Source organism: Tenrec ecaudatus, chromosome 1 (genome assembly GCF_050624435.1).
Source record: "Tenrec ecaudatus isolate mTenEca1 chromosome 1, mTenEca1.hap1, whole genome shotgun sequence".
Classification (NCBI taxonomy): domain Eukaryota; kingdom Metazoa; phylum Chordata; class Mammalia; order Afrosoricida; family Tenrecidae; genus Tenrec; species Tenrec ecaudatus.
This window is the reverse complement of record NC_134530.1, coordinates 224769366-224910781: the sequence shown is the minus strand read 5'-3', so window position 1 is coordinate 224910781 and position 141416 is coordinate 224769366. Positions and strand designations below refer to the sequence as shown.

General features: G+C 52.1%; 3 protein-coding genes across 6 annotated transcripts; 1 reads left to right on the top strand and 2 right to left on the bottom strand.

The window, feature by feature from the left end:
• Positions 1–30197: 30197 nt before the first annotated feature.
• LOC142439727 (uncharacterized) lies at positions 30198–31221 on the bottom strand. The gene is made up of 2 exons (XM_075542293.1): positions 30846–31221; positions 30198–30696 (listed from the first exon to the last, which is right to left on the bottom strand). Exons 1-2 carry the CDS (start codon positions 31219–31221, stop codon positions 30230–30232), a joined length of 843 nt encoding a protein of 280 aa, XP_075398408.1. The 3' UTR covers positions 30198–30229.
• EIF2D (eukaryotic translation initiation factor 2D) lies at positions 31061–50287 on the top strand. Of its 2 annotated transcripts, XM_075529561.1 has the most exons (15): positions 31061–31275; positions 32134–32324; positions 33511–33594; positions 34081–34171; positions 37725–37832; positions 39512–39768; positions 40077–40194; positions 41708–41753; positions 42126–42229; positions 42333–42482; positions 42814–42903; positions 44001–44096; positions 46019–46139; positions 48548–48722; positions 50106–50287. In XM_075529561.1, the coding sequence occupies exons 1-15, from the start codon at positions 31220–31222 to the stop codon at positions 50174–50176; spliced, it is 1758 nt and encodes a 585-aa protein (XP_075385676.1). In that variant the 5' UTR covers positions 31061–31219; the 3' UTR covers positions 50177–50287. The 2 variants fall into 2 exon arrangements, with proteins under 2 accessions (XP_075385676.1, XP_075385685.1); XM_075529570.1 differs by lacking the exon at positions 31061–31275 and having other exon boundaries at positions 32131–32265.
• Positions 50288–53030: 2743 nt separating this feature from the next.
• RASSF5 (Ras association domain family member 5) lies at positions 53031–141071 on the bottom strand. Of its 3 annotated transcripts, none has more exons than XM_075529541.1 (6): positions 140244–141071; positions 106017–106138; positions 59146–59256; positions 57084–57381; positions 56591–56706; positions 53031–55073 (listed from the first exon to the last, which is right to left on the bottom strand). In XM_075529541.1, the coding sequence occupies exons 1-6, from the start codon at positions 140704–140706 to the stop codon at positions 54921–54923; spliced, it is 1263 nt and encodes a 420-aa protein (XP_075385656.1). In that variant the 5' UTR covers positions 140707–141071; the 3' UTR covers positions 53031–54920. The 3 variants fall into 3 exon arrangements, with proteins under 3 accessions (XP_075385656.1, XP_075385662.1, XP_075385668.1); XM_075529547.1 differs by having other exon boundaries at positions 140250–141070; XM_075529553.1 differs by lacking the exons at positions 106017–106138; positions 140244–141071 and adding an exon at positions 84476–85047 and having other exon boundaries at positions 53033–55073.
• Positions 141072–141416: the final 345 nt, after the last annotated feature.

Genomic DNA, 141416 nt, shown 5'->3' with positions numbered 1-141416 from the left:
GTCTAGTCTAGCCCACTGCGGGGCCGGCCCTCCGGAGGATGGAGAGTTATGTAAGAAACCAGTGAAAAGAAACTCATTCGTTGACACTGTACGCTACGAACACCGTTTTATTTCATCTCGGTCGCCCTACCGGGAGACGTCCCTATCCCTCTATCAGGCTACAGGAAACAGGCTCAAAGGGGTTTAATCGGGATCCGGAATTAAATCTGGGGTTTGGTTTCTGAAACAGGGCTCAAGGAGCCTTCGAGGCCTTCTTCCCACCTCCCCGCGTTGCGTTACGATAAAGAAACGACCCGAGGAACCTGCTGCGTGCGCACCATCCTGCGGCAAAGCCTCGGCTGGGGGTCTCCGAATACCCAACCTCAGGGCAGCGGCAGGCCCGTGGAACGGCGTCGCCCCATTGGGCTTCTTCCTGAGAAACCGGGAGCCCTGCCTGGTGCTGCTGTGGGTCAGCATTAGGCCGCTAACCCTGAAGATTCGGGTGGTTCACGCCCACCAGTCGCTCCGCTGAAGAAAGACTGGGAGATGGAAGGAAACCCCCGTGGGGTCCCTCTGCTTGGGAAGAGACCCAAGGGGAGGAGCTTTGCTTGGGCTTTTTCCTTTGACCCCCCTGCCCCTCCTCTTCCCTGAAATGTCACGCCGACGTTAAGCTAATCTCACTAGTTCGCACCTAGGTGAGCGAAGGAAAGGTTGGAATGGAACAGATTGTTGTCCTAAGCGAGGCCGGCCTCCCAGCACATGGATGCTCTCAGTGGGGCTTGCTCTGAGAGCGCTCTGGCGGACTGAGCCCAATGTGGCTCCTCGTCCCACGTCAGTGCCGCCCAGACTCAAGCCCAACTTGGGGCCCTGGAGGAGGCCTTTCCCACAAAGACCAATCAAGGTAACCCAGTCCCAGGGATCCTGACATCTCCATTCACTTTTTTACCTAGGTGTAAAAATGCCCCCAGATATTCAAATGCCCTTCACTTTTCCCAAGTAAGAAATGTGGCTATTTGGGGAACTTCAGTCTTTGTAAAAAAATTTGGCTTCCCCTCTTTATAATCTCAGGATAGACAAAAAGATTTCCACCCATAATGACTTAAAAATCCTTTTCCTTCAAATTTGCGAACAAGAATTTTTGCTTTGCTCCTGTTGCCCCCACCCCCACCCACTACCCAGCAGCATGGGTCTGCCTGGGGGCACTTCTGGGGGCGTTGGCCAGGACCAGACTGGTGTGGAAGTCCCGTGCTGCTTTCATTCCTGTTCTAAGTACTTATGTGGACACTTCCAGGCCACTGCACTGTCCTGACACAAGAATGGATCTTGCCCCACACGTCCCCTCCCCTCATTTTGAATCAGTGCTCTGAGATGACTGAACCTCAGATGTGTGTCAGAACCAGCCTCTCCTTCCCGCCCCTGAGGTGTGGAAACCTACTGTTCCCATGATCCTTGGGGGAAGGAGTCTCTGACCTTCCCCATACAAGTACGGGCCAGTGTTTTTTCCAAGAGGAGCTGCTTCAAAATAGCAAGTTCAACTGGGGGGGGAAATGCAACAGGCTTCTAACATGAGCCTCCACGCTCATGCTGAGCTGCTGCCTGCTCATACCAACTTCCACCCCATTAGGCCCTTTCTCTTCCCCTCCAAAACCCCTCACACAGCTTATAATTATCATCTTTTTCCAACCAGCTCGTGCCAGATTTACCTACCATGCCAAACCCAAACTAAATCCACTGGCCAGGGGACAATCCCAACTCATAGGAACCTCTAGGGCAGGGCAGAGTTGGTCTATAGGGTTTGGGAGAATGTAAATTGTTATAGGAACAGACAGCCTTATCTTTCTCCCTCAGAGCAGCTGGTGGGTTTGAACCAGCAACCTTGAGGTTGGCAGCTCAAACACTTGGTCCATGATGCCACCAAGTCACTTTTTACCTACCACGGCTTAGCCAAAGTGTTTAAGGCACTATTGTCTGTCCTGTGAGACCAATTCTAGTATGTCTGCAAAAATAAAACAAAACTTTAAACATATCCTGGAATATTTAAGTCACCTTTAAGAGCTGTTTTGTCAAGTGTCAAGAGTTTTCTGGAGCAAACAAATAGACAAAAAGGGAATGATTTCAGGATCTTACACAGAGAGAGAAATATCGGAAAGTAATCATAGTCTTTTCAGAGGCTTAAATCATGAAAATATCCATGGCCACATTCAGCTGGAAATTTATGATGGAGCAATTGGTGGGTTAGGCGAAGCTTGAGATGATTTCATTGCTTTTGATACCTTACAACCCACATGTCATAAAGCCTACCGTCACAAAATTGGAATGCATTTAAGACAAACTGATTTGTACAGAACCCTTGAAACTCACGCTTTGCTCTCAGCCATGGTGACCTCAAATTTGTCTGTGCTCCCGAAGCTTCTTCCTTCATCGGGAACACAAATCTAGCTCAGCTGGGTCATGCACTAAAACCACGTCTTGTTTTTCTGGAAGCTCGGAGAAATCATTCTCCTCCTTTAGAACCTCAGACTCTCCCTAATCTGACTCCTGAGCTTTGAAATAAACCCTGAACCTCAAAAATACCAATAAAACACACAGATTCTGACCTCCTCCAGTATCACAGACACAGTTCTGTGTCTCGTGGGCCTGAAGGTTGTCCCCATTAATCCCCAATCCCAGAATCTTTTTCCCATCACTTCTTTTCCCTTGCTTTTCCTGATCCCTGTGGTCAGTTCTAAGGATAACTTCTGAGGGGCCATCTGCAACTGTGTTTCTGAAGTCTTAGAATGTATCCATTGTTACCCATTGTGGAGCATGACTTGTCATCAAGCTGGCTCCAACGCATAGTGACCCTCATGCACCAGAATGAGATGCTGCCCCACCCTGCGCCGTTGAGCCCCCTGTTGTAGGTGTGGGGTGCCTTTGAGCCCACTGCTGCGGCCGGTGGGGGGGGTCCTCTTTTCTTCTGACACTCTGCTTTACCAAGCATGACCACCTTTTTCCAGGGATTGGTCCCTCCTGCCAACACATACAAAATAAGGAGTACGAAGTCTCATCGTTCTTGCCTCGGAGGGAGAGACTGGTGATTCTTCTTCCAAGACATGATCCAGTCAATAATCTCTGCCAGCTCCAGTGTGCAAATGTGTTCAGTATCCTTAGGTCTTCCTCTTTCATGTTGCCGCTTTCACATGCATCTGGGGATTGAACGTGCCAGGGCCTGAGCCTGGCGGGCCTACTTCCATCTCCAAGTGACATCTTACTGTTTGAGCACCTTAAAAATGTCTTTTGGGACAGATAAACCCCCTCAGGACCAATAATGAGAGTGTTGGTACCAGAAGGGGAAGCTGGGGAGAAGGGGGGAACCGATCACAATGATTGACATATAATCCCCTCCCACGGGGACAGACAACAGAAAAGTGGGTGAAGAGAGATATCGGTCAGTGTAAGACATGAAAAAAATTGATAAATTATCAAGGGTTCATGAAGGAAGGAGGGTGGGACAGGGAGGGGAAAATGAGGAGCTGGTACCAAAGGCTCAAGTAGAAAGAAAATGTTTTGAAAATGATGATGGCAACACTGTGCTTGACACAATGGATGGATGGATGGATTGTAATAAGAGCTGTAAAAGCCACCAATAAAATGATTAGATTTTTTAAAAAGTCTTTTGCAACAGATTTGTCCAATGTAACATGTTCTTTTATTGTATTCCTGGTGAAACATTGCACGACCGATGATATCTCACTGAGTGATTGTCATACAAATTGTCCTGTGACGTTGGTGACAGTTTGCACAGTGCTTTTCCCTTCTGTTTGCTCTGCTGCCACGGCTTGCATCTCCCCGTCCCTCCTCGCCACTCCCTTTGCTTGTGGGTCAGTGTTGATCATGTGGTCTCATCTATTTGATTATTTAAGGGGGGCTGGCAGGGACAATCCAGTCCGTGGGCCATATAAGGTCCGCAAAATCTATCAGTACCAGCTCACATCACGCACGGCACCAAAGACTGCTGCAGCCTCAGCTATCACCTGAGAGAAGCCAGTCAAGAGTGTGACCAGTGTGGCCCTCGAACGATGTGATAAATGTCCAAATTGCCCTTGGCAGAAAAAAAGAGAGAACGTTTTCTACCCCAGGTGTAAGGGAAGCACATTACTATGAGTGATATTGTACTTTTCTCTTATTCTTTTGTTGTTGTTGTTGGTATTAAATCTTTTTTAAAAATAATTTCAAAACCATTAAAAATAATTTTATATCATTAATTGTACAGCTCTTATCACAATCCATACATCCACCCATTGCGTCAAGCACATCGGTGCATATGCTGCCATCATCATTTTCAAAACATTTACTTTCTACTTGAGCCCTTGGTATCAGATCATTTACCCCTCCCCCATCCTCCCTCCCTCATGAACCCTTGATAATTTATATATTTTTTCATGTCTTATACTGACTGATGTCTCCCTTCACCACTTTTCTGTTATCCATCCCCCACTCTGGGGGTTAGGGGAGACGGGGTGTTTATAGGTCGATCATTGGGATTGTTTTCCCCCTTTCTCCCCTCACCTTCCCCTCACCCTCCTGGTATCGCTACGCTCATTCTTGGTCCTGAGGGGTTTATCTGTCCAGGATTCCCTGTGTTTCCAGCTCTTATCTGTACCCATGTACACGCTCTGGTCTAGCTCGATTTGTAAGGTAGAATGGGGGTTATGTTAGTTGAGTGAGGCAGTATTAAAGAACTAGAGGAAAGTTGTATGTTTCATCGCTGCTATACTACACTCTGACTGGCTTATGTCCTCCCCACAACCATTTCCTAAGGGGATGTCCAGTTGTCTTCAGATGGGCTTTGGGTCTACACTCTGCACTCCCCCCTATTCACATTGATATGATTTTTTGTTCTTTGACACCTGCCTGATACCTGATCCTATTGACACCTCATCTTCACGTAGGCTGATGTACTTCTTCCATGTGGACTTTGTTGCTTCTCAGCTAGATGGCTGCTTGTTTGTCTTCAAGCCTTTAAAACCCCAGACACTATATCTTTTGACAGCCACCAACAGCTTTCTTCACCACATTTGCTTATGCACCCATGTGTCTTCAGAGGTCACGTCGGAAAGGTGAGCATCACAGAATGCCCGGTTATGAGAAGAGTGTTCTTGCATTGAGGGAGTACTTGAGAGGAGAGGCCTGATATTGTTCATTTAATAAGTCAATCTGTTCTTTGGCTGAGAGGTGATTTCTGGGAGTGACTTCAGTTTCACACACAGAAGGTATCTAAGGACAACAGTCTCTGAGCTCCCTTTAGTTCTGACAGTCCAGTCAGTCTGGACTCAGTTTTATGACCTTTTTGTTGTTGTTGTTGTTGTTGCTGTAGGAGTTTGAATTTGTTCTACATTTTTTGTTCTGGTCTATCCAGGGTCTTGAGTCCTAAGTAGTAGCTGGGTTCCATCGAGTTCTCCTGGTCTCAGACGAGAAGCTTTGTGATGGAAAAGGACTGATCTGAAGGGTTCTAACCTGATTTTTTTTTAAGGCAGCACAAATGGACCACGAGTGCTCACTGCCCTGCACTTGCGAGGGGTGAAGGGAGACCAGAGACCACTGCACGTAATTACTGTGGAAAGTGGGCACTTGGGACTTGAAGGAGATGCCAGGGGGGCAGGGTTAGAGGAATACTTCCGTCTGCAGGAGACAAAGGAAACAGCCCAGAGAGGAGCCTCCTAGCAGTGTGTGTGCAGGGACGCAGATGAGAGGAAGACACGGAGAGGCCTAGAGCGCAGGAAAGTCCCCTGCTCAATTCAGTCTGTCCAACAGCTCTGCGTATGTATCTGCAGATTGGATTCCAGGAGCCCTCACTGAAAAAAAAAACAAAATCCCAAACCTTAAGGCTGAGCGCGCCATCTAGTGGATACCAGCGAGGGCCAGCCAGCCCACACCTGCTGGCTCATTCTGGTCCTCGAAAATCCGTGGGAGTTCCCAGGCGGATGCCCAGGGTGCGAGGCTGCCCGCCCTGTGCTCCTCCTGCTGAGCAGCTGGCGGGTGTGGGCTCCGGCCTTTTGACGGGCACCCAATCAGAAAAGCATCACCCAATAAGCAAAATACAAACTTTGAAGCTATATGGGTCCATTCCAACAAGAGACAGTAAAACAAGAAAAGGTACAGGAGAAGAGGAACACTCAAAAGCCCAACAGGAAGACCAGGAAACCTCTCCTGTGGAAGACAGCAAAATGCAGAGGACTGACCATTTCCAGAGTGCAGTGCTAACAACGTTTACAGAAAAGGAAATAAACCGCACAGAGAACAAGCAAGAGCCGTCCCCGAAACGAGTGGGGGGACAAAATGAGAGACCTATGAAGAAATAGAAAACATCTGCAAAGTAAAACAAGGCCAACTAATGGAATTGAAGACTAAAACATCTGAATTAGAACAAGCCAGAGAAACAGAATGCAGTTGAATAGACAGAAGCCGGGTTAAGTGAACCTGCCTCCCCGGCTTTCCCTGCCGCCTGTGCATCCGTGTGAAGTCAAGGGTAGGGAGGGACAGGAAAGGGCAAATCAGTATTTCTCCAAAACATACAGAGCTCTGATAGCACAGTGGTTACTGCTTGGGCTGCAATCTGCAAGGTAGGCAGTTTGAAACCACCAGACACTTCTCAGGAGAAAGCAGGGCTTTCTACTCCCTTACAGACTTAGTCTTAGAAACCCACGGGGGAAGGTCTACCCTGTCCTACAGGGTCACTATGAGTCGCTATGCGCTATCTTGTTTCATTTCGTTGTATATGTGGATGCATGTACAGATATTTATTGAAGACACAAATGCAGAAACTTCTCAGACGTGATGAAATGCCTTCTGAGGTCCGTCTCTGGGTTTAAAGGCTTAGTAACATAGTCTCGTGTGACGGCTGAGTCGCTTGACATAACATAGTTCATAACAACCATGATCTGCATCTTATGGAGACCCCTTTATGATGTCAAAAAGAGGGGACAAGATGAAGACCAACGGTCCTGGTGAAGGAGCTCAGCAGCAGCAGACCACCGGGATGTCCGAGGGATGCACGCCCCGCCGCCGACTACAGCATGCAGGAAACCAAAGAATGCTTTCCAAGATCATGAGGGGCTGCAAACCAATCAATGCTCTGTCTCCCCATGCAAATGAACAAGAAGAGCTGGCCATTGCCCTTCCCTGGACTGGCTGGGAGAGTCATAATGATCCGGTTTCAAACACACTCAGTCTGAAGGCAAAGCTTTTTATATTGCCTCGTCAGCAATAACTCAATGGAGGCTGGATTTGTGTTGCAGGCTCCAAAGGGAAGGTGTGTGTGCGCAGTCACGCCTAGCCTTCTGTAAACCAAGTGCTTAGACTTAAGCTCTTACAAAGCCAGAAAGTCAGAACCCATCGTGATTGATGGTCACTTTTCTGTTCCCTGCCTTATCTCTGGGACTTCCGGAAGCTTCCAGAGGGAAATATGCTCAGACCTCCTTCTAATCACCCTTAATCTTTTCTATTTTTTTCTTCAGCAGACTGGCACCCTGGTTGAGTCATTTTCATTTTCCTTCTGTTTTTAAGCAGTGGAAAGAAAAGCAAACACATTCACAGCCATCAGGTTGATGCTGACTCATAGTGGTCCTGTAGGACAGGGTGGAATGGCCCCTGGCAGTTTACGAGGCTGTCACTACGGGAGTAGACAGACCCATCTGTTTTCCAACCGAGCAGCTGTTGCTTTTGAACTATTGACCTTGCAGTTAGCAGCCCAATGAGTAATCCCTATGCCACCAGCAGCCAAGTACCCAAATATTAAGGTCTAAACAACTCAATCTAATAACTACAATATGAACATTTTCTTTGGGGGAGACAGAGCAGAGAGTGTTATTGCTCGTCATTGGTTCGTTCTACGCCCATCGCAACCAAGTGACACCGCCATTGTAGCTTTTGTTTGGGAAGTAGATCCAGGGATCAACTTTTCTTTCAAGGTGCCTCTGGGTTGCCTCAAACTTCCAGCTTTTTAGTAAGGAGCCACACATTTTTGTTAATTGCACCACACAGGAACCAAGTTATGATGTAGTTTTGCTGTTCTACAATTTTATAGAAAAGTGAGGTCCAAAAATCTCGATTTTATGTAGCCTAATTTAGTGTGGATCGCGACAGGAATTTTACCAACGGCTGGTCTTTAAACCTGGCTTGGACCTGATCAGGGGGAGTATTTACACCACAGGAATTGGCAAACACAATAAATCCAGTTCGTCTCTGCTTCTCCCAGTTTACCAGCACAGCACGGACAGAACTGCAAAGCCCAGGAATGTAGCGGCTTTCTGTACAGAAGTTTCAGGAGGTGCCAGAAATACTGTTTTCCTCCCGCGTCACCCCCATACCACACTGCTCCCCTGCTGAAAGTTGACTGAACAGGAAAACCAACGGGGATTTCTATGACTTTCAAATGAGTTGCCACCGGACCGGTCGTTCCTAGAAATCAGCCTCACAGAAAGACTTTCTTGTCACCTGTGTAAATGAACCACCTCACAGTTACCGATGTGCAACTCAGAGAGCGGTCTTACAGCCATGAAGTACTCTTAAGTTAGGCCCCGACTTGGTGTGGTTCGTTTCAACCCTTCAAGGCAATGTGGTTGCCCATTTAACCTCTGTCTACCACAGTGCACCGCTCCCGTTGAACCGCAAGGAGCCCTGCCGACATAGTGGGCCACGCGCTGGGCTGCCAACTACAAGGTCAGCAGTTCGAAACCACCAGCCACCTATGGGCTTCACTCCCTTGAAGAGTTACAGTATTGGAACCCCGCGGGTAGTGCTACCCTTTGCTGTGAGTCAGAGCTGACTTCATGGGGCAAGTGGCAGTGAGATGAACCACAAAGAGTCCCTGGGGGCTGTAGAGTGTGCTGCTGCTGACCAAACGTTAGGGGTTTGAGTCCCCACATGCCCCTTGGAAGAAAGCCCGGGCTATCGACTGCTGCAATCCCTGTGGGGCCAATTCTCTGACACACACTCGGTTGTGAGCAGAAGCCAACTAGATGGCAGCTGATTTTTATTTAACCACAAAATGAATGCTTTGTCGCCTGAAGCACTGTGGAGCAGAAGGTGGGTAGATAAACATGGGAAACAGCCACCCTGACTAGCTGCCCTTGGTCCTTCGGGGCCAGTCCCCACCCTGTGGACTTTCCAGCTGGCTGGGCCCACCTCTCTTTCACTGGGCTGAGATCACGGAGCCCATCAAAGACCGTCAGCTGACCTATTTTCAAACAAAAGGAGCAGGGCTGAGGCTGACGCTCCTGCTGCCTTCCCCACGGCTCCTCCCTTCTCCACACACACCTGCACGAAACTCCCAACCGTCCTATGGTCCACCAGGGCCGCCCAGTTCCTCTGGAGTCAGTGCTGAATCATACCGACCCCTGTGGCTTTCCGAGACTAAGTGCTCACAGGAGTAGAAAGCCCAGTCTTTGGCCCGCAGAGCTGCTGGAGGGTTTGAACTGCCAACCATGTGGATCACAACCCAACACATATCCAGGGCTCCTAGTGTGTAACTCCAGACCCTGGGAATCTCTTGCCTTGCAGTCTTCCCGAGAAGAAATACTGCACAGTACATGTCGGCTGGACTTCTACTTGCCCCAGAAAGCACAGAAATCAAGCGGAGAGACATTCCGATAAATAGCTTCGGCGCCCGGCGCTCTGGGCTTCTTTCATTCCCAGCCTGGGTGGTGTGATCTGTGCAGTTTCAGCCCTGGGTTTGAGCAAAGGAGCTAAAAGGACAATAGCATCGATCTTAAATGAGTGCTTTCGCTTGGGATCAAGTGCTATTTGAATATTGATGCCTTTGAAGTTTGAAGCAGCCCAGGGCTGAGTCTCGACTTCACCAGGTCCTTCCCGGTTTTCCCTCTTCAGAGCCACAGCCCCGTGAGCCCCGCAGATAAATGTCCCTTTCATTCACCCCGTGCCCTTTGCCTTGTCCTTCTCCCTGCTATGGACATCAAGCTCCGGGGACAGAGAGGCTCCTGGAATGAGAGCTGTTACGGCAGGTCCCCTCTCTGTACAGGATTTTCCCAGAGGCCTTCCTGCTCTGGGAGCCCCCCCAAACAGAACCCTCCATTATCTTTCCGTTCTGTTTGTCATGTATATGTTTAAGCCCCTGGCATTTCTGCCACAAGTCGTGGGGAACAGCTTCACCTCCGATCCATCCCTTCTAGAACTAATAGGTGGGATGTGGACGGTTTTTATTTCTGTGCAGCTCTTTCAGCATCGTTTTCCGCCTAGCTGCTCATGTCCCTGAGGGTTCGCAGGGCTCAGTCTTTCAGGGGTGCAGGTGTTAGTGGATACAGTACAGAAAAAGCAGTGTGCTGCTGTTGCAAGCCTGCCCCAACAGCTTGTCCAGGAAGTGCCAAGAAGAGAGGCAGGACAAGAGGAAATGGTACCCAGAAAGGGCGTCCTGCTGATGGCCGAGGGCCGCCTCCTCCTTCGAGTTGGCCTTGTGGTTTGGTTTTGCAAGAGCAGCCCTGATGTGCAGGCCTTCACCTCCCCACCCCCTTTTGTGCAGAGAGTGGGGCCGCCCCATTCGTAAAAAGCCACAGAGTCATAGATTTCCTGGGAAAGGGTATTTTCCTCTCTTTTCCTGATCAAAGCTCCTCCCTTCCCTCAGCCTCTCCACCTCAGTATTGGTTCACCTTCTTATACTTAAAATTTGGGGGAAAAAATTGTCTGCATTGTAAGCAAATAGGTCAAACATCTGTATTATGGGCTATTTGCAGGTTAGGTATCTCCCTCGCCTTTCACATCATCAGCAGCTTCTTCTAATTAAAGAAAACATAGCACTGGGGGGTCAGGACCATCGTCTCCGGGACACCAAAGCCTGGCACAACCTAGTTGGTAAAGACCATCTTTGAGATCTGACTTTGGTGAGCAGTGACTGGGGTCTTAAAAGCTCCTAAGAAGCCAGTTGATGGTCTCTCCTTGTCTGGAAGATAGAAGAGAGAGGCAATTGATGACACAAGGAAAGAATGCGTCAAATCAACTGAAGGACCACTTGGATACTAGTCTCCACGACCCTGAGCCCAGAAGAACTAGATGGTGCCTGGCTGCCATGAGCACCTGCCCTGTTGATGCTCAGTGCCATCAGGTCTGTTTCAGCTCAGCAGACCCATGCACGACATTATGAAATACCATGCGTTCCTGGGTCATCTTCACAACGGCAATGTTGGAGACCATTGTTGTAGCCACTGTGTCAGGCCATCTCATCAAGAATCTTCTTCTTTCTCACTGACCCTCTGCTCGATTGAGCACGTGGCCGTCACCTAATCTGTTGTCAACTTGAGACTTATGAGTAAAGGGGTGGAGTTTGGTCACAGCTTGATGACCTCAGTTGGAGGCTCCATGGAGATAAATAGCTTGTTGGAGGCAGGACACACGGGATCACTTCCTGGGAGACATGGCAGTTGACAAGCCACATGGAGACAGGCTGATGGCGGCCAGAGCCTCAGAGCTGGAGAAGCCACATGGAGACCCTTGCCAGCACTGAGATGCTTACACTGTCACTGGATCCACAAGACTTTCCACTCACTGGCCTGTGATTGTCCTGCATTTGGCATCATTGCATGTGTTCGTGAGTCTGAAGAGGAATTTATAGATTGGTATCAGACATATGGGCTCATACCGGACTTAGGGACTTGATCTGGGCTGGACTGGGATGTTTTCTCAATATTCAATTGCTCTTGTATATAAAGCTCTTTCTTATACATATGTGAGTGTCTATGAATTTGTTTCTCTAGTCTACCCGGACTAACACAGAGCATGATTTCCGTTGTTAGGGACTGGCCTCTCCTGACAACATGTCCAAAGTACCTGAGATGAAATCTCACCATCCTTGCTTTTAAAGACCATTCCTGCTGCCCCTCTCCCAAACCAGGTTTGTTTGTTCTTCCGGCCGTCCCTGGCACTTTCAATATGCTTCATCAGTATCGTCATTCAGATACAGCCACTCTTCTGAGGTCTTCCTCATTCAGTGTGCACCTTTCACATGCACACGAGTGACTAGAAATAACCATGGCTCGGGGAAAGTAAAACTTTTTGATCTGGTTCTTCTATCCAAGTCTCTGATACTCCCACCAAGGGATTGGGTGGGACTATGCAAATCGGAAGTGTGTAACACTAACAGAAGGGATTGGTCTCCTGGCTCTAAGGACCAACCATCTCAGTTTCAGAAACAGGGAGAAGAACCACCAGCAGAGCATGTTCGAGATCTCTGTCTGAAGCGATAGAGGTTGTGTTAGTCGGGCTTGACTCAAGAAACAAATTCATAGACACTCACATGTGTGTAAGAAAGAGTTTTATATAAAAGAGCAATTGCATATTAAGAAAACATCCCAGCCCAGTCTCGATCAAGTCCATAAGTCTGATATTAGCCCATATGTCTGATACCAATCTATAAATTCCTCTTAAGACTCACACAACACGTGCAATGACATCAAATGCAGGAAGATCACAGGTCAGTGGGTGGAAAGTCTTGTGGATCCAGTGGCAGTGGAAGTATCTCAGTGCTGGCAGGGGTCTCCGTGTGGCTCTTCCAGCTCTGGGGCGCTAGCGTAGCTCCATATGTCTTGTCAGCAGGAAGATAAAGCAGAGAGTTTGTGTGTGTCTGGCCTCCAGTGAGCTATTTATCTCCATGGTGCCTCCAAATGAGGTCATCAAGCTGCGACCTGATTGACAGGCTAGACTCCACCCCCTCTCAAGTTGACAGGAGATTATGTAACTGCCACAGAGGCCAAGGCTAGAGGTATCATTGGCTGCAGCACAGAGACCATGGGCAGAGAAAAGAAGGTAGACTGGGTCAAGGACACAGTGAGACAGAACAAAGGAGCAGTGCTAAGACCATGAGCCGGTGAAGCAAAGCAGGGGCTGGCTCCTGGCCCACAGAGAGGGACAGAATCCAAGAGACCATGTCGTCAAGAGACTGAGAACCTGAGAGACTTGACTGCTGGCTGAGGACAGTGTCTCTGTGGACCAATGGCTGTGTCCTTAATGTGTTCTGATCCCGGCTGTTAAGGTACCTCACGAACCCATTAATCGTGAATACTGTCGGCGAGCTCTGTGTGGCCATTTCAGGGGAATGTTGCAGGCAGCAGAAAAGCGGGGTGTTGTGGGAGAAATGGTTGGTGTCAGGATAGGGTCAAGAAGGGTGGAGGGTGGAGGCATGTCCGACCTCATGACTATAGGCCTTGCGCTGATAAGGAGTTGGAGCCTCCTTCTCCCTCGCGTCCTCAGGGGAGGTTCCAAGTGGCCTTTGTGCTGGTTCCCCACGCACCCTAGTCCTGAAAGGGACGCATCCTTATGCTTCAGCACTTCAGAGAGTTCTGGGCAATGGTTCGCCCAAAGCAGTGTCGTTTGGTTTCATGACAGCTGCTTCCATGAGCTCTGCTGGCGGGTCCAAGTGAAAGGAGGTCCTTGACAGCATCCTTCGTTTCCCTGTTTGTCAGGGTGTCATCTACTGGCCTGGTTGTGAGCCTCGTTGCCTTCCTTACATTGAGTTGCAGTTCATGCTGAAGGCTGGGGTAGTTGATTCTCGTCAGTGAGTGCTTCAGGTGTTCTTCCTCTTCACCAAGCAAGCTTACATTGTCTGCACGTTGCAGGCTGTTAGCCTTTCTCCGATCACCAGACCAGTCTCCTTCATCTAAGCCTGCATCGTGGGCTAGTTGCTTAGCATACAGGTTTAATAAGCTTAGGGAAGGGTTACAACCCTGACGCTTAGCTTTCCTGATTTTAAACCAGGCAGTAGTCTCTTGCTCTGTTCAAATGATTGCCTCTTGGTCTATGTACAGATTCCACAATTACATGTTCTGGAATTCCTTGTTTATGATCCACACAATCGGATACCTTCGCATAGTAAATAGAGCTGAAGTAAGCATCAACCTTGTAGTCAATTCTGTCCTCTTCTGAATCCAGACTGAACTTCTGGAAGTTCCCCATTGATGTACTAAAACAAGTGTTTTTAAATTCTTTTCAGAAATGTTTGCTAGCATGTAGTATTCCTGGTGTTGTTCGATAATTTCTGCATCCAGTTTGGTAACCTATATTTGGAATAAGCACAAATATGGTCACTTCCGGTTGACTTGGTCAGGTAGCTGTCTTCCAAATGTCTTGGTATAGACCAGTGAGTGTTCCCACTGCTGTATCAGTTTGTTGATATATTTCAATTGCTATTCAGTCAATTCTGGAACCTTGTTTTTCATTAATGACTTCAGCACACAGAGTAGGAGAAGAAAAAGTATATCAAAATTCAAAATCACAAAACAGATCGGGCTTATGGGTAAGAATACAGATTGATAGGACTCCAAAGATTATGGCCCTTGGCCGCTATCCAAATCTCAAAGTACAACCACCACCACGGCTCAGTTTTCAGCAGAACAATCAACACGTCTATGAGGGGACCAGTAACACTGGTCAGGTATTAACGCCTCAGGCCAACCAGCCACTTGCCATCCAAAGGGCACCACAGGGCAACGTTCAGAAGGACTGGAAAAGAAGGAGGAATAGAAATGGGAAACATGGGGAAGGAGTGGGAGTTCTGATGTTACAGTGCTGGAATTAAAATCAATAACATGAAACAAAATTTATGGATCGTTGAATGGGAAACAGATCTGCTGTGCAAACCTTTACCCAAAGCACAATCAAAGTTTTTTTTTTTTAAATTTCATTAAAAAGCATATACTATTCATTCATGCAATAATTTGGACAAATCTCCCAAGGCATGAGTATATGTGAAATTTGTCCTGTAAAACCCAAACCCAAACTGACCCCTTTAAAAAAAAGGGGGGGTCAGTTTAATTTACCATTTAAGACATACTGTTAACATGAACTGGAATTGATTCCACAGCAGCAGGCTTGGGATTGTAATCGGCTGAGGTTGGAGAAATGGCTGCCAACATATGCTCCTCATGAGAACATGGAATGTACCAGCCAAGTGGGAATCTAGGATCCTGGGAGTCATCGAGAGGGTCAAGGGGAACGTCAACAGCCCGGCGACCACCACGTTTCAAGAAAGCCGGTGCCCCAGGTCCACAGGCATCCGGCAAGTGCCCTCCCCACAGCCAAGATGCCCCCAAGTAAGGAAGGTCAGCTTCACCAAAGGGGCATGGACAGGGCAGGAGGAGCCCAGGAGGGATGGGAGGTTGTCAGGGGAACCTGTGCCTGCAAAAGTGGGGACAGAGCCCACGGAAAGGGCAGCAGGAAAGGATCACTCTTCAGACAAAACCAGTGCGAGTCAAAGGGAAAGGGGGGGCCGCCCAAGAACCTCAAGGAGACTGACCTGCCGAAAGAAAACGGAGCCACAGAAATTAGGAGAGTCCAAACTCTGAGGAAGCAGGAGAAAAGGAAGCCAATTCGGATTAATGGTTATTTATGGGGTTTTATCAGTGGGTCCTGTCATCTCCAATTTTGTACAATCCAGAGGAATATGTTTATGAACTATTTTGTCAATGCAAGTATTTTAGTAGCTCTAGAAACATTTTTGAGAAGTAGAAAATCCCACTTCATCCCATTTTTTGAAAGTGTAAATGTGAAATCGTTTGCTGGTTGTTTATTTTTTTGGTACAACCAGAAAGTAGTGGGAAGATTTGCCTGTCTAGGGTGTCAGCATCACATTCCAAGGACGGGGGGAGTTTTTGTATCCCTCATACGAAACATACTTATTAGCGATTTGGTGTCACTGCCTGAATTTGCATGCCTTGGACATGGTTGTCCCCATGTTGTTGTTTTCAGAAGACTTGTGTCTGAAAGCCATCTGTCCTCATGGTTCACTTGTGCATCCTGTAACACCTTTGGTCATGGCAGTACCCGTTTTCCGGAGAGCTTTGTTATGTACTGTGAAGGGTTGAACATTTGCGTGTGTAGTGTGCGCGACATTCGATTGTAAATCAGTGGGACTTAAGATGTAACTGCCTATCAACATTCAAAGACAGTGGTATTTGATAAACTCTTTTTTTTAAATTGCCTCCACGAGGGGGGTCATAGCAGAGACCCCAAACCCACCTGTAGACAATGGGACATGCCCTCACAGACGGGTCACAAGGAAGGGATGAGTCAACCAGGGTGCAGTATAGCACCAATGAAACATGCAATATTCCTCTGATTCCTCGAGGCTCCTCACCCCCCGCTACCCCAGTGTGGGCTAGACTGGAGCATGCACACAGGTGCAGGTAAGAGAAAGGAGCTTATGACACATGGAATGCAGGAACAGGAATGGGAATAGCAATACCAGGAGGGTTGGGGGAAGGTGGGGATGGAGGGGAGAAAGAGGGAACCGATCTTAATGATCCACACATAACCACCACCACCACCTACCCCTCCAGGGAGACAAGCAACAGAAACCATGAGGGAAGGAAGACAGCGGCCAGTGTAAGATATGAAAATAATAATTATTTACAGTTTATCAAAGGGTCCTGGGGGAGAAAAAAAAGTGGAGCTGATACCAAGGACCCAATAGAAAGTAAATGTCTAGAAAATAATGATGGCAACATATGTAAACATACGCTTGATAAAATTGATGTATGGATAACAGCTGTAAGAACCCCCAATAAAATGATCTTTTAATTTAAAAAATTGCCTCCAAATTTAAAGCTGGAAAGTCATTGAATTTTAGAAAAGAATTGTACCTACGTGCCATTTTAGAATTTTGGTATGTGCATTAAGAATTGTGTACATATGTAAATATATTTGTGATTATGGGGGAATAGACCTATGTGCATATATTTATAGGTTTAGTAGTAGGGTAGCAGGTGGACATTGGGCCTCCTCGTGCACACTCCCTCAATACAATAGCACCTCGCCCAGCTAAACGGTCATTCCATGATACCCACCTTCCCGACATGATCGCTGAAGATAGACATGTGTATAAGCAAACGTGGTGAAGAAAGGTGATGGTGCCCGGCCATCAAAAAGATATAGCGTCCGGGGTCTTAAAGGCTTGAAGGCAAACAAGCGGCCATCTAGCTCAGAAGCAACAAAGCCCGCATGGAAGAAACACACATCCTAAGTGAACACGAGGTGTTGAAGGGATCAGGTAGCAGACACCAAAGAACAAAACCCATCATTGTGCGATCACCTTCCTCACATAAACACTGAAGACAAATGTGTGCATAAGCAAGTGTGGTGAAGAAGGCTGATGGTGCCCGGCTATTGAGAGATATAGCGTCTGGAGACTTAAAGGCTTGAAAGTGAACAAGCGGCCATCTAGTCCAGAAGCAACAAAGCCCACATGGAAGCAGCACACCAACATGTGTGATCATGAAGGGCCAAGGGGACCAAGTTTCAAGCAACAAAGGCGGGGGGTAAAAATCACATCACCGTGAATGAGGGGGAGTGCGTGATGGGGACCAAATGCCCATATGTAGACAGCTGGACATCCCTTGCAGAGGGGTAGTGGGGAGGAGATGAGTCACTCAGGGTTCAGTGTAGCAACAATGAAACTCAAAACTTTCCTCTAGTTCTTCAACGCTTCCTCCCTCCCAATTATCACGATCCCAATTCTACCTTGCAGACCTCGTTGGACCAGAGGATGCACAGTGGTGCAGTAGGGATCTGGAAACACAGGGAATCTAGGACGGATGAGCCCCTCAGGACCAGCGGTGAGAGTGGCGACACCGGGAGGGAAGGGGGTGCAGAAAGGGAGAACTGATCTTGGGGGTCTATATGTAACCTCCTCTCTGGGGGATGGGCAACAGGAAGGTGGGCGAGGAGAGACGTCAGGCAGTGTAAGATAAGATAAAATAATAATTTATAAATTATTAAGGGTTCATGGGGGGGGAACCGGGGAGGGAGGGGCAGGGAAAAAAGGAAAATGAGCTGATTCAAGGAACCCAAGTGGAAGGCGAATTTTGAGAATGATGAGGGCAACGAATGTATAAGGGTGCTTTACTCAATTGATGGATGTATGGATTGGGATAAGAATTGTATGAGCCCCAATAAAATGATTTATTAAAAAAAAGAATTGTGTACAAAATGGGGAGCTGATATGAGGGGCTCAGGTGGGAAGAGAATACTTTGAAAATGATGATAGTGGCATGAGTGCACATGTGCTTGACACACTGGATGCATGTATGGATTGTAAGAGATGCAAGCGCCCCCAATAAAAGTATTTTTTAAAAAGAATTGTGTACAAATTGTTCATCATGTCTCTGCACTGATCTCAAAACAACCAAATAAAATGCCAGTGACAAAAGGAAAGTGTAAAGGAATGTATAAAGATTGATACCCTATGAACTAGCGCTGAAATGAACTGATAGCGGCCATTCTGAATTGAACAATCATATCATGGACTATGCTGGGAATGACAAATTGAAGAGGGATAGCTTCCGTGAATTGGCAAAAAGAACATTGCAACATCTATCCTGAAATATAATACTGTCAGTGATGAAGTAATTTCCATATGCCTACATGGAAGACCGGCTAATATGACCATTACTCATCACTAGCACCAAGGGTGAAGACTTTGGAAATTTCTACCAACTTCTAAGATCTGAAATTGAGTAAACATAAATCAAGGTATTTTGCTAATCAGTGATGATTGGAATGAAAGAGTTGGAAAGGAAGGAGGACCAGTCATTGAAAAATATGGCCTTAACAGTCAGTGTGCAGTATGACACCGATGAAACACTCAACATTCCTTTAGTTCCTAAATGCTTCCCCCCCCCACCATCATGATCCCAATTCTACCTTACAAATCCAGCTAGACAAGAGGATGTACACGGGTCCAGATAAGAGCTGGAAACACAAGGAATCCAGAACAGATAAGCCCCCCAGGACCAATAATGAGAGTAGTGATACCAGAAGGAGACAGAGAAGGTGGGAGGAGAAAGGGGGAACCAATCACAATGATCTACATATAACCCTCTCCCAGGTGAGGGATGGACAACAGAAAAGTGAGTGAAGGGAGACTGGTCAGTGTAAAACATGAAAAAAATTAATAAATTATCAAGGGTTCATGAGGGAGGGAGGGAAGGAAAAAATGAGGAGCTGATACTAAGGGCTGAAGTAGAAAGAAAATGTTTTGAAAAGGATGATGTACAAGTACTCGAAAACAATGAATGTATGTGGGGATTGTGATAAGAGCTGTGTGAACCCCCAGTAGGATGACTTTTTTAAATGGCCTTAGTGATAGAAAGGACTCTAGAAATTGCATGATAAAATTTTGCTAGACCAATCCCATATTCACCGCAAATAGCCTTTCCAACAGCACATACACGTGGACATCAACAGACGGGGCCAAATTGATTCCATCTGTGGGAAGAAACCATGGAAAGACTCAGAACAAGGCCAGGGACAAGTGTGGAATGGTTCATCAATTGTTCATATGTAGTTCAAGTAGAAGCTGAGTGTAATTAAAATACCATGGTGAGAGCAGAAGTGTGACATTTTTAGAAAGCATCTCAAACTAGATTTGATCCATTGAACACAAATGACCAAAGACTGGAAGAGTTGCAGTATGAGATCAAGGACATCATACATGGGGAAAAAATGTATATTTTCAATGATCAAGCGGATGTCAGAAGAGACTCTGAAAATTGCTTTTGAATCTGGAGTAGCTAAAGCAAATGGCCACAATGTTGAAGCCAAAGAACCGGACAGAAGATTTCAGAGTTGATGGAAAAGGCAAAGCAAAATATTATAATGAAATGTCCAACAGATAGATCTAGCATTTCTGAAGGTGAAAGAAAGGACAATCCAAGCCTCTAGATGAAATACTGAAGAATTCCATGAGCAAAATGTTGGATGGCACTGGAAGCATCAAGAGGATGGAAAGAATACAGAGTCGCTGGACCAAAAAGAATTAGTCAGCATTCACTCATTTCAAGAGGTAGTATGTGATCCAGAGCTGATGTCTTGAAGAAAAAGTCCAAATTGCACTAGACATTGGTGAAAAACAAGGCTCCAAGAATGGACAGAGAACCAACTAAGATACTTCAACAAATGCACGGAATGCCGGAGATACTCGCTGGTCTATGCCAAGAAATTTGGAAGACAGTTACCTGGCCAAGTGACTGGAAGAGATGCTATTTGTGCCAAATCCAAAGGAAAAAATGATGCAATGGAATGTGACAACTATTGAACAAAATTCATCAGCAGTCGGTATTCTGTCCATCCTTGGAGCCTTGTTCTTCAATAAGGCCTTCGGTGCAGTTTGGACTTCTTCCTCCGGGACCGCTGGTTCTTGCCCATGCCTCACTTCTTGCAATGGCTGACTGACTGTAACCCTGTTCTTTCGGTACAGCAGCTCTGTGAGTTCCTTCAGTCCTCTTTTGATGCCTCCTGTGTTAGTCAATGAACTGCTGCCATTGTTGTTGATAGGTGCCATCGGGTTGGTTCCGACTGGTCCTCGCCCTTTATACCACAGTGTTAGTCAATGTACTGCTGCTATTGTTGTTGATAGGTGCCATCGGGTTGGTTCTGACGGGCCTTCCTCTTTTTTGCTGCCCCTCGGCGGTGCCAAGTGTGGTGTCTCTTTCCAGCGACTGTCCAAAGGGCATGAGTCTCCCCATCCTTGCTCCCAAGGAGCATTATGGCTGTACTTCTTTCAAGACAGGTGTGTTTGTCCTTTTAGCAGCCCATGGTACTTTCAATATTCTTCACCTGCACTGTCATTCAAATGCATCGGTGTGCTGTGCTCCAGCTTGCATATGAAGCGATTGCCAATAGTGTGGTCTGCAGCAGGCACACCTGAGTGCTCACAGTGATATTCTTGTTCTTCAGCACATGAAAGAGGTCTTATAAAGCACAAATACCCAATGCAACGTGTCATTCAGTTTCTTGATTGCTGCTTCCACGTAAGACAATCTCCGTCTTTTTTTTCCATTTAATCACAATATTACCTATTTTGCTCCAACGCTGCAATTCAAGGCTTGCATTCTTTCTCTTCAGTTATTTCAGCTCGACAAATGCCAAGCACGTTCTTCCCTTTTGGTCTTCGAAATCCAGGTCCTGCACATTTCACTGTCATACATTCTTGTCTCCAGCCTCCCTTTGAAATCTGTGTATCTCTTTCACCCCTCTGCTCATTTGCTTTAGCGACCCTACATTTAAGAGCAGGTTTCAGTGTCTTTTCTGACCTTCGTCTTGGTCTTTTCTTTGCTGTCTTTGTAATGACTTTTAGTTTCCTTCGTGAATTACGCCTTTGATTCCACCCCATACCTCCTCTGGTTTTTGGTTATTCTACTCTGTCAATACACCAATACATCAATTCTATTCTGTCGGTGGCCTCTAAATTCAAGTGGAATCAACTCAAAATCATATTTTGCCTCTTATGGCCTTGTTTTAAATTTCTTCTGCTTAAAGGCCCTAGAGACCCCATGGGGGCAGTTCAGCTTTGTCCTACAGGGTCTCTCAGTCAATCCGTTCAAAGGCAATGACTTGTTGTTTGTTGTTAGGTGCCTTTGGGTCAGAGCGACCCTAAGTACAACAGAAGGAAACACCGCCCGATTCCGTGCCTTCCTCACAAATGTTTTCATGTTTGAGCTCGTTGCTGAGCCACTGGGTCAAGCCATCTCCTCAAGCATGATGGCCTTCTCCAGGGACTGGCCAATCCTATTAACATGCCCAAAAGTACATGAAGATGAAGTCTCCCCAACTAGCTGTACTTCTTCTCAGACATATTCTTTTGGCAATCTGTGGCACCTTCAATATTGTCACCAACACATGCATCAGTGTTTATCTTCAGTCTTCTTTGTTCCAAGTCCAACTTCGACATGCACACAAGGCGATTAGAAACACCATGGCTTGTGTCAGGCGTCCCTTAGTCCTCAAAGTAACATCCTTCCTCATGAACACGTTAAAGTGATCTTGAGCTGAAGACTTACCCAGTGCGATGTGTTGTTTGATCTACGATCGCTGTTTCTATAAGCATCAATTGCAAGTCCAGGCAAGATGAAACCCTCGACAACGTTATTCTTTCTCCCACTTACCATGATGTTACCTATCGGCCCAGTTATGAGAATTTTTTGCCCTTCTTTACATTGACCTTGTGTTAGACAGGGTTCTCTAGAGAGAAAAAGCCAAATTGCTAGTAATTTTATATATATGTATATATTTATATTTATAAAGATAAATATAAAACACAAAAATGAACCATTAAATTATATACAGATAGATCTATAATACAAGAAATGGACAGTTAAATTATAAATTATAAAGCAGTGAGACACTAGCAGTCCTTCAAGTTTTGAGAGCTGCCAGTTGCCAGTCCCCTTCTGTAGAGAGAGATGGGTTATATATACCCAGGCAGCAAACAGCAAGGCAGGTCCCCAACTGTTACCTACTGTCAGTCCCCAGCTCCAGAGATGAACATTCCAATCATGTGGGCTTAAAGGGACCTCAACTTACAGCGACACAGTCCACAGGCTAGGCATCCCACAGGTAGTGTACCCCTTTAAACTGAGGCACAGAACAACAAAGGTGAGGCTCACCGAGCCATTTATCCCTCTGCCCTTCAGTTAATCCTACTTGTGTTTATCGGCTAGGCTGGCACAATAAACTAGACCAGTGTCTATTCCAGTAAGAACAAAACGCTATCCCCTCCATGATGGAAGTGGTCCTATGTAATCAACCTGCCACCAAGTTGCTGGTTGATCTTCCCGAGGAATGTTCCCATATCTTGGACTTAATGTTGGTTTCTGCTGCTGGCAAATGGGGCACTCAGCAGTGGCAGTGGCCAAGTCAGCCTTGGTGAGTGGAAGTCCATGTTGCTGTGCCCATGCATAGCCTCCATCCCTGCCGCCATGTCCACTTTGTTCATGTGCCCATTGGGCCATAACAGGAGTGGCAAAGGAAAGAGGATGACCAGTCTCCACAGCGCGTGTCATCTTATCCACTTGATTATTAAAGTCCTCCTCTTCAGAGGTGATCCTTTGGTGAGCGTTCACGTCAGATACAATTACCTTTACTTTCTTGGCCCATTCAGAGAGGTCTATCTGCATACCTCTTCCTCACACCTCTTTGTCACCAATTTTCCAATCATGGTCCTTCCAATTCCCTGACCATCCAGCCAAGCCATTAGTCACAGCTCATGAATCAGTTTATAGTCTCACATCTGGCCATTTTTCTTATATGCAAACTGAACGGCCAGGTGCACTGCTCGAAGTTCTACCCATTGGGAAGATTTCCCTTCACCACTGTCCTTTAGGGAGATCCCAGAAAGGGGCTGTAGTGCTGCTGCTGTCCACTTACGAGTGGCACCTGCATATCGTGCAGAGCCATCCGTAAACCAAGCATGACTTTTTTGGTCTTCACTTAAAATATGGTAAGGAACTCCCCAGGAGGCCATAGGTGCAGACTGGGAGAAAGGAGGCAATGTGACAGGAGTGGAGACTGTGGGCATTTGGGCCACTTCTTCATGCAGCTTACTTGTTTCTTTGGGTCCTGCTTTGGCCCGATGTCATATATACCACTTCTATTTAACAATGGAGTGTTGCTGCGCACGTCCAACTTTATGATTACGTGGGCCAGACAATACCCAGTTCATGATAGGTAGTTCAGGCGTCATGGTGACTTCGTGGCCCATGGTGAGACATTCAGTCTCCACCAAGGCCCAGTAACAGGCCAACAGCTGTTTTTCAAAGGGGGAGTAGTTGTCTGCAGAGGATGGCAGGAATTTACTCCAAAATCCCAACAGTCTATGCTGTGATTCACCAATGGGGGTCTGCCAAAGACTCCACACTGCATCTTTATCTACAACTGACACCTCTAGCACCATTGGGTCAGCTGGATCATATGGTCCCAGTGGCAAAGCAGCTTGCATGGCAGCCTGAACCTGTTGAAGAGCCTATTTTTAAAAATATTTTATTAAGGACTCATACAACTCTTACTACAATCCATACATATATCAATTGTGTAAAGTACATCTGTACATTCTTTGCCCTCATTAATTTCAAAGCATTTGCTCTCCACTTAAGCCCTTTGCATCAGGTCCTCCTTTTTCCCCCCTCCCTCCCTGCTCCCCCTCCCTCATGAGCCCTTGATAATTTATAAATTATTATTTTGTCATATCTTGCCCTGTCCCACGTCTCCCTTCACCCCCTTCTCTGTTGCCCATCCCCCAGGGAGGAGGTCACATGTAGATCCTTGTAATCGGTTCCCTCTTTCCAACCCACTCACCCTCTACCCTCCCAGTATCGCCACTCACACCCCGGGTCCTGAAGGGATCATCTTCCCTGGATTCCCTGTGTCTCAAGCTCCTATCTGCACCAGTGTACATCCTCTGCTCTATCCAGACTTGCAAGGTAGAATTCGGATCATGATAGTTGGGGGGTGAGGGTGGGGGAGGAAACATTTAGGAACTGGAGGAAAGCTGTATTCTTCATCAGTGCTATATCGCACCTTGACTGACTCATCTCCTCCCCTAGACCCCTCTGCAAGGGGATCTCCAGTGGCCAACAAATGGGCTTTGGGTCTCCACTCTGCACTTCCCCCTTCATTCACTATGGTAAGATATTTTTCTTCTGATGATGCCTTATACCTGATCCCTTTGACACCTCGTGATCGCTCAGGCTGGTGTGCTTCTTCCATGTGGGCTTTGTTGCTTCTGAGCTGTATGGCCACTTCTTTATCTTCAAGCCTTTAAGACCCCGCTATATCTTTTGATAGCTGAGCACCATCAACTTTCTTCACCACATTTGCTTGTTCACCCGCTTTGTCTTCAGCGGTTGTGTCAGGAGGGTGAGCATCATAAAATGCCAATTTAATAGAAGAAAGTATTCATGCATTGAGAGAGTACTTGAGTGGAGGCCCAATGTCCTTCGGCCGCCTTAATACTAAACCTATAAATATAGGCACATAGATCTATTTTCTCATCCTCATATATATAGTTGCATATGTACATGTCTTTGTCTAGACCTCTATAAATGCCCTTAGCCTCCTAGCTCTTTCCTCTCTTTCCCTTGACTTTCCTCCTGTCCCACTATCATGCTCCGTCCCCACCTGGGTTTCAGCTATACCTCTTCGTTACATTACCCTTGATCATCCCTACCAGGCCTGCCACACCCACCTCACCACCAATTTGGATCACTAGCCTTTTCTTGTTCTGGATCCCACTCAAGATTGGAGGTTTTCCGTGTCGCTTGATAAATAGGTCGAAGTAGAACACCCAAGTGAAGACTCCAATCTTTAATCTTCATCAGCAAGTGCTTCAAGTCCTTCTCACTTTCACCAAGTTTCGTGGTGTCATTTGCATATCACAGGTTGTTAATAAGCCTTCCTCCAATCTTGATGCCACATTCTTCTTCATATAACCCAGCTTCTCTGAGGAGTTGCCCAGCATCTAGATTGAGTATGTCTGGTGAGAGCATACAACCCTGACAGACACCTTTTCTGATTTTAAGCCCAGCAGGATTCCTTCGTACTGTTCACACAACTGCCTCCTGGTCCATGCGCAGGTTCTGTGTGAGCACAGTTCATTGTTCTAGAGTTCCCACTCTTCTCAAGGCTACCCACAGTCTGTTATGATCCCCACAGTTGAATGTCTTTACATAGTCAGTGAAACACAAGTAAACAGCTTTCTGGTATTCTCTGCTTTGAGCCAAGATCCATCTGACACCAGCAATGATGTTCCTTGTTCCATGTCCTCTTCTGAACCCGACCTGAGCCTCTGGCAGCTCCGCGTCCATGTATTGCTATACCTGTTGTTGGATGACCTTCAGCAAAATCTTACATCCCTGTGACAGAGCTCAATGATATTGTTCTATCATTTGCACATTCTGTTGAGTCAACTTTCTTTGGAATGGTATGAATATGAACTTCTTCTAGCCAGTTGGCCAAGTTGTTTTCTTCCAAATAGTTTGCCCTGAGTGAGTGCTTCTAGTACCTCCTCAGCTTGTTGAAACATTTCAGTTGGTATTCCATCAATTTCTGGAACCTTATTTGTGCCTAATGCTTTCAGTGCAGCTTGGACTTCTTCCTTCAATACGATTGTTCTCGATTACAAGCTGCCTCTTAAAATAGTAGACTGCTGACTATTTCTTTGGGTGCAATGACTGTGTGTCCTTTCTATCTTCTTTTGATGCTTCCTGCATCATTCAGTAGCCTCATTTTTGCTGCTGATGTTGAGCTTCTCCATGGTCTCTTCCCCCAGATGTAGTCAATTTGACTTCTGTCTATTCTGTCTGGAAATGTCCACAACTATTTTGCGTTGTTGGAAAAAATATTTACAATGGAAAAGTAATCGGTTTGGGGAAATTCCATTATGCAATCAATCTCCAGCTTCCGTTCCATCAGCAGTATTTTCCAACGACAGTCGTGTCTTCTGTTTCCAAGTTTGGCGATCCAAACATCAATGATTACCCATGCATCTTGATTGCACATCTGATCCAGTTCAGACCAAAGATGCTGATAGAACTCTTTCTGCATCACTGCCCCACAGCGACTCTGCTCTGTCCATAGGGTCCCTGTGCGTCAGTCTCCTCAGACGCAAACAAAATGGATACACCTCAGTCTAAGCTAGATGTCTCAACTAAGACTTCTCCAGGATGTCCTCATCTCTTTTTAAAATGTACACGAGATGGTGACAATAACAGGAAGTCCACTCTTGCTCCAGGTTTAGGTGCTTCCCAGGGAGTGAGATTGAGTTTTCCTGGGAAGGACGACTCTGTATCCCAGAGACAAGGACTCCAACACTTGGTGCCCTGGGCTCTGCTTAGCAGAACCCCTCCAATGAGAAGTTACAGATTAGAATGTCCACCCCTAAGAGAACATTTGATTGGGCTCCACAGTGGCACAAAGAAGACTTTCCAAAGATCAGCCCTTCCCCCTGGTGTGCAGGGTCAGCAGGCTTCGCTCCCCTCCTTGGATCTGGTTGGCATCACACTGTGGCCTAGGAGGTAGCCCCAATGTGGGCTCCTTGTAAACTTCAGAACAAAGCTTTTATTCTGAAGTGTCTCAGCCACAGACCCCTGTCAGGGTAGCCAGGGTAGTCAGCACGGGTCCAGTAGGCACAATTGTGCAGCGATAATAACTAAAGATTATAGTAAAGTTATAGAGAATATGAGAGCTAGAAGAGAGGTTGAAATAATGGAGTCAGACATATTTCATAGTAGCATGCTCACCTCAGCTCCTCTTGGTGATACAGGGCAGGGAAGAGAGAGAGAGAGAGAGAGAGAGAGAGAGAGAGAGAGAGAGAGAGAGAGAGATTTTATTATTAACCAATGATTACATATCTTTTGGGGTTATGCACACCCCTAATTACAGGTAAAGACATATGTCACAGGAAAGGGTTGTACTATAGGTAATACATAATGGGAGGGGGATGAACTAGGGGTATACACACAGTAGGAGGAGAAGGATTGGGGGCACACGTGTGACAAGATGGGTGGATCCCAGATTCAGGGAGGTGGCCTAACTTTGATTGCCCTAGAGCTGGAGACTGTATTTAGCCTAAGCTTTCAGGGGAACCAATCCACTGTCCCTAACAGCAGGGAGAGAGCCACCTATTGTGGGAGAAACAATGGTGTCTGCTTGCTCTGGACTGTTGGAGTCTTCAGGGAGATAACTTGACATCATTTACCATTAGTTGCAAGCAATGTCTTAAGTCTAACATATGTATTTCAGGAAGGTCTTTTTGTATCCCTCAGACCCCAAGTTAGAGAATGAGAGCACTGCAGAACCCCAGTTTCTGCTCCCCCACCCCTCACTTGGACCGTGTAAGGTCACATGCTGTGCTATTGATCCAGACTCATAGCAGAGGCACAAAAGAAGCCCCTGTCCACAGAGCAGAGCAAGGATATTGAAGAGAACATTAGAAATACTTTTCTATGTGTCAATTTTAGAAACACTTTACACACATGTCCTGGGTAAGAAAAAGTGAGGCTCAGCCTCTCCTAACGTGGATTATAACATTTATGTCTCACATGTGACCAACAGGTTTGGGATTTTCCCCAGTGAACCTCAATGACTTCTCAGCTAAGCAAATGTGTTCAGAGCCACCAGAAATAGGAGCAATCTTTGCTGTTTTTCTGGTTGCTTCTGTTGCTTTCCCAATATAAAGGCAGAGTGTTCTAAATCGATTCTATCAGCTTGACATCAATGTCATGAAATAAATCTATCTGGAAGATACTGTTATTTCAACTTGTTGAAAAAGGAAACTCACCTGTGGTTTTCTTTGATCATTTAGGGTCTGAGATTTTGAAATGAGTGGAGAATTCATTTCAAATGAATGGGGGAAAGATTGAAAATTTATCCAATGGTTTGATATAATTGACTACACATTTCAAAACCAATAAAGAACCATTTTGTAACGATTGCTCCTTAGTGGCGTAGAGATGAAAGGAAAGATGTACATAGTTTTCACTAGCCCCTCTTTTCTTTCTGCTGGTCATCTTATAACCCCTAATGGCATCGTTGAAAGGCCCTGAGACTTTTCAGATTGCCGAAGAAACTTTGATGTCTCCCTCCTTGTCCTTTCCCAGCTACAAGGAAAGCAACATCCTTCACCCTGCCTGTCTACCTAAGGGCGCGCGCGCACACACACACACACACACGGCAATCATTATAAGGCTTCTTTGGGAAAGGATAGATGGAAAAGATACGAGGAGTGTAGAGAACCCATGGTCCTGGGTTCATGAAATTCTGATTTATTTTCCTTACTTGTACTTCTTTCTTCCCTCTTGCAAACTTGTCTCCAACGATGTCGTTGTTGTTAAGATGCATCAAATCAGTGCCAATTTACAGCAGCTCAGGGGACAAAAGAATACCCAGTCTCGTGCCATCTTCACAGTCATTGCTATGCGGGAACCCACTGTTGCAACCACTGTGTCAGTCCATCTAACTGAGGGCCTTCCTCTTTCAAGGGGACCCTCTCTTTACCAAGCATGATGTCCATTGCCAGGGCCTGGTCCCTCCTGGTGACATGTCCAAAGGACATGAGACCAAGGCTCACTGTCCTCACTTCTAAGGAGCATTCTGTCTTTTTAAAGACCCATTTGGCTGTTCTTATGGCAGCCGGTGGTACATTCAATTGTCTTTGCCAACACCATAAATAAAGGGATCAATTATTTCATCTTCTTTATTCATTTCCCATGCATATGAGGTAAAAGAAAATGCCATGGCTTGGGCTGAGCGCACCTTAGTCCTTAAGTATCGTCTTTGTTTTTTTTTAACACACTAAAGAGTTATTTTCAGCAGATTTCCCATTGCAATATGTTGTTTGTTTCCTGCATAGCAATTTCCAGGGACATCAATTGTGGATCCAAGTAAAACAAAATCCTTGACAACTTTAATCTTTTATCATGATGTTACTTATTGGTCTCACTGTGAGGATATTTGTTTTTATTACATTGAGGTATAAACCATACTGAAGACAGCAGTCCTTGGTTTCATCAGTAAGTGCTTCAAGATCTCTTCACTCTCAGCAAACGAGTTTGTATCATTTGAATTTTGTGGATTGTTAACATTCTTCCAATCCTGAGGCTGCATTCTGTTGTAATAGTCCAGCTTCTCAGATAATTTTTCAAGGTACGGTACACAGATTGAATAAGTATGGCGAAGGGATACAAATCTGACACACAGCTTTCCTGATTCTAAACCACGCCATAGCCCCTTGTTTTGAATAAATGACAGCTTCTTGGTCTATGTACCAGAGGTCACACTTACCGGTAAGTATTCTGGAATCCCTGTCTTTGCAATGTTGCTTAGTTTGTTGTGATCCATGCAGTGGGATGTCTTTACACATAAACATTTTCCTGGTAGGCTCTGTTTTCAACCAAGGTCCATCTGGCATCAGCAGTGATATGCCTCATTCTCCACCCTCTTCTGAATCCGGCCTTAATGTCTGGTGGTTCCCTGTTAATGGATCGCAGCAACGGTGTTTGAATGGTCTCCAGCAAAATTTTACTTGCCTGTGACATTAATATTGTTCAATATTTAACACATTCTGTCGATTCACCTTTCTTTGGAATGGGGCACATATGGATCCCTTTGGGTTCGTGGGCCTGATAGCTGTCTTCGAAATTGAGCACTCCGGGCGCTGCATCCGGTGGTTGCAACACTGTTTATGGTATTCTCGAAATCCCTGCTGTGTGAGGATGGCAGGACTGCGCGGCGTTTCTTTCTGTTGTACACAAGGATCTCTGTGCGTTGGACATGATTCTCTGGTACCTAACAACAGCGACTACTTTTAAGGAAGCCGATCACCACGTTTCTCCCTGGGAGTGCCGTGGGCTCCAATTGAGCGCTTGACCAACACCACCGGGCCTCCTTTTTTTTTTTTTTTTACCAACAGATAAATCAATTTATTAAAATAGTTGATTTAAGCATCTGCAATGGTGACTTCAACCTCTACTCCAGGCTCAATACTGATGGAAGTGATCTGCTTCACTATCTCAGACGGACTGTGCAAGTCAATGAGACGCTTGTGGATCCTCATCTGGAATCGATCCCAGGTCTTAGAACCTTCCCCACAGGGAGTTTTCCTGGTCGTAATTCTCAGAGTCTTGGTAGGCATCCTAACTGGTCCCTTCACGTTCAGGTTTTTCTCCTTAGCCCCTCTGATCAAGTCAGCACACACTTTCTCCAAGGATTTCACGTTGCGGCTGGTCAGCGTAATTCTAATTCGGTGAATGGCCACCTCTGGCTCCACAGGTGTCTTTCCGGTGTCCTTAAATGCCACGGCGGCGGGGCGCTTCCTGACCGACTTGTTCCACGGCGAGAGCGAACAGCGGTGAGTCAGGAATGGGAGCGGGGGACGGAGCACGGCGGGACGACGGCCGCGTCTTCCTCAGAGAGCCCACCGGGCCTCCTTATAAAGATCGCAAACAACCCAAAACGAAAAAGAGTTCAATGAATTATTGTGGAATTGAACTAGATTGACTACAATGGGAGCTGGCAGAGATTCTACGGGATCCCAAACTTTCAGAAGTGGGAACGAACGCAGAAGCAGTCGGCGCGGGCGGGACCGCGCAGGTGCGGGGCGAGGACGCCCCGCCCAATCAGGGTCTGGAGCCCCGCCCCCTCGCGCGGCTCCCCGTCGCCCCGCCCCGCCGTACCGGGCCCCGCCCCACCCCCATGCCCCGCCCCGCCACGCTTCAGTTCCCAGCCGCGCCCGTGGGGGCGTTCCCGGCTTGCACCGCGCCCACAGGCCCGAAGCTTCTCGGCCCGCGTTTCCAGCCGAGCCTCTCTTCCGGCCGGGCCCCAGCATGGCTGCGCCCAGAGTCGAGCGCCGGGACGCTGCGGCCCCCTCGCTTTCCCGCTAGCCTTGGGACTTCGGTGCTCTACTGGGTTTCGAGCCGCACCGGCAGACATGTTCACCAAGGCCTTTCGGGTCAAGTCCAACACGGCCATCAAGGGGTCGGACAGGTGAGAGCGGGAAGGGGCCTGGCTGCGTCCGAGCCGTCGTCGATTCGGTCGGCCAACGTGGGGGCAGCGGCAAGCGTAGGGACCCCGGGTGACAGGGGCGCTTAGGACACAGAGTGGGTGTGGGGAGGGCACCCTTTTTTTTCTCCCTGAGTATATTTTAGGAACGAGTTAAAAAGTAGTTCGGTCCGTGCTAACGGACTGCAGACTGTATACGCCGTGTTGAAGACAAAAAATACGGAGCTCCTCCGCAAAGAGCGCCGAGCCCCCACGGGAGCCGCCAGACGGGGCTCAGAGAACTGCCCCTGTGCCGAGCGGGGGAGGGGGGAAGAGCGGAAGAGCGTGCGGGGCCTGCCGAGGTGCTCGGGATAAGGCTCCCGTGGGCCGGAGACCGGTGTCCTTGCGGACGGAGTCGCATGCTAGGTTTCATCCCGGCCCTTTTGGAAGCCGTGTTCCCCCGTTGCCATCTTTGGCGCCCCTCCGTATTCATCCCAACCTCACCGAGTTGCCCAGCTTATGTGAGACCTGCGGGATGGGAGGACAAAGCAGGAAGTCCTCAGGGCAAGGCTGAGCTTTCCTGTTTCAGGCACACTTGGCTTGTTCCCTGGGCCGGGGAGTTTTCGAAAACAGCTGAGAAAGATGATGTCTGTTTGATGTTGGTTTCGGGGAGATCTGGGCATCAAAAACCAGGCAGCCTTGGCTCAGCCCTCAGTACAAGGGAGGCTCAAGAAGTTTGCAAGGGGGAAAGAAATTGGAATTACAAGCGAATCGCCTTTTCCCATGAACTTTCCAAAGCCCCTTCATGTTTTAAAAGTCACTCTGGGCAGCATTCTTAAAAGGAGTTGCTGTGCTTTTCTGCAGGAGAAAACTTCGGGCCGAGGTGACCGCTGCGTTCCCCTCCATTGGAGCGGAACAGGTCTCTGAGTTAGTGCCTGGAAAGGAGGAGCTGAACGTTGTGAAGCTGTATGCCCACAAAGGGGATGCAGTGACTGTGTACGTGAGTGGTGGTAATCCCATCCTATTTGAACTGGAGAGAAATCTGTATCCAACAGGTAGGATAGTAGGATAGAGATGCCTCTTGCTGGTCCTTACCTGACATCTGCTTCCCTGTCTTTCTTCCACTACCTGCCTCCCACGGGACAAACAAGCACACAGTCTCCTGAGAACATCCTTTGGGACTTGTCATGGGTCTAGTGGATCTAAAGTTGGATCTGTCAAGGAGGAAAGGAAGGGGAGACCACTGAAGGAGAATGGGAAGCCACCGTGGCATGTTGTGAAAGGAAGACGCTGTGGCTGAGGGGTGTATAGTGAGCTCAACAAGGTGACAGGTGCCCTTATAAAGATAGCTTCTCAGACTGGAGAAGAAATGCTTCTTAAAGCAGGAGGCACATGCCCAGCCATAGGTAATGTACTTCAAGCAGATCTTTCGCAAGGATCTTTCTTAGGCCCTGACTGGGTATCCCAGGGCCTTTGGTCACAGATCCCAGGGATCTTTTTTCTGTGGCTGCTGACACCCACTTTGCAACACACAGCGTGGCTACAATGTAGTCTTCGTAGGCTGTCCCCACGCCACCCCATTCCCTGCTGTAGGTGAAGACAAAACCACACTCTCCTGTGTTTGTTTTGAGGGTTCTCCTGCTGATCTCGATGGAAATTTAAAAAAAAAAAAAGCCAAATTCCCCAAAGGAACACAGATAATAAACAGGGGAAAATTCCGATCTTTCTTAAAGGCTCAGTATCTGTTCTTTGATGACTTGCTTTGGAGGTAATAAATGGGTCTGTGCTCCACTTTGATTCACCGTGGCCTTTTCCACTGTAGTTAACACCTTGGGCTGCTAAACATCAGGTCAGCAGTTTGAGACCACCAGCTGCTTCTCGAGAGAATGATGGGACTTTGTATTCCCGACACGAGCTACAGTCTTGGAAGCGCTTATGGGCAGTTCTCTCTGCCCTCGAGGGCCCTTGTGAGTCGGAATGGGCTTGATGGTGGTGCGTTCTGTTTGGTTTGGAGTCCAAGTGGAACCATAGGCGCCTCCAAGGCGCAAGTGACACCCAGTTTCCTGGATCTCTTCTTTGCTCAAGAATGTAACCTCTGAGCGTCATCTCACAAGTTCCTGTGCAGCTCCTGTTGAGTTCCTTATCTGAGCCCTGATTAAAGTGACATAGTGTTTTGTCTTGCCAGTGCCCTGGGAGCTTAAGGTTTGCATAGTAAGCGTCTTCTGGTCTCTTTTTGGGCAGTGTACACTCTGTGGTCATATCCTGATCTCCTTCCAACCTTCACAACATGGCCTCCGGTGCTCGAGAAGCTGGCAGGGGGAGCAGGTAAGAGGATTTTTTTTACATTCTGTCTGTTGGGTGTCAGCTACTTGGGAATGACTGACTGGTTAAAAAGAAAGAAAAAAGTTTTCTGTGTTTATTCAAACGATGGAAGAGTGGCGTATTCTCCTGTGGTGTTACTCTCTCCCTTGGCTGGTCTGAGGAAGTCGCTGAGCTTTCTGACCCTCGTAGCCGCTTAAATGAGATCTGGGATATGAATGGCACTTGCAAACGACCAGATCCCAGGCTGGATTCAGCAACTCAGGACCAGAGGTAGCACAGCGTAGGATGCACCACCTGGCGCTTGCTCCACCACTTGGACCCCACAGGGAGAAGTTCTGTCTGATACATGGGTTGCCAATTTTCATTCTGAGTAACACAGGTGGCACTTGGCACATGTTTGTTCAGTCACTGAAGGATAGATGAAGTTACAATGAGACATTTGGTTGAGGCTGGATGTGGGTGGTGATATTTTTGTTTTGTTTGCTGCAGATTTGATGTTACCAGGAGTAGTGGTGCCCCCTGCTGGTCTGCCTCAAGTACAGAAGGGTGACCTATGTGCCATTACCTTGGTGGGGAACAGGTACTGTGCCAGGGGGGTGACAACTTCCCAAGCATACTGATGAAGTATTGGAACGAAACTAGGTTCTTTCCTCTGGAAGAAGTGGTGCGTGGGCCGTTGAGGAAATAGCAGGGAGCTTATGGGGTTCCCACATGTCTGGGAAGGGTGCATTGCTCTTTCTCCTGCTGCTTTGTGTGCTTGTTGTGAAAGGATTTTATACAGTTCCCATGCTCTCTTCACCTAGCTCACCCAGTATGGTAACTTGTTACATAGCCATGGTCCAGCTCTCAAAACTAAGACGTTAACTTGGGTACTTCACTAGTTAGGAGCCCTGGTCACATTCAGTGGTCACATCTGCTAACTGACAGGTCGGTGGTTTGAACACACCATTCACTGCGTTAGAACGATGCGGCAGTCTGCTTCTCACTCTATAGCCTATACAGCCCTGCTCTGTCCTGTAGCTTGACTATCACGTGATGGCAATAGACAATGGAAACATTACTGTTACCTACATTACAAACTGGATTCTCATGTGTCCCCAGTTTTTCTACTTCAGGTAGTCCCGATTTACAGCGGGCTTCTGTTTGGACAACTCCGTCATAAGTTGGTTCAATGTTAAGTCAAATACCATACCTCATGTTGTTGTGATTTTTTAGTTATTATTGCCTTTTATTGCCAGTATCTATAAATCAGACTTGTATTTGGTGGTTAGAAGCATTACATATAAATTTAAAGATATATTTTAATAACGTACTTTTTAATTTATGGACTACGCTGTTTACCTTTCATGTTAATGACAAGAGGGGAAAAAATCTACACAACTTTTTTGTGTGTCCATGATGTATGTCTTGCAGTAACGGACACCACCCAAAATAAGAAGCAAGAGGAACGCAGTCGGTGATGGATCAGGATATGTGTCAGTTTGGCTGGGCCATGATTTTAAGTGGCTTGGCAGTTATGTAGTGATTAAATTTTGCAGGTACATAATGATGTGATTTAGCAATATGTAGTTTCTTATGATACGTGGTCTTACGTGGTCTTTGCTGTCTAAAAATGTTGATGGTGAGGAGTGATTGTGCATGCATACAGTACACAAATCATTCGAACAAGTTCGATGACCATCAGAGGGCTTCGGTATTCTGGGAGGCCACGTAATGGCCTTTTCTGTTCAATGAGCCAATCTGGGACACCGTATTTGCATATTGTTGCCATGTTTCAGTCTCCTTGATCTGTGACACTTTCCCAGTCGTCCCTTATTCACCGTGACCTCGACGCTTTGCCCAGCTCTGTCGTCATCACCCTTTTCTTAGTGGTAGTAGCTTTACTGAGGTATTACTCATATACCTAACAATTCACCCAGTTACAGTGGCTTTTACTATAATTGTGAGGTCGTTTAACCATTATCACTGCTGCTGTTGCTGCTTTAAAAAATAAGAAGAAGCAATCATGAGTGATTCTGAAAAATCAACAGTCCCCTTACCTTATAACTCTTCCTATAAAAATATCATTCGGTGTATAGCCATTGTGACCTTTTTGTTGTGTGCATACATGTGCACACAGGTATGATTTGGGTGTTCATGTTTCAAACTAAGCGGGGATATACTGTACCTACATTGTTTTAATCACTTAATTTCCCACTGCCATCGAGTTGATTCCAACTAGCATTTCTGAGCAGAAGGCCTCATCTTTCTCCCATGAAGCAGTTGGTGGATTTGAACCCCCAACCTTTCAGTTAGCAGTCCAACACCTAACGCACTATACCACCAGGGCTCCTTTCACTGAATACTGCCAGCATGCCATGTCAGCACACTTATCTGCAGAAGCTTTGTACCTGATCTGGTTGATGGGAGACGTCTCTAGGACTGAGGTTGGCTCTAGTTTGTCTCTGTTGCCAACACTATTTTATTGAAGTATACAGAGACATAGGTGCTAGTAATTTTCTCTGAAGTAGATACTTAAAAAAAGAACCGTTAGGCTGAAGATGCTGTGTGCTTTCTGTTCTACGAAAAGGCTTCCACACTGCCATCTGCCGAATATGCAGGTTTGTGTCTTCGTGCTCTCTGATGCTGGATTGGAGGCTCTTGCCTTTGGTGGACCCAACGGAGAGAAACATGGCCTCTCGTTGCTGCTGTGAGGGGGAAGGAGGCAGAACGTTTTGGAAGGAAACACCTGGAAACGTTTCCTTTCTTCTTTTTTAAAACATACAGCCAAAATTGCAGCTGAAAAGAATGCTGGGTCATAAATTTTTCTGCCAGTGGTCTGTGCAAAGCTAGAGAAATTGAGATGAATGCTCCACTTGGGCTGTTCACAGTGAGTCTCAAATGGAGCCTGCAATTAGTCTGTGGCACTGTGAGATTTGTTCAAGTTACAAAACACGTTTAGTCTATTGTGACTGGAGTTCTTGAGCCATTGTCTCTTCATGGAGGTGGGAGAGAAGGAGCTTTCTCCTAAGAACTTGGAGCTGAAGCCCTGCTCTATAGTGTCTGCGGCAGGAACTGACCTCTGGCTTCTAGGAGAGCTGCCAGGTTGAGCGAAGCCTTTTAAGTTGAGATGTTGGGACCTCTGCCCTTGCACCTTTCTCCTGAGACCCAGACAAGCTGGAACGGGTTGCGGGTCCTCCATCCTTACCCAGCCGGGTACCAATCCTTACAGGTAGATGTGATCATTATTTGAGTAACACTGTACTACAGAGATGATGTATTCCATTGGGCTTTGGAAATGTTTTTTGACATTGTGGGAATGCCTAGTTCTTAGCCAGCGAATTACACAGCGTAAGTGCTGTTACAAAGAGCCAAGTCAGATGCCACTGCTCTGCAGGGCGTCCCCTTATCTCTTCCTCTCCCCGTGGAATCCTTGGCTGAATTTATAGTCCTGAGTCGCTTCCTCTCTGAATTTTGCAGTAGGATGGCTCTACCCTACTTAAGGGGCTTTGTTGTTGTTAGGCGCCACTGACTCGGTTTTGGAAGGCGTAGTGGCCCTGTGTAACAGTAGAATTGCCTCATTGGGTTTTCTGAGCTGTCATTTTTACAAGACCAGATCACCAGGTATCTATCCCACAGAAGAAAAAGTAGAGTTTATGTTTTTCGAAGCAAAGAACTAAAAAGCTCAAACCAGACTCACTGCCATCGAGGTAGTTCTGACTCATAGCCACCCGATAGGACCTCTGTGGGTTTCCGTAGCTGTAAATCTTTATGGGAACAGACAGCCTCATTTTACTTCCAAAGAGCAGCTGGTGGGTTTGAACTGCTGACCTATTGGTTAGCAGCCAATGGACACGTACTATGCCACCAGGGTTCTTGGAATCGAGGAAAAGGAAGTTTACATACCCTTCCAAATCCTGGCGAGGCTGATTCATAGTAGGAATAAAACAAAGGCGGTGAGAACCACAACAGATGAGCTCCATGTACAGAAAGGGAGGGTGGGCCAAGGGATTCTTGAAGGTAACAGTTGTGGGTAATCGGAGGAAAACAGATGAGATGCGTCGGAATTGTGGCCTCAGAGCTTTTTCCACACGTGGAACATAGGCCTTGCAGCCGGCTCTCCCTAACCCTGGTCCATGCCTCCTCTTCCTCAGGGCCCCCATTGCCATCGGAGTTGCTGTCATGTCTACACCTGAGATGCTGGCTTCAGGCCTGAAGGGAAAGGGCATCACTGTGCTCCACACGTACCAGGATCACTTGTGGTAAGTACCCAGCAAGGGCAGTGTTTCTTTGTGCTTACAGAGAGCCTGGGCTCCTGGAGCAAGCATGGGGCCTGAGACTCCACCGTGAGAATTTGGGGCCCAGCCTAATCCTTATGTCAGCTGCTGATGGTCAAGACTAAGTTCATCACTGAATGTGGCGATGAGTTGTTGGTGTTTTTGACCTGTTTGGACAAGGAAATGGAGAGCTTTGGTATTTCCTAGGTGAACCGGGGACCTCGTTCCAGGAAGATGAACCGTGGGGATTGTCAACCAGGTCCCCCCAGTGCGGCCCAGTGCTGGTGTTACCCATCCGTATTCCAGCCATCTCTGGGCCCCTTAGGGGAGCTATGGAATTTTCCCTTCTGAATCCAAATCCAAATCTGCAGCTCTCGATCCTCGGCGCTGTCCTCAGCTAGTACACTCCGGAGCGCTCCTCCCCGTGGGGCTGACACTGGCACATGGCAGCTTTTCAGAGCCATAGACCAGTTTGTTTTCATTTTACCAAAATAGTAGACAGTACTTTTCTTTAAAAAAAATTTTTTTTAGTACTTTTCTTTTTAAAAAAATCTGTCTTTGAGGTGGGTGTTGTGACCTAGTTCTTAACCTTATTCTAGCGCTGTCTTGAATTCATACATTGACCACATATGGCCCGAGTCCTACTCTCCTGGAGCCACAGCCTCATCTCCCCGGGTGGGTATTGGCGGGGATCAGAGGGCTCTGTCGCTCCTGTTCTTCCAGCCTCGGGCTCCGTGCAGAAGTCAAGGGCATGCTGTTGACAGTGGTCTGCTCAGCAGCTCCCACAGTCCATCGATACCCTCCCCCTTCCTCTTCCCAACCAGATTGGTCTGGGGCCTCAGCCACACAGCCACCAGCCACGCCCCTCTTCTCTTCCCTGTGAGGCTTACCAAGTTAGCATGCCTAGACTCACCTCTTAATCCCATCCCCCTGCTACCCGTGCCAGTCTGCATTCTGCTAGTCTTTTTGCCTCAGTTTCCCCATCTTTAAAGTGGTCATAGCAGAAGTATCACTTTCTCATAAGTTTTCTGGGAGGATTCGATGGGTTAGAACAGGAGGAGCCTGGCTCTCTCAGTGAATATCTCCTGTGGTTTTGGTTTCATTTGATACGTACTTGATCAGAATGACTTCAGCCTGTACTTTGGCCTTGCTCCTAATAACATGCCTTCCTATACCTTCAGGACAAGGTTTAAAAGATGGAGACAGCCCCTCCCAACGTGTGTGACCCTAGATGAAGGAAGGTGCTCTAGAGAAGCCTGACCGTCCGTCCTGACGTTTTTGTTTTATCGCGGCTTCTGTCACTGTGGGCAGACTGTGACTTAGGCTCATATTTCACCAAACTAGAACTACAGATGTACTTGCTACCTTACTATTGTTATTTAATTCCAAATAGTTTCAGTATTTTTAACACACAGGGAGTGCTTTTGGGGATTGTGCTTGAGTGCATTTTCTTCGTTCTTTTTCTGTCTCCACATGTCTACGACTCCTCCTCCTTTGTCAGAGATGAGGGCAGTGGGCCTAGAGTGAAACGTGGGGCTGGGAAGAGAGCGTCTCCTCCCATGGGCTCTCCCTGCCTGGGCACTCCTGCTGATAGGAGAGTAGAGTAGCCAGGGTTGGAGAGTGCTGAGGCTGGTGTTTGGTGTTTCTGCAATGGGTTCTTCCAGGAAATTTGGAGACAAGTCTGCTCCACCTTCCATTGCTCCACTGGCCCTGGACCCCCCGGATCTCTCTGAGGAGAAGGACTCTGTCCAGGTGGACCTGGTGCTACAGGAAGACGTGAGGCACCTGCATCTGAAGGGAGAAGAGGAGGGAAATGAGGAGGCTCCTCAGCTGTGTGAGGAGGAGTCCCAGTCAGAAGCCACAGAAAACACCAGTACTGAAGGCCAGAACCAAGACACCATGGGCAGCAAGACCCTTGCAGGTATGTGTCTCCCTGGGTGCTCATTTGCCCTCGCCTTTGGGGCATTTCTGGCACCTGAGCCCCCGCAGATTCCACTGGTTGAACCCTTCTAGCATGGCCGGGGGCAGGACTTTCTGGCCCGGCCCCTTTTCCGAGAGCAGCCTTCTTAAAACACTCAGTTCTCAGGAGAGTGGAGCTTTGGTGCCAGAGAGGGGGCTCCTTCTGGAGCCAGGGAGGTGAGGCAGGGGTAGAACTGGATGGGGGAGTTGCCCCCACATCCCTAGCATCCTGTGTCCCTTAGAAAGGATGTGATTCTTGTTTCTTGGCAGAGCAAATGGATGTCCTCTTACAGCAGTGCTTCTTGCTCGCTTTGAAGAGCCGGGTCAAAAAGGCTGACCTCCCGCTACTCACCAGCACCTTCCTTGGCAGCCACATGTTCTCCTGCTGGTAAGGAAGGGACCGATGTTGGGTGGAGGCCAGGCACTAGCCTTACTCATGCTTCTGGGCCTTCTCTGGAAATTGTGTGCCTGATGGTGCTAGGGCAGAGGCCAGTGGGGTGAGTAGAATGGAGGTTTGAACTGGCATCTAACTAAGGTCTTGGGTTTAAAAACTAGCCAGAAGGGATGTTGAGGAAAAGAAAGATAAAGCTCCGTGGGCAGCGAAGGCTGACTGGTCCACAGATGACCCGAGGCTCTTGGAACCTGCCCCTGCTGCGGTGGTTCTGGGCTCCCTCTCCTAATGGGGCAGGGAGTGTCCTGGGGGCTTCCCCTTTGTTCACATCCACCCACACTCCCCCAACTAGTGGAAAGTAGGTGGACCAGACTAGGTTATATCCAGAGGATACACCACAGCCCCCAACCGGAACCCCCAGGAGAGTCTGGCTTACACGTGGGCAGATGTGAATTTTGAAGACAGGCCCCTCTGGGCTGAAAGGCCAGGTCCCCAGGATTGGCTCTTGAGCAGGGTGAACTTGTCGCCTGATTTCGTGGACCCTCTTTCAGTACTCAGACCGATGCAGTAGAGGTTCAGTGGTCTGAGGGAGGATGCTCGCTCAGGAAGTGCTGACACACCAGGAAGTCGCTCGCGCATTTGTTGCCTGGAACTGAGCAGCTTGCTGTGTGGTTTTGAAGTGGCTTTATGGGCTCCATTAAGGTCCCTGCACGCGTGTGGTGTCTGCAGTGGGTGTGGGATACTTGGCCAGGGTGGGAGTAACTAACCATCTCTGGGATAGAAGTGCTTGGCCTGGGGTGGGTTCTAGAATGCCACCGCATTGCTGTTGTGTGCCAGGATTTGAGTGAAAATACATGTAGGAAGAGGGAAAGAGGATAAACTGGTCAGGTACCTCCACCGCAAAAGGGTGTGAAGGCCAGCTAGTCAGTACTTGCGGCTCAGCTGGCGCTGTGGTCTGCTGCAGAGACTCTCCTCCACCATCGGCGTGCTCCCACCCCCACAGCGATGCACACGTGAAGGGGCAGAGCCAGGTCTGGCCCACAGGATACCCTTTGCTGACGCTGCCTGGGCCGAGCTGCCCACAGCGGACTTGGTGCAGGACACGCTCACCTTGAGGTGGGGCTTTTGAGGCCACAGAAGGTTGTAGAGTTTGAGGAGAATCTCGCACTAGAGCCAATATGGATGCCCCTAGCTCCTTGTGACTACGCAATTTAAACCACTATTTAATAAAAACGAAATAAAATGTCAAGTACTGTTTTCCGGTCACAGTCACATTTCACACCCCAGCTAGCGGCTACCATCTCAAACTGCTCTGCACGTCCCACTGTCACCAAACGCGCTGTTGGATGATGGCACTCACTTCGAGTCGCGTAGCCTGCGCCGTCCAGCCTCCTCCTTCCTGGACATGGCCTCGTTCTGAAGGTGGAGGGGGGCAGCTCCCCTCAGAATCCAGAGGGCCCCCCCACCACAGGCCTTGCAAACTTAACTTGCCTTTTCCGTCTGCACTCAGCCCTGAAGGACAACAACTGGACATCAAGAAGTCAAGCTACCGAAAGGTAAGCCAGCCTCTTCACACAGACTCTGAACTGAGAGCAGGCACGCACGGCATGAGGTGGAGGGATGCCCTGTCTGCAGGGCGCAGGTCAGAGGGAAGCCCAGAAGAGAGACAGTTCCCTGGCGGCCAGAGACAGCTGGGCGTCCATCCACTCCTCTTTTCCCTTGGGCTCTTTTCTTGCTGTCCCGTGGTCTCTAACAGCTTCTCTACCCCAGCCCTCGGGGGGGGGGGGGAGCCCCCATTGCTCGTGGGAGGAGGGAAGAGACTGTCTGGGGTCCCTCCTCAGTGCCTGCCGAGCTTGGTCTCGGGCGCATCGGAGGTGCTGTCGGTGTGTGAGCCCACACAGTCCCGACCAGCAGTCCTCTCTCCTCAGCTCTCCAAGTTCCTGCAGCACATGCAGCGGGAGCAGATTGTACAGGTGAAGGAGCTGAGCAAAGGCGTGGAGAGCATTGTGGCTGTGGACTGGAAACACCCAAGGTGTGTGCAGGGGCCAGCCGTAACTCACACATGGACGGTGGACTGGCACTTGCTGAGACATGAGTGTCAAATGTGTGTTTTCTTTCCTTCTGCTGGCTTTTAGGATCACATCTCTCGTCCTAGCTGAGCTCTCCCCAACCTCCCAGCCTGTCCAGGAGGGCAGCAGTGAGCAGCCCTATCACCCTCCTGATATACACTCCCTCTACTGTGTCCCAGCCAGCATGACCCTGCTCTTCCAGGAGTCTGGCCACAGGTGAGTTTTTGGAGAGCAGCCTGTCTCTGCTTCGCGTCCCGCCCTGTGGTTCTTCTCCCACTGAGCGGTGCTCGCTCGTGACTGGCGAGCCCCTTCTACCTCTTCTTCCTATCTCAACTCCAGCTCCAAGTCCCTCTCCCTGGGCATCTTCTCTGACTACATGGAGCGAGAGAGTAGCTTTCTTCTTTGGTGCCCATCGTGATTCTTCCCGCAGTCCTGCTCCCCTCTGTCAGGATAGGGGAACACAGCACAGCCGAGTGAGCCGTGGGTGTCTGCAGCCTGTCTCGCCCCCGGCACAGCATGCACTCACGCCCAGCCCTTTCCCCGCTAGGAAGGGGAGCTTCCTCGAGGGCAGCGAGGTCCGAAAAGTCATCATTAACTATGCGAAGAGAAATGACCTGGTGGATGCTGACAACAAAAAGTAAGTGGGCATAGCACTGACCATGACCTGGCTGGTTGGGTGAGACCCTCGGCGTGCATGGAGGATCTCTGGGAGCGAGGAGGGTGGGGAGGGCAAAACCGCGGGGTTCTAGAAGCAGCCAAGGTGGGTGGGTCCAGAGCAGCCCTGGCAGCGCCAGTGGGTTGTGCATGGGGCTGCCTGCTAACTAATTGCAGGGGCAGCATTAGAACCCACAGTTCATTCTGCAGGGAAAAGATGCGGCTATACAGGGTTGGACACCCACAGGAGCACTCTGAGCTGGAATCGATCCTGGGCTATGGATTCCTAGTTATTGCTTAGGGCGTTCTGATCCATATGTGCTGTAAACATTGACTGGGGCCTGTGCGCCCCACAGTTCTCGGGAAAGTCCTCTTTGCTTTTAATTCTAGTTTTCCACCAGTTACTTGAAGCCTCCTGCTTTTCCACTACCGGCTTGCAAATGCCATTGTCAGGAGTAAAACGCAGACTGATTTCAACACGTTTCACGGATTCAATTGTAGCTTAATAAGTTAATACAGAAATACACCCACCAAACAGAAGCGAGGTTTCATTAACTTCTTACTTTAAAAAGACATTCTTAGGGTCAAAGAGGAATATTCTCATTTCATAGATTGTAGACCCTCCCTCCTTTCAGCCTTGTGTAACGTAAGTCCCGGAAGCTAATCGCCCGTGGTTGCATGGTCAGTGAGGGCAGGACTGCGCAGGACCACACTGCTGACTGCCCTGCACGGGGCCACTCCTGAGGACTGGGCCTCCATGATGGCCGTAATCCTGACTGGCTGTGAAAGGACAGGAGAAGAGCTGACCCTGGATTGGCCTTTGGGGCAGGAGGAAACCCAGTCAAGCCCAGGGCTGTCGAATGGAGTCAACTCCTCACTTGGGGCCCCGTCTGAGATCAGGGTGGAAGTATTCCTGGGTGTCTACGGCTGTGACCTTGACAGCAGGTGCCCATGTCTCTTCCACCAAGCAGCTGGAGGGCTTGGACTGCTGGCCTTTCACCTAGCCCAGTGCTTAGCTCATGGCACCACCAGGGCTCCTTGGGTCTAAAATTTCTTTCCCGCGTCTCCTTTCCCTTTTAGCCTCGTGAAGTTGGATCCCATCCTCAGTGACTGCCTCTTGGAGAAGAACGAGCAGCACACGGTCCTGACGCTCCCCTGGGATAGCCTCCTGACCAGGTAGCGAGGGTTCCTTCTCCGTAGCACCTGTTGACTGCATTGAAATTGAAATGGCTCAGATCTTAAAGATCTTAAGCTCAGGCCTTCTTGACATAAGCCATGCCCTGTCTAAACTAGCGTGGACTAATTCTCATGTGGAGACTTATGGGCTGGGTCAACACAGTATAGGAACATTTATAAAAAATAAGAATTTCCAAAGGATTTAGAAACAAAAAGAAGAGTGTCAGGGCGAGGATTGTCTTCAAGTTTTCCAAGAATGGATTATTTTTTAAATTTCCTTTTCTACAGAAGCATAATTGAAAATGATTGCGCTCAGGAGTGGGCAAACTACAGCCTGTGGACCAAACAAATTGTACCCATTCATTTCTGAGTGGTCTGTGGCTGCTTTCCATTAGAATGGCAACACTGAATAGTTCCTGTGCAGACGACCTGGTGCACAGAGCTTAAAATGCTTCCGAGGGCCCTGCAGAGAGCAAGTGTGCTGCCCTAATGTCTGCCCGCAAGAGAGGCTTTGGTTAGACGGGAGAGAGTAGCAGCGGCCTCGCCGAAGGTGGCTCAGAGCGGAAATGGGCCGTCCTCTGAGGTGCGTGAAGCCCGCCCTGTGGAGTCCATGAAGCATGTCCTGCGAAGTCCGCCCTGTGAAGTACATGAAGCACTTATGCCTTGTGAAGTATATGAAGTACATGAAGCACATCTTGCGAAGTCCGCCCTATGAGTACATGAAGTACATATACCTTGTGAAGTACATGAGGCACATCCTGTGAAGTACATGAAGTACGTACACCCTGTGAAGTACAAAAAGTACATCCTGTGAGGTACATAAAGCACATCTTAAGAAGTACACCTTGTGAAGTACATGAAACACATGAAGTGCATACATCCTGTGACATACATGAAGCTCATATATCCTGTGACGTACATGAAGCACATCCTCCTGTGAAGCAGTACTGGGAGGCAGTAGGCGCGAGGGCAGGTTTTGACAGTGGCAGGATTACCTTCCCTGGGTGGGTTGTCAGGAGATAGGCCAGCGGGCGGTGTCCAGGCTCAAGTCATCCATGCCACTTCCCTGCATGGAGAGAGGCGGAGCGGCCTCCGCCTTGGTTGCAATATGAAATCATCCCAAGAGCTGTCAACACAGCTCTGCCTGCACCCTCGCTCCAGTAACCCTGACTTCATTGGCCTAGAGTGAAGCTTCCACGGGTGATGGGATGACTGGTGTGCAGCTGGACCGTTGACGAGTATCGTGATAAACAGAAAACAATTGAGGTTGTCAGCAGTTTCATCTATCCTGCTTGGATCAACAGTCTGGCCAGGGAAGCAGCAGCCAGGATATCAAATGACATCCTACATTGGGCAAATCTGCAGCCACATACCCCCAAAGTTTTAAAGTGCTAAAAGGCAGAGATGTCACTTTAATGACTAAGGTGCACTGACCCAAGGATGGTCTTTTCAAGAGCCTCCTGCATGAGAAGGCTGGACAGTGGTCCACTGAGACAGTAGAATGGGTACATTTGAATTATGGTCTTGGCGAAGGGTTTACTCTCCAGGACTCCCAGAAGAACAAATAAATCCGTCTTAGAAGAAATACAACCAAAGTGGGCCTTAGAGCCAAGGGTGGCCAGACTTCTGCTCACTTCTTTAACACATCATGAGAAAGACTGGGTGCTGGAGAGGTGTTGTGGCTGGTGCAGCAGAGGGTGATGAAAGTGGAGGGGTCTCTCCCGCGATGAGAGGGATTGATCTTGGCCAAACAGTGGGCCCAGGCACAGCACCAGTGGCGAGGGGCTGCAGGCCTGGGCGGCTTTCTGCTCGGTCATGTGTAAGGTTAGCACAAGTCAGCCCACTGGGTGGGCGTCCAGCTCCCTGACGGTCTTTAGCTTTGGGCTCCATCAGACTTCACCTCGCTACCTCGCTTGTTCCAGGTGTTTGGACAAATTGCAGTCTGCCTATCAAGTGACCTTTCCTGGACAAGAGCCCATTGTGAGGAAAGGGAAAATCTGCCCAATCGACATCACGCTCGCACAGAGAGCTGCTAATAAAAAGGTAATGTTTAAAGGTAAGATCTGAGGGCGTGATTTTAATGCTCCTGCTAAGTGGTCTCTAAACGAAATCGGAGATTTTTCGAGGGGCCTCATAGGCCTCGGAGGTTGCTGATGAAGCACCCATGTGTGTGTGGCTGGCTGGACCCTGTACAGAATAAACTGAAGCTGTCCATCTCTGCCTTTGGAGGACACTGGCTAGAACTTGGCTCCCAAAATAAATAAGCTTTGATTGTGTTTTTCCCGCAGAACTATGTTACAGACTTTCAGCTCTTACCGATTCCGCTTGGAGTTTGATTCGTTATTTGTTCAGGACACATAACTCGCGAAGAATTGTGGAAGGAACGGAGGGTCTCTGCCTGCCTTAGAAGACGGAACTAGGATTAGTGAGCGGAGGACCCAGAAAGATTTTGCTCCAGAGAAAAGAAGCTTTTAGTAGTGTGCTTTTAGAAGCATGGGCTGTGGATTAGATGCTTAGCTCACTGCTTGACCTGAGTAAAGATTTTACTGTGTTTCAGGTGAAAATTTACACAGCAAATTAGTTTCCCACTCATGACATGGGCTGCAATTGTCAGCACTCCCCACGTCCCACTCATCTCGCTCCCCTCCCTCCAGCTTCCTCCCGTGCTTCTCACCGCTGCTTTGGGCAAGCGGCGCTCGTTCTACAGCACACCCCTTCCAGGGTGACTCAGGCCCGTCTGTTGTTTGGCTCGAGGAGCGGCTTCCGTTGGAGGGTGAAACAGTGCCAGTCTTGGAGGGTCCTGTAATCTCTCTTAATCCCCAAAGGCTGGTCTTTTCTTTCTTTTTTATGAGTTAGAGTTGTATTCTACATCGTTCTCCCATTCTCTCCAGGACCTTCTCGTGTCCCTGATCAGAGCAGGCAGTCGTGGTAGCTGCACCATCTGGTTCAGCTGGCCGCAGGCTAGGGGGCACTGGTGCATGGGGGCATCCGCCCTGTAAAGAGATGACTGCTGGAGCCCTGGGTCTCCTTCCTCCCCCTTTACTCCTCCAGATGAGGAGAGACCCTCGAAGACTCCAGGCACTACTCACCAAACTAGTATGAGGGCCGTGATCTTTATGAACTGTGCCGTGTCGCTTACCTGGACACCTGGTGACTCCATCCACCCTGTGAGGCATTCGCTTCCACAGTGGTCTGTCTCCCTTCGTGCTCGCTAATGCACATGAACATGTGCAGCACACAGGTGCGTGCGTGTGAAGGGGCTTCAGAATGATCGTGTTTCCATGATCTGAGCTTTTCATTCTGCTCGTGCAGAATTGCGAGACATTCCATGTTGGCTTATGTCAGCACTTAGCTTATAACAATTAGAATTGCCCAAAATTGAAATCCTTGCTTCATAGGTAGTTATTTCCTGGAGGTCTTCAAGCAAAGACCAAGTGGCCACTGGTTGGAGGAGGCTGGTTGAGAGGGTAGGATCCAGTTCTGCATCAGATGGGGACTGGTGCAGGACGTGACTTCTCATTTCCTAGTGGCCCTAAGACTCGGTGTGGAGTCCCTTTGCATGCCTCACGTAATTGGGCACATTTAAAGAGTTTATTGATGGCAACCCTCCCCACACGCAACCCCATCTCACTGCCATTGAGTCCCTGCTGTCGCTGTGGGTTTTCCGAGGCTGTCTATGGGAGCAGAAACCTTCCTCCTGTGGAGCGAGCACCAGGTGGTTGGATGCTGACTTTGGGCAGCAGCCCACGTGCTATCCACCCCCTCCCACCCTGCCTCTGTGCGTGAGGAAGGGGCCTGGTTCGGAGTGGCAGGGGAAGAATGGGGTTTTCAGCAGCATGGATGCTTCCCTGATTTTAGATCTGGACGTCATATACTTTTCACTTGTGAGGTTTGTGAGTACTTGAAAAATGCACATTGCTGATGGGACCTTTGATTATAGGAAATTGTTTCATTTTAGGGATGATAGTGGCATTATTTTTATATTACAAGGGCCTGTATCATTTAGAGAGCATGCTGAAGTCATGACAGATGAAGTTTCGCTGCAGTAAGGTTATTTGAGGGTAGGGCGTGGATGAGATCGGGGAATCCAGGTTGACCACGTGGTGGTTGTTGAGGCTAGATGGTAGGCATGCAGAGGGATTATCACTACACTGCTGTGCTTTTGTCGTCCGTTCTCTGCTAGAAAAACAGAGATATAACAGTGGTTGGGATGATACTGGCTAACATGTACATTAGAATCAATAGAATATGTGTACTATTGGGCGGGTAGCTGGAGTCCAGGTAGAAGTAAGCAGGGGCGTCCCTTAGATGGAAGTTACCATAGTGACAGGTGGGTGACTCCCGAGAGCAGAGCCAAGGTGGCTGCCCTGGGGGCAGAGGGGTCTTGCCTGCAGGCCCAGGGGAGGGAGATCTTGTGCTCTGCCCCTACCATCTGTTTGCTGCCCTCTCAGGTGACCGTGGTCCGCAACTTGGAGGCCTACGGGCTTGACCCGTACTCGGTGGCAGCCATCCTCCAGCAGCGATGCCAGGCGAGTACCACCGTCTCCCCCGCCCCCGGAGCCAAGGACAGCCTGCAGGTCCAGATCCAGGGAAACCAGGTCTCCCACCTGGGCCGGCTGCTGATTGGTGAGTATCCCTCTGAGAAGAGGAGGTTGTGCTCTGATCTGTCTGGCAAAAATCTCCCTGCCAGCTCACCTCTGCCCACTTATTCTAACATGCCGGCATGAATTGCATACGGAGGGGCTTGAAAAACTTCATGGGCAAGCGGAATTTCAAGAATGATAGAATTTTTCTATGAACTTTTTGCAGCCTGCTCGTATTATTTCTACCAAGTTCTGTCCCATTCCAAAAGCTACAAACCTGCAGGCCAGTAGGATGGGGCCATCATCCTCATTTCACAGACAGGGGTGAGAGGGTAAGGGGCCGCCGCTAGGTAGCAAGTGTGGAGCCAGGCCCTCTGACCCTGGTCCCGAGCACTCTCCCCCGACTGCCTGTGAATGCTTGAAGAGCACCTTTGCTGGACCAGGCACCTGGCCAAGCGTTCTCTCCACCTAGTCTCTCTCTCTCGTCAGAATGACACGGTGGAAGGGTTAGCTCTATTTTATAGATGGGGAAACTGAGGCTCAGGGAGGTGTAGTGCCTTGCCCTGGCAACATCTGGGTGCTGTCGCTGGACTCTGAATCTTGCTGTCTGACTCCCAAGCTTGAGTTTTTTGCTAACCCTCGGCGTCCTCAACTGAAACCCTCCCCCAGCTCAGCTTTCACACTGCCCTTGTCTGCACCGCCTTCAGCATCAGCGCCTGCTCTCCGTGAACAGGCCCTCGACTCCACCTGGACACACACTGTGCACTGGGCCCCTCCCACCTAGTGTGTTTTCCTGTGTGGGCCCTGTGTCTGCCTGACACACCTAGAGGTGTGTTGACCCAATTCAGGGTCACGTGAAGCCAGCCTGGAGCCGGTCCTGATTTTCCTGTGGCCCTAGACTAGCCCGCACAGCACAGCCCTCTGCAGCAACGCCTGCAGCCCTGACTGCCACTGACGTCTGAGCCCGCTAGACGAACCCTCGAGAGAAAGCCTGTCCACCCTGTCTCTTCCTCGGGGCCCCCCTGCCACCAAGTGAACGCCCAGGGCAGCACCGACCAGTTCCTGACTTGTCTTTGTGAGAGGAACCCCAGTGAGGTGGGGAAGAGGTGCTGGGGAATAGAGGGGCACGGGCACGCCCACGTACTTTCTGAGAAAACGATACATGCTTGGACTGATACACCAGAAAGGAGCCATCGCGGTGGGAATTGCTGAAATGCACACTTGGGCCTTGAGGTAGAGAGATTCCTCCTCCCAGGAGGCTTCCCAGAGAAGCTGCACCTGGAGCTGGGCTTAGACTGCAGCCTGGCCGGGCCAGGAGGTGATGTAAGTGTAGAATTTGGGCCCATGGGGCAGCTTGGGGGGCCAAGGGGGAGGGCAGACGGGACCTGGGCTCCCCTGCTGAGAGATTTCTCCTTTGGGATTACAGACGAATATCAGCTCCCTCGGAAACACGTGCAGGGCCTGGAAAAGGCCCCCAAGCCTGGCAAGAAGAAGTGACAGCCGGACTCGCCTTCATGCGGTTGGTCCAGTGGAAATTAAGCTGGGGCTGGTAATTTATGTGAACATTTTCAGCTTTTGCAAATAAAAAATATAATTCTTTAACCAAAACGAGTTTTTATTCCAACCTAAGTCTTGGTTTCCCTTGTGTACCTGCCACGGAGCAGAAATGTCGCAGTATGCCTTTGTACAGCCAGTCAACAGTCGTGCCCTTTCTGTGACTTAGTTCCTCCTTGCCCTTCAGGGCTGGACAGCCCACTTCAAGTTCAGGCAGATGGAGCCTCCCTGTTTATAAAGCCCCTCTACCAGCTATTCCACAGCCTCCTGTTCATTTCTCCCTACTAGTTAACCTCCCAAGCCAAAAATAGCTCCGGTCCGGCTCTAAGGAGTTACTCACTCATATAGGAAACAACGCAGCTGCTCTGTGCCCTCAATCCGGGCGGCAGAAGAGGGTGGGCCCTCGGCCAGCTAGAAATGAGGACTAGAAGCCCCCGGGCAAGGGGCATTGGTGGGACAGGATTCCCACCCGCCCGGCAGCCGGCCTCCAGCAAGGGCGAGCTCCACGATGACAGCTCTGACGGTGCCTTCTGAGCAAGCCCCTCTTGTAAACCCCGGGCTGCTGGCAGAGGCGCTCCCCGGGAGCTCCTTGAATCGCGTGGGGGTTCTGTGTCGTCATCATATTCCTGAGGGGAAGGGCCGAGCTTCTGTCACATTCCCAGAGGGCTGCCTTGATTGATGGCAGAAAGGTTCAGAACCGCTGCTCCAGACCGGTCTGTTCCTGGGCGTCCCTTCCCGAGCCAGCACTCCCCTTGGGTGACAGCAGAGTCAACCGAGTGGGATTCCCAATGAGTTTTGTTTTTTCCCCATGAAAAGACACATCATCTTCAACATCTCTCTCCTCACACCTTTTATTTTACTTAAATCCAGATGAGAAACGTTTACAAAGGAGAATGGCCACGATTGTGGCTGTGGGTCAAGCTTGCCCAGCTGCCCGTCTGGGCTCGAGGGAGGAAGGCACGGTGTGGGGGTGTGTCCAGAGCACCCCTGCCTTCCCTTGTTGTAGAGCTGTGCCCTTGGGACGTGCTCTCAGGAACGCAGTGTCACTTGGCCGATCTGTACAACCATAAGCTTAGGGAACTAGGAAAGGGATGTGAAAAATTGACCCCAAATGGGACACATTAAAACGAGTCATTTGGAAAGCATGAGTTTGATCTACCAAATCAAAACCTAAACTCTGCCCTGGGGCCAGTTCTGACTGTCGACCCCTGTGCATTTCCAAGATGGTCACTGTTTGCAGGGCCTCCCACAGAGCTGATGGTGGTTTTGAACTGCCGACCATGCGGAACGCAGCCTGATTCGTAACCACGACACCACCAGGGCTCCTTGAATTTGATCCAGGTGTACAATGTATACGTATAAAAACCAGCTTGACCACCGTCATTTCAGGCTACCCGTTAGGTAGCGTTTCCAAGACGAAGTCTTGATGGAAGCAGGCAGCCTCTGGTAGATCTGAGTTGCTGGCCTTGCAGTTAGCAACCATACTTCACTCACTGTGCCAGCAGGGCTCCTTCAACGTAGGTGGAAAGAAAATTGCTGCCATTGAGGAAATTCTGACTCCTGGTGACCCTATGTAGTGTTTTTGAGACTAGTCTTTATGGGTGCAGAAAGCCTCGTCTTTTTCCTACAGAATGTTTCCTGGGTTTTAACTGATCTTGAGGTTAGCAGCCTACCACCAATCCACAGTGCCACCAGTCACACAGACACACACACTGCATCTTAGAAGCAACAGTGGGGACACTTAGAAGCGTGCCGACTTTGGACATGTCATCAGGACGGGCTAGCAGGAGGGAAGCCCAGACCCCACCACAGCAATGGCCTGGACACAGTGCAGGACCGTTGTGTTGTACCGGAAGTCGCCATGAGCCAGCCAGCCAGCAGGCAGCAGCGATGGTGCAGTCTTCGTATGAACGCTCTCCTCGAGGGAATGGAGGTTCATGTGGTCACGGCTTGCCCTGTTGCTCCCTGCTGCAGACAGGCCAGTCAGTCTCGGGCTGGGTGACAGGTGGGCAGCTGCAGTTTCACCCAGAAACTGCGATGACACTGCTGTTGGGCCGAGCTTCGGGGCCTGCCCCAGTCATGGCGACACTTAGGCAGAGTCGTCTTCCAGCTCCCCTGGCGCACACCAGCCTGGGCAGCGGTGGGTTCTTTGCCCTCCCGTGTGGTCAGATCACCACAACAGATACTCATGTGGCAACCATACGAACTGCAAGGAAAAGCAGAAACTGGTTCATTTCCAGGCTTTAGCAAGACTCCTGGAGGTCTAGGTGAACATGTTACAGGTGTGCTTTACGGACGGCTGGGGGCCGGCTGCCCTCTCCCACGTGGAGTCAGTTGCTGACTGACTGAGCTCAGGTGTGCGCTATTCTGGCAGGAAAGTGGGGATCCCATGCTGCCGACTTGGGCGGGGCCCGTTCTAGGATTACTGGGGTGGCCTGGTGTCAGATGCTGATGTAGAAGCTGGTCCTCGTGTAGCCCTCTTCCCCCAGGTGAGGTGACTTTAGCCCTCAGAGAGGAATCCACCCGATCCTTTCAAACATAATCCCCAAAGAATCTTTGCTCCTGACTCTGTGGTCTCACCTGGTCTCTAACTGATCTGTCTCCGCCTCCAGTCCCTTTGGGCTCTGGCTCTGTGGAGATAAAGAACAGCTAGCCGCCAAGGTGACGCCCTCCACCCCCCCAATATGTGGACAGGACTGACCAGCAGAGAGCCCCTGCCTCAAAGCACGTGTGCCCTCCTTGATCTGCTTTTATCCCCACCCCACCCCCAGCTCATGATTTCCACAGATGAGTAAGAAGTCTCTAGAACAAATCACTTTTGCAACAAGCTTTTAATACGTTTTTTAAAACCCATATAAGACACTTGAAAAGAAGATGTCCTCAAACCAAACGGCCCGCCGCGCCACACAACCTTGAAAGGCACTCCTAGCAGCGGCGCAGTTGCCTCTGGGAGCCGGGAGGGGGGGGGGCTCCATCGCACAGTAAGCAGCGGCCCTGGGTCCAGCTGTGCCTTAGGCAAACTGGCCCCTCAACTCTTCTCATCACACACCCTAATATCTTTATATATAACTCTACACGTGGATATATTTCTCGTTCCACACACATACTTGACTTTTCCCTTGTGAACAAATACAGCGGCCGCCCCGTTGGAGGGGGGTCCTCAGCAGCATTCACAGCACGGGCAGCAGGGGCCAGGCCTGGGGACATGCAGGACGAGGCGGGGAGACGCCCGGACACAGCAGGGAGCTTCTGACGTAAGGGACTCACTCCCTAAGGCTGAGCGGATGGCAGAGAAGCGGGGTTTCTGTGGCCTGAAGAAGTTTCCGAGCTGCTGGCCTGTCTTGCTTTGGCAGCTCCGAAGACTGGGGTCAGCGGTCCTTCCATGAAGAGAACCTCGGCCGGGGACCGTTCTGAAGGAAGGGTCCCCATGGAGGCTGGGGCTTGAGAAGGCAGAGGACAGCAAAGTCATGGTCTCAGGGTGGCCTGGAAAACCGCAAGCCCTCTCTCTGCTCTGGAGTCTTTGCAGTCTTGGTTACTGTCTTGAAGAACCTGGTCCATTGCTGTTTGAAGCCTGAACGGACACTAAGGAGCCAGGCGTCAGCGCAGCCAGCAATTTGAGGCGCCCTGTCCGCAAGGTCTGGCACCTACTCCTCGGGAAGGGCCCTCCTGGCCTGTCTCCCACACACACAAGCTGGCTGTCCACAGCCCGGCCAGAGCAGGCCAGCATCTGAGCTTCCGTCAAACACCCTGCTCTGTCTCTGAAAACAGAAAAGGCACTGAGGTCCAAGGGGAGTCCGGGCCGGTGGCATGGCCGGGAGCTTGGGAACAGAAAGGACTACACGTGGGCAAGCTGGAGGGTGGCCCTCTTTAACCCAGGCAGCTCCTGGGGCAGCGCCTGGAGTACCCAGAGCCCCTGCTGTCGCTGGGGGGACCCAGAGTGGTTTTGGCTTTCTCCAACTGCCTGATTTCCTTACTCAGCAGGAGACTTTAAACTCGGTAAATAGTTCCCTTTGGTGGAAAACACAAGATGATGGCAACATGAAATTCAAACTTAGGAACAAGCAGGTTGTGGACAGGTGTGAACAGGTATGGGCGTAAGCCTTTGGGTTTACAGGGCACAGGCTCTTGGCTGTGGCATCTCTGGGAATCTCTGTGCCACCCTCAGCTTTGGGGCTCCTTCCCCTGAGCATCCGGACAGCAAGGAGTCATCCTTTCATGAGCATGGCCCTGCTTTCAGGGCTAAGCCGAGACCTGCGCATGGAGCAGGCACCAGCTCCTGACCCAGAAAGAAAGGTGGGCCGTGAGTAGGACGCACAAGAGAGAAACGCCTGAGCCCAGACAGGGAGCTCTAAAACCTTCGCCCTTCCTTTGCCAGCTAGTGTGACAGGCTCCAGTTAGGTGACAAGAGAGGCAGCTATTTGGTCTGTGAAAGGCTTGCAGGTTGAGAGGACAGTGGTGAAGGTGGAGCTTACGACAGGAGTTCGAATCCCTGGGGAAGTGGGGGACACCCCCCACCACCACCACACACAGACAGCTGTCCCCCAGAGAGATTGTGCCACGTCTGGAGCTGCGGGGCAAGCACACACGCGCCCGCCAGAGGCGTCCTGAGAAAAGTGTCCGTGGCAAAAATAATAATTAATAATAAAAATAAACCGGAGGGCGTCAGGAGGAGAGGGTGCAGGACCGGTTACCCAGGTTTGCCCTGGGATTCCCTTAAGGCCTCCTCCAGTTTCTGCCTAAACTTGTCGTATTTCTTCTGCACTTGCTGGATTTTGTCCTGTTCCTCTTTCTCCAGTATTGTGAGGAAGTTCTGGAGCTCGGGGATGGAGAAGGCATCCCACTGGGAGACAAGAGGGATAAGGGGGGGCGGGGGTGGGGGGCACAAGAAAGGAGACAGGTTAGAAGCTGATGTGACCTGTGGGCCTGGCCACCTCCCACTGCACCACCTAGCTCACACCCTCGATTCCTGCAGTCTGCTGCTGCTTGTGGCTGTCCAGCCAGCTCACAGGGAGCACAGTGCAGGTGACAGCAGAAGTGTCCCATGGGCTTTCTAAGCTGTCACCTTTACGAGAGGATTGCCAGGCCATACTCATGTGGAGCCTTTCTCTGGGTAGGCTGGAACCACCAACCTTTCAGTGAGCGGCCAAGCACGTAACCACTGTGCCACCAGGGTTCCTTTGCTCCTGAAGGCTCACGGTGACCCCAAAGGGTGGGGAGGAACCGGGGACTGCCTCCTCTCCCCCGCCTGCTCCTGAGGAGGCAGGAGTAACCAGTGCTCCTGGAGTTTACATTCCTGGCATTGGGCATTTCAGCAACAGAAACCCTGGCGTCTCGTGGCTGTGCCTTTGAGAACTGATCTACGTGTTCCCTGCAGCAGTGAGATGCTGACAGGGGTCCTGGGAAGCTCCCAGCCTGACCCTGTGGCCTGCTTCAGGGTGATCGGCGCCAGGCCCCTAGCCTGCACACGCTGAAGGGCTGGGGGCTGGAGCATAGGACACTGACACAGGAGACCTGTGTCTCATGTCACTCTGGCTTCCCCGGCCTCTGCCTTCTCATCTGCCGTGGGCCTGGTGTCCCCCCCACCCAGGGCCACCAGGGGCAACAATGGAGAAAACCCAACCAGAACTGTTTTGGAAGCTGGCCGGCTCTGGCTGTCTTCTCCCTCCCTGGCAGAGCCAGCAGCAGCCTGGGAGGTTTTTAGCTCAAAGGACCATGAGGTCGATCAGGTATAACCTGCACACTGGAACGAGTCAGCTGACAGCCATTGCAGGCAGGTGGCTTGGACAGCAGAAGAACTAGCACCCCGGGGCCAAGGGCTCCCACTGATTACAACACACGGCAGATGATTCCCCCAAGTCCCAACAGTAACCACGCTGAGTGTGAGCGGTGCTGGGCTGAGGCACTGCCCAGGGAGCCCTACCCTCTGGGCAGCCTGCTTTCACTCAGTTCAAACCTCGGCACTGGACACCGCGTAGGCCCCTGTCCCTGGAGGAGGCAGCTGTTTTGCAGAACGAAAGAAGGGTATCGGGAAAGGACCTCACCCAGTGGCCTCTTGAGGCGGCACCTGGCAGGCTATGCCCTATCTCACAGCAGAAACAGCCGAGCCTGGACACAGGGAATTTCTCAGGCTGCCTTCATGATGAGCCTTCAGCAGTAAGATGCTTCAGGTGCAGCCTCCATGGGCTCAACAGATGGGTCCTGATTGGCTACCCAGGGTGAGTCCAGCCCTTACTTACAGGAACCTTCTAGACCAGCTCTCACTCCTCTTTGCCTTCCCAGAGCCACTCCAGCTGCTTGCCCTGCGTGCCCCAGGGCTGGCCTGTGCCTGCGACCTGGGGGGGGGTGTCCCAGACTCACCTCCACCTCCCCCGTATCGTTCTCCTTCAGCACAAAGCTGAGGACCTCCGTGTCAGGGCCGGCGAGCAAGCGCAGGTGGAGCGGGAAGTCGGCCACCGAGAGTTTCTGGAAGAGCACTGCAAACCAAGAGAGGGGGCTGGGAGCCTGCCTCAGGAAGGGGCGGGTAGAGCGGGGTGGCTACAGCCTGCAATGGCCTTTCTCTCAGCCTAATGAAGTACACATGACAAGAAGTCCAGCAAGACCCCTCAGCGTTTAAATTCCCAATCACAACAATTCCCAATAGGTCAGGCAGGGCGGATTCTCCCTATTACACAGATTCAGAAATGGGGGTTCCTGAAGTCCCGGATGGGATGAGCAGGCGCCCAGCATCTGTGTGGGGCCGAGGGCCACGTGGACGACTGACCCTGAGAGCACCCACTCCTCCCGGGCAAGCCTGGCCATGGCCCTGGGTCGTCGGGGAAGGTAGCTCCTGGCTGGGAGCTTGCTCTCATACCTTGCCCATCCTTGTGTATCCGCTTAAAAAGTGCAAACTTCTGGGGATTGTCCACGACCATGAACTTCTTGAGCAGCCCCTGGATGACCTCGCTGACCGTGGTGGTGCTGCTGATGTGCAGCTGCTTGATGGCATCGAGTGGCAGGTAGAAGGATGTCCGCTTGTCCGTGGTGGCCGCCAAGTTCACCTCCTTGATGGCATCGTAGATGGACTGGGGCCGGATCCCGGCCGGCACTGTCACTGGCCGCCGCAGCTTCAAGTGCACTTTGATGAAACCCGTGTAGGTGCCGTCTTCACTCTGCCGGGGGAAGGGGTCCATGGGGTCAGGGCTGGATTCATCTTACCTGACCACCTCTACTCTTCCGGCCCCTGGGGCTGGAGATGCTGTTCCTAGTGTAGACTGCCATCCCAGTGAGCTCCACCCCCTTCCTTCCTGACTCAGGCACACCTGTATAGGGTTTATTGCCTGCCCTTGTCTGGAGAGGGACCTCAGGGGGGAGGGGACAATACAAAGGCCTTGGGGGTGTGAACCAAAGAGGTCCTGAAGGTGGAGAGAGACCCTATTGTCCCCAGGGGGCCAGGAGAAGCCTGGGTACCCAGCAACCAAAGCGCTTTGAGGGCCCCAAACCTCCAGTCACCAGGCGGACACTGATATCCCCAGGGAAGCCCATTCTAATAGGATCCCCAACTGATTTGGTCTATGCCCCTTTTCAGGGGGAAAAAAAGTTACTCCATAATTTAAAAATGTTTATACAATCACCTTAAAATCTAGGATAAAGTGTTGATGTCTGCTTCTGTAGCCACCCTGGATCATTCCAGCACCCCCAGGGCATGTATTGCCCACCTTGGGGACTATTCATCTAGAGTGTGCCCTCTTTGGTTCACACCCCCCCCCCAAATATCTCTCTTGGTCCCTGCCCCTGGGGTCCCTCTCCCTCTCCAGGCTGGGGCAGGCAGGGTCCGCACACAGCTCTCTGGGCATGAGGTAGCCTCTTGTGTCTTTTTCTAGAGAACCCACAGGCAGTAAGACTTAAACCCGTGGCCATTTGCAAGTGGATTATCAGCCCACCTGGTCCACACAAAATGTCCTGGTGGCACAGTGGTTCCGAGTTGGGCTGCTAACTGCCCCCAGCAGTTCAAAATCAGCAGCTGCTCCGCGGGAGAAAGACTGGGCTGTCTACTCCCATACAGTTACAGTGTCGGAAACTCACAGGGGCGGTTCCACCCATGAGTGGGCTTTGACTTGATGGCAGTGAGTCTGTCTGTGCGTTTTAGCTCACACAGGAGGCCTGGGGACACACAGTGGTGTAAGCATCGGGCTACTAATGGAAAGTGCTTGGAACCAACCAGCTACTGGTGGGGAACGGCTGCAGCCTCGGGAACCTTGTGGGGCAGCAGTTCTACGCTGTCCTACAAGGTCGCTTGGGTTGGAATGGGACCGTGGCACTGGGCGGCATAAATGGTTGGCACTGGGCCATGATCTAACTGAAGAAAGGCCTGGAGATTGACTTCAGGAAAGAGTACTGCCAAGAAAATCCTACTGAGCAAGTCTACTCTTAGCAGGGCGAGGCCAGGAAGAGCCAGTTGCCGCCAAGCACCAGCAGGGGGCGGGGTTCTTCTAACATTTCCTCCCCTCCCGGTTTGAAGCCGGGCCGCAAAGTGGGGTGCCCTGTCTCCCCAGCACTGGCACGATCTGCGGAGCCCTCCGCAGACGCAGCAACTGTCCACCCCAGGAAGGGAAGGAGGAGGAGCGGCCGACTCTCCTAGAACCCTGAGAACCTAGCCATGCCAGGCTCTCGGCCACGGGTGTCATCGAATTCCTGCAAGACCTTGGGCAGATGGACATCGCGCACCAAGGCTCAACGAAGTTAAAGTTCCCCATCCTTGATCCTGCTCTAAAGCCCAGTCTACTTCCCTAACGCTCCAGCTCCCACAAGCTGGGAGGGGTCTGCAGGGGGTGGCGGGTGGGGAGGCCGAGAAGCAAGGGAGAGCCCAGCGCTGAAGGGTGGGGCTCGCTGGGCTAGTGGGCGGAGCCTCACGCAGTGGGCGGGGCCACGCTCACCAGCTTCATGCCCAGGCAGTTCTTCTCGCGGGTGTTGTAGCTCTCTATCTTCTGCTTGATCTCCTGCAGCGTAGGCGGCCTCCGCGGCTCCTCTGCAGGCTTACAGACATTCTGCAACACACAGAGGTGGGGAGGGTGCACTGTGGCTATCAGGCCTCCGAGGGCAACGGCCACCAACCAAACCGAGCCCGCTGCCTGCCCGAGGGCTTCCAAGGCTGTACATGTTTCTGGAAGCCGGCTGCTTCATGTCCTAATTCCTCGGAGCAGCTGGTGGGTTCGAATCGCTGATCTTTCGGTTAGCTTAACCCACTGAGCGATCAGAGCTCCGGAAAGCCTCTCTGCCTGAGAAGTGAGCACGGGCCCCACCCGGCGAAATGCATGGGCTCAGAGTGAGAACGAGAACATCCAGTCCCACCTGTGCTCTGGCTTAGGCCTGCCACCCATGGGTGAGCAGCATCACCCGCTGTGCGTCAGTCTCCCCGGCTGTGGCAGGGACCAGCATCGGAGTACAGTGCCCGCTCCCACACGCTGATGTGGAATCAGACTAGGCAGAGCTATGCTGGCTTACAGAGCTATATTGGTTTATGGAGGGTTGCTATGGAAATGCTTCCAGATGCTACAGGAGATGCAGAGAAATGCGGGCCAGGGTCCATCTCAAGGAGCTGACTGTGAAGCTGGAGGGTTCCGTGTGAACCCATGGTGCCAGCGCCCACTGAATGGGAACGGCCAGGCCACAGAGGGCCACGGGCACATGGATATCATGCGTGCCCTACATCCCTGCCAGGGTTCTTTGCAGATAGTAAGAAACAGATGCATGCTCATCAATGAGTGATGAACTAGTGGGGATGACAGGCTGAGTCCGCAACAGTTATCAAGAGATAAACCTCCTCTCCAGGGGCATGGACGGTCCCTGGGTGACACCAGGCTGCTAACCTAAAACTTGGTGGCTCGGTTCCATCTAGCACTGGTGCGGAATAAAGGTCAGACGAACCACTTCCGCAAAGGAAAAACCCTGTGGAATTCCAACACGTGGGTCACCCAGAGTCAGACGCGCCGCGATGGTACGGGGGTCACTGGTTACTGTGGTGATTGGCCACACAGGCAGCCAGCGTTCACTTAGCACCAGAGGGAGCTGGGGAGCACTCACGGCTCCTCACGGTGGGGCATGCTGGGTTACTAACTGCAACGTCAGCAGTTCAAAACCACCAGCCACGCTATAGTAGTGTGATCCTGTCCTACAGGGTCACGAAGAATCAGCTCCATCACAGTGAGTGTTTCTGAAAGGTGCCTGGCGTTCATGATCTCACTGAATCTCTTCCAGAGAGTCTGTGACCCCACCCCACACCCCACCCTACCGTGAGACAACTGAGTGACGGAGAGGCGGTGTTCAGAACTTGCCCTAAAGCCCCTCCCACAGTTAGAATGTGAAAAACCAAATGAGACTCCTGGTCCGTCCTGCTGTCCAAGCCCACTCAGCATGTGCCTGATAATGGGAAATCTAGCAGACTCGGGGCGGATCAGCATTCTCCTTTGGCAAAAGGGGACACCGAGGCCCAGGGAGGCCGTGATACCTGTGCAGCCCAGGAGGGCTCTGCCCTGCCTCTCGGACGCTGCCTGCCGAGGTGTCTGAGCTTGGTGGCGGAGCTGAGACCGTGTCATGTAAAACTGAACACGAGAGGATACCCAGAGCAGGGCCAGCCCCGACTTCTGCCCGTCAGCCAGCAGGTGGGGTGAACACGTCACATCAAACAGTACCCCATCACTTCTTCCCCGCACGTTGCGTCCCACAGAGATACCTGGTTCAGGCCCGTGGGCAAGAGAGGAGCCTGCCCTCTTTCTCCATCTCCAGCAGCACAGTGCCTCCTTCCCCACAGAGCCCTCTCTGTGCTCTTCCCTCCGGGGTCCCCGATAACAACCGCTCTGGGCTGGGTACGTCCACATGGCAAGCTGCTAACCACAGGGTTGGCGCTTCAAACCCACCAGCGGCTCTGAGGGAGAAAGACGGGACTGTCTGCTCCTGTACAGCTAGAGTCACGGTCCAGGAAACCCTACATAGGCTCGCCCTCAGTCCCCATCGGCTCGATGGCAGGGGGGGTTCTCTCATTTTACAGAGTAGACCGTGGAGGCTCAGAGGTTAAGATACACGACCTCGGTCCCACCACCAAGAAGTAGCCAGGTGGGGGGGACTGGGGCCAAGTCCACCCAAGTCTGGGGCTCACACTCATCTAAGTTTGCACACAGAAAGAGAGTTAAGTGAGGAAAGGCAATTCCAGAAGCTCCCGGAGGTCTGGACCAGACAGTAGACCTGAGGCTGCAAAAGGCCTCCTTCCGGGGCCGGTTCTGGACACTGCGGGCGTCATGGCTACCTCTGCCTAGTGCTTTGCTTCCTTCCTGTTCCGCTTTCGATCAGCAGATAGACCCACAGATTCTCTTCCTTTCCCACCACAAACCTGGGGACGTGATGTAAGTGACCACAAGCACCCCCGCCTTCCAGGGCTGACGCAGGAGAAGATCCAAAGAAGTCCGGGACGCCTGGGGAGGAGCCTGTCTGGGAGGCCTCAAGCCCGTGTGTGGCCTGGAATGCCAGCACCCAGGTCCGGTGGCTGCTGCCCACACACAAGCTGCTGTGAGATCTGCCCCAGGATGGGGTGAATCACCTCCCAACGTTGGCCAGCCAGCAAGCCCTGCCCTCGGGGCTCACTGCCCTGCTTCCCGTGGTGGAGTCGTTCAGACACTGGAGTCTGTAACAGCATCACTGCCTGGCTCCAGCCCCAGGTGCAGCTGTCACTGGTCTGGGTCAGGGGTCGGCAGACAATTGAAATATTATTCGAGAGCCACACACGATACTCTCACAAATGAATCGCCGTTACCTGAATACTATCCTTCACATCTGACGTCAGAGTCGCATGTACGCAACTTGCACTCTTGACAAGCCCTGGTCTGGGGGAGAGCCAGGGCAGGGGGTTCCAGCACTCCTATGTGTGGCTCAGTTTGAGAACTGGCAGAGGGCCATCACTAGCAAGTCCAGGGCCCCCTCCAGCTGCGAAGAAGGAACACTTAGGCGGCCGTGTGGGGCACCCCAGTTGCCCAGCATGGCCTACAAACAAGGCAGTGTGCGCTCCCTGGACAAGATCAGGAAAGTCATCAACAGAGGGCAGTGCGGTTGCTGTGTGCTGCTGAGCCACCTTGGGGACAGGACCCAACTGCCCATAGGGATTCCGAAGCTTTATGGAAGCGGATGGTCACATCTTTCTCCTATGGGGTGGGGGTGGGGGGGAGTGTCTCACACTGCCAACCTCTGGGTTAGCAGCCAAGCACTTCACCATGGCGCCATCAGGGCGCCTTGTGGGTGAGGCAGAGACTACCACCTGCTAGTTTCTCAAGCCGTCAAGAGAAGGATAGGCGCTGGCCTGGGAGTGCGATGCTTCAGACTGGGTGGCCACTGCCTTGTCTTCCGGCATGGCCCAACATGGAGGTGGAAGGGGGACCTTTATTGTGATCGACAAACATAGGTCCAGGCTGGCAGGGGTCTCTCCTGCGGGGCAGCACATGTGCTGCAAAATTGATCTGCTTGGATGAATCCCCTGGCATGGGCACATGGCTCAGCCGTCTTCCCCTTCCCTCTCCCACTTATACTCCCATGGCCTGTGAAGACGAGCTCCCCCCTCTTGTGTCCACAGCCATGGAGAAGGGCTGCCTCTGCGCTTAGCTCTCAGGTATTGGGCCACAGATAGATGGGGAGCGTGGGCTGGGTGCTGGGGCTTAGGACAGAGCTCTACCTCCCACGGCTGGCAGAGCAAGCCTGGAACTTGCCCATTAAACTGCCTTTCAAATACAGCCTGCCTGCTCTGCAAAGGATCCCATTAGAAGCGCCCGGAGGGGGTGGGGGGGTAAGTGACACCACACTGAATAAGGAGGGCCAAAGGAGAACGGACGCATCTGAAGACTCGCCGCTGCTGGTGAGGAACACGGCGAACACCAGGGACAGCCGGAAGAACAGAGCTGCCTGGGAAGAAGCACAACCCGAGTCCTCCTTGGATGCGAGGACGCTGAGACGTTACCTTAGGTACTCTGGACGCGTTCTCAGGAAAGAACCGTCCCTGGAAAAGGACATCGCAGCTTGGTCCAGTGGAGGGTCAGTCGGTGAAAAAGAGGACACCCCTCAACAAGAGACAGTGACACGGTGGCTCCCACAGTGGGCTCATGCCCAACATGTGCGAGTGTGTTGCAGGACCGGGCACACCTGCTTTCTCCCATACACGTCACTCTCTGTCCTTTTCTCGACTGCCTCAGCTTCTACCTTCCTGCACCCCGTTTTCCACATACGTCGCCTGTCTGTCCGGCTGTTTGCTGTTCCCAGGCTGCTGGGACAACACACCACCCATTGCATGGCTTCTAGCTACCGAATCCCATTCCCTCCCAGGTCTAGAAGCCCAGAGCCAACACTTCCTCCAAAGGCTTTGAGGAAGATCTCTCCCTGCCTCGTCCAGTTCGGGACCACTGCTGTTCTTCAGCTTGGGGCTGCATCCCTCCCATCACTGCCTCCTTCTTCCTGTGGCCCTTCCTCTCCGGGTTGCCCTTGCCGGCCCCTTCCAAGACCCTCACATTGGATTTGGGGCCCATGCTGACCTCATCTCAGTCCTTACCTTAATCACATCTGCAAAGACCGGATTCCAAATGTGGTCACAGGCGGAGGTTGCAGATGGACGTGACTTGGGAGGGACACTCCTCACTTATGAGCCCTTAGGAGATCTCTCTGTCCATCAGGGCCTGACTCACGGCCCTCTTGGGCCATGCCAACCCTGAAGGACCGCAGTGCTGACGCTGGCGAGGAGGCCTCTCTGTCCCAGGGAGGCGCGCCCCGGGCCCTGCTCAGCTCGTCCTGCAGGGCCCAGCTTGTCCCCAGAGAACTCGGGGAGAGATGTTGTCCTAGGGTGCTCATCACACAGGGGAAGAGCTGAGGCCCAGGAAGGCTCAAGCTCCCAGCGCCCTTCCAGCATGTCCATCGGCATCTCCGGTGTGAGTCTGCATGGAGACCATTTCTCTGGGTGTTCTTCCGAATGAACTGACCCTCCTTCATGGCACAGCTCACTCTCTGTGTTGGCGGGGAGGTGGGGCAGGGGGTACTGAGCACACTCCTGGGGCGTCAGTTGCCCTACTCCACCTCACGATCTCCCCAGGTGTGTCAGAGGGAAGAAGTTCACTAGGCCTTACTTACAAGGCACCTCAGGGTGTGTTCGATGCCCCAACCTGCTTGTCCCATCCAGAGCCCATACTGCATAATTAGGCTCCTGTGAGTTCCCCCTGGCCCACAACTTTCCCCCATGAACCATCTCTGACCCACAGCAACCTCCCCACACGCGTGCCCTTCTGTTCTGGTAGAGCTCTGAGGCCTTCATTCCCACACGGAGAGAGGCACTGCCTTCCCGGAATCTGATTTCTGTGGCGAGTCCCATTTCTGGTGTTCTCCTGCGGCTGGTTAATGGGCCTCTCCGGCCTGCAGTCTCACGTACAGCACCTTTCCGCCAAGCAGACGAAGATTCTGTCCCTTGATTGCTACTCTCTGTACTCTGCCAGCTTCTCAACCCGGAGGCAGAGCTGGCTGAGGGGGATGCGGTGGGCAGCCAGGCTCCCTCCCGGCTCCCCACCACCGCCCACAGCCTTCTGATTCTTGTTGCCCTGAAGCTGCAAATCCCTGCCTGTCTGGGCCCTCGCCGCTAATATTAAACCCGCTCCTGCCAGGGCCTACAGTCATAGTCTGTAATTATATACTACTTTTATTGTTTAATTATTGTTTCTCGTGTGTTAATTCCGTTTCCCCAGTTAGCTGCTCCCTGGAGGGAGAGAGAGCCACACTTCTTGGGGGACCCTCCGTCCCCCCTCCCCAGTGCTAAGGCCTCACCTCCAGCTCTGGGAACAGAAAGGCAAGGCCACCAAGTGACCTGTGACCTCCAGGGAGCCACTTCCCCCCTGGGGGCCTCAGGTTCCTGTCTGTGAAATCACGAAGTGAGAGTGGGCCAAGTGTAGCCCCCCTGCCCCCCCCCCCTGCAGCACTAAGACTTTTTAGCAGTGAAACGGGGTGGCTTTTCACCCCGGCTTCCTCTTCTGGTTCAGAGAATTGGGCGTGGGGATGGGGGCCCAGGGGCAAAGGGGTACGTCTTTTGCAGCCAGAATAATTGGCCCTCTACAGAGGTTCCTGAGAGCGCCCTGAGCTCCCAGATCCATTTCTCCTCTCCTGCTTGCCTTGGGCTTCCTCTCCTTGGCAGCAAGGCCCGCGCACCACAGCCAAGCCCAGGAGGCCTGTAACCTTAACTCACCGCTCCAGAAACCCAAACCAAACACACCCGGAAGCCAGTCAACAACAGCCTGCCCCACATTTCCTCTTTCTCAGCTCTTAGCACATCCGGTGGCAGCAGGCCTTTTTGCCCCTTCCTTGGGGGGAGAGCCATCTCCAGGCCCATGCCGGCGGGGAACCACTGGTGGGAATGACCCCCAGCACCACTGGAATTCCTTCAGGCCTGCCTGAGATGCAATGGGATGCTCGGAAGGTCAGGGGCAGGCGCCCATCTGTCTGGGCTGGGGCCTGGCCCCATTTGAGATCAGGGGTGCCCTTTCACTGGGTCCCTGGCAGATGGGGAAGAGGAAGTCCCAGGGCGGCTCCTACTTCTCATGGGGTCTGTCTGGGATGGCTCCCCCCAGCCACACCCCTGGCAGTGAGGGGCTCTTCCTACCAGTCAGTCCCTCCCTGGAGCTGTCCAATGTCCCAGCCATAGATAAGAGGGCTGGAGATTCCCTGATGGGTGGGGTTTTTCCCTAAAGGTTATTCCTAGCAGAGGAAGGGAGGGGCTCCACGCCTTTGCCCTGCCCATGTGGAAGTGGTGCAGGGGAGGGGTAGGCTGGGAAAGAGACACACCCCTACTGGAGATGAAAGGGAAGGGGTGGAGTCCAGTCCTTGGGAGCCCCTGGGGTCTCCTGTAGGAGAGGTGCAGGAGCATAGCATCAAAGGGCTCTCCGGACCAGATTGGCTCCGGGCCAGCACCAGATTGGCTCCAGGTGATTGGCAGGTGTGCGATGGAGGCCAGATGAGACTCCCTGAGGGAGGCATGTGGGGCGGGAGAGGACATTGGGCTCCACTGAGTGCCTGCTCTTCGTGGTGGTCCTTTCAGTCTAGCAACAGAGGTGGACCCTCTGAGTGGGTCAGCACCTAGGCCCCAGAGCTCCCTTGGGAGGCCAGAGGGGCCTGGATCCAAGCTCTGGCTGAGCCTCGACATCACAAGCAAATGGCCCACAGGGAGGAGGTGTGCTTGGGGTTCCTGTCCTAGATCTGGGTTCCTCTCCCGCACGGCCCATTGAGGAAGGGCTGTGCCTGTCCCCTGCTCACTCATCTTCCCTGCTGGACACAGAGTCCGTACGTACTCCAGGCCTTTGCACACGTGGTCCTTTGCACACGGGGGCAGTCAATCCCACTGGGACTCAGAGTCCTTCTGCCTGAGAGATGCATAGAACAGGTCTCCTTGACATCATTGTGGCACTGCTACTGGGTGTCATGGAGCTGGTTTTTGACTCATAAGGACCCCACTCCACACCCTCCCCAGGACAGAGTAGGAATCTCTAAATTGTGATCTTCATGGGGACAGATCTTTCTGGAGCCACTGGGTAGCTCCAAATGGCCCACCTTTTGGCTAGCAGCAAGCATTCAACCTTTGTCCCAGCAGGGCGCCTCTGAAGTGGAGATTCCAAGGGGATCACACATCAGCAAGACACCAGCTGCTCCCAGGGAGAAAGAGGAGGCTTTCTACTCAGCAAAGAGTTACAGCCTCAGAAACCCTCCCGGGCAGCCCCCACTGTCCTGTCACCATGAATCAACCCTACCGGGCAGCAGTGAAGCTATGTTTAAAGCAGCAGTGTCATCCTGCCCTCAGCGGCCATTCATCTGGGAGGACCAAGGAGCATTTGGACCGCAGTCTGTGTGAGCCAGCTTGTCCTGAGCCTTCATCCCACCAGGCCCTCCCGCCCAGGGACCCTGGATGATTTCCATGGGCCCCAGTTTGCCTTTAGGACAATGGCCCTTCTCCCATTACACATCTTTTTATGACTACATTGGTATCAAGACAAATATATTCTCCTATATTAAAAAATAATCTTTAACCTAAAAGGTTTTTTTTTAATTCTTGCGAGTTTTGGATGAATGGCAATGCTTTTGACGGCTCCTAGAGCCGTGTGGGCCGTGCTTCCAGTTGACAGAATACAGGCAGGGCAGACCACCATCGAGGCTGGCCTGGACTGGGGGGTTCCTGGGATGCCAGGCTCTCAGAGCTAAAAGCGAGGCACGTCCCAGCCCAAGCAGGCCGGCGGACCACCACAGCCTTAGGAGACCCCCTTCCTTGCAGGCTCATGTGCTCCTTTAAAAACAGCACCGTGCATCCATCCTGAGTTTGCTCGCTGGCCCCCACTCTCCCCCGGGCCAGGCTGTGGCGTGGGGTGCACTTGCCCTGCTGCCTCTGAGGGTTATCACACCATCCCTGCAGCTTGAGCCCAGGGCAGGGACTCTGCCTGGTTCCCTAATGGGGCCCGCACACAGGAGGGCCTCGGTGAACATGTGCTTGATACATGAAACGAAGCCCAGAGAAGTAATGACGAGAGTGTTTAAAAGAAAGAAACACCGCAAGCTCAAAGCAAACACAGGGAAACGGAAGGCTTCCCGTTTGGTACAAGGGTCTTGCAGGAGGTCTGCAGGCCTAGTCCACAGCTCAGAGGTAATGAGGAGACAGCTGCTGGTGAGATTAGTCCCCCCAGAGTCAGCCCCTGGCTCGCAGTGGCCCCATGGGCAATAGACCAACATGTTGTCCAGCCCCATGATCGGGTGCGGATCAGACTGCTGTGTCCGCAGGGTTTTCACCGGCTGAGTTTCAAAAGCAGAACGCCAGGCCTTTTTTCCTAGAACCTGCCAGTCTGGAAGCTCCAGGGAAACCTCTTCAGCCTCAGGGCAGTACACAGGCCCAATGACAGATGAATGGTGGCAAAGCAGAGGGAGCACCAGCCGGGGACTGAATCTGGGTGTCTGGCACAGAAGGGGAGAATTCTAATTGGGACTGCCCCTGTCCACCGATTTGTGAGGGGAGGTGACTCATCTCCCCACCCCTTTCTGCCATCATCTCCCCTGGCTTTCAGGAAACCTTCTTTTCAGCTTAGAGGTCTATGATGGGGGTCCAGGCAGAACTCGTGTCCCCCATCCTACTGAGAAGGGCCCACAGGAATTTTCCCCTGAGAAATATTCTCTCACTCCCTAAAAAGTTTCACAGGTTCCTGGCGGTTGAACAGAATGGGTGACACTGGGGGCTGCCAATCGCAAGGTCACCAGTTTGAAACCACCAGCTGCTCTCCCAGAGGAAGATAAGGCTGTCTACTCCTGTAAAGACTTCCAGTCTCGGAAACCCACAGGGGCAGTTCTACCCTGTCATGCAGGGTCGCTGTGCGTTGGCACTGACTGGAGGTCAGCGAGTTTGGGGTTTTTAGCGGGTCTTTCTTGATACTGGTGTCCCTCCTGCATCCACCTCCCCCCATTCCCCTCTCTCCTGCACCCCAGACCTGACCAGTCAGCCTGAGGAGCCCTGACAGAGTCTGCCCCACACTCCTGGGCCCGACCCGTCCTGGAGGTGATGTCTGCAGCTCCCCACTTGTCCTTGAATTAAAGGCCTTTCTAACAACGGTGCCGTGCGTGCCCCAGTTACAGCGCTGGATTCCCCGAGGGTGGCAGTGAGGGTAGGATACAACCTGTCTCCTCCATTAGAACATCACACCCTTTTGTCTCTGTATGCCCAGAGCCCCCCATGTCTCAGTGCTGTGCAGTGAAGTGGGGAGCGGATGGGGGGCAGCTCCCAGATGGCAGACTCTCTGAAGACTCCTTCAGAAGCAGCAGTTAAAGTCCCCGAGGGTTGGGGCACCAGCTGGTCTTGTCTGGTCCCCTTAAAGTTGGGCATTGGTCTTACTTTCTACATAAGGAGTTCAACCCCCTATTCCTACCCTTCTAAGCATGTTGACCAACCTCATCCCAAGACCCCCTGGGGAAGGGTCTTTCCAGAGGCCAGACCATGCTCCTGCCAGGTGAACAGAGAAATGGCTCAAACCCAGGGCTGGCCTGGGCAGCCCTGCCCTGCTCCCGGAAGCTGCTACAGCCAGGCAAGGACCCTAGGGGAAATGTCTTCTCTGAGCCTCCCAGGAGGAGCTCTGGTGGCACAGAGGTTACTTGTTAGGCTGCTAAGTGCAGGGTCAGCAGTTTGAAACTACCAGCCGCTCTGAGGGAGAAAGATGAGGCTTTCTACTCCCATAAAGAGTTACAGTTGAGGGAAATCCCAGTCCCAAAGGTCACAGTGAGTCGGAATGAACGCAATGTCAGTGAGTTTGGTGTGTGGGATTTTGGGGGCTCCCTGGGGTGGGGACACAGACAAGAGAGGCACAAAATCCTGGGCATAGACACGTGGAAGGGGCTTCAGGATGAACTGGTCCCACCACCTTGCAGAGAACCTGAGCTGTGAGGAGTTCGCAGGCCTTCCTTCCAGACCCTGGCCGGAGGTTCTCCCTCCAGTCTGGGCCGGTCCCGGTTTAGAGAGCCCCCTCTGGCTTCCCAACCTCCTATGGCCCTAGAGGGAAGGCCAGCGAAGCAAGAAGGGAAGTCTAGGGGAGCAGTTTAGCAGAGCACCCTGTCACTTCTTTCTCCTGCAGACCAGATCACAAGGGGGATGTCTGAGCTGTGGCTGACAATTTGACCCAAAGTTCTCATTGCTGGAGGGGGGCCCCAAGTCCCCAGGCTGGCAACCAGCTCATGTTGGGAGATTTCACAGGCCTGAGGCCCTTCTGGGACAGCTCAGCATTCTTTTCCCACCCCAGTGACTCGGGAGGTTGAGGCAAGCAGGAAGGGAGAATGACAAATGATAGGTAGGCAGGGTCAAGCCAACAGGCGACCAGCCCCCACCTCCTCTCGTGCCCAGGCCTGCTGCACCTCTCCTGACAGCGGGAGCTCTGGCTAATTGAATCTTGCAGGGCTGGCTGGGGGACCATCCACCCCGAGGTGTTCCTCTATGTGTCCCTGCCCACCACCATGGGGGGGCCCATGGTCCTGGCTCTTCTGCTGGAAGGAGAACTGACTGACTGCAGTTGGTGCTCACAGGGGCTGCCACTTTCTAAGCCACACAGACCCATGCCAGACGGCCTGTCTCTCCTCAGGATATCCCAGAATGCGGTGACACCAGCGGAGAGGCAGGAGAAGTGGGGCAGCTAAGGGAGACGAGGTGCGCTTTCAGGGTGTCCCCGAATTCTCTCTGCAGTCGCTGCTTCCTCTGGTGAACTGAAGGGGAGAATCCTGACAAACCGGGAAGCCCTCCACCCACCCCACCCCCATCCCAAGGTTGGAGGCCCCTGGCCAGGCATCTGTGTGCCCTGCAGGGCTGCCCGGGAGCCTTCTATCAGTCAGCGTACCTCCTGAGGCCGTGAGCATGCTGGAGCGGGCGCAGTGACCAAGACAGACACCGTGGCCATGGGGTGGACAGTCAAGCAGGGAGACATTGCAGGAATCAACAAGCACAGGGAGGTGGGAAACAAAGGCTGACGGAGCAGGGACCTAGGCCTGGGGCCCCTCCCACTGCCCGGGTGTCGGGTGGGGTTGCTGGCTGGTGCAATTAGCCCAGATGCTCAACTCCTCCTGGAAAGGAGGTTGGTTAGATCCTGGAAAGGGGAAAAGAGGAGCCGATACCAAGGGCTCAAGTAGAGGGCAAATGGATGGATGGATGGATGGATGGATTGTGATAAGAGTTATAGGAGCCCCCAATAAAATGATTTTAAAAACAAAACAAAAAACCCTGGGAAATACAGGGAGGAGTGGTGTGGGTGTTATTTCATTGAGGGGGGCACTGAGTGAGATGAGCTAGAATGCGTCTGCACCTTTGGGTGTCCAGCTGATGGCCTGCTCTGTAAGCCTTCACCCGTACACAAGAGAAAGTCTTTAGAGGAAAAAGAAGAGAGGAAGGCCTGGCTGTCGGCTCCCAAAGGACACAGCCTGGAGAACTCTATGGAGAGGGGCTTCTAGGCTGCCCCCGCGGGGTCACCGTGAGTTGGGACCCCTCCATGATGACTGGCCCGGTGCTGGGGAGACGGGGTTCTCACTCATCTGCAGCATCTGGTCAGGGGCTGTCTGCGGCCATCACTGACCTGACTGGGGAGACTGGGTCGAGACTGCCCCACTTTGCCCTCCTTCTCTATAGGCATCTACCTGGGGGTCCTGGGCTCACCTGTTGACAGGCTTGAGACCACAGACCTGGGCAGGGCGAGGAAGGCTCCTGGGTGGTTGTGATGGGAGGGCCAGGCTCTCTTTTTCAGCAACACCCTGTCCCTTCTCCCCCCCCCCCCCACCGATTGTGTGCACCCTGAGAGCGGCCCTGCTCTGGCAGGTCCCTCAGGTAGATGGTGCCACCCCTCAGGCCCTCAGAGAAAGCACTGCGCAGACTCAGACTCTGCCTGAGCCCAGAGGTGGCCTGAGGAGGGAGGGCAGGGTTGGCAGACATCCACTCTGGTCCCTCCATGTTGGGGATTACAGGGAGCTGATCCACCAAGGGGCCCTGTGTTCAGGGCCCTCCCACACAGCAAAATTCCTGTGAGCAATGGCACGCCAGACAGGCCACTGGGCGACTGTTCCCAGTGCTGCCAGTAGGTGCTCCTATGGTCTGCTTGCTACCTATTCTGAATGACACCCCTGGGTCCCAGGGTGGACAGGCTGTTGGGGGCTGCTCACTGTACGCAGGGCAGGCAGCAGAGGTGGGAAGGACAGAGCACAATGGGCAGAACGCAGATCACCACCAGGAAGCCGAGAGGTGTGTGTACAATACAGAGTATCTCAGAACCGAGGCCACGTATGAGCAAACCCCATTGCCAACCCTCCAGCTGGCACCACCCCTTAGGGCCAGGAAGTCAGCCCACAGGCTCTGGGAGGAGCATGCAGCTGCCCTGTTCAGTGGGCTGCAGAGGCACAAGCGGCTCCCCAGCAGCACCTGCCGCCACCACTGGGGGCGGCTCCCTGCAGGACAGGAGACAGGAGGTTCCACAGAGGTGCAAGCAGGCTGACTCCTGAAGGTAAGGTGCGCAGGATGGGGCTCACGCCAGTTAACGGGTCCCTGCTCCAGGGAAGAGTAATTTTCTTGGTGGCCCTCATCCTGGTGGCCTGGGCTTTCTCTGGAGCTGCAGAGCTGGGGCGATGGTAGAGCTTGCTGCTCCTCCCCTGCCTACGGGGGTTCCTCTCAGCACTGTGCTGGCTCCTCTAACAAGCAGGGGCTCAGAGCTCAACTTGTGATGATGAAACCTGTCTTCCTGACTGGTTATGATGTAGCTGTGTGTGTATGTGTGTGTGTGTGTGTGTGTGTGTGTGTGTGTGTGTGTGTGTGTGTCCCCTCCTAAAACAATGGGGAGCAAATGACTTCTAGCATCTACATCGCCTGACCAAGGACACCATTCTCAGGGAACTGCTGCCAACATGGGGCCACTTGAGTGAGTATCTCTGGGCCTCGGGGCCCCAGATAACTCTAAGATCAGCAGGCTGGGAAGGCCACTTAGGTATCAGGAGTGCAGGCTTTGGCGCGAGAACGCAAAGCCCCACCCGTTGCCATGCCCACTCAGAACACAGCCCTGCTCCCTGGTGTAGCCTGGATGGAAGCCGATCGCCGTGCACACCGACCAGTGTATCTCAGCCTGTAGCACCGTGTGCCCCACGCCCAAGCTTCCAGGCACAACTGGGTCCAGATCCCGGATCTGCCACTTCCCACTGTGTGACTGTGGTAGTTATATCTGTCGCCAATTTGAGAGGATTACGAGGGAAGGGGTGGAGTCTATCCTGTCAATCAGTGTATAGCCAATGAGGCTTCTGTGTGGGCATGGTCTTCCCCTGAGGATTCTGGGAGTTGCTGTCTTTTTTCCTCCTTGGCGGCGGGAGACACTTCTCTCTTTCTCTGCTCACTCCCTGAGAGTCGCTCTACTGACAAGACACAAGGCACATGGCATAGAGCACATGACAAGACCCCATGCCCTGGGAACTGGAGGAGCCACGAGAAGACTCCTGAGAGCGCTGAGATGCTTCTACTGCCACTGGATCCACAAGACTTTGCACCCACTGCCCTGCATTTGGCATCATTGCACGTGTTGTGAGAATCTGAAGAGGACTTTATAGATTGGTATCAGACATATGGGCTAGTATTGGACTTATGGGCGTGATTAGGATTGGGCTGGGCTGTTTTCTCAATATTCAACTGCTCTTGTATATAAAGCTCTTTCCTAACCATATGAGAGTGTCCATGAATTTGTTTCTCAAGCCTACCCTGACAAACACAGTGACCCCAGAGCGTGGACCCCATCTGCGCCTCACTGTGGGGCGTGAACAGTGACAGTGACTACTGCACCCACCTTGGCTAGGTGTCTCGAGGATCAGATGAGTCTGCACTGGGGACACATGCAGAACAGTGCCCGACACCCCACCCTTCCCCCCAGAACCCCAACCAGGGCCAAGAAAGCCAAACCCACAGCGATGAACTATGAGTATGACTGCCACACATGCTAACCCTCTCCCTGCACAGCTCCAAGTCCTGCTTCTCTTTGAGTGCCCTGCCTACCCCCCTAATCACGAGCCCAATCTCAAACCCCAACCCTGTCAGTCAGTTCAAGGCCCACCGGTGGCTGTGTCAAACTCCAGGTGTCTCAGGCTCTCTGATCCTGAACCTGGCCTGGCCTCCACAGACCCTCGCCGCCTCTGGGGGGACAGCTCTCCCCTCATCACCCAGGAAGAAGGGCAGCTTGGGGATGCAAGCATCCTCTCCAAGGGCGCGTGGCATGGAGCCTCGGGACCAAGGGTCCCCAGGCCCAGCCTCAAGCTCCAGGGAGGTCCTGGGACCCCAAGCAGTGTGCCCTTGCTCAGGCCCTCCAGGGACCAACCCAGCATGCTCAAATCCACCGGCAGCGCCAAACAGCAAAATGTCACTTGCTCCAAATTACGTGGGGGGACATAACCAAAAGGCCCCTCAAGAGATGACTGGTGAACACATGGGGTCCACGACCTGACCCTAAAGAGAAGTGTGGTCCAGCTGCGGCCACCGCTTGAATGAGCCCTGTAAACCTGACGCCGAGCAAAACACGCCACGCACAGCGACCAAAGGCTGCCTGCTCGTCCAGATGCAAAATAAGCAGAGACAGACCTCGAAGCTTAAGCCCCAGCAGCTAATGGATAAGGCCATGGCCCCTAGAAACAGATTCAGGGTCACCAGAGATGGGAGGGAGGGGAGAAGGGGGGGTTCCCATGGGCAGTGGGGGGCTGACCGGGGAGTTGCTGCTGCTGGGGGGCTGCACAGGACGAGGAGGGTCATTGCATCCCTGAGCTGTACCCGGAGAAGGAGGGCTTCTTGCGTGTGCCACAACCAAGAGCAATCACACTGGGAAAGCCTAAAGGATGAAAGGTATATCCCTCCTTCCTCCCCAAACTGCTCTCCCGGCAGCTAGAGGGTGATCAGAAAATGCATCCCGCTCCTGCCTGCTCACCGGCGGCTCTGCCCGGGCCCGAGGCTCCACTGGAAGAACAGCCTCAAAACCCTGCCGGCAGGTGCCAGGCCGGGGTTGCCTAGTGACCCAGCCCGGCCTGTCCCCCACCCACCTCCTCCAGGGCAAACAGCTGAGCAATCACAGCAGGAGGGGGCTGCTGCTCTGTTTGGAAAGTTGTCCTGGCATTTGCTGCTCGCTCCGTGGGCGCTTTCTTTACGATATCCACTCCTGCCACAGCCAGCGGCTCTGCACCAGTCCTGGGGTGGGATGTGACCCAGCTTGCCCTATGGCAGGCTGTGCCAGTGTGCTCTTTGGGGAGCCTCCTAGGGCTCTTGGGGGTAGAGAGAGCGGCTCCAAGTGCCTGTCTTTGCCAGTACCACAGACAAATGGTGAACAGGTACAGCCCCTGACCCAGAAAACCACTGCCCATTCAGAGAAATGCAGGCCAGCAACATTCTCCAAACAGCCTGCATCCTCAAGCCCCTGCAGGCCACCAAGGAGCAGGGAGCATGCCAGGAATCAGCGGAAGCTCCGCAGAGGCGAGGAAGGCTCTTTGCCTTCAGAGAGATATGGCTCCGCAGACACCGTGTCCATGTCTGTGAGGACCTTGAAGACAGACAGCGCAAAAGACTAAGGGTAGCAGCAGGATGCTGTGGGGTCCATTGGACCCCACCCCCCACCAAAGTGACTGCCAGGCTTGTCTTCCAAGACAGCCCTAGGGGGGTTGGAATGCTAACTTTGGGGCTAGTATCTCAGTCCGTAGCCGTGTGCGTCTTCCAGAGGCTCGTGGGAAGCCACACGCAGGGCTAATCCCGGTCAGGCTTCTGGAGGTCAGTGGAGCCAGCCCTTCGTAGCCAGCACATCAGTTATACAGCACGCCTGACTTTGGAGAAGGAGCCAGGAGATGACAATGACAGCCAGAGAGGCTTCCGAGTTAGACACTGATGAAATGGGGATCAGAGAATAAGGTGACCAGATTTCCTGAGACTAGAACAGGGGTAGGGAGGGGAGGAGGGGTCTGAATTTTAGCAGCAGGAGGTTGGCTGAAGGAGAAAGCCAGTTTACCACAGCCAGCAGTCAGCGCTCCAGGGGGAGGTCTGAGTTCAGGGGAAGCTTTTCCAAACTTGATTCTCCCCAGGAAGCCTGGGCTTTGGGGCTGGGCTGCATGGATAGGATCTCCCCATTGGCCAACCTCACACATCAACTCAACAGAGGCACCCAACTTTGTGGCTTCACGTTATTGGGGTCAATTCCGACGCAAGGGATGGTTGTTACATAATCTGTTGTCAATTTGAGACGTAAGAGTGAAGGGGTAGAGTTAGCCTGTCAATCAGGTGGCAGCTCAATGACCTCAACTGGAGGTGTGAAGGAGATAAACAACTCCCTGGAGCTGGGACACTCCCTCCCTCCCTGCTAGAGGGAGATGTTCCTGTTGAGAAGACACATGGAGCTTTGCCTGTGCCCTGAGCTGGAGGAGGCCCGAGGAGACCCCTGACAGCGCTGAGACGCTTACAACGCCACTGGATCCACAAGACTTCCCACCCACTAGTCCGTGATCTTCCTGCACTCGGCGTCACTGCACGTGTTGCGTGAGACTAAAGAGGACTTTACAGATTGGTGTCAGACATATGGGCTATTATTGGACTTAAGAACTTGATCTGGACTGGGCTGGGATGTTTTCTCAATGTTCAACTGCTCTTGTATATAAAACTCTTTCTTATACACCTATGAGTCTCCCTGGGTTTGTTTCTCTAGTCCCCCTGGACTAACACACACGATGACCCTGTTATTACGGAGAACGGTTTTCCCGCCACAGTGCGGCTGAGTGGGCTCATAGCAGAGAAATCCTACCAGCCTGTCTGGCACGGGCTCTCTGCTGGCTGCCTCCCTCCTCCTGCTTTCGCCTGAGTTCATGGCCTACTTCTAGCAGGGATCCAACCAGTGAGAGTCACACTACACAGCGCCCTGGTGGAGGCGGGCTGACAAAGGGTCAGAGGAGGCAGGAGGCACTGACAGCCTCCTTCCCTTCCCTCACATGCCCTGGGGGAGCAAGGGGGTGGCTGGGATGATTAATTAAAAAAAAAAAAAGTTACAGTCTTGGAAACTCATAGAGGCATTCTGCTCATAGAGGGGCAGTCTTCATGAAACTGGGCGTCTTCTTGTTTCTTTTGCTTATAATTTTATTGGGGACTCATACAACTCTTATCACAATCCATCCATCCATCCATTGTGTCAAGCGCGTTTGTACATTTATTGTCATTATCATTCTCAAAACAGTTTCTACTTGAGCCCTTGGTATCAGCTCCTTGTTTTTTCCCCTCTCTCCCTTGATCATTTATTTAAAAAATTTTTTTCATGTCTTACACTGACCGATGTCTCCCTTCACCTACTTTTCTGTTGTCCATTGGGGAGGGTGTTATATGTAGATCATTGTGATTGGTTCCTCCTATTCTCCTTGCCCCCTTCCCCATCCCCTCCTGGTATCACTACTCTCATTATTGGTCCTGAGGAGTTTATCTGTCCTGGATTCCCTGTGTTTCTAGTTCTTATCTGTACCAGTGTACATCCTCTGGTCTAGCCAGATTTGTAAGACAGAATTGGGATCATGATAGTGGGGGGCGGGGGGAGGAAGCATTAAAGAACTAGTAGAAAGTTGTATGTTTCATCAATGCTATATTGTACCCTGACTGGCTCATCTCCTACTTGTGACCCTTCTGTAAGGGGATATCCAGTTGTCTACAGATGGGCTTTGGGTCTACACTCCACGCTCCCTCTCATTCACATCAATATGATATTTTTGTTTTGTTTTGCGTCTTTGATGCCTGACTGGGAATCTTCTGTGACATGCCCCCCCACCCCTACATCTCAAGTTTGCACCTTTAATCTCTTATATCTCAGAGGAGTCTGATTTAGGACACACCCTACAGAAGGCTGCCATGTGGACATGACAAAGACAACCCATATCCAATAGGCCAGGTGTTGGGGTTCACAACACAGATTGGCGGGGGTGGGGGTGGGGAGTGGCACCGCTCCATTCATCTCAGCTAAGAAGCAGGGCTTGATGCAGCCGTGTAATATCTGTTCCTTATCCCCTAAACTGCTAGGGTGGATGGATGTTGTATGTATCCCAAACTATAGCTGGAATTGCTTTATCAGGAAAAGCCAGAGCGGAGTCAGCCATGAATAGTCTAAACTTGTGACAAAGACAACGACGATGATGATGGTGGTGGGGTGAGCAGGGGAGGAGGAATCTGGGACACAGGGGAAGGAAGGGTGGGCCGACCATGCTGTGTGAGGAAGGAGGTCTTGGGTAAGTCCCAGGTAACGCTGGAGGAGGAGTTCTGGGGAGGATGTGTGTGAGGCTGACCCCCGTGTTACCCATGCTGGCCCTCCTCCTATCCCCACCCTGGGGACTCACTAAAAAAGTATGGCCATTGAGTCAATTCTGACTCACAGCAGCACTACAGGAAAGAGTAGGATTTCTGAGATGGTAATTCTTTAGGGGAGTGGAAATCCTCATCTCTCTTCCATAGAGCATCTGGTGGTTTTGAACTGCTGCCCTTGTGGTTAGCAACTCAACCTGGAGCCCATCACACCACCAAGGGAAGTCCTTACAGCTAAGAGAACTTTGGGACCAGCACCTAAACTTCCTACCTGGCCCAGAAGAACCTACTAGGCCAGGTCTCCTGTACAAGAGGGGAGGGGTTCTTGGTTCGGGGAGGAAATAGGGCAGGCTGTCATCGCAGGGCTCCTGCAGAAAAGGACCGGGAGCCCTAGGGGCTGGAGAAGTGACGTGACCTGGCCGCTGCCAGTGCACAGGGATGCTGGGAGGAGAAGGCTGAATGCGGCTCCATGCTCTGAGCTTCCTCCACCCCACTGATTCCATGCCCTAAAGGCTCCCTGCTCCGTTCTGATGCAGGGCTGTGGACCACCTTGGAGCAACTATTTGGGGAAACACAGCAGGTGTGAAAGACAAGCGCCAAGCAAGAAGGAGCACCTGCCCTCCTGGAGTGCAGTCTAGTCAGGGAGACAGGATCCCATTCCAGGAGGGCCAACCCTTCGGTGACAGACGAAGGAGCATTACAGAGGTCAAAGGACACACATCACCCACCGCCCTTGCCCAACCAGGCTTAAGCTGAGCTTTCAAAGGAGGCTTCTGTGGAGACACAGGTGAGCAGGGAGGGGCAGCACCTGTGCTACTCAGAGCACCCACAGGTGTCGGAGTAGCAATGCCCGCCCTGTGGTTTCCTGTGGCTGATTTTGTTGGAAAGTGATTGCCTCTGCATGGATTCGAACCGTCAACGTCTGGTTGGAGCTGAGAGGATAGAAGGCAGAAGTGTTCACCACAGTGCAGTTTCCTGTCCCCCCCTAAAACCCCCACTCGGTGTGGGGGGACTGACAGCTGTCCTTGGTTCCCCAATCTTCCTGTGGTCAGGTGTGTCCACATGACTGAGGTCTGGCCAATCGTGTGCAGGTGTGGAAAGCACACAGCACAGCATGGCTAGGCCCATAAAGAGCTCCCTGTGGGACCCTACACCCCGAGTGCTGAGTCAGCCTTATTATTCAAGGGAGAAAGGAACTTCTAACAGAGCCAGACAGAAACCCTGTCGGGGTGTAGGGGTTATGTGTTGGGCTGCTAACGATGAGGTCAGCAGTCTGAAATCCCCAGCGGCGGTTCAGGAGCAAGATGAAGCTTTCTACTCCTGTAAGTCTCAGAACCCCAGGCGCAGTTCTACCTTATCCTGTAGGGTTACCAGGCATCAAAATGAACTCAGGGGTAGGGAGTTTAGTTTTTTGTTTTTATTATTGCCAAATAACTGGAAATTGGGTTTTATCTATTAAAAGAAATATTTATTCTGTGCCTGCCACGGTAACCAAGTCCTTGGTGCCTCACTGTCCCTGGAAAGGGACGTGAGTTCAAAAGTTGCAGTGCCTGCGATCGCAGTCGAAAAGTGACCCTGTCCATGGCCGAGCTAGCAGCAGGCCCTGGCAGCGCTCCTTGGAAGGGGAGAACTGACCGCTCCCTGAAAAGTCAGGCTGCTGTCTGGCTGTGCCAGCAGAGGTATTTTTTTTAAGGTTAGTTTTAGGCTGTGCAGGCCTCCGTGACAGCCCATTAAAAAAAAAAAAAAAAAGGTCTAATGGTTCTGAAGGCTTCTCATTTTATTTTTATTGCTCATATTTGGAGCTAACTTATTTTTAGTGTCCCATTCTCTTCTCTCAGGCCGAGAGGTTGGGGCAGGTGCTGGGCCTGCGGCCTGGGTGGGCCTGCTGCTGCTGGCAGAGAGGTGGGGATTTCCCTGGCCGGCCCCAGGGCGGTCAGGCTTGGCTGGTGTGCCTGGCAGTACCGCAGAGTCCAGAGAGGGGCCAGCTGGCTGGGCTGGTGCTGGTGGGCAAGTGCAGGAACGGAATAGAGAGTGGTTTTACACACCGACCTCGAAGCCCCCCTTCCTCTTTGCATCTTCTTTGAGTTTTCTAAGAGGCGATGGTATAGGTTTAGACCAGAGAAGCAGACAGCGAGAGCGAGAGAGAGACAGAGTGTGTATTCCACATGCACATACAAGGATGGCCCTTCTGGTCTACCTTCTGTTCTCCACAAGGACAGAGAACACGCACGGGGGGATGAGGGGCACGGGGGGGGGGGGGACGGACTCTCAAGTGAGGTGGATTGGAGGGCAGGCAGCAAGAAGAACTCTTAAACGTATGACATTGTCCGATTCTGAGACTGTGCGCCGAAACAATACAACCAAGCTCACTGCCCTCCAGTGAACTGGGACTCATGCGGGGGCCACCCACCGTCCCCTTGGGCATGCAGGCCTCCGGGGGGCTGAGGGTCCCTAATGGTCTTTCCAGCTCCACCCTGCTGGAGGGAGCACTGGCCTGGGAGGAGCATGAGAAGGTGTAAGTCCTGGCTCCGCCTGGGTGACCAGACACCCAGACACGTGGCCTCTCTGGGCCTCAGTTTCTCCATGTGCAGTGGGATGGCTAGGCCAGGTGCCTTCTGGCTCTGACAGTCTGCAACAAGCAGGCTCTACTTGTCCCCAGAGCGACTCCCCACTGCCCTGCATGGGTTCCTGAGCCTGGGCTCCTGGCGCCTGTTGGACATGCAGAAAGACCTCAAAATTCCTTGTCCCTGACACCATCTGCAGGCATCTCAATGGGGACAGAAACTGGCTCTGTGGCCAGGGTCAGTTCCAGACAGGAATGAGGATCCGATGGGAGGAGTGGGCTGCAGGCCCAGCCCCCAAAAACCACCAAGCCTTACCTTCTGTCGAACAGAACCAGTGCTAGTCCCTGACCCATCATAAACTTGCTGTGTGACTGGACAGATCCCTCCACCCGTCTCTGCTGGGCTGGGCTAGCTCTGTGGGACTGGGCGTGCGTGGCCTGAGCACACAGCTGGCTCTCCCCAAAGCCACCAGCATCCCACTGTGATATGATCTAATCTTACCCAGCACTGGGGGAAAGTACCTGGAGAGCCTGACTCAGCCTCCTGAAGCCGAGTCCCTGTGACTCACAACAAGGCCTCAGGGGTCCTGGGGTGAGGTCATAGCTGGGGGAGCTGCCACTTGCTGGAAAGAGCCTGAGCCAGGGGCTCAAGGACCGGCCCCAAGCTAACGGAAGAGCTTGACCTTTCAGACCTTCATCTTCTCTGTGGAATGGGGAGACTTTCCCTCTGGAGTTAATGGCTGATGTTCGACTCCTATACTAAAGGTTGGCAGTTCGAACCCACCACACCACGGAAGAGAGAGATGGCGATCTGCTGCCCTAAAGATGTCAGCCAAGACAACCCTAGGGGACAGTCCCACTCTATGGCACAGGGGTCGCCGCCATCATGAGTGGGTGCCATCTGGCAGCAACTGGGCTTTTCTTCGGGTTTGGCTTTCCCCCTCTTTCCCACCCCCCACCAAAGGGAGGGCAGTTTCAGGCACTGCGGGGGAAATGGGTGCTGACTCCCCACATCGGCCGTGGGCACGGCAGCCAGGAGTCTGACAGCTCTGCTCCAGCCGGGCACCGACAGAGCAGCTGACACAGGTTGATCTGACAGGGCTATTTATAGACAGAGCCCGGCCTTTCCCAAATGGGGGCCTCACGTCAACTCTTTGCCCTGGAGACAGGAAAGGGAAATTCTCTCTCTCGGGAGCACAGATGCAGTCTCTCGCTGGGGAGGGGAGAACCCTCGGGATAGGGGTCGGAATGAGGTCGGCATGTGGCAGGATCTCTTTGGAAGCCTTTCCAGAAGGGTCTCCCAGGGTGAAGAGAGAAACAGCGTGGACCTTTGAGCGAGGGGCAAACACCCGCAGAATGAAAGTCGGAAACCTTAGAGTGAAACTTCTCCCGGTCCTGAGTCAAGCACACACGCCGGCCTCCTCACAGTCTGCTCTCAGCCAGGGGAGGGGGCCCGGCCCTCTTTCCCTCTGCCTTCCCTCCCAAGCCCACTAAACTCTCCTTGAGAGCAGTTCTGAATATCCAGTGACCTGTTCTGTCCGGGCGAGGCTGGGGCCATACCCACCGCCCCTGCCCTTCAGGGAGGAAGCCCTTCCCTCCATCCGTCCAGGTGGCCCCGGGCCACCAACGGAAAGATGGGTGGTCCAACTGACGTAGTGGCCCTGTGGGAGGAAAGGCCATGTGGGTCTGCTGAGAGCCCTCTGGGGGCAGTTGGACCTGTGGGGTCCCTATGAGTCAGAACTCACGGTGGCACCTGATGAACAACAGGACCCAAGAGAATGAGACTGCGGTCCTTTGGGGCCTGTTGGGCACAATGAGGCCGGGAGCTGTGCAGACGATACTTGGTGCCCGATGGACGAAGAAAAGGCAAGGCATTTCCGTTGTCAAACAAACCCAAGAAGTATAAGGGGCTCCAAAACATTTGTGAAAAGGGCGGATCAAAAAGAATGGAATTCTTCCAAGAACATTCTGCTGGGGCAATGCTAGGAAGGGAGCCTGGGAGGGGGGGTATGAAGACAGAAAGAGGTTGTGGGGTGGCCAAGGAGTAAGTCACCCCCACTTCCCTCTCCCCCAGGGTGTTTGCTGGTAGGACATTTCTACATCTCTCCAAAAATACACAAGAGCTACTTCTTCCTCTGTCAACAGGAGAAACCCAGCTGTGGCATCCCCTCCTCCACATGGAAAGAGCCCACCTTCTGAGACCCAGGGCGCCCAGCCCGGCTGGCAGCACGAGGCGGGGACAGCAGCTCAGCTCTGAACAACAAGCCATTTCCTTCCCAGGCCGCAGCCGACCTCTCTAGAGCAGCAGGCTGGGTGATGGCTCAGGAGCCTGACGTCTGAGCTGCACCCCAGACTACTACATCACGGGCTCTCGGAGGTGGGCTCCGGTACCCGTAGTTTCTAAAGTTTCCTAGCTGACTCCAGTGTGCCAACGAGGTTGAGAGCCACTGTCTAAAGAGCCCAGACAGCGTGTGGGGGGTGGGGGTGGGGGGGAGAGGGGGTATAAACAATGAGAATCCCAGGAGAGAGACCCTTCCTTTCTGTGGTCTCCCGTTTTTTTCTGCCCAAGCTCTGCCCACACCCAGGGGCAACCTGTTCCCCTGCCCAAGGCCGTCCAGCACAAACCTGCCCCCCACCCTCATGAGGAGGAATCTCAGAAAACAGGTGCTGGCTCCACGGTCCCCATTTTAGTAAATTCCTTAAAACACAAACACAGACGCCTCCCCCTTGGTCCCCAGTCATCCATTCTCAACGAGGAAGTCCAGTGCATTTGCCTGTCAGCCCCCAACACCAGGCTGGGCCACCAGGAGAGGGTACACTGCTAACCAAGGAGGCCGCAGCATCAGGCCTGGGGACATTTGGGGTTCATTCTAGTAGGGGGTGGGGAATGCCTGTTAAATAAGTGATGAGCCCACATACACCTGTGAGATTAAAGAGCTCACTGTGTCTATAAACAGTCCCTTTTCAAGACCAGGGGCCTTATGCGGCTTAGCGACCTCTCATCTAAACAATGAAAGACAGAAAGATGGGATGGAGGGAGGGAAGAAGAAGAAGGAGAAAAGGAAGGAAGGATGGACAGGTCTGCCACGATTCTCATCAAGAAAAGTGAAAGATGGCCGTGGCGGAGGACGAGGCCAGGGAGCCAACTGCTCTGGGGGATGCAGCCCTCTTGCACGTGTCCTCTGCTGTGGGTTGCTTCCACCAGCCCAGGAAGTCACCATGGCAGTAAGCAGGAAGGTGACCACGGACCAGGAGAGAAGTTTGAAGCTGCTTCTTAAAACCCAGCCTGGACTTCTGCAAAGTAGCTGGCCCAAGTTTTTCATGGGTTTCAGGCCACTCAACACTGGACAGGAATACGGAAGCCGCAGCCTCTGAATGTTGATAAGCTTCGGAGGGGCCTGGGTGCTGTCCACTTTGGCATCTAGAACTTCTACCCCTTCAGATTTGGGGGGAGGGGAGGAGGTGGCAGCACATAGTGCCTGGTCAGCCCTCTAGGCACATGTGAGCAGCAGGCAGGTGAGCTCCCACATCGCAGGGCCAAGTGCCCTCGCCCAATCTGAGAGCCATTTTGAAAAGGTGCAGGGCAGGAAATGGGAGGAGGGGCCTGCCCAGGGTAGTGCCTGTGGGCCTCCGGAGGCCCCAGGGCCAACAACTTGGCCCAATCAACTAGTTCAAGAGCTTCCCAGGGCACCTGCCCACCCCCATAGGCCGCCTAAGTGGCTTGGCCTGGGTGCCGGCCACTGGGCTTCCTTTCTGGCCCACGGAGTGGCTGCACCCCTCCCAAGGAAAAGCTTCCCCAGGGGCTCGCAAGCGGTACCTTTGGGGGGCGTTTGCTCTGCACGCTCCTGAAAAAGGTGGTCTTGGCAGTGAAGAAGCAATCCTCTAGTTCCTCCTCCAGGCTGCAGTACCCACTGCTCATGCTGCTGTCCACCGTCATCCGGCCCGGAGCCCCCGGCCCCTGGGGGGCGGCGAGCTCCGGAGAGCGGGCTCTGGCTGGGGTCCCGCAGGGGAGTGGGCACCTGAAGCTGGGGACCGGTCCTCCGGTGCTGCTGCCCGCCCCCCAGCTGGGCCGGGACCGGGAGCTAGCAGGTCAAGGCACCGGGCAGAGTCTCTTCCCCGCGGGCGGCGGCGGCGGTGGCGGCGGGATCGGTCCCCCTGCCCGCCCTGCTGCAGAGCCCAGAGTCGGCCAGGGCGCCCGGTTTGCGCGCCTCTCCCTCCGGCTCGCTCGGCATCTGCGGTTTCATCTCCTGCGCGCGGCTCCCTCCCTCCGCGGGGCGCGCAGAGCCAGCGCGACACCTCCCCCGCCGCCCCGCGCCTTTCCTGCCCCTGGCGCGGCCGCTCGCTCTGAGCGCGCTCGCTTGCTCGCTCACGGTGGACTTTAGAAGCCACTTCCTCTCGCAAGGTTCCTCAAAGCTGTCACTATGCCCCTCCCCCTCCTCCCCCTGCCCCGGGCCTGCACGCCCCCTCCCCACCTCCCCTCCCTCACAGGGCTGAGTGCCACCAACTCAGACCGGAGCGCAGAGGGTGCCAAGGGCCACGTTAGGGACCAGGGAGTTGGGTCTGGGGGAGGGGACCCTCTTCTCCCTCCCTTGGTCGTTTCCTCATCTCTTGCTCCATCCTTCTGCAAACAGCCCCTTCTCATGCCCATCCCCACCCCACCCCCCTGGTGACTCAGGTCAGCCAAGGGCTACAAGGTTGACCCAGCCTTCCTCCTCCCCTCTCCCCTGGCCACCCCGCCCACTCGACCGGAAGAAGTAACCAGAGGAGAAGAAAAGCGATACCTGGCCTGCCTGGGGCAGCAGTAATATTTTCCCTAGGAAAGGCCAGAAGAAACGGCAGGGTCCCTGTCTCTCTCCAGCGCCCCCAACACACACACCAACGCATGCAAATCATATGCAAAGTTAAGGCAGCGGGGTAAACCAGCTACAGCACTTGGCCTTCCAGACACTGCAGGCACCAACCCCATTTATTTGTGCTTTCTCCTGGCAGTCAGGCCAAGAGGAGTCTCTGCCACATCCTGTCACTCCGGATCAAGACCTCCGGACCTGACCTGGTCACACCAGGAACAGGTCGTCTACATTTCCCATGCCCCTGGAGGGAGGGCTGCCTTCTTGGTCCGGGGCTGAATTCTTCCCAGTCAGTAGGGTAACCCCACTCCCAGCCTCTCAGGCCACACTGACTATAATAATAGCTATGAAGACTGACCCCTGTGTGGCGCGGGCCTACACACGGTTTGTACGGGCTGCTTAACCCAGAAGGTTGACGGTTCAAATCTACCTTTCAGTGTCAAGGAAGGGGGAAAAATTCTGATCCAATTAAAATGACAGGCTAGAAAGCCCCATCGCAGGGCAGTTCTACCTGTCCCGTGGGACTGCCGTGAGTCAGGTGAACTGGAGGCCAACGAAGGACAGCACCATGCCTACTGCCTGGCCAACGACGCTGTGTGCCACATGGTTTATAGACACTCTCATTTTCTCCATAGTTCTGAGAGAGAGGCGCTGATGCCCACTTCATGGATGAAGTAGGACATGAGCCTGCTGGGTAGGGCTCAAACTCAGATGTTTGACTCGAGGGACTGTGTTACTCAAGACGGAGATGTTCGGGCTATTTGGGTGGGTGCTCCACCATCTTTAAATACTTGTTGCCTGGAGACCCAGGGCCAGGAGACCACCTTCAAAGGCCAGCGCGGCTTGAAGCACTATGCCCCTAAGATTGTCTGATGGCTTGGGGGCCCTGGGGGCCCTGGATTATGAAGGGGTGACCAGAGTGGCTGTCTGTAATTCTGAAACAATCCCCACTCAAGGAAGCAAAAGCTGAGTGAAGGGCTGGCCTTGGCTCTCAGACACTAAGCTGCCAATTCCATGTTAAGTTTTTATGAAGAATGCTCTCTCTCCCTCCCATCAGCCAACTCCAGGAGGGTTTTAAACTGCAGCTCAATTTGGCTCCTTCCTCCCACACACAGTCCTTTTCCCAGAAGCACTTTAAGTGTCTGGCAGGCACAAACCCGAGATAGCTGGCTGCCCTCCCTCAAGAGAACGGTCAATACCAGGTGGTACCTCCTCTTCGGGCAGGAAGTTGGTAGGTGGAGGGAGACAGAGAGGTGTGGCTGTGGTGACCTATGGGGTATCCATGTTGGGGGGGTGCCCCCCTACACACACACACACACACACACACACACGCACACACACTAATGAGGGAGAAAGAAGGCTCTTGCTCTGAGAGAATGGGCCTTTGAGAGGTGAGCTGTTGGTTTTAGAGGGTGGGGGTTTCCCCCGGGAGATGGGGGTTCAGGCAAAGGAAGCTGGCACTGGCCTCACCAGAACCCCCAGGGTCTATTCCAGAATGATGCACGCTGCAGAGAGGGAGCACGGCTAGCAGCCTACCTGCTTGGTCCAGCCAGCCAAGAGACACACTGGCTTCTCAGTGGGAACCCATATTTAAGAAGAAGAAAACGCCAGCCCTGGAGGCTATGTGGCCACGCTGTGTCCTTGGGGCCATGCAGGGACCTTTGTGAAGCAGCATGAGAGTACATGACCAGAATGTGCTTGTAGCAAACTTTTCAGAGCCCATGTCAAAGCAGCCCCGCACTCTGTCAGTCGGCGGGAGTCCCTCCTAGGGAGCTACCCAGCAGATGCCGGATTAGGGCACACAGTGTTCTGTTAGGGTGATACCCCATGCCATTCCAAATATTATGAAAACCTGATATCTGAATAGGACTTTCAAAGCTGCTCAATATCCGGGACCTCCCTTCGGCCACGCCGCTATAAAGCTGGAGAGCGCGTATTACCCCCATCTTAGGGGTGCAGAAACGGAGGGAAGTAACTTGTTCCATCAGAGCCCCTACCTCCTGACGGCTTGTTGTGTCTCTTTCCCTAGCCCACTCCCCACCCCACCCCCAACGCATCCACAACAGGAAGCCAGAGCTAAGAAGTCAGTGAAACAGATACCTCGCAGGCAGCTTCTCGAAGATGAGAGTAGAAGAAATATGCAAACATCACAAAATACTGCACGCTGGCTACCCTCCAGGAGTAACGATCCAACCTGAAGCCCCCAGGGCTCCCGAGGGAGGCATAATGGCCCAGTCTGAACCTCTTCCCTGGGAATAGTCAATAGCATTCAAAGCACAGCCTGCTGAAGTGGGGAGAGGACAGGGGAGAGCCTGAGTAGGAGCCTCTGAAGCCTTTATTGTTTTGGCTGGGGGGTTGGGTACGGAAGGATGGTGTCTTTGCTTCCTGGATCTGCTGTAACCAAACACCAGGACGAGTGGCTTACAAGGACATGCGTGGACTGTCTCACAGCTCTGAGGCTAGAAGTCCATGGATTCCTCATGAGGGTGCGGAGTGAGAAATGGCTTCCTGCATCTCGCCTAGCTTCTGGTGGTTTCCAGTCATCCGTGGCATCTCTGGGCTTGTAGAGGCATCTCTACATGGCTGTCTTTTCTCTGCCCCTGTGTCTCTTCTCCTCGTTTATGAGGGCTTCACCCATAGGACCCACCCTGCTCCAGGACGACATCATGTTAACCTGATAACACCTGCAAAGACCCGGCTTCCGAACAGTATCACCTTCATAGGTGTAGGGGGTAGAATTTCAACCTGTCTTTTTGGAGAACACAAGTCAAGCCATAGTAGATGGGAACTGGCTCCTTTTCCCCTGGGCCCCTGAGAAGGCGGGGCCTACAGGCAGCAAGGTGGGGCCTTAAATCCAGGGCATCTGCTGGGGTTGGGGCAGCCCCACTGAGACAGGTCTGGGCGACTTTCCTCTCTCAAAGTCAGATGATGAGCAGGGCTGTTCTAAGCTTGCTTCCCGTCTCAGACACGATCCTGGTATGTGGCCAGACCCACCTTGTGGATCAGCCTGTTCGAGACAAGCTGTGATACAAGGCGAGAAGCCCGTAGCTGGTGTTCCAGGCTCAGCCATAGTGCCAGCTTGAACTGGTTTCCTGAGAAATTTTGGATCTCAGGGAGAAGGGTTACTAGCCTAGATTTTGCTCCAAAGATACTGCATTATTATTCTTTAAACCAGTGAGCCCGGAGTAAAGGGCCTTCCCTTGGACAATGGGGTGGGCCTCCCCCAATAGGGTGAAGACGGCCTTAGTGCAGAGACTGAGGGACTCTGCCTCAAGACTGCATCGCAGCCAGACTGCCAGCATTTCCAGCTCCATTGCACCTCCGCAGTCTAGTGAGCCAATTTCCTAAAATCTCTCCCCAGATATGGATATATCTGTATCTATATACCTGTCCTTCCTTCCTTCCGTCCACCCGTCCATCCATCTATTCATCCTTCCATTCTTTTTTCTTCCTTCCTTCCTTCTGTCCTTCCATCTGCTTCTCTAGAGATCCCTGACTGATGCACCAGGTCCCCTCATCTGTCCATATGAAGGGTGCAGGGGTGCAGACGCAAGGAGCCCTGCTGGTATAATGATTAAGTGCTTAACTGTGAACCCAAAGGTGGAGAGTCTGAACCCACCTTGTGGATCCCTGGGAGAAAGTCCTGCCAATCTGCTTCCCTAACGAGCACCAGCAAGAGAACCTTATGGGGCGGTCTACTTTGTCACATGGGGTCGCTATGAGTTGCAACTAACTTGGAGAGGTACAGCTGTTTCTGTAACTACTAATCACAGCCCACTCTCAATCGATGCTTGGACAATGGGTTTAGTTTGAAATTTTGGCTCCGAGATCTCAGAGCAAGTTTATGATAGACTCAACGTTCAAACTCAGAACACTTAAGTCTGACCCTTTCCTGTGACATCTGCCATCGATCCTCCAATGACTCCCCAGGGGCTCCTTCCAGGCCCTCCACAGCCCGTGTCAGCCCACACACCACACCCCTCCCAGCCAGGGCTGAGCACTCCCCCAGAGCAGCCACGTACACTCCGGTTGGGTCCCTGGAAGCCACTCTGTCCTCCTAAACTTTTGCTCTTTTGCTTTCTCTGCCTGGGAAAATTCGCCTGGGAAAATTCTCCTGGGTCCTCCACTGTGTCCTAGCACACACCCCCACCCAACCCGCTCCCCATGACTCAGAGACACCCTTCCCCAGGTGCCCCATCCCCAGAGGGCACTGTGTACAGCAGCTCTTGCTGCGTACAGGGCAGGGGCTCAGTTCCTCTAAAAAGACTTCCTGTTGGTGCAGATCAGCTGCTGCGCACCCTTGAGGTTAGGCTCCAAGATTCACTTTCTGGGTGAGGGTAGCTCAAACCGCCCTTGTTGTGCTTGGCTGTAAGGTCCACACCTTCAAGAGGGCCCTGATGCTGAAAATGAGAGTGTAGCCCACGTTAAATCCCCCTGGTATAGTCCTCCACGAGGCAGAGGCCCTGACAGGCTCAAATCAGGATCCAAGTCAGGCTCAGAGGTGCTGCCTGTCTGGAGTGCGACCAGAGACTTTTCTGAACAACCACGTCCCCCTTTAGGCAACGCCTCCAGTGGCCAAGGTAGTGTGATCAACAGTGGGAGACCTTAAAAACACCTGCCCTTGGTCATCTATACACAGGAAGTGGGGCTTCACTGCTACCTTGGATCCTCAGGACCGACATGGTCTACCCAGAGGGCAGGCCAGGCTGCCTGTGTTTCTAGGGTACAGACGGGACTAGGGGAGCACAGGGAGATGTCTGCAGGAGACTAAGCCCCCCTCTACACCCAGAGGCAGATCTTGGGCCTCCTTGTTGGGAATCCTTGCCTCTCAGTCCCGTCAGAACTGAGCTCATGCAGGCTAGCTTGGACTACGCTGCTCAGACAGCCAGGCCTTGGGGAGGCTGCTGTGAGGAGTGGGTTGTCTAGTGGACTCCCCGCTGCCAGCTTGGCCTCGTGAAGGAGCCTTGGAGTGGGCTGCCCCAGACAAAGCCAGTCAGGTGAAAGGAGGAGCCTGGACCAGCTCCTTCCTTTGGCACGAGGCTGGCGCTGGTCGGGCTAGCTCTTGGATCTCCTGGGAGAGGCAGGTAGTCCTTTATTAGGTGAAGGGGTCAGAATAGAAATCTGGGCCAAATTTGAGACTTGGAAGCTAAGGAAATACAGACTGGTAGGACTAGTCTGGTGGACTCTGCCTCCCCAGGCTACCCGCCTGTCCGCCTGCCCCTTCCACTGTTGCTACAGCTGTGTGCTGCCCGTGTCAGTTCTACCTCTCAGCAGCCCTAGAGGACGGAGTACGACTGCCCTGAAGGGTTTTCCTAAGCTATCCTCTTTACAGGAGCGGATTGCAATGCAAAGTCTTCTCTCCCATGGTGGTGTAGTGGGTTACGAGATGGGCTGTTCACCCCAAGGTCAGCAGTTCGAAACCACCAACTGCTCTGAGGGAGAAAGATGGGCTTTCTACTCTTGCACAGAGTTACTGTTTCAGAAACTCAAGGGCAGCTCTACCCTGTCCCATCGGAGTCCGCATCAATGTGATGGCAGTGTTTGTTTGTTTGCCTTTCTTCCACAGGGCAGGTAGTGGGTTCAAACCATGGACGTTTTGATTAGCAGCCCAGGACGTAGCACGCACACCAGCAGAGACCCTACCCCTGCCAGGGGCGTCCCCAGTCTCTGCCTTTCTTGGCCTTCATGCTATGCAAACTGGAGGTTACTAGTATCTCCGACTTCGCGTGGCTGGAGGACCAGAGACGTGCTCTCAGTACACCGTGCTCTCAGACGTGCTCTCAGTACACGTGCTCTCAGTACACTGCTGGATCATGTGTCATAGCTCTGGTTTTACAGTTGGGGCTGCCTGACTCACTCTAAGATGTTGGGCTTCTTCTCCACCTCCAAATTAGAAAGGGGCTGTTTGCAGCCTTAAGGGTCAGCGACCGCTCTGGGTGGGCTTGACTCTTACACAGGGGAGAACACAGCAGCCCCACCATGGAAAGAGTTTGCGGTACTTTAAGACTGTTGGCACAGTGATGTTTCAAATGTGCAGCTACACTGGGGGAAATGAGTCTATGCGGAACCACTGCAAGGCAGGGGACGAATGCTAGTCCGGTCACACTCGGTTCTGGGCACACATTGATGGTTTACGCTCCACATGGGTTTTCAGCAGTAGCAAAACCGCCACACAGGGCTCTCCCTTCTATTGCCGAGAGATATTAAGCCCTTGCCCAGGGCCACAAAGCCAGTTAACTGAGAGCCCTGGGAAGCCAAACTCCAAAAGTCCAAGTTCATGATCAAATGAAAGCAAGGACTTACTGGGCACAACCGTGCCCAATGGAGGGAGAGGGAACGACATGAGGTAAGCCATTTACCTCATCCAACAGATCAGGATGAGGTGCAGATGAAGTAACACGCCTCCGTTATTCAGCAGAGTTCCTGGGGTACTTCTGCTTTGGGCTAAGAAGAAGTAGCAGGACCTAGATTTACCCTATAGATTAAAATAACCAAGAAAAAAAAAAGAAAGAAAGAACAAAACCCATGAACCGATGTATTTCAAAATCTTCAGTATTTTTGAAAAACAAAGGACAGTGGTCCCCAAGATACAGGGAAGAAATGAGCTAACCCCTGTGATGCTCACAGTTTACTGCCTTGAGGTTTTCCAGGCTGTGGTGTAGAGAGGGGGGAACCAACCTAAAGCCTGGCGAACTCCCTGAGTGGAGGAGATGCAAATGAGACCCTTGGCCAGAGTCCACAGGACAGAGGACTTGAGAGGACAGAGCTGCAGAGGATGCCCTGGTGGTCAGGAGGTAACCACCAAGGCTGGGGAGACCACCACCTACAAGGACTAGAGGTAACAGTGCCTTATCTTCCCATGGGGCCAGGAGTGCCTATTCCCACAGCCAGAATAGGACACCCAAGATTCACAAGGTGCTGGAGCTAGTCCACGGAGGCTTTCACCTTGGGAGTGGGAACGGATTAGTCATAGATTAAGCCCCATTCTAGTCCTCTATAACAAATCGTAAAAGCAAACCCAAAATAACCAAATTATTTCCAAGTAGCTTAACAGAGCCCCCAGAACAAAACTCAAGAGTATTTATAGGAACACAAAAGCCTTCAGCAAGATAAAATTAACAATGCCTGGCATCTCATCAAAAACTACTGGACATAAAAAGAAACAGAAAAACAAAGAATAAATAATCGATTAAAACAAACTCAAGACTGATACAGATCTTAAAACTAGCACAGGCATTTAAAGATCCAGTATCCGTGTATTATTTACATATGCAAAGTTAAGTAGATACATGGGAGAAATGAAAAAGTTCCAAGTAAAACCTTGAGAGATAAAATCTACAATGTATGAGCCCAGGCGTATACTACAGCGATGAACATTTTAGGAGAAAAGACCAGTGAAACTCGAAGGCAGCAATAGAAACTCTTTGAAATGAGATACAGAAAGAAAAGAGTATTTAAAACATGAACAGAACAGTAAATTGTGGGGCAAGTCCAAGTGGTCTAATGGACATGTCATTTGAAAAGAAGAGGGCCTGGTGGGGTAATGTGAAGAAGTGTTTGAAGAAATAATGACCGGGTTTTTTCAAATGTAACGAAACGATCAAGGCCCCAATCCACCAAGCAGGAAAGCAGCCCCCAGAAACGTGTGCATCATAAGGAAACATTTCGAGAGACGCGGACAAAGACAACATCTCTGTGCAGTTAGAGAGGAAAGACACACTTTGTACAGAGGCGCAAAGGCAAAAACAACAGCATATTTATTTCTGGAAACAATGGAAGCAAGAGGACAGTGGAACAACTCATGAAAGAAGCTACTGTTACCCTAGAACTCTCGACTAGGTGATAATCCTTTCAAAATATAGGCGAACTACAGACTTTCATGGGCATCTACAAGTTGAAAGAGCTCAGTCACCAGCCAGGCCCACAGCACAATAAAAGTCAGAGCGAACCTTTAAACAAGGAAACATTCGGTTGGAAACCAGATTCTATCCGAAAGAATGAACAGCACCAGAAATGCCGACATAGGTAAATATATCATTTATTTTTCTTATTTCTTATTTGGAAAACGGTTAACAATAGAATGCATGGTCTATACCGCATGTAAAAGTAAGATAGATGCAGGGCAAAAATAACACACAGGACCTGGGGGTGCAGGGAGGGGTGGGGTGTGAAGGGAAGTACCCCATAGACTGTAGTATGAGCCAACCCAGATATCAGCGGAGGCTCTTAATTTTAGTACAAAACTGCACAAAAAATATGCTGATAACTTAGCGTATACATGAGTATATATGGTATACCACCATATGGCTCTTATATGATACACACATTGGTACACTGTCACTTGATAGGTAGATTATTAGAGCCCAGCGGGGTCACTGTGGACTAAGTGTTGGGTTGAGCCCACTTGTCATTCAGGTGGGGGAGGGGGATGAGGCAGTCTGCTTCTATAAACATTTATAATGTCAGAAACCGGATGAGACAGTTCTACTCTGTCCTGCAGGGTTGCTCTTGGTCTGTGTGTGTGTGTGTGTGTGTGTGTGTGTGTGTGTGTGTGTGTAGACTTTAGTAAGTTGAAGATATATACTTCACATTATTAGTCATCAGGGAAATGCAAATCAAAACTATAGTAAGCTACCACACTACACCATACTCACGGTGTTAGTCTGGGTAGACTGGAGAAACAGATCCATAGAAACTCATGTGTATAAGAGAGAGCTGTATCTCAAGGGTAAAGAAAGCATCCCAGCCCAGTCCAGTCCAGTCCAAGCCCCAAGTCCAAGGTTAGCCCATATGTGTGATACCAATCTATAAAGTCCTCTTCTGACTCATGAAACACATGCAATGACGTTGAATACAGGAAGATCGCAGGCCATTAGGTAGAAAGTCTTTGGATCCGGTGGCGTTGTAAGCATCTCAGCGCTGGCAGGGGACTCCACGTGGCTTCTCCAGCTCCCAGGGCACAGGGTCCATCAGTGTAGCGCCATGTGTCTTGTCAGTAGAGCCTCTCCACGGGAGTGATCAGAGACAGAGAATGTTGCTCCCGTCTCCAAGGAGGAAATCCAGGAATTCCCAGAATTCTCAGAAGGCCATGACCACACAGAGGCCTCATTGGTTATATCTTGATTGACATGCCAGACTCCACCCCTTCACTCATAATCCTCTCAAAGTGACACCAGATTAGATAATATGTAACTACCACATCCACAAAGACGGCTACAATCAAAATGACAAACAGGAGAAATCGGACTCTCATCCACGACTGTTGGGAATGGAAATTGGTGCAGCCGCCCCACGAAACAGTGGGGCAGTTCCTCAAAGGATAAAGCCCACGTTACCTAGGGCACAACAATTCCACTCCGGAAAGACATGCAACTATGTATCAGCAACCGGCATACAGCATTGTTAACAATGGCGAGAAACAACCCCGAGGGCAATCCAGGGACAAAATGTATCTGCAGACAATGAAAACGTACCACCTGCCATCAAGTCCGGCCCAGTGTGCAGCAACCCAGGAGGACAGAGTAGAACCGCACCTATAGGTTTGGGAGATGGTGAATCTTGACAGCCTCGTCTTCCTCTGTGGAGTGGCTGTGGGTTTGAACCACCAACCTCAGAGTCGTTAGCAATCCAACACTCAACCAACCATGCACCCAGGGTTCCTTCAATGAATATCATTAAGCCATAGGAGGGAATGACGTGCTGCCACATGAACGGACCTTGGAAACATTATGCTATCTCACCCATGAAAGACACACTGACTGCTTCCACCGACGTGAACGTCCGGGGGGATAGGAGGTGGAATCCACGGAGAAAGAAAGTAGAATATTGGTTGCTTAGGCCTGGGTGGGGTCGGAGTGGTGGTGGTGGGGTCAGGGTGGGAGGGAAGGACTGAGGGTATAAGGTTTCTTTGTGAGATGATGAAAATGATCTGAAACTGACGGTGGTAAAAGTCTCACATATCTGTGAATACGATAAAATAAAAGATTTACGTGATGAATGCTAAAGCAACCAGTAAATCAACCAAGGGTCAAACTTTTAAGCCGAACCATGGGGGGCCAGCCCCAATCCCAGCTACTAAGTGGACACCTGCCCCTCCCCCGAGAAGAATTTATTTTAAAGGACAGCATTGAATCTGCAGCTCTGGGAGAGGCACATATCTGATGGGAGCACACGGGAGCAGATGAAGGGGGAGGAGGAGAGAGTGGAGCACATCCTGGCCCACAAGGCCTTGAGGACCATGTTCCCGATTAGAGCAGCCAGTCCACAGAGAGGACCACATGGCCGGCCCCACTGTGAGACATGACGTCCCTCACTAATCCATAGCCCTACAGGGGATAACACCAGAGACACAGTGAGGGAATTGCACCCGATCTGATCCCGCTACACCAAGGCAAAGCACTAAGGGGGTGCAACAGAACAGCAAGAGAACGGAGCGGCGAGGTCCCCAGGGAATGCTGAAGGTGGACTTTGGGGCCAGGGCTTGGTGCCCCAACAGACTGGACTGGAAAACACTCCTAAAGGCCAACAAACAATCCTTGAACTAACTACTTCTTTCTTGTGTTGCTTTTTTTTTTTTTTTGTCATTGGTTTGTTGTTTTTGTTTTGTTGTATATTGTTGCTTGGTTTTGCTCTGTCTTATTTTTGTGCATGCTATTATCTCCACAGGTCTAATAAGATAGACTGGATTAAAAATTTGGAGGAGAAAACAACGGGACCGACAGTTCCGGGGGGCATAGGAGAGGGGGAGGTGGGCGGGGGGGGGGGGGGGAAGGTAGTGGTGTTAACAAACCCAGAAACAAGGGAATAACAAGTGATCCAAATCGGTGGTGAGGAGGGCGTGGGAGGTCTGGTAGGGCATGATCTAGAGTAAGGTAACCAAGAGGAATTGCTGAAACCCAAGTGGGGACTGAGCATGATAGTGGGACAGGAGGAAAGTCAAAGGAAATAGAGGAAAGAGCTGGGAGGCAAAGGGCATTTATAGAGGTCTAGATAAAGGCATGTACATATGCAAATATATTTATATAGGAGGATGGGGAAATCGATCTATGTGCATATATTTATAGGTTTAGTATTAAGGTAGCAGAAGGACATTGGGCGTCCACTCGTGTACTCCCTCAATACAAGAACACTTTGTTCTATTAAATTGGCATTCTATGATGCTCACCTTCCTGACACAACCATTGCAGACAAAGAGGGTGAACAACCAAATGTGGCAAAGAAAGCTGATGGTGCCCAGCTATCAAAAGATATAGCGTCTGGGGTCTTAAAGGCTTGAAGGTAAACAAGCGGCCATCCAGCTCAGAAGCAACAAAGCCCACATGGAAGAAGCACACCAGCCTGTGAGACCATGAGGGATCAGGTATAAGGAATCATCAGAACAAAAAAATCTTACCATAGTGAATGAGGGGAGGAGTGAAGAGTGGAGACCTGAAGCCCATTTGTCGGCTACTGGAGATCCCCTTGCAGAGGGGTCTGGGGAGGAGAGGAGCCGATGTAGCAACGATGAAAAATACAACTTTCCTGTAGTTCCTAAATGCTTCCCCACCCCCCACCCCCACTATCATGATCCCAATTCTACCTTGCAAGTCTGGCTAGACCAGAGGATGTACACTGGTACAGATAGGAACTGGAAACACAGGGAATCGAGGGCGGATGATCCCTTTAGGACCAGTGTTCTGAGTGGCAATACTGAGAGGGTAGAGGAAGAGTGGGTTGGAAAGAGGGAACCGATTACACGGATCTACATGTGACTTCCTCCCTGGGGGACGGACAACAGAAAAGTGGGTGAAGGGAAATGTCAGACAGGGCAAGATATGACAAAATAATAATTTATAAATTATCAAGGGTTCATGAGGGAGGGGAAAAATGAGGACCTGATGCCAGGGGCTTAAGTGGAGAGCAAATGCTTTGAGAATGACGAGGGCATTGAATGTAAGCTTTACACAACTGATGTGTGTATGGATTGTGATAAGAGTTGTATGAGCCCCTAATAAAATGATTAAAAATAAAAAATAATGTTCAATTTAGTTTAATAGTAAAATGTTAAAATACACATGGATATAAATGACATAAGTGAATGGAAATGCATATAATGTTCTTAAAAGAGGTTTTACTACCATAATCATGTTAATACTCAACAAGTAAATAAAAAATATTACACTAAGCCTAAAAAAAATCAAAATCCCATGCTGTCAAGTGGATTCTGGTTGCATACATATATATGGTTCCCAACCTTCCTCAGGCCACAACCCTTTAATGCAGCTCCTCATGTGGTGGGGACCCCACCCCACCCCCAACCATAAAATTATTTTCATTGCTGCTTCATCACTGTTATTTTGCTACTGTTATGAATCATACTGTAAATATCTGATATGCAGGATGTATTTTTGTTAGGCAGATAGGCAGGGATGGGATGTCCATCGACGTATGTCCAAGAGAGCCAAGCGCGAGAACAAAGGGCGGCGCACTGCACATGCTCAAAGGCCTAGCCCCCCCCCCCCCCCCGGGTGGCCATGGGTGGGTGTTAAACCTGGATCAGCCCACAGCCCACCTGGGCCAGGTGAATTCAATCCAGCCAATGGGGTGGATCTGGGGTCGTCCACCACGCCTCCCCCTGGAATCCTTGAAAAGGCAGAAGCAGGGGCAGGGGAGAAGGAACTGGGGAGAGAACTTGAGAAAGAACTTGAGACAGGAACTTTGGAGAACTTGGGAGAGAGATCTTTGCGTGATGCCGAGCAGTCTCTGCCAGGCTGCATGGTCGGCAGGAATCCTATGGGTGCCGCGTAAAACCTAAAACTTCTAACTCTCATTAAACTCACTTGGATCATGAGCCAGGCTTCGGTGTGAATTCTTTCTTGTGCGGAGCCAAGGACCGAGGTGTAACTCTATCCGTAGAGAGATCTTACATTTTCATTGTTACAAATTGAACATAATTAAAGCATAGTGATTAATCATAAAACAATATATAATTATATATTGTGAGATATTTGTCAAATATTCCGATGGTCTTAGGCAACCCTTGTGAAAGGGTCATCAACCCCCAAAGGGGTCGAGACCCACAGGTTGAGAAACACTGCTCTATAGGGTTTCTGAGGCTGTAAATGTTTTGTGAGACAGACAGCTTTTTTTTCCTTTGGTGGAGCAACTGGTTGGTTGGAACTGCCAAGAGAGCACACAGGTCTGTCACGGAAGAATGCAGCCAGGATGCTCCTTAGAGGCAAGGATGGTGGGACTTCATCTCACATACTTTGCACAGGTTGTCTGGGGAGGCCAGTCCCTGGAGAAGGACATTGGAGTAGAGGGGCGGTGAACTAGAGGCGGGCCAACGACAAGATGGATGCACACCGTGGGTCACCAACTGCAGCTCAAACACAGGAACGATCGATCGTGAGGCCGGTGCAGGACCTGCAGGACTGGGCAGTGCTTTGTTCTGTGATACGCAGTCTCCAGGAGTCAGAACGGACTAGCTGGCACCTAACAGAAGTCCAACGCTTACCCGACGGCACCACCAAGACTCCTCAATCCATGCTCCTCACAATTCAACTCGAAAAGCCCGTGTATCAAACATTTCAGAGGCGATGGCCCTGCACAGCTGCAAACACGTGTTAGGGAGACAAGGTCGCCCAATGGACACAGACCTTCCCTACGCCACGCCCCTTTCAGGCTCTCTCCTGCCCCCCTGGCTCCCCCATGTGGCAGTTCTGGGTTCAACAGATAGACCTTCTTTGGAGATTTGGAGCAGGGCGGGCCATGGGCAACTGATCCCCTCACCCCAACCCCCCTGAAGGTTCTGGAAAAGCAGAGCCCCTGGGCAGGGAGACAGTGGCGAGACTGTGGGAAGGAGGCAGGGCTGGGCGCCAGGAAACCCAGCACAGCATGCCAGCTGAGTCACTGCTCAGCCACTGCCGAGGCTGGGGCGGAGGCTCCAGCAGGGGCTCTGCTGAGGCGTGAGGTGCTGGGGGGTGTCCTGGGGTCGCTGAGTGTAGTGGAAAGGTGGCAGGTACCCGCAGGGCTGTAGCACCAGCAGGCTGGTTAGGGAGGATGGAGCGTAGGTTTTCCATCTGGAGACTGGAGCGACCTCCGCCAACCTCTTCACCGCCCCAGAGTTAGGAAGGGGTCACCTTACGGCAAAAGTGCCCAGACCACAGAGTCCAGTGCCTTCTCTTCGGGGCTGTCACTCAACCTTCTGGTATTCTGTAGAACTGACAGAGCAGGATGAGAAGGGGTTCATGTCCTGATTCTGCTGTGAGGGCAGTAGGGAGCCACTGGGGTCATGCTACAACACAAATGGAGGTGACCGAGGCAGCCGTGGACCTCACCTGCATGGACCTGCTCTCACAGACATCAGCACATCCCGCCGCACACACGCACGCACTCACGGCACGGGCCCATTTCTCAGATGAAACCAGTCTGGAGTAGAATGTAGCTTTGTCCTTAGCTGGGTGGGGGTGGGGTGGGAGGAGAGGGCTGGTGACACAGCGGTTATAAGTTGGGCTGCGATCCACAGAGCTGGTAGTTCAAAACCACCAACCGCTCCACAGGGGAAAGATGGGCTTTCTACTCCCATAAAAAGTTAGTCTCAGAAAATCACAGGGGCAGTTCTACCCCGAGCTGTAGGGGCACTATGTGTCTGCCTCGGCTCGATGGCGGTGAGTGTTTTTTGGATCAGTCAGGCTGCTGGGGGTGGGAGCATCTTTTGATATATATATATAGTCTTTAAAAAATACTATATTGTGCAAAAGATGGACAATAAGTAAGGAAAACTTTAGAAGAATTGATGCGTTGAAATTTTAGCTCTGGCAAAGAATGCTGAACGTACCACAGAGGACCAGGAAAACAAACCAACCTGTCCGAATGTTCTTTGGAGCCAAGATGGGGAGATTATTTCCCTCACATCCTTTGGAGAGGCCACCAGGTGAGGCCAGTCCCTGGAAAAGGCCATCATGCTTGGTAGCATACAAGAGAGTGACCGGCAAGGAGAAGGATGGGCACAAGGGCTGCGCCAGTGGGCATCGATGACCCTGAGGACGCGCAGGCCCAGCAGAGTTTCACTCTGCTGCCCACAGCTCACTGTGAGTCGGAACCGACGTGTGTGTGTCTGGCAACAGCAGCGGCAGAGACCCCTGGAAGCCTTCCTGCCATCCCCACAGCAGGGAACCCACCCAGAGGCCCCTGGTGATGGGCTCCCGAGAGACTGCAGGCCTGAAACCCTGGAGCAGCTGCTCCCTGTCCGTGGGAACCGCCCGCAGCAGCACCCACACATGCAGCTCCCCCTCCTCTGGAAGTCTGCCATTGGTGTGCATGGCTGCCATTTCCTCCGCAGCACCCCCAGACCCCCCTCTGCTGCTCCACACTGCCCCTTGGAACCCAATGCCCTGGCAGTCCAGGCCCCAGACGGCCAAGAGAGTGGCCTCTGCAAGGCATCAGACAGTGGCTCACGGCATATCTTGTGGAACGAGTGAGGCGGCCCGCAAAGACGCTGGTGTACTTTTCAAAAGTAAGTAGTAATTGAGTATATGCTGGTAAAGTGTGTATGTGTGTGTGGGGGGGGGACAAACCTAAGTACTTCAAAATTCAAGGATATTTTTTTATTATCTTTCAAGTGTATCTAAGTTTTATAAAACGAGTGTACTTACAGAGTAAAGTTCAGTATACAATAGCACAGGTGACACAGGCTATGACAGGAATCTTAAGTGTGGTGTGCCTGGGAGAGGCTTGGGAAATGCTGTGCAGAGGCTGGAGGCTTCACTTGGCAGTCCCCTAGCTGCCAAGGCTGGGCCCCAGCTCTCTGAGGACCAGGAAGAGGGGCAGGACTTCGCCTGTGAGCCTGTCACACTTGGGAATCTTCAAGCACTTAGCTGTGGGCGACGGCAGGGAGAGGACGGTGCTTGTGTGTCCCTCTTGGAAGTTGCGCATTCCACGTCCCAAGGAAAGTGGGGGCAAACGGGCAGGGGGACAGAACTCCCAGAACCCCTTGGGCAGCAGAGACTTGTGAGGAGAACCAACAGTCTCCCTAGGCAATGGAGAGTCTGCAGTCGACCCCCAGAGGTCACAGTTCATCAAGAGGGTGCTGGGGAGCCGAACCCAAACCACTGTTGATGCTGACTCATAGTGACCCTACAAGACAGGGTAGAACTGCCCGGGGCTGTTTCCAACACTGCAACTCTTTACGGGAGTTAAAAAGTCTCGTCTTTCTCCCTCAGAGCGGCTGGTGGTTTCAAACTGTTGGCCTTGCAGTTAGCAGCCCAGTGTGTAAGCCCAGGTCCTTCAGGGTGACATGACGGGAGCACATGTCACCAGTGCCTGAAGTGCCAGTTCTTTGAGCTACATTCCCCGAGGGAGAGAGGTACAGGCCCAGTTCCAGGATGGGGCAAGTTTGCAGCTGGTAGCCCTGCCTTCTCTGCCCCCCGCCTCCCCCCCCCCCCCCCCCCCCGGTGCCAGAGGCTACAAAAAGCTCATGGAAAAAACCCTTTATCTCTTCGTTCCATTTTCCAACAGACTTTGAAGTCCCCTGCTTTGATGTCTTTGGTGTGCACATGAAAAGTTTCCATCTTGTTTTAACTTTGCTTCTGGTCTTATGCCTTTTTTTAAAACTATCATTTTATTGGGGACTCGGTACAACTCTTATCATAATCCATCCATCCATCCATCCATCCATTATGTCAAGCACACTTGCACATATGTTTCCATCATCATTTTCAAAACATTCTCTTTCTACTTGAGCCCTTGGTATCAGCTCATTTCCCCCCTCCCCCACTCTCCCTCCCTCATGAACCCTTGATAATTTGTAAACTATTATTATGTCATGTCTTACACTGACGGATGTCTCCCTTCACGTACTTTTCTGCTATCCATCCCCCTGGGAGGGGGTTATATGTCTATCCTTGTAATCTGTTCCCACCTTACCCTTACCCTCCTGGTATCGCTACTCTCATTATTGGTCCTGAGGGGGCTATCTGTCCTGAATTCCCTGTGTTTCCAGCTCTTATCTGTACCTGTGTACATACTCTGGTCTAGCAGGATTTGTAAGGTAGAATTGGGGTCATGATAGTGAGGGGGGGCGGGCATTAAAGTACAGAGGAAAGTTGTATGTTTCATCGGTGCTATACTGCCCCTGAGAACTAAGCCCAGATACTTCACTCCAGGGTGATAGAAACCACGATATGACAAAGGCATGACAATAACAAGCGTTGGCAAAGAGTGGCTCCCCTGGCATGATTTGCTTTTCTTCAAAGGACAGAAAGGAGACCTGGTCATCGGCCTGACCCCGCTTGTGTTTCCTCAATAGTTCTGTGGAAGTGTTGACCCCTGTACACCTGTCAGTGTGACACTGCTTGGAGCTAGGAGGTGTTGCCTGATATGTTAATGAGATCATATTGGAGTAGGGTGGGCCCTAAATCTAATCTTTTCTTATTAAAAGGGCTGAATACACACACACACACACACACACACAGGCACATGAGATCTTATGAGAAACCATCTACAAGATAAGGAATGTCCAGGATCACCAGCGAGGTGGGGCCTTCCCCACTGGAGTCAATGCCCTGATTTGAACTTCTGCCGTCCAGAACTGTGGGAAAGCAGATCGCTGTACTTAAAGTGCCCCTGCCACTGCTATTGTCTGCTGCAGGCATACCAGGGAACAAAGACCCCCTCCTAGTAGTCACACTAACCCCCAAACTCGCTGAGCTCAGACCTGGTCCCAAGCACAGCCGCATAGGGAAACGGTGCTCACAGAGTCTGTTGGTTCTGCCCAGGTGGTGATGCCAAATCGAAAGAAAATCAAGCCAAGGCGGAAATCAGCACAAATAAGCTTTTCAGAAAAGGCGAGGGCTGGAGCAGGGCCCAGGCTTTATTGATAAAGACTAGGCTGGCTGGTTCTGCTGAACCACGCAGGTGCCCGTCCACGGCAAACACAGCCAGCCATCAGCCCAGCAAGGCCCGAGTGCAACTCGCCCCCCCCCCACCCCCCGCCCAGGCTGTGTGCCAGCTGGGGCCACTCAGCACCCGCTCAGCACCGAGGCTTCTTCCCCGGTGCTATGCCCAAGGGCGCTGCGCCAGTGCCAGCCCAGCCTGCCTGCTAGGCGTTCTGGCAGCAACTCCTCCCGCACGGCAGAGGGAGACTCCGTGCTTTCAAACACTTAGACTGGAACGCCCCCGTGTTAGTTTAGGAGCCCGGTGATACAGTGCGGGTAAGTCCCGGGCTACTGTCTACAGGTTCGTGGTTCAAACCCACCAGCCACTCCTCAGGAGAGAGATGAGGCAGTCTGCTTCAGGACAGACCGCAGCCTCAGAAACCCACAGGGACAATTCTGCTCGGTCCTGTGGGGTCATGATGAGTCAACATCAACTGGGTGGCAGTGAGTTTGGTTGGTTCAAATTGAGGACACCCTGAGTGTCAGACCCTGCCCCACCTGGTGCCTTCTCCCCACCATACTTGGGAGCTGACTATACTGCCTTGAGCAGGTACCCCAACCTTGACACGACCATGTCCTGTTCCAGACTCCTCCTCCTTGTGGGGCCATCCTGCACTCCGTAGGGTGTCCCGCAGCTGCCTGGCCTCTTTTCTCAATGTGCCAGGAGCACCCTTCCTCCCAGCCGCCACGGGCAAAAATACCTCCAGTCGCTTCCTTGCCAAATGCCCCTGGGCCAGGGGGGCGGGGGACCAGGTCACCTCTGGTTGAGGCCTGCCGTTCTCAAGGAGGGACAGGGAGAGCCAAAGGGAAGATGCAGTTGCACGCGGGCGGGGTGGCGATCCAGGATGGGGAACAGGTGTGGTTGAGGGGGGTAGGAAAAAGAGAGATTTGGCTGCTCCCAGCAGGGGGGAAAGAAAACGGGACATGAAAAGGGTTGACGTTTTCAGGGCAGTTTGGCCGTATGGTGTGCATTGTAACTTCCCTCCCCATCTTCTTGGGAAACCTTGGGTGGAAATCCACGCCACTCGGCGGTGCTGTGGGCCTCAGACTTGTGCACCCGGTGGGCTCCAGTCAAGTCAAGGTCTTCCCAGGAGGCCTAGCTACGGCAGGCTACACACAGAGCATTGGCTACTACGAAGTCTGAGGCCGAGGGAGAAAAACACTTACAAGATGCATTTCCGGGACCATGCTGGGACCCTTCAGAAGCACTCTTTACCCTTGCTTTCCAGTAAGGGGCGTCTTCGTGAGGATGCAGCCGCAGGGCTGAGGACACTCCGGACAGAACAGAAATCTGAGCATCAGAGCCCACACCCATTGTGGGCAGAAAAGCATGCAAATGGCCACCCTGGGGCCCGGGGCTGGAAGCTGCTCGGGAAAGAACCCGTCACTGGCATCAGAGGGGCCTCCTTCGATGGACCTAGATGGCGCCCTGGAATACTCCCTCCTTTGTTCAAAGCAGACATCTCCAAACTTACTTGGCCTCCTGCTCCTTTGCAGAAAAACATTTACTCAGCGTTGTCCTGGCAATAAGGCTTTTGTACTGTGGCCCAGAATCCCCCCTGGATTGTCCCAGCCCCCCCCCCCAGTGGGGGAGTATCATCTACTTTGGGGAGCACTCCTTGAATGTCCCCCTATCCTGCTGTCCAATAAGCACAGGAGGGGCCAGACCCACCTCTCACACGTCCATCAGGACAGCCCCAGCACTCTGGGGGGGCCCCTCAAAACATGTTTACTAAATGAAAGGTATCTTGGAACACCCTTCTTCCTTGACCTGCAGCCTTGGACTGACAGAGGATGGCCGGGTGTAAATTCCACCCTCCTCTGGAAAGCCCCCCCTGATCCCTCTCCCACAGAAACCTCACCCGGGCACCCAGGCTGCTTGGGCCCTGTGAGTGTGGCACGCAGTCTGTTACATCACTATGCGCTGCCTTCCTGGGCAGAACAAAGCTCTCTGAGGACACGGTGTGTGATGCGTGTGTATCATCCATCCCCTAAGACTCCACCCGCCTGTCTGATGTATATTAAAAAAAAAAGTTTAAAGAAAGAATCAGTAAATGCATTGCCCGTTTCTGTTCCAAATCCTAGGCACCAAAGCTCAGGTCCACCATGGTCACCTGTCCCGGCAAAACCCAGAACCCAATGCTGCTTGTGCCTCAATGCCCTGCGCTTTAGACTAAGGAAGGGGCGCTCGCCCAGCCCCCTACGGGCCAAGCCAGGGAGGCAGCTGACTGCCAGCCAGGATGCTGGACTTCAGAAGCCTGGGTCCTGTGCTCCCTACAGTCCAGGGTCAATCCCTTGTCAGGTGCCTGATAGAATCTTCCGGAGTCTTCTCTGGGATTCTCCCCCCACACACACACACACACCCCTACCCAGTCCTTCCATTGAGAGCCCTTGTCTGAAACAGTCTCTGCCTCTAGGAGACTGCCTGGGCCTCCTGAGCATTCCCAGACGTCTCGTGTCACTGGTCACAGGGACCCCAACCTCCAACACATGGACCCTGGCTCCTCATGCCTCCTCCTGCTCCCCAGGACCCCCTGGAGAGAAAGTGGAGCTGGGGACACCTGCAGAGGCTGCTCCCCGCTGCCCCAGAGCCTACCTGGCGGAAGGGAGGGGTGAGGGTGCTCTCTGGAGAGGGTCTGTGGCGGGCGGGGCCTTCATGCTGACTGCAGTCCAGCTGGATCAGGCTGCGGCACTCCGGGTGGCAGGTGAACTTACAGTCTGCGGGGAAAGAACCACAGGGCTTAGGGGCCGGCCTGGATCCACAGAGGGACCGGGCGAGCCAGGTCCCTAGCAAGCTTTCCCTGCGCTATTTTTAGGGCTCCTGTAGTAATTGATAGTGCCATTTTACAGGCAGAAAATTGGGCCCAACGAATTTAAGTGACTTCCTACTTGGTTCTAAAGCTATAGCTGCTCTTTTGGCTAATTTGCATTCACCACCAAGGACGAGCTGGACCCGGGGGTTAGGTTTCCCGGTCCTGAGCCTCCTTGGGCCAATCTGTCACGCACCAGGCCTGTGTCCTGCCAGCCGCAGAGGGACGTGGGTGGTGAGAGAGGTGGGCGCGTCCTGAGAAAGGAAACGTGCCTCTGGAGTCAGAGGTCCTCGTGATGAGCCAGGAGTACCCGAGGAGCGGGGACGACTGCATGAGCTCAGGGGGCGGGGCCCACAACGACGCTGCGGGAGAACCTGCACATGCGTGTCTCACAAAGAGGTTCTGTCCAAGCACACGAAGGCTCCATGAGCAGGCTAGGAAGGACCTTGGGATGCTCTGAGAGTTGAGGAAACTGAGGCCCAGGGGTAAAGTGAGGTGTCAATGACATGGCTCATCAGTGGCAGAGCCCAGCATGAGCTACGACCCATCATGCTCCAGGGCTCCATTGCTGGAGAGAGATGATGTCATGGGAGACAGAGGCAGGCTCCGCAGGCACAGGGAGGGAGGCAGGGACAAAGATGCGGGCAGCTACAGAAGAAATTGTTGGGTAGCTAGCTAGCATAGGGACTGGGGAGTCCATTATGCGTGCTCAGAGGTTCAAGCTTCCGGCCAAGAAGGGCTGGTACACCTCGGTGGGTGTTACACCTGGATTGGCCCATCTAAGCCAGGTGAATTTGATTAAGCCGATGAGGGTCGACTAGTATCATCGACCAAGCCTCCCAAGGGGGCCCTGAAAAGTCCAGAGGTTTTGCTCTGGCACTCTGTCTCCCAGTGGCTGCGGTCGGCCTCGGTCTGGCTTGTGTTCCATTTACTGTAGGACCTGGAACTTCTTTTCTCTATAAACTCACTGCGATCACAAACCAGGCTTCGGTGTGAATCCTTTCTGCATGGTGCCAAGGACCAGAGTGTATCTCTCCCCAGAGAGATCTAACAAAATCTGGTCTAGTCCACCAGCAGCTGACCCCTTTGCCTGGGGTGCAGTTCCTACAGATTGCCCTTGGATCCGGGTGAGGGGTGGGAGGTCTATGTCCAGCAGGTGCCATGGCTTAGCTAGAAGGCCCGGTGGGGGCAGCGTTCTAGTCCCTCATGAGAAGGTTACGTTCCAGACTGTAAATCAGATGCAGGGGGACCCGCTGGGGCAGGTGTGCTATGTGTCGGGGCTGAGCTTGCTTAGGGAACCTGCGGGTTGGGAAGTCACTAGCCTTTGAGCCGCCTATGGCTTCAAGGTCCCCACGGTCAAGCCACCTGTCTCAACAACCTCTTCTACACTCTATCACCATCATCAGCGCAAACTGCTTCTCATCTCAGCTTTCCAGCGGCCGCCGTCACCCCATACAGATAACTCCTCAAGAGAACAGAATACTCAAGACGGACTATTTCTTTTTTCATTGGACTGAACTATATTTGAAGAAGATCAAAGGCCAGAGCCTTCAGTCCGGAGACTTTCTTTTTCCTTAGTTCCAAACGCTCAGTGCACTAGGTGCCACTGCACAGTGGGGACTGGGCCAAGCTCCCTTCTCCCAGAGCCTGATTCCACAAGGAGAACCCCACTCTCCCAGCTGCCTCCATAACCTGGGACGTGTGCCGGGCGCCTGGCAAAGGTTTTACACTGGGGTCTACAAGGGGCGTGGGGTGGCCAGGCAACCGGGAGGACATGCAGCTGGGAGCTTCTTAGGTCCCTGGTCTGCTGCTTTCCTCCCGCCGCTCTGGGGGTGACGTTTATTCTCACTTGGTCCTTTAGTGAATGCGCACACAAAGCAATCACAGACCGGCCATCCCAACTTGGACACGTCAGCGGCGGGGCCTCTTCCAAAGCACGTCACCATCGTTCACACGCGCTCCCCGCCCCTACGTTTCTTATCTCCCCTTGCGAGGTGCTGTTGTCACCACGTGCAGATGCTGCTTGAAAAGAGTAGCATGTGCCCCCCGCTGACATCCCTTTTCAATCAGGGGAACCTATTACCGATGAAGATCAATGCCCGGATCCCACTTCAACAGAGAACGCAAACCAACCAAGCAACCCTCACCGCTGGTCCCCTCAGCGACACCAACGTGACAGAGAGAAAAGACTGGGCTTGAAAGACGTGGTTCTGCGTGGGCTTACTGCCAAGTCCATGGAAGCAGCAGACAGCAGATGAGCGGGCGACTGCACGTGGCCAATCTGCTTGACGAGACCTCTTGAAGGTGCTGCCGAGCACGGATGTCTCTTGCGCCCGACCCGAGCCATGGCATTTCCCGCCGCCTCTTGTGCAGGTGAACGCTGGAGCATGAATAAGGCAGGCCACGGAATCCATGCCTTTGAGTGTGGTGGCCAAAATACGTTAACTAAATAGAACCCCGATGTGCACAAGAAGAAACGGGTCAGAACTGGAAGCAGTAGAGCCAGATTTCTCGGCAGAACTGAGGCCCCCAAGACGTCACCTCCCTCACTTTGGCCATGTCACCAAGATGGGCCAGCCCTGAGGAAGGACGTGACGCTTGGTAAAGCAGACAAATGAGCAGCTGGAGAGCGGAAGACCCTCTGAAGATGGATTGACACCGGGGGCTGGGACAACGGGCTCAGACACAGCAACCGTGGGGAGGATGACAGGACTGGGCCGGTGTGGTTCTGTTGTCTGTAAACTCACTGTGAGTCAGAGTCCTAGCACCTGACAGCAAGAACACGACTGGGTGCAGAGATGACTTCGGGAGATAGTTTCACTCGGGGTTAAAGATGTTCTCGGGCGACAGTTTCAGGGGGTGGTCTGGAATCAACAAGCATTTGAACTTCCGTTCCCCATTTCCCACCTTTTGATCAGGATGCTTCTACAGGCTCCCCGATATGCATGTTCAGCACGGGTTGTCCCTTTGGCCTCACGGCTCCAGAGGCAGTTTCTAGCGGCTCCACGGCTCACCTGTTTCCTGCCTGAAGGTGAGGCCCACATCCCTCCTGCCTCCCTTCCTCCAACTCACTTTTCTCTAGGCCAGCGGTTCTCAACCTGTGGGTCATGACCCCTTTAGGGGTTGAACGACCCTTTCACAGGGGTAGCCCGATTCATAACAGTAGCAAAATGACAGTGATGAAGTAGCAACAAAAATAATTTTGTGGTTGGGGGTCACTACCACATGAGGAACTGTATGAAAGGGTCCCAGCATGAGGAAGGTCGAGAATCACTGCCCTAGACTGGACCCTCTAGGACAGGAATGTGGCAGCCATCCTTGTGTGTTCTAGGCCCAGGATGGCGGATCTTGCTCCCAGCATCTGCACAGCCTCCACTGCTGCCCACCTCGCCCAGAGTGGCATGAAGGGCACCCAGGGTCCTGTTCAGGAGTGGTGTCCCTGCCTGTGGTGTCCACTGAGTGTGTGGGGCTTTGATAAGGTGCAGGGAGGCCAGAGCCCACAAAGAGCAGCATTGTTCCCGGGCTGCCCCAGGGCACACCTGTGTGGCAGGCAAGAAGAATGCTCTGGGAATGCCAAGAGCTAGGAACAGGGAAGGAAGGACTGGCAGGCTCCCCACTCTGAGGGGAGCAAGAGTTACCTCCAAATCTCAGGGGAGAGCGTCCTGGGAGTAGAGGAGGTGCTCTCTGCTGCCGGCTTTCTGAGCCCCGGTCCTGCTGACACAGGCAGGCCCTGTCCATCTACACTTCACATCTCTCCCACGGGCCCTCCTCTGTCTCTGTCTCTCCCTCCCTGCCATCTTCCTCTCTTCCTGTCTCTCCCCCTCCCCATTTCTCCTGCTTTCTCTGGCCTCTCTCTCTCTCTCTCTCTCTCTCTCTCTCTCTCTCGCTCTCGCTCTCTCTGACTCTGTTTCTCATCTCCCTCCCTCTATGTCTCTCTCCCCATCCTTCTCTATGCCTTTCTCTCCTTCTCCCCACCCACTCCAACCCTTTTCTCCCATGCATACACATCCATACACACATACTCACACACATGTTCACAGCCTGAAAACGCCCCCAAGACCCCCAGAAGATCTTTTTATAGGCCTGCTGTGTGATGAGAGGAGACCCCAAGGGATTCCAAAAACATAGGGAGTTAGGCTGGGACCCAGGAGGCAGAGCCCCATGAGTACCTTACCCTTGAGGCACCAATGCTGGTGCTATCAAACCACACCCTGCGCTTGGCATTCCACGGTCCCGGCAGAGTTCATGGGACCAAGGGAGGAGAGGGGGGCCCTGGCCAACCTGTCTGAGAGGTCCTTCAGTGGGGGGCCAGCCTTCCCTGGGGTTTCTGTCTAGAAATGTGATTGCAAGCAGCATCCAAGTTGAGCATGGCTCCCAGTGTGCCCCATGCTAGCCTGGGGGTGAGAAAGAACAGACGGGACCCTTGGGGACACAGCTAATTGGGTAGATCAGATATCCGTGTGCAAAACTAACAACCAAAGAGGGCAAAGCAGGGGCCCACCCACAGCTCCTGAAGCAGAGGTGCATCCTTGGTAGAATTCTCCCCTTCCATGCAGGAGGCCAGCGTGGAGGCCCAGTCAAGGCACCTCCTGCACAGCCACCACCCAGCTGTCCGGAGGTTCGCCCGACTCCATGACACTGGGCACGTTTCAGGGGCGACTCACAGGTAAGATGAAAGAGGAAGAGAGGTATAGTGACCTATGTCCAAACATCAGTCTGTACAAGCCCCGTGTATCACAATGGCTGCATCTGTGGGAATGGTGTAAGACGGGACAGTATCATGGACAACTCAGTAACCGCTAGGGCGCCGATGTGAAAAGCTGCTGAGAAGACAGAGGCAACTGTCGTCAGGGAGGCTTGAAGGCAGAGGCGGCTCTGGGAGCCTTAGAAAATGGATCACATCCAGAAAATTCTTATTCCTTTAATGCAGAGGTCCAGAGTAGGAAGGGGCTCTGTCATCCAAGCTACCGTGGAGTCTGCTCCCACCCCACCGTTAGCATCCTGCCGGCCTCCCCGGGTGTCGCGGCTCAGGTCTCTAAACCAACAGGGCAGCCCTCCCTGGGAATAAGCTTGGTTCTGGCTGCTTCTCTGAGAGCCAGCACTGAGGACTGTAGACGGGAGCTGCGGTGGTCAAGGGAGCAGACACCTGAGCAAAGGGTACACCCACAGTCACCCACTAAGGGAAGTCCGAGCCCCCAACAAAGCTGACCTCCCTCAGGACCTGTTTGAAATGTGACTGCTTCTCTCTCAAGCAACTTAGCCTAAGATCTGATAAATAAATACGCAATACTGCATTTAAGAATGTCTGTTTATGTCTGGTAACCATGAAGTACTTACTTTTTCTTGTATTTACTCATGGTAACCCACTAAGAAAATATGTTTAAAGACAAGCACAACATGAAACAGGAAGGGAGCCAAAAGGATTCACTACAAAAAAACAAAAAACCCACAACACAGAAATAAGCAGTCATAAAGGACAAAGGCTAAGACGGCATCAAACCCTGTGGGTACGGGCACTATTATCACAAGAAGTGGCATGCCATTTTGTTATCTGGTTTGTGTCTTAAATCTATTGTTTTGACCTTTGGTGCTGCTTATTTTTGTGTTTTGTTGGTTTATTGTGATGAGCCTTTCAGGGTCCCCTTCTTATCTCCTTTTGTCTGTTTAAATTTTTTATTTTCTTAGAGGCTACTTTGAAGATTACTTTGAGGGGGTTGTATTTATGACATTTAAAGTATGTAAATGAACTAAATGCTCCAATCAAAAAGCAGAAAGCGGCAGAAGCAGGGGAAATAAAAGAAGCAACGATTCCCCTTAGAAGAGATATACCTTAAACCGGTGGACAAAAACAGACTAAAAGTGAAAGGATTTTTAAAATTCCAGGCAAATAATTACCAAGAGCGGTAATATCAGACAAAGTTGACTTTCAGACAAATTAGGAAGAGATAAAGACTTACATTATATAGTGATAAAAGTGCCAGTCAAGGAAAATTTTAAAATCGTTTTATTAGGGGCTCATACAGCTCTTATCACAATCCACACATACATCAATTGTGTCCAGCACATTCGTATATATGTTGCCATCATCATTCTCAAAACACCTGCTTTCTTCTTGAGCCCCTGACATCAGCTTCTCATTGTTTTCCCTCCCTCCCCACTCTCTCCTTCCCCCTGATAATTTATAAATTATTATTATTTTGTCATATCTCAGTCAAGGAAATTTGACAACAGTGGGGCACATGAACTGATAAAGCAACCAGCGATAACAATAAGAGTTGGGAGATTTTCGTATGCCATTTCAACGGAACAGAACTGTTAGAAAGATCAGCAGGGAAAGAGGACTTCAGTAACACTATAAGCCAACTGGACTCCAAAGACCCCTACAAAGCCCTCCACCCAAAGCACCTTCTACCCTAGTGCGCACAGATCATGCTCCAGGACAGACCACATTTCAGGTCACAGAGCAAGTCTTGAGGAATTTTAAAAGACTAAAAGCACACAAAGTATTTTTTTTGGTGTCAAATAAGTGAAGCTGGAAAACAATAACAAAAGAGAGTCTTGAAAAATATACAAATACATGGAACTTAAACAACACGTTGTTAAAATACCAATGCGTGAATAAATCAAAAGAAAAATCACAAGTTTCTTAAGAGTCAAATGAAAATGAAAGTAAAACACACCAAAACTGACATCACGTCACACAGTGAGGCAACCCGCGGAGGAACCAGAAAGGGAAGAGTAAACTAAGCCTTAACTTCTCAGAAGATAGGAAATAACAGTGCTCAGGGCAAAAGCAAAGAAAAGTGAAAGAAACCAGGATCAACACAATCAGAAGTTGTTCTTTGAAAAGATCAAGAAAATAGAAAAACCTTTATCGAGACTGACAAAAACAAGTAAAAGATGCATATAACCCAAATAAAAAGAAATCAGGGGACATCACAACAGACCCAATATATAGAAAGAGAATTATGAGAGAAGATTATGAACCACTGAATGGCAACAAACTAGATAACAAATGAACAACTTGTTAGATGCACACAACCCAACCGATTCAAACTGACTCAGGAGAAACAAGAAAGTCTCAGCTTAAGAACCGATGAGATCAAACACTTATCAAACACTTCCCAACAAGGAAAAAAATCTGAGCGGGTGAAGGGAAATGTCGGACAGTGTAAGAGATGACAAAATAATAATAATTTATAAATTATCAAGGGTTCATGAGGGAGGAGGGCATGAGGAGGGAGGGGAAAATGAGGAGCTGATGCCAAGGGCTTAAGCAGAAAGCAAATGTTTTGAGAATGATGAGGGCAACAAATGTACACATGTGTTTGACACAATGGATGGATGTATGGATTGTGATAAGAGTTTTATGAGTCCCCAATAAAATGATTTTTTTTAAAAAGGAAAAAAGTCTGGACCACGTGGCTTCAGTGGGAACTTTTACCAAATATCTAGAGATGAATGAATACCAGTAGTGTTTCCATTTATCCAAAAGATAAAGAATGCAAAGGGTCTTCCAAAAGTTCATGCCAAAAAACCCCAACTATTCATATATATAATCTTTGCGCCAAACTAAACTGATACTAAGTAGTTATAACATGCCTTGACAGGCTCAAGCTTAAGGCATTAAAAAGGGTAAAAAATCAGTTTGGTGAAAACAAACCCAAAACCCTATCAGAACAACATGAGGGCTGTTAAAATGAAAGCAAGAACAAATATCAAATTGATGTTAAAGTTTAATGGAAGAATGGTGAAATCACTGACGTTTTATGAAAAACTTTATGGAGACCACGTCCCAAGGAACAAGCCTGCCTAAGCATCAACAACAAAAACAACTGGGAACCGTCGGCAGAGATCCGCCATGACATCGCAGGAATGTGCCTGCTCTTTCCCCTAAGAGTCGTGATGGGAAACCTGTGGGTCCACCTTACAATCCTGACATAGTCACTGTGATTTGTTTGGGTTTTGTTTTCTTTCTTCGGTTTATTGTGTAAAAAAGACTGAATGACCTGCTTAAATTCCCAGGACCCTCAGTGCTTGAGGAATGGACTAAATGGTGGTCTCTATTTTTTAGTCAAGATACAGAATGGACCAGTTCATACAGATTTGACTTTGATGTAACTTATGTTGAGAGATACAGCTTGTATTTTTTCATTTTAAAGTGTTAACATTTTAATAAACTTTTAAAAGTCCCTCATATTTCCTAATTCATTCTACGAAGCAATTATAACCCTGACACCCAAACCAACCAGAGAGAGACCACCAGGACAGAAACCACAGGCCAATATCTCTTATGAATATAAGTGCAAACATCTTCAATAAAATACTAGCAAACAGAATCCAACAGCATATTAAAAGAGTCACATACCTTGACCAAATGGGATTTGTTCCAGATATGCAGTGTTTTAACCTGAGAAACCAGTCAATAAAATACCAAATCAATAGAGCAAAAAAAAAAAAATCACACAATCATGTCTCTGGATGTGGAAAAGGCACGTGATAAAATCCAACATCCTTTCTTGATGGAAACTTTAAAGAAGGGGAAACAAAAGGGGGTGGAATTTCTCGATTTGATTTAGGGCAGATATAAAAAGCTGACAGCCAGCATTCTATTTACTAGACTGAGCGGTTTCCCCTTGAAATAAGGAACAAGGCAAAAGGGCCTGCTCTCATAACTTTTATTTAATATTATATTAGAAGTCCTTGCCAGAACCATACAACAAAAAGGAAAAGAAAGAAAAGGTACCCAAATTAGAAAAGAAGTAAAATGATATCTCTATTCACGGATGATATGATCCAATATAAAAAATCCAAAGGATCCACAAGAAAATGTCTAGAGGCAACAGACGAAGTCAGCAACGTTGTAGAGCACAAAGTCAACAAACCAACAAACACTCAGTTGAGTTTCTATACACCAGCACGGAGAGAACGAAAAGGGAAATGAGAGAAACAATTCCATTGAGAAGCATATCTAAAAGAATTAAATCCCTAGGAATAAATCTAGCCAGCGACATGAAAGACTGAGTATTCAAATGATAAAACACTCCTGAAAAAGATGAAAGAAGACTTACTTGATGGAAAGATGTCCCCATGTTCATGGACTGAAAGATTTAATATTGTTAAGACGTCAATACTACCCAAAGAGATCTATAGATTCAATGTGACTTTATCAAAATTCCAATACCTTTTTGACAGAAGGAGGAAACCAATCCTTAATATTATATGGAATGACAAAGGGCCTGGGATGGTTGAAGCCGTGTTGAAAGAGAAGAACGAAAGTGGAGCATTCGCACTGCCTGAGTTTAAAACACACTATAGGGAGCTGTGGTGGCACTGTGGGATAAGCACTGGATGCCAACTGCAAGGTTGACAGTTCAAACCCACTCGCCACTCCATGGAGAAATCCGAAACTATCTGTTTCCCTGAAGATGTACAGTCTGAAAGCCCTGCACAGGTTGCTGTGAGTCCTGACTTGAAAGGAGTGGGTTTGGTATTAGTGTACAGCTACAGTAAGCAAAATACTCTGAGTGTGGTTAAATAAATAACAGACACCTAGCTCAATGGCTAGAATTGGGAGCCCAGAAACAAAGTCACCCATTTATGACCAACTGATTTTTGACAAGGGGGCTAAGTCCACGGTCCATTCGCTGGGGAAGTGAAGAGTGTCTTCAATGAATGATGTTTGGAAAACTGGATTTTCACATGCAAAGGAAATGATGCACGCCTCACCCCATACCCCAAAACAAATCCACAGAGGATTAAGAATCTAGATGTGCAAATTGAAACCATGAAATTCTTAGAAGAACATGCAGAGGCAGCGCTACCAGCTTAGCTGTCAACAGTGGATGACTTAATATAAAAGCACCAATAGCAAACGACCAAGTACATAAATGGGAATTCACAGATTTAAAAAACACTTGTTCCTTAAAAGATGGCACCAAACAAGTGACAAGGTAAGCTACCAGCTGGAGAACATCTTCCAAACCATGTGTCTGACAAGAATCTAATATACTCAAAAGATAAGCAACACCAGAACAACTTATCAACAAAACAGACAAATGGGCCAGCCATCAAAATGGGCAAACATTGGAATAGACCGTTGGTTCTCCAAAGAGGCCATTCGAATGGTCACCACACACATGGAACGATGCTTACGTAGCCTTTGAGTCGAGCCAGACTCAGATATTCCACGTGAAAGCAGAATGGCCCCATAAGGTTCCCAAGGTTGTAGATTTTTACCAAAGCAAACTGCTACAGTGTCTCCCAAGGAGCAGCCAGTGGGTTTGAACTGCCAACCTTTCAGTTAGCAGCTGAGTCGTTAAGCCGCTGTGCCACCCGGCCTCCTTAATTCATCATTGCTGTTACTGTTGTTAGGTGCAAAGCTCCTTAATTCACACCCATGGCTGTTCGGTGCGTTCAGACCACGGGAAGGAAACGCTGGCCTGTCTTGCGCCAGCCTCGCCATTATCCCTGTGCCTGCGCCCACTGCTGAAGCCACTGCGTCAATCGGTCTCGTCAAGCAAGGGCCTTCCTCTTTCTTGCTGCCCCTCACTTGACCGAGCATGATGTCCTTTTCCAGGGACTGGTCCTTAGAGAGAGGCAAATCAAAATCAAATACAAACCGCGAGACACCACTCCCTCCCTCTAGGATGGCGAAGATGACCAGAATTAGGAAAGCAGACAGAGTACAGCACACTCTGGCCGGGGGTGAGGAGACTGGCAGGAAGCCCTATCCACTGCTCACAGGACCGCAGAGGCGCAGGGCGTGGTGGAAAATGCACGGCGATTCCTTAAGCAGAACAACTGAAAGCACTAAAGACAATGAGTACACGGAGGAAGAAATGTCCTGAAACGGACTGTGGTGATTTCACAACCCTTTGAATTGCTGATTAAACTTCTGAAATGTATCATATGTGAATGAGGTCAATGAAACTGTTATGAAGAGGTTATGGTTTAAAAAATGGAACACCACCAACAATAAAAATCCTCAAAACAGAATGACCACGTGATCCAGCAATTCCACTCCTGGGTACACACCCAAAGACCTGCAGCGAACTTGGAGACTTGTGCACACCAACGCTCACTGCAGTGAGCACTGTTCACAGAATAGGGTGGCCCAAATACCCATCGACATGGATAACTGTGGTACATACCGTGGAATGACCCATCGACAGATGAATGGATAACAAAGTGTGGTACATACCATGGAATGACCCATCGCCAGATGAATGGATAAACAAAATGTGGGACATACCGTGGAATGCTACCCAGCCACATGCTTCATGTACGGGTGGTGCCCGAAGACGTCATGCTGATCAAAGCGAGCCAATCACCAAAGGACAAAGAGAGTATGACGAAGCTTAAGAGGCAGCAAGTTCTAATGGTGGTGTCTTTAGGAGAAGTGGTTTGTTTGTTTGTTTACTGTAGAACTGCCTTCTAACAAAATAGGAGGATATGAAAACGTGGTGAAGAAAGCTGATGATGCCCGGCTATGAAAAGATATAGCACCCGGTGTCTTAAAGGCTTGGAGATAAACAAGTGGCCATCTAGCAGGGAAGTAACAAAACCCACATAAAGGAAGCACACCAGCCTATGTGATCATAAGGCGTCAGCGGGATCAGGTATCAGAAGACCCAAAACAAACAATCATATCGATGCAAACCAGGTGGGTTGGAGTGGAGACCCAAAGCCCATCTGTAGACAATTAGAGATTCCCTCACAGAAGGGCCACAGGAAGGGATGAGCCAGACAGGGTACAGCATAGCACAGATGAAACACACAACTTTCCTCGAGTTCTTTAATGCTACCCCTCCCCCCACTATCATGACCCCAGTTCTGCCTTACAAATCCGACTAGATGATCGCATGTAGACTGGTACAGATAAGAACTCTTGACACACGGAATCCAGGACAGATAAGCTCTCAGGAACAGGAATGGGAGTAGCAATACTGTAGGGTAGGGGGAAGGTGGGGTGGAGGGAGAAGGAGGAGAAAGGGAGAACCAATTGCAATGAGCAACGTATTAACACCACCACCCCCTCCAGGGAGACAAACAACAGAAACATGGGTGAAAGGAGACAGTGGACGGTGCAAGATATGAAAATAGGATGGGGAAGGAGGGGAAAATGAGGAGCTGATACCAAGGGCTCGAGTAGGAAGAAACTGTTTTGAGAATGATGATGGTGACATATGTACAGATGTACTTGATAAATTGATGTATGGATTGTTATAAGCGCTGTAAGAGCCCCTGATAAAATGATTTTTTTAAAAAGAAGACGAAGAAGCACTTCCTTCTATAAAACAGAATTATCTCTTCCCCCCTGCACCCTTTCCCTTTCAACTTGGACCCTCTGACTCCATCCCCGGCGTATGTTTTGGAGACAGAGTGCTTCTCGGTCCTAAAAGAAGGGGCCTAAAAGGAGCCCTGGCGATGTAGTGGTTACATGTTGGGCTACTAACCATAAGGCTAGCAGTTCGAAACCACCAGCCGCTCCTCCGGAGAAAGATGAGGCTTTCTACTTCTGAAAAGAGTTACAGTCTCAGAAACCCATGGGGGCAGGTCTAACCTGTCCTATAGGGTCACTATGAGTCAGAATCCACTCAATGGCAGTGAGTTTTTCAGTTTATGGGAAGATAGTGGGCCAATTGTAAGAAGATATGATGGAGCCAGACAACAAGGGACCTTCTCCCAAGAAGAGAACTGTAAGTAGGCACAGAGAGGGAGCTTTGGGGACCCAGCCTCTGGATACACCAGACAGACATTTCTCAGGGAAACCAGCTCCAAAAATGAGTGGTGGACTGGCTGAGGAGGGGACCAGGCTAAAATCAAGCCCACTGCCCACTTCTGCCAGCTCAATTCCTGGCCTTCATGGTGCAGAAGTGGTTCCTAGGTCAGCACCTGGACTAGGAGGTCAGGCTGAGCTCAGGGTCGCCTCTGCCCGGAGATGACAGTGCTGTTGCCACTCTGGCCCCAAGGACGGGAAGTCAGTAGGCAGGACTCGTGTGCGAAGGTGGTCTGTCCCAAGCGCAGAGGCTGCGGCCCTTCCCTTTCTCCCAAGACTGCCAAAGTCAGTGCCTGCCCCATCCCAGGTCCCCAAAGTGCACACACACGCACAACACCAACACGAACACACATGTAGGCACACACACAGACCCTGCACGGACACACAGCACAAAGACACAGATGTACACATGCATACAGACTTGCACTCAGACACACACAAAATAAACACCCAGAGACATGCGTGCACAGACAGACTTACACACAGACCTATGTTGTCCGCTGTATGTCCGCATAACCGGAATGGCCCCTTTTTCCTGAAGCAGAAGCATTCTGTTGCTAAGCAACCCCGAAGCCCTCCCATGCTGAGTCGCACACATGATCCCGAGATGGCACAGAGTGTCCTGCTTGACTGCTCTGTCCATCCCATGTCCTCCAGCCCAGGTCCACACAAGGGGCCAGGGAAGGCGGGTCCAGGGGCTGGCCTGAACTGAAACCCAAACTCAGAGCCCCTGAGTCAATTCCAACCCATAGTGATCCTAAGGGTGGGGTAGAACTGTCCCAGTGGGTTTCTGAGACTGTAACTCTTTACAGAAGTAGAAAGCCTCGTCTTTCTGCCATGGAGGGGCCAATGGTTTCAAACTGATGACTTCATGGCTAGCAGTCCAACATGGCACCACCAGGCCACCCGGGCTTGGGCCTGAATGCTAGTCCCTGCTCAACCAGCTCTGCTGACCTTGGGGAAGTTACTGAACTTCTCTGAGCAAGACGTTTCCTCATCTGTAAAACAGGGATGGGAATAGCCAGCCATGGAGGATTGTTCGAGGTTGTTAAGAGGATCACTGTATGCATGCTGGTGCACGGAAGCCCCCATTTCTGTTCCACCCTCCTCCCCCATCACTTTGCTGCACAAATTCCCACTCCACCAGGCTTCAAGGGGGTATATTACAGTTTCACGCACCTTCCCCTTGCTAGGTATTTCTAAAGCAGGCACATAAATACCTTTAGTTTTACAATAATTTGTGCTTAGCTATTACAGAGAAATCAGAAAAAAAAACACACACTGGAAAATAATAGCATTAGAGTCTGGAAGGAAAAGAGAGAGAGAGAGAGAGAGAGAGAGAGAGAGAGAGAGAGAGAGAGAGAGAGAGAGAAAGGGATTGTTGGCATCTCCCCACCCCCTCCAACCCCACCCCAACAAACTTAGTCTCACAGTCTCTGCCTAGGGTCCGTGCTCTGCACCGAGCCTGACACGGAGGTCCTCGGAGGAGTCATGGGGCTGACCAGCTCAGGCTGCTGAAGGACTGGGGCCAGCCCTCTATCCTATATCCTCCCAGCAACAGACCCCTCCCTTGCTCTCTGCGCCCTCTCTCTCCTGGGCTGGCCCAGGTCCTCAAAACCTGCAGCCTGAACCTGCCTGCTCCCCTGGCCAGGTAACTTCCCCCCAGGCTCGCTGCAAGACTTAGCCCCTGGGCATCAGGCAAGGACCAGGTAGTTCCTCACTACCAAGTCAGGTCCTGCTGGTCTCCCACCTACAGTGTTTGACCTCCATCTACAGCCCTCGCTGCTCTGGCCCTGCTCCTGCGGTGGGGAGTCCACTCACGATGCAACACTTGGCAGGGGTGGTCCTGAGAGGAAGGGATGGTGCCTGGCCTTCCCTTGGATGTAGAGATCATAGTGTGAGGGCTGGCAGGGGACGCCAGCCCAATCTTCATTTTAGGGTCCCTTTGTACTTCCTGAAGGTCAACTCTGCCCTGCTTACCTGTCCGTTCCTCCCTCCCTCCCTCCCACCCCTGCTGCCTTGGGTTAGTCCAGGGTGGCCAGGCACCTGGGGAGGTGGAGTGCCTTATTGTCTGCAGCAACCACCCAAATCAACACGATCGATACATTTTTCCTGCTCCGAGCCAAACCCCTCCAGAGGCCCGCAGCAGGGTGAGGGGAAGCCCCCCTCCTGGGGTCAAGTGGCTGCTCAGGACATGTGAAGCTTTATGTTTCCTGAAGGAGCTGGAACCAGTTCCCTAGGGATGCCACTCTGTAGAAGACAGGCTACCCCAGGACGCCCGCCCTCAACCACCCAGCCTGGAGGACCTGGACGCACACGGCTGCTCCTGCACACAAGTGTGCTCAGGCGCACACACGTAACACAGATGTGCATGTGCACCCATCTGCACTCACGCCTGCATGCACGCACAACACACAATGCGTGTGGGCAACGCGCGCGTGTGCACAGACCACACACAGACCTTGAGCACACAGAGGGTGTGCCGGGAAGCAGGTCTGGAGCCAACAGGGAAGGTCAGAGTAGTGGTCAGCAGAGGGACGTGGCATCAGGTTCGTCTCTGAGGCCAGAGGCTGCCGGCCCCGCCCACGGGCAGCCGCGGGGCAGCTGGGCACGCAGGGGCGACTGTGGTGAGTAAGAAACCAAGAGGGGATAGGTCTGAACCTGCTCGGTCCGGATAAACGCTGTGTTCCCAGACACACCAGTGGGTGCGGCTGGCAGGCTTTCCGGGAAGCGGGCTCCTCCCGGCCAGGCCCACTGTGCAGAGTGCTGGGGGATGTGGGGGTGCTGGACCCCAAACGGACTAAGCTGAGGAACACGAGGAAGCCCAAGATCTTGGTCCCCAAATGACCAGTTATGCTTGAGGCAGTGCTGGGTGGGGCCCACACTTTCAAGCACTTTCAAGCAAGCTCTTTGTGAAGGAAAAGGGAGTTGGGGGGATGTCCTGCCCCGTCAGAGCAGATTTTAAACTTCTCTCTGGGAGCCGGGCACCTGGATCTCACACCTGCTACTGGCTCCCCAGGCCAGCCTTCTTTGTCCCATTTGCAGACAGGCATGTCTCTCCAAGCACTCTGGGCCAGCCTGGCAGAAATGGGGCACCTGGGCGGCCTGCAGAGCCCGCCGCTGCAGGCGGGTGCGGGAGGGTGTGCCTCTGGGGTGGGCGGCCCATTAATCAAAGTCACCTCCGCCTCTGCCTCTGCGTTGAAGGAAGGGCACCACCAAAGGCAGGCGCTTTGGCAGGCAGGGCGGTGTTTTGGGAGGGGCCGTGGAGAGGGCAGGACAGTTCACAACAAGTTCAGACTAGAGGGGCAGAAGGCCAGGGAGGCATCAAGAGAGCCCGCTGCCACCGTGTGTGCCCAGTGGGGCGGGAGGCAGAGGGCTGGCCCTGGGGCGCTTGTTCCACATGGTCTGTTTCCGGATGCCCACTCTTTGGCCCTGCACCGTGGGGCACACTGTCCATCTGGCCCTCACAGGCCCGAGGGAGCATTGGGGTGCCCCCCACCTCTCCCACACACAAAGACAGTATTCTTCCAAGTCTTGGGTTCTCCTTCCCTCTTGGACTTCTTGTTATTAGTGTGGGATGGAAGGATGCCTTATGGGTGGAAATGCATGTGGTTTTTCATGATCTTTTAGTAATTTTATTAAAGGAGTGCTGGTGGCATGGTGGTTACGCACGGGGCTACTAACTGCAAGGCCAACAGTTCAAAACCACCAAGCTGCTTCGTGGAAGAAAGACGGGGCTCCAAAGGGATATGGTCTCAGAATCGCACAGCGCAGTCCTACAGGTGGGTACGAGTCAGCGCTGACTCAATGGCAACAAGTTTTGGTTTTGAATTTTAACAGTGTTATGGACGTACCATTCACAGGACACAGTGGTTGAAGTAGATTGAAAAGAGTGGTCCAGTCGTCACTATAATCAAGCTTAGATCCTCTTCTTCTTCCTTGTACTCGTCCCCACCCCAAAGAAACTACACGTCTCTATAGATCTACCTGTCTTGGGTTTCACATAAAACATATAGCAAACAACAACAAGAACAATAGAAACAACTCAGCATCAATCCCAACTCCTAGTGACTTGATAGGACATGGTAGAACTGCCCTGGAGGGTTCCGGGGCTGGAACTTTATAGGGGACAAGAAAGGCTCACCTTTCTCCCATTTTATCACACACACACACACACACCCTGAGAGCGAAACAGACAAAACCTTTCCATAGCATTCAGCCTCATATCTTTCCAAGCCAACCCAGCTCCTAACCAGTGTCCACTGGTGCATTTGTCCACCTACCGTGGATCAAACACTGCTCCAGGGAACAAATCCCACCCCGCACCACCACTGAGTCACTTCTGATTCATGGTGACCCTACAGGCCAGAAGAGAACTGCCCCTTAGGGTTTCTGGATGGTAAACTTTTACAGGAGCTGACAGCCTCATTTGACTCCCTTGGAGCAGCGGGTGGGTTTAAACCACCAACCGTGTGGTCCACAGCCCCACGCTAACTTGGCGGCACCACTAGTGTTCCCGAGCGGAAACCCAGTTAGCTCTAAAGCCTTCTGGTAGCAGGAAGATGTATATATGCGTATGTATGCATGTATATGTATGCAGTCCAAAGTGCATGTCAAAGTACTTTGGACACGTGATTAAGAGAGAGCAGTCCCTTGGTAAAGTAGAGGGGCAGCAAAACAGAGGAAGGCCCTCGACCAGACGGACGGACACAGTGGCTGAGCAAGGAGCTCAAACATGACAACTATCGTGAGGCAGGTGCAGGACTGGGCAGGGTTTCCTTCTGTTGCAGACGGCACCTACACACACACACATACACACACAACTGCATGCACACACATACACATACACACACTGTTGTGATTGCTGCCATAGGGGAAAAAATCAATCTTCATGCTAGTGAACCTTATGGGGGCATTTAATAGCAGAGAGTTGGGTGTAAGGGGGTTTCATAGAGAATGAACGTGGGGGGTCCACAGCCAGCATGGAGCCGCCAGATGCCCTCTGCTGCTAAATGCAGAGCTCGCCCAGGGGGTCCCGTCACTCTGCTCTGGGTGTCAGAGACGCAGAGCAGCAGGCTTCCCCCACCCACCCTGAGCTCTGGCCCCTCTCCAGCATTCCTGGGGCCCCCAGAAAGGGGACAGGCAGAGGAGCCCGGCTAGAGGGCAGAGAAACAACCCGACTCCAGCAGTAGCAGCAGATGCGGAAAGAAGAGGGTGTGATGATTTTGGTGTGTAAGGCAAACACGACCTCTGGGCAGGCGCCCAGGGTGCCTGGCTGCTCGATACCTTGGGGCATATTCTTTGGTGGATTCGCACAGACCCTACAGGGCAGCAGGTCCATCTGGAAGAAGTCCCACCTGGGCAGATGCAGATGCAGGTTGATAGATGACATCACACAGAAGTGCAGGCATGAAGGTGCATGCAGGTGCATGCACACAGGTAGGCCTGGTGGGAGTGCCCAGAGGTCACAGGAGGCCAGAAGCAGGGAGGCTCAGCCTTCACGGCGCAACCAACCAGCCCTCTGGATCCGACTGGTTTGTCCACACTTGCTTTGCTGTCATTTCCTTGCAATCATTCCAAACACCTTTCATCAACCAGGTGGAAGTGGACTCTTTGCCAGGGAAGAAAAGCAAACAGATGACGTCGGAGGCTCTCTCTGCAGGACACACACACAAAGCCTCTTTGCAGCTGAACCCCTGGGTTGGGACGACCAGAGGCTTCTGGGGAAACCTAGGCCTCTTTCCCACTGACCCCCTGGGCAGCCTTTAAAAATGATCTCTGACCTGTCTCTTGATGACAAGTTTGCTTGGCTCCTAGTGATGTTGGGGGGCCACTCCAGACTTGCCCGCTGCTGATGTTGTGTGGTCAGCTCCAGGGCATGGAGTGTTTCAGAGAAGGGGTTTCATTCACGGCCTCCTCCTCCACTTTTTCTAGACAAGCTTCAAAGTCTCTCCCCTCCTCCACTGACACGCAGGCAGGCAGCCCCTGGCCCTGGTGCAGTGGGAAAACAGGCAGCCAGGATGGGAGCCTGTCTAGATGACCTGGGGGTACCAGTTGCTAATGGCGCTCCTGGGGGCCTGAAATAACAGGAGCCCCCAGTGGAGGATCTGCCACCCGCCAAACATTAACTGCCTTATGTTCATGCTCATGTGTAAGCCTCATAACAGCATCTTGGATATGGGTCTCTTCACCCCCTTTCATACTGGGGATTAGTGAGGTGCCAAGGGGCCACTCACAGTCTCCCCTCTCAGGCAGCAGAAACCCTGGGTGGGTTTCTGGTCAACTCAACTGGTGCACAGTCATGATGGTGAATAGACTGTGTGCTGTCATGATGGTGAATAGACTTCAGCGGCAGACAAGGAAGAAAGGCTTGGTGTGCTACATCTAAAAAGCAGCCAACGGAAACCCTACGGATCATAGCAGTCCAATCTGTACCCCACCTTAGGGACGGGGAAGGACAGCGTCACGGACTTGGAGAGACCAAAGCTCAGAGGCATGACTCTAGGAGACCAGCCTGACCGCCACGAAGCAGTGGCTCCAGGCTCAAGACCTGTCTCAGATGCCACGCTCCAGGCTGCTCCTGGGTTCTGGGAGCGAAGCAAGGGAGCTATGGAGGAAGTCCTGGGTCCACGGTTCCCCATCTCCCTGGGGCACCCAGCTTCCACTCCGTTAAGTCCACACGCAAACTCAAGACCACAGAGCAGGGCAGCCATGGTGTAGTGTGTGCCCTGCAGGCCTGATGGATTTCGCGAGCTCTACGGAGGTCCTGGAGCTGACCGGCCAAGGAGGACGGAAATGATCTGTTGAATAATTCCCCAGGAGAGAGCAAGAAACACGGATGAACAGACACACACCCGATCGTTTAAACGGACGAAGAACTTGGTGTCCGGCTGCCTATCCGGTGAAGGTCACAGTACATTTTAGACTATTTTGAAGGATTAATTATTCAGGCTGGCTAATGAGTGTGTGCCTCCAAACGCGGCAGAGATCTGATGGAATTAAAGTCCCCACTTCTCAGGATGGTAAGGGGGCAAAGCAGGCTGTCGGGAGTTTGAGCAAATTAGATCCTTTCAACCGCTCAGTACCGCAAGGATGACCCAGCATGGGAATTATCAACATGGTTTGTTTTGGTTTTCTTTTTTTGCGTAGGAGGAAAACCCTTCATCAGAAAAGACTCTATTTTTCATAGTCACCTCCCCCTTTATACTCTGCACCTCAAACACCAGCCCCGGGGTGACTTTTCCTCCTCGCTCCACCCCTGAGACGCAGTGCTACAACGCACCCATGATAAGCCCACTAGAGACGGATGGGTGCACGAGACCACTAGGGGTACAAACGGTGGGGCGGGAGGGGTCCTAAGGAACGCATATGTGCACCAAAGATTTCCAGCTGCTCAAGAGAAGCCGCTGGAGGCCAGAGCGAGGCGGGGAGTCCGGGGGCCCTGTGCAGGGAGGCCCTGTACCACACAGCCTCATGAGTAAGTCGGTGAGTCCCTTGCCCATTCTCCCCCATGCAGGGATCTGGGGGGATAAACCAGGGTCACAAAAACAAGCAAGGCAATCTGAATGTTTTGAGTCTTTAGCAGGCGGCGAAGCTACAGAACTATGAGATGTTAGACAGATGACACAGCAGAAAGAACCCTGGGCGGGGGCTGGAAGCAGGTGCAGGGGGTCCCAGTCCCGGGCGCTGGTCCCATGGGGTCTTCTGCCAGCCGGCTTCCTTTCTCGGAAATGAAGGATAGGATGACCGGAGCTTTGGCCATCCCTGGGACTGCTAGTCTCGCCTTCTCCTCTCACCCCTCCTTATCCTTCTGGGGAGAAGTCTGCTCACACCCTACTTAGCACCCAGGGAAGGAAATGCAGGGCTGCCTGGCCTGCGGCTGGGGCTTCTGCCCTGCGGTCTCCCTCCATGACTGCTGCCCGTCACCTCCACAGTCAGACTATGCAGGTGACAGCTCTCGGCCGGTGAAGGCTGACTCAGCAGCTTGGCAAGACTTGGCGTCCTCCCCCCCAAGAGGCCCGTGTTCCACCCTGGTGAAGATGCCTGCTTGGCCCAAAGGCTCAGCCCGCAGACTGCTCAGGTCCACGCCCAGCACAAGGGCTCAGGGCAGGCTGGCCCCCTCCCTCCGGGCCTGGCAGGGTGGCAGCAACTGTACCCTGGTCCCTGGGGAGTCAGGAGGCTCCAGCAGGTGCCACAATGCTGCTGTCTCCTTGCCCATGAGACCAGCTCTCAGACAGAGGCCTGGGGACCCCAGCCCCCTGAGCGCCCCCAGCTGGAGTGGCCTGGACCTACCGCGAGCCAGCCGGGTCTCGCTCCTGAACGGCCACAGCACCTGGAGCTTTTCGGAAGCCGAGCGGCTCCGGGGAAGCCTGCGGAAGAGGCGCTGCAGTCGCTTGGTGACTGTTCCGAAGCAGGCAGCGGCTGCCTCCTCATCCCGGCCCTCCGTCATCCAGGCTGCGGATCAATAGCTGCTCCTGGGGCCCGGCATCAGGGAGGGGCTGACGTATGTACGGGGAGCCTCACTGCCCCAGGGGAGGCTCTGGGCCTGCTGTAGGAGGTTGAGGGGCGCCCAGGCTTTGGCCTAAATCAGCCCAGACCCTCTGTCCCCAAGAGCGAGTCACAGGCACCTGGGACTGTGCGGGGCACCGCAGTGCAGACTGACCGATGCCTCCTTGTTCCCAGCCCAGGTCCTCTCCCCTCCACCTCCCCCCAATGGAAAACTTTCTATTCCTGGGGCTTTTAGCTTGATAAGATAAAAATGCCCCCAGCAAACAGGCTGCAAGCAGAGCCTGCCTGAGCCTCGCTCCCCACAGCGCCTGCAAGTCTGAAAATCAATGTCTCCAAAGTTTCAACAGACGACAGGAGTGATCGGTTACCTCACACCACGCACCGGGCCCAGGAGCTCGTTAATGGATTTCTTTGGGGATGGTGGATTAATAATGCTTTACCAGCTTTATAGACTCCCCTGGGACCTCTGGGGCTAATTCACATCCTCCCCCACTAAGCGGAAGGCAGGGGCGGGGGCAGGGCGGGGCTGGCTGCAGCCTTCAACCACCCAGACTCACGAAGGCAGTGTTCCTTTAAGAGGGTCTGCTCATTTATCTGAGATGCCAAAGCCAGGTGCCTGAGCAGAGAGAGGAGACAGGCCCAGGGATGAGGCCCTACAGGGCATAAGAGGGGGAAAGGGGTAAGGCAGCACGGAGACCCTCACCCAAAGGGCACACATGTGGCTCTCTTGGCTTACAACGGGGGCTCCCAGGTCATCATCTCATTCTGACTCTTAGGAGGGGCCAACTCCTGGAGGCCCCCAGTCGTCCAAGCCAAAGGCACTAATCCTACCTCATGGACAGACAATTTGTTCCAAAATGAGATTATAACCATAGACACAGTGTTTAGGATAAACAGCACATCCACGGGGCCACCCTCCCACCCCCCCCAAAAAAAAAGGCAACTGTAAAGGTCTGCTGAGCAGAGCTTTCAGAGTACGCATTTTTCCCACTAGGGGAGCATCAAGCAGCTCACTGAGTGCACCCAGTGGCATCACCTGGGAAGATTCTCTCAGGTAACAGTGACGTTTTTGGGTAAAAGCAGTTTTGCTCAAACCTCGTGTTTTGCGATGGCTGAGTTAAAAGAACAGAGTGCGTCTGTGAGATTCTGTTTCCTGCTTGGCAAAAACATGCCGCAGAAACTGTTGTGATGTCGAACACAGCTAACAAGGAAAAACTCAAGTGTGTGAGTGGTTTTCTCGTTTCAAAAAGGTGACATGTTGATTGATGACAAGCCTCGTTCTGGGTGTCCATCAACTTCCCGAACAGAGGAAAATGTCAATTCATAGTGCATTTGGAGTTCATTCTACCAGCTCAGACTATTCATCAAGAGTTCTACTAGCAGGTTCTGAAAAGATTGTGTAACAGTGTGTAACAAAAAAGACCTGATTTGTGGCAGATGGGGCACTGGTTTTTCCACCACAACTATACACCTGCTCATGTACCCATCTCAGTGCGCCAGTTTTGGGCAAAACACAGCATACCTCTCTCACCCCATGCACCTGACTCACCTGACCTTGCTCAGTGTGACTTCTTTTTGTTTCTGCAAATGAAGAGGGACATGGAAGGACAGCGATTTGACGACACAGAAGAGGTGAAGAAAAACTTGAGGGAGGTGCTGCCAGCCATCCAAACAGGTGAGTTTGAAAAATGTTTCCAAGAATGGAATCGCAGATTTGACAAATGGATTTGTCGAATTAAGTGTCATGGAGATAACTTTGAAGGTGATAAGATTGTTTCGTAAAGAAATTTAAATACATAGCTTTGAAAAACAGATCTGTTTTGAAGGGGTGGGGAATACTCCCTCGTATTCTTTGTTTTTTTCTGAGCATCCTCGGCTGTGTGATTTATCCTTAACCGTCTTTTCCCTGTAGGAGTAGCGTCCCATTCCTTTAGAGGGAGGCCAATTAGACAATCGTCATTGGGTCTGGTGTATTAGAGACAGGCGACTTCTCTTCCCTGAACACCTTACGTTCATCTTTGAAAGGCCACTTTAGGCTTCTGCTGAACTAACAGCTTTAGCCCTTAAAGGTTTTGAGCTGTGTCATTCACGCAAACTATCTCATGAGCATTGGAGGCGTCACACACACTGAGACGAAGGACAGCGGGCCACCCTCTGGTGGTCTGGCACTTCTCTTTACGTTCTATGCTTGTTTACTGGAGGAACAAGTGCGAGGGAGTATAGATGTAGTATTTCATCAAAAGTATAATGAATCTCATGAGATGAATACATGAATATTACAAGTTTGTCTATTTTTCCCCCCAAACCATTTCATTAGGAGCGAATCCAGACGTCATACCGTTCCATAGTTCAATCACCACACAGTGTTGTACAATCGCTACCACAATCAGTTTCAAAACATTTTCCTCCTTCTTCAACTCTTTGATATCAGCCCCTGACCCCTCCCCCCCACACCCTCCGGGAGCCCTCATTCTACTTGCTGTTTCGCCTCAGTTTTTGACACCTGTGGATCGACTGAACACCACTACAGGCGCTGACAGGACACTGCTGCGCACATGAACGTGAACAAAGAGGAAGGAATGAAAATTTGCGATTTCCACGCAGACGCCCACCTTAGAGAGAACCCTGATTAAAAGTGCCATTTTAACAACCAGTTCCCCAAACTCAGCAAAAACTTGGATATCCGTTCTGCCCAACCAGTGTACACTGCTGTATCCCACTACCGTGTCCCGGTCCTGAGCCGTCACCTGGTCCCAACAGGCAAGGGCTGGGAGCGAAGGTCCCTTGTCCCACTCTGTTCCTCGCACACAGACCTGAGAGGGTCTGGGGACTCCGCCTGGCTGAGCACAGGCAAGGGGGAAGGGGGTGATTCCCATCCCAGGAGCTGCCCCCAGAGAGGCAACCAGAGCACAAGGATGTTGGGGTTTTTATTCAAGTCATGTATCATGGCGCACAACTCTTCCTAAAGGGCCTCAAAGACCCATTGATCTCCCCTCTCCTTTCTCTTGGTCCCAGATGACGCTGGCAAACCAGAGGTGGGGCTCTGGGAGGCTCTAGAATCCTCACTCCTGACCCTTCTGAAAACTGGATCAAGGTGTCTGTAGTAGGCATAGCCTGGGGAAGATCACACAGTGAGAGGCAGAGAAATGTTTCCAGTGACCCCTTGCTGCCCCTGTGACACCCATGCAGTGCACGCTGAAGGAGCCGTCGAAACAAGGCCCAAGACATTGATGGGTGTCACAGCACTGCAAGAATTGAGACTGTCACCCATCCTCACCTTGAAACACTCTGCTAATCTGAAGGCACCCCGGGTGTTCTTTCAAACACTCCGCTCTTGGAAGTGGGGCTGCGCAGATGGCCTGCACCACCCTTTCTCTTGAACCTCTCAGTTTGCAGCTGGGCCCTGCTATTCTCATCGAGTAATAAGACATCTCTGAGGTCCATTTTAAAAACACACAAACAATGTTTTTAGTTCCAGAAAGGACTTAACTGCTTCAACAGAAACCACAAAACCTCCAACTCCCATACAACTTGCTTGAAAAAACAAAAGAAAAACAACGTTCTGAAAGTCAGGAGGAAAAATAGGTACTGGTACTCAAAACAAAAAACAAACGCTCTCATTGCCACCAAGCAGGTTCCTACTCATAGTGAGCCTCCAGGAGAAGGATGACCTACCCCTGGGTGCTTCAAAGAATGAAGCTCTTCACGGGAGTTGAAAGCCTTGTCTTTCTTCCTTGGAGTGGCTGGTGGCTTCGAACCACTGCCCTGAAGTCAGCAGTCTGAGATAATTAAGGTTTATTGTGCCAACCTGGCTGATAAACACATGTGGGATTAATTGAAGGGCGGAGAGATAAATGGCTCGGTGAGCCTCACCTTTCTAGCTCTCGGGTCTCTTGTTCTGTGATGGTCGGGCCAGGGTGCAGCTGCCTGAGCCAGTTCCCTGCTTCAGCTGGCAAGGCTCACTTCCTGCAAGACATCCCCAAGGAGAAGCCGCATGTGCTTTGAGATGGCAGAGGACTTTATAGATTGGTGTCAGACATGTGGGCTAATGTTGGACTTGTGGGCTAGGACAGCACTGGGTTGGGATGCTTTCTTAATGTACACTTAGACCTCGATATAAAACTCTCTCTTGTACATATGAGTTTCTGTGGATTTGTTTCCCTAGCTTACCCAGACTAACATACAGTCCAAAGCATACATAACCCACTATGCCACCAGGTGAGGGTACCTCGGCTTAAATGAGAGCCTGACCTGCAGAAACAGCCACATCAAGCCAGGGAGTTGGAGGGGACAGGTCTCTCCGTGGTTGCTCTTCTTCCCAAGATCACGCCTCTGCCTGGGATCTGAGTCAAACGTCCATTCGGCAAACCTTAGTTTACCTTTCAGTCTGGATCACCGGATCCAGAGACCCAGCCTGCGAGCTTCACTCTGGACCCGGTCCATCCATGCCATATGAGCCGCGACAGTGGGCTCACAGCAGGGGGAGGTGTGGAGCAGGAAGAGGTCCCCCAAAGACATACTACCTGCCTTTCCACACACACCCCGGTAACAGGAGCAGCGGGTTGTGTGTGAAAAATACTTTTGGTTTTTCTGTTTGCTTTCTTTTACCTTGAAATCTAGAAAAGTTTGCCCTTTGTTTAGAGATCTGCGGGTGGACCCATGCGATGGAAGAACCGAAAACTAAGAAAGAACAGGCTGAAGTAGGGTCAATGGTCCATCCACGATGCAGGGACGCTGGTTCTCCCACGGCGCGTGGCTCACGGCCCCCTGGCTCACTTCCTCGTTTTCCCGGGACCTCTTTTTTCAGACGTTTCCATGTTCATTGGCAGAAGAGAGGGAGATGAAAACGGAAACTCCACTCACTCCTTCTGAGCGGAGTTGCTTCCGAGAGGCAAATGTGACGCTCTGATGGGTGTGCCTCCTCATCTATTTGGGGGCTGGGAATAAACCAGCCCACCTACCTCATAGCCCTGGTGGCACAGGGATTATGCATTTGGCTGAGATCCAAAAGGTCAGCAGTTCAAAACCACTAGTCTCTCTGTGGGAGCACAACGGGGCTTCCTACTCCCGTAAAAATTTGAAGTCTCAGAAGCCCACTGGGGACAGTTCTGCTCTGTCCTTTGGACTGGACTGGATGACAGTGAGTTTGGGGTTCGAACCACCTCAAGATGAGCGAGTCCGTGGGTGGAATAAACGGCTCTTGGTCACGAACCAAAATGTAGGAGATTTGAGTTCACCCAGAGGCACGTCAGAAAAAAGGCCTGGAGATGTAGTTCCCAAAACATTCCCCAAATCAGCCATGGAAACCGCTACCAAGCACAAGTGCATTCTGAACACACCTGAGGTCAGAGTGAACTGGAGATGCCGTGAAAGCCACGGTGTGACCTACTACATGCACGCACCAGGGAGCTGCCGGCCCCAGCGAGCCAGTACACCGCTTTCGACACAGGCACCTGGGACAGAAGGAACCTCTGTCCCCAGAGTTCCTCAGCCACTCTCCGCATCCCAGCAGGTTCAGAACGCCTACCCGTATATTCAACAAACACAGAGATGATGCTGCCGATCCAACCTTCAGTAGAAACAGGACGTAAAAGAACGAAACAAGCCGCAAACATTTCTCTTAGACCTGCCTCTCGGTAGCCCGCCCCTGAGCTCATGAAACCGTGGTCTGACTTCTTATGGGCAGTGGGTCTGTGTAAGCTGGTGTTCTGGCCGCATCAGCCGATAGCCACTGCAGAGTCAGCTTAAGACCTGCCCTGCCCTGCAAAGCTGTTTATTCAAGAAACAGGGAAGGGGAGCAGAGGTGGCGGGCAGGCCCTGTACTGAAGAGTAAACATGGCCCAGCTCCACATGGTCACGGGTGAGTGTCATGACACACAGCATTGAACAGGCTTCCAACATCCCCCTCCCTGCCAATGTCATGCCTTCCCCTCGAACAGGGCCAGGGCTGAAGGGGAGCACAGGGAACCTCGAGGGAGCCTGGCACCTGCTGAAGCTCCCAGGGGTCACCAGGCTCTGAGAGGCTCTCGGCTCCCCAATTTAGCCTGGATGGCGCACCCACTGCCAGGAGGCCAGGCATGTGCCTTAAGATGTCACGGGGACCTCTAAGGCTCTCCCATTTCCTTACCCAAAAGGCCAACGATGGCAATAGCGGCCTCCAATAATATCCAGATGCCCTGTTCTACACAAGTCCCAATCCCTGAGCCACAGGCAGGCTGAGAGAGGTCTTGCATGAACTTGGCCACTTGGGCCAGAGACCACCGGGCTCCCTGTACCCCTCTCTCCGCCCCACGTACATCGTGTCTTCTCAGCACAGAGTCCAAGGTTCTTTGGGGACCACCCAAATGTCACCATGGGTCACGCCAGTCTTGGCCTTGGGGCAGGTCCCACCTGTCACCAGGCCCCAGCTCTAATTTTCTTCCACTTAAACCAGTGCTCCTGAGGAACGAGCCTTCCGCCCAGGCTGACCTCAGCCCCTCAGCCTCCCCACTCTTCCCACAAAGCCTGAGGGCCAGCACCAATCCCTCCCCGCCCTGAGACCCAGCCCGGGAACACGTGGTGAGAAATCTGCCAACACTCTTAGGAAAAAAAAGCAAAAACCCTAAAGTGACTCAATGCAAAGTTATCTCCCAGTCAGGCTGGTCTTCTCCTCGCCCTGAGCGGGGCAGAAAGCAGCCTGTCCCACCCCAGGCCCGGGCTGGAATTAGTCCCGTGGGACGCAGCCGCAGAGCAGGGCTGTGCCAGCCCTCAGGGACAGGCTGGCCAGGGGAGCTCTGTCTGACTATTTCACATACCCCCACAGATCCTCACCTCCCCAAGACTGCTCAGCTCGACATTTCAAGAATGCGGACAGGAAGTCCAGAGATGTATTTACAGGTTCCTCACCAGCCTTAATAACTAACTCCCTGGGAGGGGCAAGTGTGACCAGCAGCTCCCACCCGTGGGGAAACTGAGGAATGTGGAGAGGGTGTGGGCAGCCCGTGAGAGCCCCAGGGGAGAGCACCCGAGGACCAAGAGCTGGCTGGCTCTGCCATCACTGTCTCACCCCAGGTGGGCACTTCTGACCCAGGTACTGGCAGGGGGGCCCAGAGGCAGAAGCTGCCTGGGGCCTGGGGTGTGCCTGCCCTCGGTGGCTGCGTGGAGTTTCCCCTGAGAGGTGGACTGGTGACACCTCTTCAGGAGCTTCCCTGACCTCTGACCTCATGGCACTATTTTGGGGATGCGTGAAGACGCACCCGGGCTCATCAGAGACGAGGCACTAGTGACAAGCCAGCCAAGAATCCCGACCGCGATCATGCTCAGACCTGGGCCGCCTTTCCGGTGGGCTCTGCCCATTCCCTGGGGCACAGTAAAGTCAAGTCACCAAGCAGGCAGCGGCGTGCTTCTCCCTGTCACTCCAGGCCTGGCAGCCAGGCCGGGTACAAGCCCACTCCCGGTGAACGCAAGGTGAAAAGCAGGCGGCCACAGACAGAAGCGGCAATGCTGAGGGGAGATGTCACTTGACTTCATCGCAGGCGAACAGGCACGGTCATTACCAAGTCTAATTAGGCTGGCAGACAAGTGGCATTAATCATTTTTGACTGTACCTGGGACGCCAGCCCCCCTGACTCCACAATCAGAAGATTCCATGCTCTGATGAATGGGGGGAGGGGTACCGAGCCTGCTCCTCTCGCTTTCATCCTGGAAGAAGACACAAACAAAAAGGGGAAGAAAGCGGGCGGGGGCGGGCAGTCTGGGGACTCACACAGCATTCCGGGCCCTTGTCCCCAAACAGAAACACTGCAGTAAGACCTTCCCCCCACCCCAAAAAATGATCCCATTTAGGGATGTTTTCTTGTTAGGAGGGAGATTCCACATCTTGAACAACACATCCATTTCAGTGTTTATTTTCCTAACCTCCCAAGTCAAACACGAGGCGGAAATCAATGAAAACCCTTGAGAACACTCACTTCCGTGCCGCTGGGCCCCCAGGAAGACTCAGAGGCCTCGGGACTGCACGGGACACTTTGCAAGAGGCCTGAGACTAAGACCTCTCTCTGCTTCCCAAACCAATTGCTGGAGTCAATCCGAACTCACGGGTGCAGTTCCATTTCCAGTTCAGACGCAGCAGGGTGGAAAGGATGCCCCCTAGGGTCTGCCCGGCCAGCCTTTAAGTTGCAGCCTAGAGCTCAAGAATCTGCACCACTCGGAGTCTGACCTCCTCTCCCACAGAAGAGTCCACCTCCCAGGAGCCTTGTCTGCACACAACTCCCGGCAGGGGTGGCTCTGAAGGAGCTGCTGGGTGTTCACACAGGCCCTGAGAGTTGGGCCAAAGCCAGCTGTGGTGCAGTGACAAGACAGGGCTGGAGAGGCTGGGCAGGGGGCCCAGTGGGAGGCACCAGCCCCTGCTGCCCCAGCATGGGCTCTCTGGCAAACCTGAGCACTCGGGCCACAGTTCAAGACCATCACAAGAGCAAGAGGTGGATTCAATGGGAAGCCCCAGGCTCCCTCTTGAGCCCTGCCATTCCAACCATGGAACACTGCATAGTTCCTGCAGCTTCGACTCTGACTCCAGGAGCCGGCCCGAGGGCTCTCCAGCAGCAAGCACACAGGAGCTGTGTAAGCCCTGTCCCCCAAGAATACTGGAGTTGGACGTCGGCTTCCCCCCTCACTGACCATTCCCTGGACACTAGACTGGCCTCTCAGTTGGTGGCGCAGGGGCATCACTCAAATTCCAGGAGCCGTGGCCCCAGCATTTCAAATCCAGTGAACCTTGTGGGGGTCACCCGGTTTCTCTGGGTCTCACAAGTTTCCCACCTTCATGCTTCTCGCTCGCTCGTTGTGGCGGGGAATACTTGATTTTCTCTTCTCCAGTATGCAGCTGCCTGGCTTTCACACAGGTCTGGCTGTGTCAGCAGGGTCACCCATGGTGGATGGCGTTCAGCGGAGCTTCCAGACTGAGACAGACTAGAAAGCCATGTGGGACGATCTCCTCCCGGAAATCAGTGATGAAAACTCTCTGCATCACAAAAGGCCATTGTTCAGAACGGGGCTGGAAGTTGGGCCGCCTGGTTGGCACTCAAAATACCCAGTGGCCCTCACAGCGACTGCTGCGAGGATGGGACAGGCCGAACAGCACTTCACTGGGATGGACCTGCGGTCACCATGTGCCAGCTACCTGACAGCAGCCAACAGCAAGGCGTTTAGTAAGGGTGAGGTAGGGTCTCGCTGTGGCATGGAATGGAAGGTCAGAGATCAGCTCTAGGTGCCTTCTACAGAAGAAAGGACCCATGACCTGCAAGGGACACCCCCTGAGAACAAAGCCAAAGGGCAGTCGTCGACGGGTTGATTGGGTTGTTGGCAATGTCCCTGTCTGTCCTGCATCACCACACACACACACACACACACACACACACACACACACACACAACCTCTCCACCACTGCATTCCTCTCTCTCTGGCCGCCACCATTCATCTACTCCTGGAAATTAGAATTAATGCTGAATCCTCCTGTGGGCCCCGCCAGTGTGAACAAGCTCTCTGCTCAAGATCTTGAAGCAGGGGTAAGTGGATGTCAGATGAACCTGCAGCCAAAAGGCAGGCAGGCAGGCAGGGGGAGGGCAGTTTGGTGAAAGCATTCCTGATGACAAGCCCCTTTTGCCAACACAGCTTTCACTCCGTGTCCGCCTCCTGCTCAGACAGACGTCATTCCCTTGCCCACTGCCCTTCTGTTTGCTGAGAGCCAATGCTTTCACCCGCCGCCGTTCCTTGAGACTCCACTCCGTGACTGGCACTGACAATATGAAGGTAAGGAGCTGGTAGCTTTCAAACTAACAAACAAATCCTCACTGCCACTGAGTCGATTTCTACTCACGGCGACCCTGCTGAACAGAGCAGAACTGCCCGCGTGGGTTTCCACGCTATCACTGTTGACTGGAGGAGAACACCACATCTTTCTCCCCTGAGGCAGTGGCAGGATTCAAACTGCTCACCTTGTGATTAGCAGCCCCACACATCACCCGCTCCCCCACCAGGGCGCCTCCCTGAGGGACTGGGAGGTTGCCCCTCGCTCACAGCGGCCTCTTCAGAGGGCATCAAGGCCGGAGGATCGTTTCTAAAGGAAACTTAGCAGAGAAACCTTGGCATCCTAAGCTGCTCCCAGCACTCACTGCTACCACCTTCACCCCCACCCCCACGCCCTTAGCTGTGGAGAGTTTGAAAACCATATTCACTGCTGGGAAAGGTGGTTCCAGGGGGCGTCACAAGCCCAGACAAGGCAAATTGTTACGCAACCGTCGGTCAGGAGGGGGCTCATAATAACAGCATTAACTATTTATATAGTATTTCCCATGCACTGCGCTAAGTGCTTCTTAGAACATCTGGTTCCTCTCCGTGCTCTTAGTCACTGCCCAGTGCTGCCTTTTAAAGGTTGTGCTGTGAAGGTCCCTGGGTGGCACTGGCGGTCTGCTCTAGGTTGGGCACCGGGAGGTTGGCGGTTTGAACCCACCTAGAAGCACCTCAACTGACGATCGCCATCCATAAGGGTTACCGCCAGTCTAATGCCACCGCCAGTGGGCTTTTCCAAATGGACACAAACATCAGGAAATAAACACCTGAACAATACACGCCAGATCATGGCCCCTGCTTTTCCAAACCAACCAACCCCGCCAGAGAGGTGGAACTTTATGAGATGACTGGTGGGTTCTACCTGCTGGCAGACGTCTCTGCACCCCTGTTGAGCTAGAGGAGCAGCGGGGGGTGGGAGGGGGGCGCATGGAAGCCCAGGAAAATGAGAGACTCTGCTCCAAATCAGAGCCATAGTCTGGGGACCTGGTTCTGACAGGTATGAGCACTAATGAACTGCTCAAGAGAACGATTCTAACATGGAATGAGGACCGCCACAGCTGATGGACGAGCCCCCTCAGACTCAGGGCGGACTCACTGCGTGCCGGAATAGAACCGCACTACCTATGTGGACTTCTAGGTGGCTGGGACCTTCTAGAAGCCGATGGCCAAGCCTCATTTCTTAGGTGTCTCTGGGTGGATGTGAACCACTAGCCTTCTGGCTATAACCACAAAGTATCATCCATATCCACACACAGGTACACCCCTGACACCCGGTACCCAGCAAACAAACAACGCAATAACAAAAAAATCAAAACCATGCTCAAAATCTCCAACAATTGACATAATCCCCCCAAAGACCGTAAAAACTAGACTCTCAGGGAAGCCTATTCCCCGGGATTGTGACACAGTAAATACCTTACAGTGAGGACACCGCCTCTCTTCCTGCCTGAAGAGAGGCTGTGTGGACAGAGTAAAGGACCCAGGACTCAGAGAAGGTGACAACTGCTGACAGGTCCAGGGACAAATTGCGTTTGGTTCTACTGAAGGCCAGGGTGACCAGGGGACAGCAGCCCTCCGCCCTCAACACCCAATCTCTATAGCATCTGCTCTTGCCTTCCTCTTCTTGATTCACGCTTCTGGTGGCAGAGCGAGCAGCCGCACCCACAGTCCCCTCATCTCCCGCCTCCCGCTTAACCCCTGGCTTTCAGTCTGGGCTCTGCTTGCCCGCAGCCTGCTGCAGTGGGAGGCCCTGTGATCAACTCCCGCTGTAGACTGTGGGAGAGCTTTCCTGCCGTGGAAGGAGCCGCTGAGGCAGGAATGGCGATGTGGGCCTGCAACCATGGGGAAGGGCCTCTTCAGAGAGGTGCAGACCAGAGACACTTCTAAGGTTGTTCCATGGTCCCATGCTTTGGGTATTTACAATGCCTATTTAAACAGATAATCACCTGGCTCTTAGAGACCCTCTGCTACACATGGCAACAACAAATGGTGTGGGGGAGGGTGGCACCCATGAAAGGCACCTAACTCTGTTGTTGTCTCCTGCTATGGAATCGATTCCAACTACAGGAGGAAAATAAGAATAGGGCCTCGGTAAGTCTGTGGGTTCCCTTTCTGGAAGAGCAAAACTTGGGGTGCCAAGTGTTTTACAGTCTGGCTGTGAGGAAAGCCTGGCTCAGGAGGCTGGAGGGGCCTGGGAGCTGGGAGGAAGCGACCCCGAAGGGAGTTGGGTAATTTTAGAGTGTGGGGACTGGTGTGAGGGAGAGGAGGCTGCAGGGCACAGTCAAACACAGGGGCAGAGTCCAAAGGTTTGAAGGGACAGAGGCAGAAGGCAGGAAGGGGCATGGGGCCAGGTGACCTCAAGCTCTCTCCAACCTCTGGGCCCCTTTCCATCGTGAGCCCAGGCAGGGGAGGCCATCCATGTCTCCTCCCTGTCCCAGGAGGCCCAGTGCTATTGGTGGGAGCAAACAAGCCATTTTCCCATTAACCTTACCAAGCAAGGGCCAAATGGTCTTCTCAACACTACTCTCACAAGCTCACCCCGACGGGTCATACAGTGAGAACCCGCAACAAAAATAAGAGGCGACGGGATGACCTTGCAGACATTAACCCCACCGCAGGCGGGAGAAGGGGGATGTTCAGGGGAGGCGTGCGTCTGCCAGGGGAGGAGTATTTGTAAAACACCGCAAAACCATCGCAGGCAATGGGCAGTGCCTGACCTAAAGGATTCTGGGCAGCGAAGCAGAGTGCCACCGGGGATTAGGTCCCTTAGGCCAAGTCAAGTCTCCTCTGGAGCCTGACAGGGCAGGGGTCGCCTCTCTCGCCGCGCCAGCTTCCTCTGGCCCCCCCGCACTGCGGTCTTCTCGCCGTCGCCACCACCCCGCACGTGCCCTGCCCTTACACTCACTAGCGCAGCGCAGCGCCTGCCGCAGCACCTCTCGTCCGCACAGGTCGCACCAGCCCGGGCCGCTCCGCAGCGCCAATTCGGCAAAGCAGTGGCCCTCGCCACTCTCCGCCGGGACGCGAGGATCCTGAGGCTGCTCGAAGATGCTCCGCACGTCTCGGGGTCGGGGCGCCCCAGGCCGCCGCCGCAACCTCTGCTGCAGACCAGGCCGGAGAGGGCGAGGGGCTCTGGAGGCCCGGGTTTGGGGGTCCGGGTCCCCCCGCGCAGCCCTCCGGCCGCCGCGCCCCTCGTGCGCCCCGGGCGCAGCGGAGAAGGGCGCTGGGGTGCAGCGGCGGGAGGACCTGACGGAGGGCGGCGGCGGCAGCTCAGGGCTGCCCAGGCTCTGTAGATAGCGTGGCGGTTCTGGGTCCAGTCGCAGAGGGTACGGGCGCTGCCCTATGGCCGGGGACGCCATGGCCATGCCTGGCTAGAGGCGGCGGCGGCTGAGGCTGCTCTGGCTGTGGCGCCGCTCCCGAGCAAACCCCGAGAGAAGGGGCGGTCCCGTTCGGGCGCGCCTTTAAAGGAACCGCAGCCGGCAGGGCGGGGCGACTTCGGGGAGGCAGGAAGGACGGGCCCTGGAGACCCCCGAGGGATCCAGGGGTAGGATTGGCTGGGGGTGCCCGGGGTGCCCGGGGCGCCTGAGCGAGAGTGGACTTGGGGGCTACTGGGGCCAGCCGAGGGGCTTCGTAAGGCTAAGGCTCTGCACAGTACACCTCGGGAGCAGCCTGCTGGAGGGTCCCTAGTCCACCGCTTCCCCCGACACCAGATCCACTGCGCCCCCACCCCAAGTACTCTCAGGTAGAGAAAGACTCCGAACCCGAGGAGGTGCGGTCAGGGAGGGAGGCGACCAACTAGCTGTTCGCCCGCCCCCTTCCACCGTTGCGTGCTGGAAGAAGGGGTGTGCCCGCTGGCCAATTCGCTGGCCCCCTCCCGCCGCCCCCTCCGGGGCGGAGCCGGACCTCTGTGGGGGCGAGCGTGGGTCGGGAATGCCCAGGCTCGCGCTCTGCCGCAGCGCCGAGTCCCGTGATGCGGAGGGACGCGCGCGCCGCGCCAGGACGCTCCGGATGCGGCCCCGAGATGGGAAGCCGCCTCCGCCTCTGGGACGTCTGTCGCAGGCCACTTTCACTCTGA

Excerpts from the sequence above, each read along its gene's own strand:
- EIF2D (XM_075529561.1), top strand. The coding sequence starts at position 31,220 with ATGTTCACCAAGGCCTTTCGGGTCAAGTCCAACACGGCCATCAAGGGG. Across the intron at positions 37,833-39,511 it reads ACGTACCAGGATCACTTGTG|GAAATTTGGAGACAAGTCTG; the intron begins GTAAGTACCCAG and ends GGGTTCTTCCAG. Across the intron at positions 48,723-50,105 it reads CCTGGGCCGGCTGCTGATTG|ACGAATATCAGCTCCCTCGG; the intron begins GTGAGTATCCCT and ends TTGGGATTACAG.
- LOC142439727 (XM_075542293.1), bottom strand. The coding sequence starts at position 31,221 with ATGTCTGCCGGTGCGGCTCGAAACCCAGTAGAGCACCGAAGTCCCAAG. Across the intron at positions 30,697-30,845 it reads CGCCGACTGCTTCTGCGTTC|GAAGACGCGGCCGTCGTCCC; the intron begins GTTCCCACTTCT and ends GGGCTCTCTGAG.
- RASSF5 (XM_075529541.1), bottom strand. The coding sequence starts at position 140,706 with ATGGCCATGGCGTCCCCGGCCATAGGGCAGCGCCCGTACCCTCTGCGA. Across the intron at positions 57,382-59,145 it reads ACTGCCTGGGCATGAAGCTG|AGTGAAGACGGCACCTACAC; the intron begins GTGAGCGTGGCC and ends TTCCCCCGGCAG. Across the intron at positions 56,707-57,083 it reads GATACACAAGGATGGGCAAG|TGCTCTTCCAGAAACTCTCG; the intron begins GTATGAGAGCAA and ends CTTGGTTTGCAG.